Source organism: Anopheles nili, chromosome 3 (assembly GCF_943737925.1).
Source record: "Anopheles nili chromosome 3, idAnoNiliSN_F5_01, whole genome shotgun sequence".
In the NCBI taxonomy this organism is placed as follows: Eukaryota; Metazoa; Arthropoda; class Insecta; order Diptera; family Culicidae; genus Anopheles; species Anopheles nili.
In genome coordinates, this window is record NC_071292.1 from 26,131,425 (window position 1) to 26,274,951 (window position 143,527).

A 143,527-nucleotide genomic window follows, 5' to 3' on the forward strand; every position below is an offset into this window, starting at 1 on the left:
GGAAGCGGAACCGTCCAAGTCCTTTGCGAATGCGCCCCACCACCCTCCTGCAGTTACGTTCTACCGCGGGGGGCACTAGTTCTCGTGCGTGATGGTCAAAAAGTAATCAACCGTGTGTGCGAGCGTGCATGTATGTGTGTGTGTGTGTTTGATGTGTGCGTACGTTTGTGTGCATAAGAGCGAGTGGAGAAAAAAAGGAAATGTATAGAAACAAAACCAGGAAATCAGGATCAGGACGATGTGTGTCGGATTCTCTTTTTTTTATTGTTGATACGAGATTGAGCTATGGATGCGAATTACGAATGATTGGTGCTGAACGGATGTAGTTATGTGCAGGTTTATTGATTGTGTGACACGCTGATCGAGCGAATGGATGGATTCCCCACTCTAGGGGAATGATCAGTGTGTGGTGGTAGTTGTGTCGATTTACAGTTAGCATAGTGAAAGGAAAAAAGGCAGAAGTTAGTTTAAAACGGTTGAAATTCGAGTATAGGGATAGAAAGCAAGCGTGCACCTCAGATGCGCGAGCTGTGTTAGCCACGGAAGCTCTTCACGAAATGTATAAAGTAAAGCAATTTAAATTCAATTCTACTATTTCCTATTCTCTCCTTGCCATACGATGATGAATCGTTAGAAACGTAGCACTGGCAAAAAAAAACCCGGCATGTTGCTCACAGTCTTACTTACTGAACTCAGCATGGAAATTTGATAACCACCACCCCCACCTGTTGTTTTATGGTGCGTATGGCATATCCGATCTAAGTAACCATTGGCTAAATTCTTTGCACAAGCCTGTCCTTCTGAGGATTCAAGTGCAGATCGTATTAAACCACGTGCTCAAACGTACTCACCATCTGTAAATGGCTTATTCCAGTTAATTGGATTTCTTATTGTTGGCGCCACATCATGCACAACAGCCTCTCTCTCTCTCGTTTGAACTTCGCGTGTACAGAGCGCAAATCATATTAATCACACACCACCCATTCTACACAAGAATTGGAAACATGAACGTCGTACACCTTCCCAACTCTTTATGATGCTCGAAAAAGGTGGGTGTGCAGATGCAAAACAGAAGTAAAATATGTCTTTCAAGAATCACGTGAAAGTAGTGTTGAAGTTGTTTGTATAAGGCCCGCCGATTTGATCGGAGGAGGGAAAACCACAGATACTCGTTGCTCACGGAAGAAAGTAAAACACGTAACATAACTGCCTCACGATTCCTTTCGATACCACCGTGTTTCGTCTTGATTTAACCGACTGCAATTTGATTTAAACCAGCGATGTCGTTTGGTTTCTCTGTTCGTGTTAGGCGTACTGGTTCTAGCTGGCATTGGCAGTAAGAACGTGCAACAAAACATTTGAATCATTTCGAAATTGATACACACAGCGCTAAAGCTGCATAAACAATACGGACACAGCTATGCTCTTCGATGGGATAGACACACATACACACCGATGGAGGAAGATACAAAATTGAAGTAATTGAAGCATAATATATATATAAAAAAAGGAAAACTTACCTCAAACCACTGAAACGCAGGAGGATTCTACCATAAATCTTATATACATATAAACGTAGCGATCAGAGTTAAAGGAAGCGAGCGGACGGGCGAAAAGAAGTATGATCACTTTACATTTCAGGAATAACGGAATACGTACGGTTTAGGTATTCTTATGCTTACTCAACTACAGGTCAGCCGACGGAGGTGTAACATCGCTTTCAAGTTGACGTGATGAAACTTTACTACAGTTAATGATCCGCAAATGTGTATTAGACACACCACGCGTATGGCAAAAACAGAGAATCAAAGTTGTGAAATTTGCAAATCAATTAATCGGTAAGACTCTCTCTCGGTTACGGAAGGGCGAAACTACATTGAGTTGTTGACTAAGTGTACGTAAAGCGCAGATCGAGCACACGCAGAGACAGATCGTACCAATTTCTTACGAATACAATACCAGAAACCCACAATTGGGAAAATAAACGCATAAGTAGATTGCACGAGATTCAAGCGGGAACGCAAAGGAAGGATATATATATTTAATATTTGTATATCGAACGGTAACAAATTAGGCAGAAGTGGAAAAACGAAATGGCAGGAAATGCAAAGCGCGAAAACATTTTAAGAAAATTCTGAACAGGCGTGGTAGAGTAGCGCGTTAGTAGAGAGATGTAAAACGAAAGCTCCATCGTATGGGGCTGTAATTGGGAGCTCCTCAACCAGATGCTGAGTGTTAGCCGAGGTTAACTTAGAGTAGCCGGATAAATGGTGTAAAAGTAAAGCAAGCTAGAAGTACAGTAAACAAATAAATCACAAAATTAACAATCGTCGATCGATTAAAAACAATGAAACCTCAATCCAATTGCGTGTGCGTGCACACCCCTCCACGAGCGAGTTCGCGAGCAGTGCTCTTGTACAATTTATCACCGAAAAAAAAGAAACAAGCAAAATAAAATATAACTTATATTAATAACAATAAATACAGTTGATAAAATGGAGATGAAAAATTACACAATGAGTTCTGGTTTTACTCGATTTAGCAGAATTTCCCTGCTTCATGATGACCGAATCTGTCCTCCTCTTGGCATTTATATCACATCCTACTTGGTATTTATATCACATTACGAAAGAAATTTAAGTTGTAAGTATATTAAGTTTTTTGGGGTATTATTTTCACTGATTTTTGGTCATTAATTTTGATATACAGAGATATTCGTGAGAATGTGCTTTCCCGGACTTAAAGAATCCTTTTTCATCGATTCCTGGACTTATAGAATCCTTAATTTAAAACCCGGAACTGCTTCCGTTGATCTTTTAATTGATTAATGATGTAATAGTGAAAACAATCCACAATTGATGAATAATATTCGTTTCCGACAAATTTTTTCGTTCCGTTTTTGAAAGATTTTGGAGGCGCCACGCGAAATCAAAACCAGCAAAAATTGTCGATATTTGTAATAGGGTCGCAGAACATGAGGAGGCTGACGTTACTAGTCACCAGAAGCACTGCGGTTGCACTAGTGATCTCACTCATACCTTTGGCCATTATTTTCTTCAAGCTTCAGTAAGGAGGAGGGGCAATTACGGGAAAAAAATGGGCGATCAGCTTATCTGTGCGATGGGAGATCGATGGGGGAGCAGGACAGATCTATCGTCGATTAGATCGAACGCATGCAGCCTCCTTTTTGCATGTTCTCCTGTTACTATCGTTGTCTGGCACGGTCTCAAAATCACCCCGATTGCGGTAGCGTTTTGGAAGAAATTTTAAGTAAGCGCGGGAACTGCCCGCGAAGATACCACGTGTATTTGCAACGTTGCCGTTAATTTGAATTTTGGATTTAAAATGCAGTGAAAAATGATTATTTTCAAAATGTCACGTGGCGGTTAGCACGTGGGTGCGAGAGATTGAGCGGTAGAACAACATTAGTATGACGCAGCGTCCTGATTGGTTTAATCATCGAACTGCTGCACTATGGGATAATGGATGCTGAACAACCATCGTTTTTATTCATCCCGCGAATTTTACTTGATTTAGTACCACAAATATAATCAATATTACAAGGAACATCAATTTATACTGCAGAAATACATTACAAACAACTTTCTACTTAGTTTTGTGTTCAAAATGTACCTTATATGTACAGCTTCATGATTTAAGTCCGATTATAATCCCACAATTTATGACCACCGCTGATCTGACAGTGCGCATAGAACAACAAGCGATCGACGGGGAAAGAGATAGAATGCGGATGAACACGTGCCAGAGAGAGCGACGATATGGAGTGATAACACTAGAGGGAGCTATTATCCAAATATTGCTGGTTCACTAAATGCGTGAGAGCGAGATCACTAATTGAGAAGGTGAGATTGATATTGCGCTACCTCCTTGGCTTATCGCCTGGTATTATTTGCTTGTGTGTGTTATCAACATTTAACGTCGATTTCCTCTCGTTATGTGCCGGTGCCATATGCTTTTTCTATTGTTGATTTGGTAAGAAAATATGGTTTCGCAAGTCGTGAATTAAAAACGAAAATAAGTAGGACATTTTCTGCGCACTCGTTTTCACGAGCCATTCTGCGCGGCACGGATAGGCTTTATTCGTTCGTATTTGCGAGTATGCTTTTCGCACCAACCAATTTCTTCTCGGTGACTGATCGGGGAAAAAAATGGTTCACTATCCTCTTGAAAAAAGCGAACGCAAACCCAAGAACGCGGTCGGTCGGAGGTTGAATGGTTGCAGCGAGAAGAGACCGCTCGCGTTCCGGCAGTACCGGAAGTGGATGCTTTCGATGTCGGTCGCGCTGAGCGTGCTGTTGCCGAAATCGTCTTCATCGTAGGATTTCTAGAAGGGGTTCAAAAGAAAGAAATAAGTCATCACGAAGGTATTTTTGTCTCGTAGTAATCGTGCAAATAAACGATGGCATATCCTTTCCAATATTCAAGGACATCAACCATCACCTACCAGGTTCACCAACACCGGATAACGACGATCTCTGGCGCCCGCATATCGCGTATAGTGCATTATGCTACCATAATTGTAGCCAATATTGTACGTTTCTACGTTCCGCTCGTACTTAGCGAAGTTGGTGTTATAAAAGGAGTCGGCTGGAATGTTCATAACGAAAGGATACCATTTAATTACGCATACCAGTGCCACCAGCAACAATTGGCTCACTTTGATACTGCGGCTCCAGCGCACTCCGATTAACGTAGATGTACTGATCACGATCGGGTCGGCTCACCTCATGCAAAAAGCCCAGAGTGTGCATCATCTCGTGGATGGGTGTACCTCCATGGAGACACCCGGGAGCCTGCAGGTTCATCACGTTCTGCTCGTTGTCGAGGTTGCGCCCTATCGAGGCGTAACAACCCGCTGGCCTGTTGGTGATGCGAACGAACTGAGGAGTTTGGGCCGTCCTCGGAACAAACCGAACGCACGTTTTCGCGTGGAAAACGTTCATCGCTCGCTCGATCATGTAGATTTGGTTCGATGCTAACGATCGGAAGGATAACGAATCGTTCAGTAGGTTTCACCAATTCGCCAATGGATTTGGATTGAATTTAGATGAGAATTTGTCTACTATACTACCAATGATCGCAGGACACTTGTATACCTACTGAAGGAATTAGGCACGATGTAGTACGGAACGATCGCGTTTGGCCAGATGGTGGAGGTGTACTCCTCACCCACAGACAGCCGTTCCTGATTCTGGGGCTTCGGTAGCATAATATCACCCTGATAGTAGTAACCAAAGCCAAGCTCGTGCGCTGGTTGCCGCTGATGTCGGCTGTCATAGTTTTCAACCCGTCGACCTGCCCAATTTGAAGCAAAACCAATTACACAACACTGCCAACACACTGAGAACCATCGCCGGTGGCATTTGTTTCGCGGAGTTTCGTTCGCCAATCTTAGACCATGAACTAGTGCATCCTTGGATTGAAAGCTCACTCCACGCACGTGCTCTACTTACCTACTTCAGAACTCTCCGATAAATGGAACTGCTGCCCTAAGCAATCTCGAACACCAGCAAGCATGCATAGCATGGCGAGCATCGCGGTTAGAATGACGATTGGAGATTCCCCGGAGGGCATTTTTGTTTTCGAGCTTAACTACACGAACCACTAACTGTCAAAACGCGCCAGTACGCGGTCAATCGAGTGCACTAAGGGCTTGTGGGTTTGTGATTGCACTGTCACAGCCTGTCTGGTTGCAGATTTTGTGCGACGGTTTATATTTATACGGACCCCGTGGTTGGTGGCGTTTATGTTGCGGGTCGATCGACGAACGGAAGCACCTGTGTGGGGATCGATCTCGTGCTTGTGGGCATAGATATGGAGAATCAATTCGACAGGGTGCATTAAAAGTAGTGAAAATAGGTGTTTGCTGATTGGAGAGAATATTTCTTATGAAATATAGCATGGAAAAGCTTTTTATAATTCCGTGTAGGTGATATTTTGTAGCCAAACTGTAACTTGTAAACTGATAAATAAGCCCGACGTTGATCGTATGAATAAATTTATTAAACCACATTGCACATTACGACACATATTCTACGCACCGCCACTCAAGCAATGAGCATGGCTTGCTATGTTGTTTTTCTCGCTAGACGAAGGAAATCAATCGAGCGGTAATTATGTTGCAATGGAAGTATGCTGCAGATGCAGAAAAAAAATCACGGAAATATTACCACTACAGCTTGGTTACTTTTTTTTGCCCATGAATTAACTGGCGAAGCGGAAAGAAATTGAAAAGCTAAACACCCAAAGGGCTACTGATGATGGGGACGTTTTTTTTTCTTAATTTTTATTGTCGGCAGTAACACATTGCTTAGGTGTCGAGAGTGGAGTGCGATAATTTCCCAGCCCTAACCATATCGATGAGCTTGTAGGGCAAGAAGCAGATAGTTTGTGTCTCGTAGACACCTCGCACTGATCGTTATCGATCTTTGTTAGTGCAATTATCTATCCATGAAATAAAAATGAATGATTGTATGTATATATTTGTAGCCATGGTTGATCGTCACTCTCATCCCACCAATTTAATATGTACAAAACTTGACACGAAAATTTGTAGCGTTCTCGGAATATGGGATTGCTAGTTTGAATATTTTCAGCCCTCTATAATAGAAAACCCGTTTAATTATACAGCGATACTATTGACTTAAAATTAAGTACAACATTTGATTTTGTTGAAATTTCTTGAACTTGTTCGCTCTCCGCAAGAAGAGTGTAGAAATTTAACGCCCTCGGGGGCATGTTAAAGGAGACTTTATACAACCTCACTTGCCGGATTATTGAGCACCTTGTTCTGATCAAAAAATTCGATTAGGTTAACATTTTACACATTAGATACTTCTTACAAATAGACAATGTTTGCTATACCAAAAGACCGTGAGAAAAAGAACTCAAATTATAATGTTTTCATCACAAACGCACGATTTGCAAATCGCCTGGCCTGGGACCACGTGGCATCGACACTGAACGAGAGGAATTCGACGTTCAATGTTGATAACACACACCAACAAATAATACCAGGCGTTGAACCAAGGAGGTAGCGCAATATCAGTCTCACCTTCTCAATTAGTGATCTCGCTCTCACGCATTTAGTGAACCTGCAAAATTTGGATCATAGCTCCCTCTAGTGTTATCATTCTATATCGTCGCTCTCTCTGGCACGTGTTCATCCGCATTCTATCTCTTTCCCCGTCGATCGCGTGTTGTTCTATGCGCATTGTCAGATCAGCGGTGGTCATAAATTGTGGGATTATAATCGGACTTAAATCATGAAGCTGCACATATAAGGTACATTTTGAACACAAAACTAAGAAGAAAGTTGTTTATAGTAGAATTCTATGGCACAAATTGATGTTCCCTGTAATAATGAGTATCTTTATGCTACGATACCAAAAGAAATATGCACAATGAATTAAAACGGTGGTTGTTTATTATGGATTTTCCCATAGTGCAGCAGTTCGATGTTTAGACCAATCAGAACTTTCATCCAGAACAATAGAAAGTAAATAATATTCATTCCCACGCCCACGACTTAGTAAATAGCTTCGCCGCGGATGATTTTTCTGTCTTTTAAGGAATATTCTGAAAAACGTTCCTATATGCGAGGGCGATCATGATTTGCATTCTTTAATAAATCATGTTTACATTGGTTCAAGTAAAAAATTAAAAACACCTCTCAAATAAAAGGGAAAGGAGGAGGATGAATTTACGAGGATGACTATTTAAAAATAAGATAAAATGGGTTAGGGTTTCTTTAAGGTAATGGGTTAGGTGCAGGATTTTCAAAAACTAAAGCCTAGGGCTGTGTCAAAGTAAAGGGGTTTACATGATGATGAGGAATAAGTGTTTGTAGTGGGTAGTAAGTTTTATATGACGATAGAGGGATCTAAGACCAAGTAGAAAGATATTAAAAAAAAACGGGCTCACTGAGCGACGTAAAACACATGCAGAGAAAGATTAGATTAGAAAAATAGATTTGTATTAGAAAAAGTGCTATATAAATATTGATAATAATCTAAGGAATGAGAGCTTGGACGGGATAAAATATAATTGTTGCAGTTTGAAATTGCAGAGACTGTGCAACAGATACTTTGAGGTTTTTAAAACAACAATTACACATTTACCAGAGTGCATATCAGCAAAAACAGAAAATAATTAACTGCTCAATTCACCTAGCATTCCAATGAAATCGGGTAAATCAGTTAGTTAGTATAATAGCAACAATTGTCACCAATCAGGACGTTATCTAACGCAGCGGCTGCAAGGGGTTGCAACTGGTTGCATTTACAATCGGGTAACAACGGAGGCAGCTGCACATTCATGACATACCTACAATGAGGCAACCAGCATTTAAAGAATTTAATTATAACTTTGATTGATTATGATACACTTGCAAAGAAGAAATGTATGTTACTTGTAGCATTCTGATAGCTACCAACGAGTTCGTTAAACATGTAGCCAAAGGGAGCTATAATGTCGTGCATGTTGATAACGTGGTAATGCACAAATGGGGTGCAAACATCTTTTTATACCTTTTAAGAGATACTGTAATTGAGCTTGTGAATTGTTATTGATCCATTCTTGTTACTGTTAAATATCTGGATACTGTTTTGTGGATACTATTAAATAACTGGCAGATATCACTGCCCAAAGGCATTCTAAGTCAAACAAATCCATTAAAAGTATTTATTCGACGTATCCACCCTTTGCGCGGGTTGCAACATTAATCATTTATAGTGCATTCTGCTTTTCACAAAAAACAAAAACCAACTTGACATGAGCGACGATTATTTCCGCAGCTTACCATGGCGGGTTTTGAACGCAATTGCATTATTATTGCATTTACTTGTTCCGTTTCTTTTCAGTGCCGTAAAAAAGTGAGTAAATAATGCAGGGGAAAAACAACGTGCTTAACACAAAAAATGTGTGTATCGTCGGTTTGAAGCCAAATAAAAAAGTGAGATAAGCGGTTGGAAACCCGAATTTGGTAGGATTTATGGTGAACCGTGATAGCCCTTAGCTTACTTTAGCCATGCTTGCACTATATAAGCCAAAGCTTGTTGAACAGTAGGCAACAGAACGCTTGTAGTAAAGGAACCTCAATATGGCACCTAAACCGAGGAACTATCTCATCAACGTTGCAGTGGCCATTTGTCTCGTGCAGTTGAGCGTTGGTATGGATTTGCTAAGCTACACTGTACCGAGCGAGGAAGTTGGTAAGTGCTGAAATCTCTTCATACATCGTTTAAGGTTGAATTACCTACAGGATCGGCCCATTGCAGGTAACCGTCTGATGTCGTACGATCCGAAAAATAGCATAGGTTTTCCACACGAGTACGGCTTTGGACACTACTACCAGGGAGATATCCTGCTCCGGATTCCCAAAAAGGGAAGGATTGCAATAGCCGACCCGTACGGTTTCGACAAATGGTACAAGGGCGTCGTGCCGTATGTCATCAAGGCGAGCTTTAGTGAGTGCTAATTGACTAAAACAAGGCACCAAGATGTACAATATTTTAGGGACTTCTAACCGTGTTCTTCTCACAGACAGCGCCGAGCGTCAGGTACTCCAGGCAGCTTTCACACAGTTCGCCACAAAGACGTGCGTCCGGTTTGTGCCACGTACAACTGAGCTGCATTACATCACGATCACGAATCGACCGGAGGGTTGCTACTCGTACGTAGGTCGCAGCCCTGATGTAACACAGAACATGCTCAATCTGCAGACCCCAGCGTGCATGACGAACGTCGGAACACCGGTGCATGAGTTGATGCACTCGCTGGGTTTTCTGCACGAGCAATCCCGGTTTGATCGCGATGATTACATTGAAGTCAAAACCACCAATCTGCGACCGGAATACCAAGGTAAGCTCTCAGAACAGGGTGAACGAATCATGCATTTTACCACGGATTGGTACGCTCGTCCGCAGATCCACAGTTTATTGAGACAAACTTCGGAAAGTACAATGAGTCCGATGAGTATACTTACGGAGCGCCGTACAACTACGCCAGTGTGATGCATTATTCGCGTTATGCCGGCGCAGCCTCACTGTCTCAGCCGGTGCTGTCGAACTTAAAACTCTTCGCTGGCGACTTTGGCAACGACAAAGGACTGTCGGCGATGGATGTGAAGCAAATAATGGCCAGATACTGCACGAAATAATTCAGTGATCGAAAAACGTGTGGTATACCGGAAACAATAGAGCAGTAATATCATCTGCAATCGATCGTATAACATCAGTTTTCACAACTAATACACATCATTGAGTGCACAAATATACCCTTATTTCGGAATGTTACGTGTTGGTGGTGTATGATTGTATTTATAATCATTCAAATGTTTCTAAAACGATCTAAATGAACAATTTCTAATGCAGTAACTTTTCCCCGAAACTAGCTTCAAGGCTACGCCGAGGCTCTGTTGATCTATCCACACTCAGATCATGCGTTTGTGCATTGATCTCGACCTTCACTTCTACTTCCAGGCCCTCTTGAGCATTCTTTGGCCTTTGAAATGTCCCACTCGTACCCTCGGCAGCATTTTCTGCATTGGACGAAGAATCCTTGCCCCGAAACTTGAAGAATTGGCCAACTTCACGCTCCAACACGGAGCTCAGACTGCGCCGGTGCTTAGACTTTTGACGAGCGACCTTACGTTGGGCTTCCTCATCCGACATTAGCTGTCCGTCCAGGAACACGATGGTCGAGTGACGACGATCAGGTCCGTTGTACAGATCTTGCATCGTCGGAGAGCTCACCTCCGAAAGACACTCGGACAGGCTTCGACGATGCAGCGATGATCCTTCGCTGCGATACTCATCCTGTTCAGCAGAGTCATCCCCATCGCCCTCATCCGTGAGACAAATGCGCCGACTTGTAGCCGCAGAGCCTTGTCCATTCTGGAATGCTAGCTGTTTATTGGGCGAATTTTCATTTTCTGACACGAGAGTATCTCCTGCAACCTGAGCAGTTTCGTTCGCTTCTGCGGCAGCTTCTTCTGCGGCAAGCTTCAAGCGTTCGGCTCGTTCCTTTAGGACCTCGCGGCACTTGTTGCTGCAACCTCCGACCCACTCGGAGATGAGCACTCCAAGAGCCACAACGTAACCGAACAGCATCAACAAGAACATACCCTCGGTGTCGGCAAGCGTTAGGCCACGTTCGTCTGGAGCAGCTGCTCGTAAGACATCTCCTACGGATGCCTCCCGGAAGCGTCCATCCTTCGTTTTAACGTTGTCCCACGTTACGTCCCGGTTGAGCTTTTTGATGAGACCGGCCTCCTGCATGTACAGGATCGCGTTGTTGATCGGTTCGCGATGTACGGAGTTGGGCGGAAACACCATCGAAACACCGTACAGCGTGAAGCACTCGTGGCTCACGTGAAGCCCGTACCGTTTGTTTGCAAACCTTACCGAGGAGAAATACAAAGAGTTGAGTTGAAAAAGCGTTCCATTTATAATGGCATCCTGTAGGAGCTTACTGATGTGACAGGTTGGACTTAATCAGGTACTCTAACTCGGCCTTGGAACCGATGAAAGCGTACGAAATAAGAAACGCTCCGGTCACGTTGCGGATGCCTTCATCAACGCTACTGACGAACCGCAAGTCCTTTAGCAGCTTGTTTGTTGCCTTGTGGCTCGAGTTGAGGAACCACCGTTCCCAACCACCTCGATCCAGCGTACCCACTCGGTAAAAGCCTCTGTTCAACTGATCCACACTGTCGACGCGTTCCGGTTCTACGGGAAGTGTGATGAAGGCAATAATCGAGCCAGTATAGCACGCGGTGATGATAATCGTAAACACCCAGTAGATGCCTAAGAAATGCAGTAGAAATAAAAAATGAAAACACCCCGATTCGTCACAAGATCTGTGCTAGCTTAACATACCGATCAGCATGCGAGTTGATGCTTTCTTCGTGTTGCTCCAAGAGTTTTCACCCTGAAAGGTGAGACTGTTGGTGAACGTACCGAACACGTACCAGAACATGTTCTCGATCTCGCTCCAGTTGCCGAGCAAATGGCGTAGGGTCATCTTGTCGGAGAACGCAAGCGGGAAAATTGCAAGCAGATAGATGAGAATAACCGCCAGCCATACTGGCCATTGGAACGGTCCCAAGATAGCGCGATATCTGGAAGTGGAAGGTGTTTCGTAGCTCCGGCTTACCAGCTTTGCAGTGACTTACCTGGGTAGGGCGCTGGACATGAGTGTCAGAAATGCGGCACAGTCGGTGGAGTGCGCGACGGACATTTCTGTGGCGAGGTTTCGCTCGATCGTCACGTAAATCCCGGCGAGACCCATATCCGCTTGTCGATGTTCAATCTCGTACACAGTTGCATCACCAGAGCTAGGAATAATGCGCAGAAGAAACCGAGCAGCCATCAATAAGTCTTTAATCCTTTTCGACAGTAATTTAGCTCGTATTTTGTGCCCCGAATGTTGTCTCTACTCACCCCATTTGTGGTCTGGAAGGTTCAACGATGTCAAAGGTAAAGTTAAGGTAGTGAGACATCGCGCGTAACAGCCTTATCTCGACTCCTTCCCAGCGAATGTTCAGATTACCCACGCCGTCCGTAGTCAGGCGTTTGATCACGTACGGTGGCTGATGAGATGCCATCACCGTGAACCGATGGCCAGAAAAACCCTTCTTCAGCTTCGGCGGGAACAGGTTGACGTTGTTGCGTGAGAATTTGTTACCGATCCAAGACGTAAGGACCTTCGGACGATTAGCACCAAGACCGTCGATGTACAGCTCGTGGGTGTACAGAACGTACGGTTGCTCGTTGTTGATGCGCTTGTCCACCGAGTACGACTCACCAATCACGAGCAGGTTGATGATGTCCCGGGACTGTTTTGCCGCCAAGAACTCTTGAAGCTTCCACTGACTCGAGCGAGGTATCAACACGACGTAGTTTGTTAGCTGAGGACCGATCACCTTGCGTGTCATCATGGCGTCCGCTAGGAAAATGATGTAGCTACGGCACTGCGCTCCGAACGGATCCAGAATTTCCGGGTTGTCCAGCGTGTAGTTGGGACCGATGCGTCCCGTGATATATGTCGTTGGAAACTTGCTGAACAGTGCCTCGAGGATATACGACTCGGTTTCCCCTACGTAGGTGTCATACAGCACGATCGGTATGCACCTGTACAGGTACTTTAGGATGATCTTGTTCAACAGTGTCACCAGCGAGAGTGTTTGGCTGTTGTCCATGATGACATGCGCGAAATTGCGCTCCCAAATTTGCTCCCGCGTCTTGGGATGACCGTAGAATGTCGGATCAACGCGGCGACGATCTCGAGCGAGTTGCTCAGTACAGTCCGACTGTGGAGCACAGCTTGCGGTGTAGTTTTCAAAGGATGCATCTTCGAATGCCCCCGTGTAATATCCCTCGCTTGCGAGCTCGAAAAACCCACTCGAAGCTTCGCGTCCTTTGTAGTTTATGAGCTGCTCGTTGAAACGTTCCGGATGTTGCACCAAGGAAATGCCCGTTACACCTGCGACCAAGCACAGTCCGACCACCGTCAGACTTGCTGGACGGATCATTCTGAGGCTTCCACGGCACGGCACGGTGAGTTATTCGATCCAGAGGAAGAACGAACTGAAAGTTGCACACACCTGGGTTAGTTCTTTTTATACTTCGTGTGGAGGGTGAAGAGCGCAGGTGTGACGATTGCATTTTGATATTTATGAAATCTAGTGCCCTTTTGACCGTAACCTTTCGATCCATGTTTCAAATGAAAAAAGGACGCTCAAAGATGGGGTTAGAAGTGTGCTTCTGATTCTGAGTAGGTTCTCTTCATGGTCGAACATTTATAATTGGAACAGTCAGAGCTACACATTGCAATAAATCAATGGCTGCTAACAAAACACGTGAAGGGTGTCATCATTTCAAGGTAAGATATGAAGAAAAAGTATCGTAACATATGTTGCATTTGTATTGATTAAAAAATTATTGTATTTTATTTGATTGTTCATACTCCGATACACTTACTAGTTTCGGTTTCGATTCTCGGACCATTCTCGTCACACGAATTCCTAACTGCTAACAGTAACACAAAACAGACAAAGTGGTTGAAAAAAAAATACATTTTCGGTAAAGACCTACATGAGGGCGCACCCACGGATGTGTTTCGCTTGCTGGTATAAAATATGAGAAATGTAGGGGGTAGCGTACAAAAACAAAACTAATAAGCCCGCTCCTTCGTCGCAGGCAGCGTCTTGGGAAGTTCACTAATCTATTCTACCGATTGCGGAAGCATGTATGGAGCATCGAATCGCCGCAAGTGCAAGGCAAGGTCAATCGACTATGCGATGCAAAAGCTTGCATAGAGAGAGAGAGAGAGAAAGATAGAGAGAAAGGGGACACGCAATAGACGAACTATGTACAGAAAAAAAATAGCATGCATTTGATTGCCGTAACGTCGTGTGTTTTCAGCCGAGGAGCATGAACCTGCGCATAAGTTACTGTCTATTTACTTATAAATATTGTCACTTCACCATGTTTTGCTCCGCGTCACGATTAGCACAATACTGTCTCTGATTGCTTTTTGAAGTGTGTTTTTCTAATACAAAAACTCATCAAATAAATGGATTTATCTATCTCGCCTAGCTTCCGGTTGTGCTGGTTGTAGTTTTGCAGTGAAAAAAAAAGAACATCGGTTCAACGTTTGTCTGCCTGTTAGAAAGGTATGCGTTCCATCGTCACAAGTTTGTTTCGCCATTACTTTAGATGTTTTAGAAATGTGGTAGAAATGAACGTGAAATAAGATAAACCACCAACCGAAAGTGTACCGTAACCGGAAGAATCCAAACATTCCCAATCGATGTGGAAAATTAAAAAAAAAAAAACAAAAATCATAATAATTTCCGACGATGGAACTGGACACCATTGTAACAGCCACACTCGTTGAACGGCTTGTTAAGTGGCTTATTGCGAATTGGTTTGACAAATTTTCTTAACAACTGTTTCAATAGGATTATGTTTCTTCTGTTTTATATTACTTATTTCTTGCTAACGGCCGCTTCATACGTCCCTGTTTGCTTTTCTTTTTTTGTCATTGTTGCTATGTTACGGTTTATTAACGTTTCTCACTTCATAGTTTGCTTGGATGCCTTTTCTACGCATCCTTTTCACGTCAACGTCACATTAAGGGTGCTCTCATATCCTTCTCATGTTTTTTTTGCTCTCGTTTTCATTTTCATTATGGCAGTGCACTTATCCAGTCACCTTAAGTGTTTTCGTTTTCATCACTCTCAAACCGTGAACTATCATCATAACTGAAGTGGAACTCTAGGGTATGCATAAACATTAGCTTTGAGTATGGGTGTGACGACTTAAAAAGAAGGAAAAAAAGTAAACAAAAATCAGTAAAACTCGTGAGGAAATGAAGAAAATGAATAACAGCTAAAATGTATCTCATGCAGTGAGCAAGGTGAGTATTGTTCGTTCGTTCTAACCTCACGGAAGACCAGCGCGGACAAGTGTGTTTGAAAAAATTTGGACGCCTTTTGCTCTCTCAATTTGACTTCTACTATCATTTCCTCTCAATTTCATCCATTTTTTATTGTTCTGGAATTCACACAACAACGAACGTATTCGTATTTACAACAACCAAAAAAGTTGCACCGAAAATTAATCACACTTGTCCGGGTATTGGGTCGTGACTTCGTGATTTGATTGTCTTCCCCAAAAGCGCTCTCGCTTCGTTCGTCGGTAGTTCTAATAATTTATAGCAGAATAAAATAGTATCATACACTAGAATTAGTATCTACGCCAGCTTAGGTTCGTGTCCGGTTGCCGCGGGGTTGACCTCGCATCAAGAAAGGACGAACCAGGACACGCACTACAATAGGTTGATGAATTTTTCCGTTCCATCGCTGCTACAGAGCCAGCAGCCGAAGGATCGCTGGAGCCGATTGCTCCTCGCTGTCGACGATAATGGCGATATGGTTTTGTGTTAGTTTATGGGGGAAGCACACAGCCGCACATCCTCCAGATGCTTCAGGGAACTTTCGGTGCCTTTCCGGTCGCGCCGGTGCCGTGGGCCAAGAATCCTTCAGAACAGACGTCCTCCAGATCCTCGAATCGAGAGTTGGTAGCTGGCTAAGGGGCGAGATGTGTCTTGCGGATCGATTAGTTGTCTTTTAACGTACGCGATTGGGGGGTTTGCAAAAGAAAAAAATCGTTTCCAGCAAGCATGTATGGGTCTAGCTTCCCTTGGCGAGCTTTTGCCAGCCCTTCAATCCCACGACACCGCTCCGCTGGTTGACTTAGTTGGTGTCGGCCACCTCGATGTCGTTGTCGATGCGTGACGAGCGGATTCCTGTCTTGCCGGTCCATGGGTAGATATCCGGGCAGGGCTGACACGTGCGCATGTACCGGACGCCAGATTTATGCCACAGGTTGCAAACCTTCGGGTTGTTGCAACGCTTCGGACGATCCTGAATGTCGCAGGAAGCAAGCATGAGAGATCACATCGATTATTACAAAGGAAAGGCTTCATAGGGGTTAGGACACTTACCGCATAGTTACACTGGAACGGCGTGAAGGAGTTGACACGAGAAAGTGGGGTCGGATCACGGACCCACTGTAGCGCCTGCCAGTTCGTGATGATGTACACGTCCTTCATCGAGTTGATCGCGTCCAGGAATTGTATGAATCCTTCCTTGTGGTGCGGCTGCGTGAACCAGGCGGCATGGTAGTACAGTCCGAACGGGGCACGGTTGGTCGTGTAGTGACGTTCGAAGTTCTTCATGATCATCTTGTACACACCCTCGGCTTCCGGCGGGTTCGAGCAGGCGTCACCCATCGAGCAGCGGCCACCGTTCAGATCCTGCCACATCACCATAGGAACTTCCCAAACACCTGCGGAAAACGAGTGCGTTAGTGAGCGCCCCACGAACTCCCGTAACGTTCGTCGTCCTTACCTGGATAGCTCTTGGTTGGACAGGGCGGAATCATACAATCGTGGAAGATCTTGTAATCGAGCGTGTACGGCCAGCTCGGTGGACGGTTCTCGTACACCGGCATCGAGGAGTCGTAGGTGAAGTTGAAATCGTGCAGCATCTTGAACATCTTGTTGCCACCGATCGAAAGGAAAGGTGCGCGCATACCACGCACATCCTCCAGCTTGACGCCACCGTACGCGGACAGAATCTCTCGCTGGCCAGCAACTTCTCGAGCCCACTTCTTCGGTGAGAACGACTCTCCGAAGCTGTGCCTGTGTTTCGGAAAGGACGAAAAACATGAGTATCTTCTTTGCACGTTCCCAAAGTCCCAAGTTCCCAACAACAGCACTTACGAAACGGTATGTGATGCCATCTCGTGTCCATCGGCGTACAGGTTCTGCACCTGGCTGTAGTCGGTCCATTCGTGGGACACATAGAATGTGGCCGTAATTGGGCATCCGTTGGGGTTGACACGTCCACGCTCGAACAGATCCTGATAGAGCTGTTTGTTCAGATCGTTCACAGAATCATCGAACGTCAGGAGGACGATCTGAGGCACCTGCTCCACGGGCAATTCTCCAGGGACGTCCTTGCCACCGCAGTAGCAATCCGGCAGCAGGCACACGTCCTTGCGGCACTTGGCAGCGGTCTTATCGGGGGTCGGCTGCGGGTATAGGGGTTCAGGGCGCGTCGGTGGATAGCGGTAGATATCAATGAACTCTTGCGCCTTCGAGACGATGTTCTGCGAAGGCTTCAGCGTTGGTCGCGCACGTCTACGGGAGAAAAAGAGTTACGATGAATCTAAGCATGGTTCTTCCTTATCTGAAGAATGGGCGAGAAAATATGAAGAAAAGCCACGTGAGTTCTTACGGTGGGTGCGTTCCTCGGTTGGCGGAAACGGTCGATTGCCCGTCGGTCGCGTAGTGCGATCCGCCACGGTTGCGGTTGCTGTTACTGTTGCTGTTGCTAACTCTACGAGGAGAGTCGACGAGTGACGTGTAGAAAATACAAGTACAAGAAGAGAAAAAGGGCATTAGTACACGAAACGACAACCATTTGGTCGGTGATTCGCTGCGTTTGGCTTATTTTATTATGGCATTGGAATTCGGCGACTAAATGCACGCGCTCTTGTTAGAAGCGCCTGTTAGAGAAGCTCATGTCACGCGATGAGTTTAGTGCAAACGGGTTTGCTGTTGTTTTAAACCGGAAACCGCCAAGTGCTAAGGAATGAGAGTGTCCTAGTGACCACCTGCTACACGGCGATGGTTAGAGAGAAGAAATAACCAACCAATCTACTTAGGAACGAAGAAGGGTAGCGATTTTCAGCAAGCGAAGGAATGATGCGATGAATGAGAAAATGATATGATCTCTAACTCCACACGTGGGCATCTCGATTGTCCTTGATCGTAGCGTCCGCGTGTGTGTGTGGAATGCCGACAACGTACAGGATGAACGCTAAAGAAAGGCATACCCCAAAAATCCCTTAGCAAACAGATAAATGAACAGTCTTCTGGTGAGGTGGTTAGAGGCTACTACACAGAACTACGGTGCAATGAACGAAAGGTAGAGTCAGGATTTATGGACAATTGAGAGAGATCGGGAGAGACGGGAGAGAGGATGAGAGAAAGGAACGGAGAATCGTTTGAGGAGGAGAAGAATACCAGTGATCTTGTAGCAAGTTGCTAGGATGATTTCAGGACATCAAAGAACAGGATCCTTTCATCGAGGATCACTGGAGGTTCGTTGGAATATCGTTGAGTATGTGAATAGGAGACAGTGTGTACTATGTGAGCAGGTGACGAAGCCCAATTGAACGATCGTGTGACAGCATCGCGCTTAGTTTGCCGCACAATGGCTTGCTGGTAAGGACATCAGGGATGGGCCAAGTATAAAGTGAAAGGTGAGGTGTGTAAGTGTGAAAAGTATAAAGGATCAAGCCGGTCGTTATCGGCTACCGATTACGAAACGACAGAGAAGATAGCGCAGCTTGAAGTAAAGAAAGCTTTCGGCAACAGTCGTTCGCTTCCGTACGATCTTGGCTACTACGCGTACGTGAAGATGTCCTGCCGGCTTCTAACCTCGATCGTGTACACCACCTACTTATGGTGTCAATTTTACAGTCTAATGACAATGTATGTATGTAAGTGTGTAGGATTTGTATTGATTCGCGGAATGGGGAGTATAATTGGCTGATTTTTTGTTGTTGTTTTATTTTGAGGTGCATTTCAAATAGCTACTCCTAGTTTGGTTAACATCCAACATGAGTGAGTCTCATCTCCAGCCTGCCTGCAGGTGTGGCAGATCTGGCGAGTCTCGGGACAGTGGTTCCCATAGCCTGTTTCCATAGATCATTAGCCTCGCTTTGGTTGATTCAGCGATGCACGTGCCTGCCAGGACGAGAAGCAACTCCGTTGCTCCGCATTTGCATCATTACTTTCGGAGTTCCATCTTTTCGAATATTCCAATTTTTCGTTGGTGATAAACTTGTGTGTAAAAGCTGTTAGTTAGCGGGCAGAGCCCAATCCCCAGTACGGCGATTACTTCGATGCGTTCCGATTCCAGATGTCGGTCATTGAATGTCCTGCACTTTCGCTATGCTCCAATACGATAAGCATTTTAAGCTCTCAAGCAGACGTCCCTCAAATGTCCCAAGTGGGGTTATGTTCACGAATGAATTAAGCATATGCACTAAATGTATAGCTAAATGTAGCTTGTCTCTTTTATGTGGTTCCTTGTTCCGGAACCGCTATTGCTCCTGTGGCTGTTTTGAGCTTGCGCCATATAAAATATAAAATGCTGAATAGCAGAACTCCTTGTAACCAATTTTGAAAGAAATCAAGAGCGAACCAATATTTCTATGGTTACCATTTTAACGCTGTTTTTATAGTTCATCCCTTTTGTGTCTGTTTTCATATCACATCCATCATTAGAAAGCTTCTACAATGTACGCTCTAGTCTAACACAATACCACTGCACGGGTGAGGAGTAGTCAACTAGTTTACGACCTACTACGATACGCTACAGCGCTAAATCCCTGTTATACACCAGTGTCACGTGAAGGTGATGAGCCCATCGACGGTGGACGCCGTGAGTCAGTAAACCAACCATTACTACTACACCCTGAACTGTTCTTCTACGATGCGTGCCTGCGCTCATTGACTCCGATCGCGCAGCTTGGGAACGCAGGGGAAGTATGGCAAAGCTGAAGGACCTTTGGCCGAAACGGGTCCGACGACGTTCTTAGTGCAAAGGCGTACGCGTAACAACATCCGCATATATGTGTATGAATTTATAACGGGTTTTTTTTTGTTAGCCACTACGAATGTGGATGTCAATGGAAGCAGTTACGTATTGGAATGTGGTTTCTAGCATTCTGCCAGAGTATAGAGATCGTTGAGAAAGAGAATGCGACAAGAGGCGAAAGTGGGAATTATTACAAATAAACAAAACGTCGGCGAAAAGCTACATTACAAAGAAATTAGACAGAAACTTGAAGCTGGTGCTTAACATGGTTAAAAACTCATACACTGTGAGTTCGATCGTTTGATAGGTGTGGAAATAGCTACTCGCTCAATTTTGCGAGTGTTCACGCTAAAGTGTTTGAAACGAAATTTATACAACAGTAAAAACCATTCGTGATTGCACTCTTTTTCTCTTCTTCGCAATGTCCATTTCATATCTCTTTTTCGATCCTCCGTGTGGCGTAGAACGTGTGAGGCAAACTACAATATTAACAAACCAGAGGAAGTACGTGAAGGTGTGGTGTACTAACACTAAGATAAGACAACATGTGATATGCAAATTCCATCCGCTGGCTAGCGTGAGTTTAGCGCGTTGGTACGATCCGAGCCCATAGTTGGTTCTAGTATGAAGTTTGCAGGCTGGGGTTTAACATTGCTTGCTGCATGTTTTAGACCGAATCAACGCGTGATAGATATTGCAGTGGTATTAACTAGTGACCTAGCGTGAAGTTTAACGGGTTGTTTTTTTGTTGTTGAGTGGTACAGAAAAAAAGGATCGCCTAGAATCGCGTGTTTGGTTTATGATTGTTTTTTTTGTTTGTTGTTGTTGTTGGATGTTTTTGGAATGTTTTTGTTTGTTGCTGGGCAGCAATCATAGTACCTCGATGGAATCTCGTTGCACTTGGCGAACAGTGAGTTTTCTGTACATTGTATGCTTTTTCCCGCTGCTGACGGTTTGCTATATCGGCGTGGCAGTTGTGCGGCTGCGATCGTGGTCTTTATGGCATTATTGACCCTGGAAGCGCGCGGTGGGAGCTTGTTCGCGGTATACGTCGTTGGCGGGCGGATTGTGGTTGTGGTGGTGGTGGTGGTGGTGGCAGTGGTGAAAGTGGTGGTGGTTGTGGTGGTTGTGGGGGCTTTGGGAGTGGTGGGAACGGTGGGGATGGTGGACAAGATGGAAGACAGTGGGAACGAGGAGCTAGTACTACTGTTCGAGTAGTAGCCCTTACTAACACCGTCACTGAACCGCAAACTGACAGCATCAGTGGACGATGGGAAGCTGGAAGAGGCAAGGATGGGCGACAGGGAACTACGTGCACTGTTGTGCGGGGTCTCCGAATGCAGTTCCGAATACGCAGCACCAGCCGGAAGGTTGCTCAGTCCATGCGTTGTTGTACTAGGGTAGAAGCGAGATGGCACCACCGCCGAACTGAAGCTGCGTTCGGTTGTGACCGCTCCAATGGCGGCGTAGTGTGGCGTCGTGTATCGTTTCGAGGCTCGTGCCATCGGCTTAAAGGTGCTCCGGAGAGTCGTTGTACTGGTGGTAACCGGCGGTGCCGGTGTCGTCGTCGTGGTAGTCGTCGTTGTAGTCTTCGTCGTCGTGGGAACAGTCGTACTAGTGGTCGATGTCGTGGAAGACGCAATACTTGACGTCTCCAGGTACGAATAGTCCGCCAGATCTTCGTCCACCGGCTCGGTGTCGTCTTCTTCGGTGCCATCTTCTTCGTCATCGTCCTCACGATCCTCGTCCGAGGAAGTGCCACTATCCTGGTGGTACGATAGCAACTCCTTCTCGGTAGGGATGTTCATTTCGGGCATCTCCACGGTTGCGCGGAACTTTTTCGTCGTCGACTCCGGCAGTCGACTGCTGTTGGTGACAGCAAAAGAACTCTCTTCAGTCGAGGTCGAATGGAAGCGCGTGTAGTACACCGGTTTGTCTGTGATCTGGACCACCTGGACACCTAGCTGTCCGCTAGTGGTGATCGTCGGTTGGTGTACTCGCACTTTCTGCTCGGTACGGTTGGAATCGGGCTGTTCGAAGCGATTCTTGAGGTGTGTTAATTTCGAAAGCTCGCGATCGATAGCATCGTACTTCGTACGATCGGTTGTCGGAATGCGGTTCAAGAGCGCCGAACTACTGCTCGAGGATAACGACCCAACGCCCAATGTGCGATCGTTGTACTCAGAGGAAACCGACAAAACGGTACTATCGAAATGTCCACCATAACCCTTGGTAGGAGCAAACGTGGAAGACGTAGAAGCGATCCTTTCAACTACTGCACCGTCATCGAGCGTGCTCGAGGTTAGCGTGTAGGGTTCAGCCGTAGGTCGCAATCTGGTGTAGGTTCTTCGAGGAGATCCACGGCCACGATTACGAAGGAAACGATATCGTGGTGTGGTGACCTCATCGTACGATTCCGAAGATCGCACAAAGCTGAATACAGGACGATACCGTCCACGATACACCTCCGTCGATCGAGGTAACGTTGCCGTCGTAGTTGTCACCTCTTCAGAGCTGCTAGAGTAAGAAGCTGTTGGAAGAGTGGTCGATCTACGTGTGGTGAGTTCTTCGGTCGTACTACTCAACGTGGTAGTTGGCGGAGCTACAGTCGTACTGGTGGTACTAGTCGTACTAGCCGTAGTTGTGCTAGGAGTAGCAGTTGTTTCGCGCAAAATGGCTGCCAGCTTTGGAACGGCTGTCAGCTGCAAGTAGCTCTTTAGCGTAGGACCTCCGACGGCCGGCACTTCAGGCGTCGTCGTGCGGTATAAATTCGAGATGACTCGCGAAGTCGAGGCAAACGGTTTGTCGGAGGATGTCGTCTGACGTTGAACCTCCAAACTTTTGTACGGCGAAACCACCAACCGCGTGGGGGTGTTGTTCGCCGGATCTAGCGTCTTATTGAGCGCTTCCTTAAAGATAAGGCCTCGCGATGTGAAGCTTTGTACTTTTTCTGCACCTTTTTTACCCTCTAAGCTACCAAATGGAGCGAGTGTAGTTCGAGGAGGGAACCTAGTAGGTGGAGCTGTGGAGGTGACGCCAACATCGAGCGCATCCTCGGTGTTTGATTGATCGTGCGTTTGAAGCAAGGGATCATCTGGTTCTCGCACGGGATCTTCCTGCTCGTACAGGGTGTTCGTTTTGGGACTTGACAGGATCTTCTCCTGTATTAGTGGAGCCCAGCCGCTCGAAGCAGTTGGTTCGGCGTTAGTCGGGCGAGCTACGAGTTTAGCCGCTGGTGCGTCACGGCTCTTATAAAGAGCATCATTTTCATCCCGACCCGTTAGATAGCGGGGCCGAGTGGTTGTGCTTAGGCTAGAGCTTAAAACAAAACGTATATTACTAAGGCCACCGGGTGCCACTGGTGTGGTCGTAACCGGGGCCGATGTTGTAGTGGAGGTTGTCGTAGGCACCTCGGGCAATGTGGTGGATGATACGGTGGATGCTACGATCGGTGTTGTCGTAACTGCATCCGACAGCAAAAATGTGGTATAGTTAGGGATCGGCTCTTGATTCCTTGGGATGTCAAGTCGTCCTCGGTGACCACCAAAGACCGAACCAAGCGTAAGCGCGTAGGTTCGATTGCTAGCAAACTTCTGCTCCTGCCGAATTTCGAATCTCGGCGCAGGAGTCGTGGTACTGATAGGCGTGAAAGAACGCTGATCATCGCGAGTCTGCGAAGCTAACGTCAACCGGACGGACTTGTTGGGGACAGTCTGTTCTGGACGGAAAGCTAGAGGCCCTATTGTGGATGTTCCTGGTGCGAAAGTCCGAACAACTGACGACGGTGGTTCTTGTGTTGTTGTTGGGATCGTAGACGATTGTGTTGCGGAAAGTGTTGTCGCGATCGCTTTCAGGAAGGTGTGCTGATTTCGCGATCGTACACTGCTCGGGATGGCCTCCTGGTACAAGTAGCTATCATAATCAGGTAGGGGTTGTGCCCGAGCAGTAGTACTAAACGGCGTCCGGAAGCTGGACGGCTGGATGTCAGATATAACAAACTTTTGCAGTTTTTTTCGTTGCTGCTCAAGGGTAGCTGGGGGCAGGACCCTTACCGTAGTGGTTGAGGGCGTGGTGGAAGTAGTAGTAGTGGTAGTTGTAGTGGTTGTGGTGGGTGTCGTGGTAGGGCGCCTGGTGGACGTGGTAGTAGTTGCCCTAGTGGTGGTTGTTGGAGGCAATGTGCTCGTCAAAGGGACGAACTGTTCAGCGGCACCGGAAGGATCAAAGTCCGGTCGGGTATCGTACGAAAAGGGAGAATCCTCGTGGCCATCGTCCTGCACTGCCGCATGGGCGTGAGCTGACGACGCGGATCGAGGATCGGACTGTGAGTACGAGTGCGAAAACACCGGCAGAAGCTTTTGCGTGATAAATTGCTTCTTCGACTGATCGTTCGTCGAGTCCGCCGTGACCTGGGACGGTGGCTCATAGTCGTACCTAGTTTTGGGTAACATCGAGTACTCGTCCTCTACCTGGTCGACACTGTCCGACTCGTGAGCGTCACTATCGTCGTCGTAGTAGTGATCGTCCGGGATTGGGTGGAACTTAACCCCGGAAGGAGCGTGGTGATCGTACTGAGCAGAAGGACGAAACCGTGGCAATTGCTCATCGGTAAAGGTGTACGTTGTCGTGGTTGTCCTACGCGGTATTGTGGTGGTTGTACGCGGTACTGTTGTGGTGGAGGTGGTGGTTGTGGTGGGCGGTGGTATGGTGGTTGATGATGGTTTAATGTATCGTGGAACCGAGCCAGTGCTACTGCGGTACCATGACTCATATGGGGATTGCGGAGACGGCGCAAAGGACACGAGGAAGGGAGAGGGGGGCTCAGGGGTCGATGAGGAACCCGCGCGTGCTGCGAGTGTTAATATGATTGATTTGGGTGTTGTTTTATTACTTTGATCGTCCAATTGTGATGATCTGTTGGGATAAATAGCATCGTACATTGACATTTTAGAAACGATTTGAATCAGAGAAAAAACAAAACGAGCGGAAAAAAAAATATGAGAGAGCAGTACAAATATGCGTACGTTATCGTTAAATATGGCCATGCTTGAGTTTACCCTTTGCGGTAGACCTCAAGATGAAACGGTTTTGAACGATGAAAATATATGTACAAGGCGGCTAAGCTTGGTTAGGTTTGAAAATTATAAAAAAACCTCGCATTTGGATTGATCAAACCGTTTAAACAATAAGCACTCTCAATGGAACCGATTAATGCCTTTCAGGTTCAGGAAACTTAGTGGTTAAATGATGGTTAACATTGTTCATTCGGTTAATGTTTGACGGGTTAACGAGATAAATAATTATATAGATTGAAACATTTCATGCTTCAGCCGCTAGAGAAAGCATTTGAAAAAAAAACTGGCACACGGTGCTGCCATATGATTTGATTATGTGAGTTAAGAACGCGTTTCTTCCTGGCGAAGAAGCAACAAACAAAAATTTACAATATGCAGTCTATCATTTCAAGGTGTTCGTATTACTTGCTTTAAGTAATTGTATTCCTCTTCTCCGAACACGCTAAGTCGGACTATGGAAGTAATGAATAATTATAAACTTGAGTGTTTAGAACATAGATCATGAGCAAGATGTATCGATGGTGGGACGGGAGACAGAAAAAAGTCTAGTTTACTTTGTTGGTTGATGATCGATGAGACATGCAAGAGAAATGGAATAAGCTTAAGCGGCATTTGAGAAAATATGGTTTTGAAAAAATAAAACGAAAAGTACGCTCGCATAGAAGAACAAGCAAGAAGTTCACTTGGAAGGCAAAACATAGAACGGAGAACGGTGAGGGTGAAACAGTTCGATCAGATCAGGTGAAAGACGAAAAAGATGTCTCAATGGTCTCGGATAGAAGAATCTACTGAATGCATCCTTAAGGATAGCAAACGATAATACCGACCCCACTACGACGACTACAGAACAAAATGAGTCTCTTGATCCTAGTGATCCTAGTTGTATGCGTGTGTTGATGTGCTTGTATGGTTTTTAATGTACTGCTCTGCGTGCTTTTGAGCACGAAAATGCGAAATATATACCGAAAGCGATGAGGTACTGGAGGAAAAAGTTATCCTCAACCTTTGCCACCTGTGCTACTATGGAGATGTCTATAAATTTTTGTTTTGTTGCTTCTGGGTTGTTGGTGTTGCTTAAATGAGTATAAATGGTTTGGGCCGCTGTCTAACCAGCTCCAGCATCCGGACGATGAGTGTTGTTTGGCTCAAAATGGATGGTTCTTACGAGAGTAGTAAGCGATAAGAAGGGCCACTGGGGTAGCACCTAATGAGGTTGTTTCTTTTTGCTCTACCTTGTAGTATAGTACTGTATTGGAGCTGGTGTTGTAGTGGTAGTAGTGGTGGTGGTGGTAGTGGTTCTGGCTGTAGTAGACGACGGCAGTGAGAAGGGTTCGGGCGTCGTAACGAAGGCCGTCTGATATTTGGGGCTGTTATAGGCACGGATCGTGGACGATACCAGTATCGGACGGTCCGAGATCGAGTTCAACTCGTTTCTATTGGGTTTCGTGTACGAATCAAGTATGGCGATCCGGGACACAAAGGCGTGCACAGGATCGGAACGATAGTGGAATCGGAAAGAGCAAGAGCAAGAAATATATATAAATATAGAAAGAGATTGGTATATAAAGATAAGACAGGGAGGTTAAAGATATCAGGATCTAGCAGGCCGAGATGTGATTCTGCTTGTCCGGGTCATGCCTTTGGGCAAGTCCCAAACCAACATTCATCAAGGAGGCGTTCTCTATTATAGGGGCGGGGATCTTATATCTTAATTGCTTGATCTTTCTCATAAAAGCGTCTAATTAGTGAAGTAAAATAGTAGTAACACGAATGCTAGCACTGGGTTGGCACTAGATCCATAAAAAATACCTTATTTGTGTATTGGTTTGCTTCTGATTGTAACGATCATCGTCAAGCTGCAAAAAGAGATAACGTTAGATCGTGGGGTTGACCTGCCGGTTGAACGCCGGCAACTATTTCTGTGAAAGATGTGCAACATGGCCCGAGGCATACCTGAGCCACTAGAGCATCGTCGTAGTCTGCCTGGTACGACGGTCTCTGATACGTTGTGCGTGGAGAAGTGACATAAGGATCGCGCTGAGAAGTAGGAGCGACAGTGGTGACCACTGTCGGACGGTACGTAGACGACACGACAGGTTTCTGGGGTTGTTGCGGTTGATATTCTGAGCGTGATTGAATAAGGATGATTAGTTTTTAAGTTCAGGAAGCACGCAGTACGATTGCCAGCTTGCTAGCTTCGTACTTACCGACATCTCGGTACAATTCGACGTCCTCATCGTAGACGGCGTAGTAAGAATCGTACGCAGATGGTTCGTAGTTGCTGGTGTTGTAGTAGTTTCTGTTGCTCTGCGTGAGCTGCGTTTTTTGCTGTTGCTCTGGCACGTACCGGCTCGAAGGCGCTGGTGACGAGGTTTCCACTCTGCAGGGGTACACCAAATGGGCGATTAGAGTACAGCAAAAATCTTTAACGCAACACACGTTTCAAACAGCACACCGCTTCGATTCGCTTATACACACGCGCGAAAGAATGCAAGAAATCAACTCATTCCATGTCCTTGTGTCATTGCGAATACACACACACTCCTAGTACAAGGTAAGCTGTCTTGTCGTAGTGTCCGGGAAGGATACGTAGCACAGTACAGTGTTATTTGGGGGAAGTAAAACTGCTGTTGGTTTTGTGGAAATTGTTGAGGTCTTCTTTTTTTTCTATTCTTGCGAATGTAATTTGTTTTAAGTGCTCATAAACGAGCTAGCACGTATTTACAAAGATTGCCACTCAGATACACACTTAGAATTTAAAAAGGAAAGTATAAGGTATGTACATGTTGTAAGCCACTTTCACCATCTGAAGTATAGACATAAGAATAGAGGGAATAGAAAAGCAACTTTGATGCAGAATATGTTGCCATATACATTTAAGCCTGAACAACTCAAGGAGACCCTTTTCCACCCAACAAACGAATATCCCAGCAGGCTAGTGGCTTTTGCTCACATGCAAAAAAAAACAGCCAAAATGGCGCAATATGAAAAACAATACCTGTTCGGTAGACGTTCATCCAGCTCCAACCGAGGTCGCGTTTTGGTCGGTCTAGTCGGGCTGGTCGGGCTGGCATGTCGACCGTTGGTCGTACTTGGTTCCGGGGTCTCGGTTGTCCGCCAACGCTGTTGGCCACGGTTCGGTCGGATCGTGTAGCGCTTGCGTGAGGTCGTCTGGGTCGTCAGAGGTTCTGGCGTGGTGGTAGAGGTAGTGATCACGTTCGTCGTGGCCGTAGCCGGTCTGCGGGTGAACGAAGTCCCCGTGGTCGGAGTCTTGGTCGAGATACGCGTACGCACCGTAGTTGGATAGTACCGCGTAGGAGTCGTTGTTGTCTGAGGTCGCACTGTACTGGTGGTTGTCGTTAGACGACCCCGTTCGGTGGGTCCATTCTCGTCCAGATGGTTATGCTGCACGACTGTTGGACGGATTCGCTGCCGCACGGTGTATGGTCGGAGCGTGGACTTGTTGAGATATCGCGGTACGTCCCCGAGAGGTTTGATACCCTGGAAGACGTCCTCAGGGAACTTGATGATGGGTGGAATGTCCGAGGTTGAGCTGGCCGGTGAGTACGTCGTCACCGTCGCAGGACGCCAGGTGGTTGTGTCGTAGTTGTAGTACAGATTTCCTGACACGGATCCTGGTGGCTTTGGCGTGGTGAGATTGAGCAACGGTCTAGGAGCCATCGTTTCCGTCATCGGAGTGTACTTGGACTTGTTCACGGGATACCGATACTGGTACTCGTCGTCATCGTCCTCATCATCATCGTAGTACTCATCTTCGTCTTCTTCTTCATCCCCATACGGGGGTTTGCCGTACACTGGACGTCGGTTCACGTCCAACGTGTTCTTCACGTACTTCTGGCCGCGGAGATCGATGTTGTCGTCTTCTTGATAGTAGAATTCAGCGGACTCTTGTGGTTTCGCTGGAGCTACCGGGCTCAGTTGAGCAGACCCGATTGGACTGTAGAACACCTGCTGGCCACCTCCATATCCGTGTGATACCGGTTGCAGTTTGGTGTTGTTCGTGACCGGCCGGTACAAGACCTGCTGGCCATTTCCGATACGAATAGGAGCCGGCTGTGCCGGTTTCGAGTTGGACACCTGAGCGATGTGTGTGCTTTTGATCGCCTCGTAGAATTTGCTGTACTCGCTCGGACCCACCGTTTGGCTTTTCGAACCATGAGACTGGTAGTACTTCGGTGTGGTCGACACGATAATGGGTTGGAACCCGTTGGTCGACTTGGTAACGAATTGTGCTGAGCTAGGTTTTGGAGTCGAAGCTTCGTAAACGACACCTGAAGGTTTCACACTGTACCCACCGTACGACTGAGGTCGGGGCGCGTTCAGGTATACGTTGGGTTGATACAGCTCCAGTCCTGTTCCTTGGACGATCTTTGGAGTGGTCACGGCGAATCGAAGTCCGCTAGATTGGATTGTGTTTGAGATACCTTCATACACTGGTGCTGGAGTGCTAGGCCCTAAATGGACCACGGGTTTGGGTTTCGCGTGGTTCGGCTTTACAACGAAACTCTCCTTCAGCGGGTTCGACGTCGGTTGGTTGTTGAAGAACCCACCGACGGAGCTGAACGCAATGTACGGTGTTTTTTGCGTGGGTTGAGCGACGTTTGAGATCTGCACCCCGGAAGGTTTTGAATGCTTTACTGCCTTCGCGTTGTTATTGACCGATATCGGTGTGGAAGAGTAGGTGTTGCCGAAGTGGAAGAACGCAAAGTTGTCTGGTATCGTCTCTTCGTCCCCATCGAGTGGTGATGCTGGTGTCGTGTACTTCTTGTTGTTGTGGCTATTCACAAACGCAGCCGCTGTGAATTGTGATTGTCCGGAATAGCCCGAAAGGTGGGGTCGTTGCTGGTGTTGTTGCTGCTGCTGCTGTTGCTGGTTAGCAATCAGTAAAGGAATAATCGAATCCTGAGGCGTAATTTTGGCGATCGTCTTGTAACTCTGCAGCCCGGACGCTTTATGGGGTTGCACCTCGATTGGACGCACGTTGTACGTCGGTTGTTTGCTCTTGCTGTACGCCTCCAGATAATCGTTGTACGTTTGGGTTAGCTCTTTCTTGCTGTACGTCTGCGGCTGAAAGTAGCGGGCACCCGGTTTGAAGTATGTCGAAGCCGTCGGCAACACTGTATACCCAAACGGATCGAAACTACTCGGGGAGTAGCTGTTCTGGCGTGACAAAGACGTATCCAACGATCGGTACTGCCAGTTGGCCAGTGGGCGCAACTGGCGAGATGTTCGCTGAGTCTCACCACCGGCACCAGAGGGCGCCACACTGTCAGGCGAGTTTTCCGGTGCAAGTAGCCCCAGGACTGCGGTTTCGTCCAAGTTGTCTCGTTTTGCGAGCTGCTTCTGTGGCTCCGGACTTTCATTCGTGCCTTCTACCTGCGTCGACTGGGAGGACTTTGGCGTTTCGCTGTCTGAGGTCTGAGTTTGGGCATCGAGGTCACGCTTTTTGCGATCATGTCTCGTAGCGTCAGGGGAGCGTTTATCGTCTAGCGTTTGCAGTGACTCGTCATCGTCAAAACTGTGGTGTGGTTTGTGTATGTGCGTGCAAGAGAAAAGTGTCGTTGGAGTGCATGAACGAATAGACAGCACCAAATAGTGCCCACGTGTATTGTGCGTTTACAATCAACGGAAGTGTGTTTCGGAGGAAAGAGAAAATATAGACTTTAAAGCAAACGTCAAGTGATTGTTCACCGACGGTGAAGTTCGTCCATCGCTCGCGAGCGACAGTGCGAGGATCCCTGAGAGGAAGGATTCTAAGTTCCGCAGACAACGGAGACAACATGTGACATAGTGACCGGGGACACTTACCTGAACGGCTGAGGTTGAGCACTGTACGCAAAGGAACCTACTTTAGCCTGAGTCGGTATGGCGTTGACACTCGGTTGCTGCAGGATGCCGTCACGATCGCGCTGCACCTGTGACACCGTACTAGGCTGTCCACGGTACACCCGCTGTTGGCGGTCCGATTCTTCCTCCTCTACGGGTGGCAAAGTTTCGTGAGCCTCGGCGTAGAGCTATGTGGAGGAGAAGATTGGGAGAGATTAAAAACAAGCCTTATCGGGAGTCCCAAACTCGAACGTACCTTCGCAATGTCTTCCTGAGGTGAGTTTTTCGGTTGTCCACGAGTCGTTATCACGGGGTTTGGATTTGCAGGTGGTGGCGGTGGTGGTGGAAGGTTGTGGATCTGCTGGATGCGTGCTGGTGCCGATGGTTCTGCAGGTCCTGAAGGTCCCGATGGTCCTGATGGTCCAGAAGGTCCTGAAGGGCCCGAAGGAGCAGACGGAGCTGATGGTGCTGACGACGAGAAACGCACCCGACTGAGCACCTGAGGCACTCGTGGTGTCACTGTACGACCTGCCGAAGGTCCTGACGGTGCACTAAGAGCAGGAAGATCGCAGCCCACATTTCGCGGCCAGTCACAGGTCTGCAGCTCGTGGCTGTACATCAACCCACCGGTACAACTCTCCAAGAGCGCGCCTCCAAACACGCACACGTAGTACTGCGAGCAGTCATTTGGGTGCGGGTAGTAACCAAACTCTTCCGGACACTCGAAGTCCACACTGGACGAGGTCGACTGACGCGGATTGGAACCGAGCGCTCTGCCTTGGGCGGCACTCGTACGGAACGAGCGTTTTGTCTGTGCGAGTACATGTTCTGGGGATGAAAGATGAACAAAACAGACACGGGGTGTTTGTAAGTATCGGGAGGTTAATTTTTTTTTGTTACACAACTCCGCCAACAACGCGTCACTGTTGGGTGGCGTCGAAGGTCAAAGTTGGGGTGGTTTTTGTGCAAGCTAGCGGCAAGTGCGATATCCAGTAACAGCTGATCGGATCCTCGAACATGTCAGCCACCAGCCCTGCCTGGGCTCTGTAGGGCATGCGTGAATGGAAGCCAGTCGCTCGGAAAGCCACCCGGCCCGCCATCGTTTTTCCACCCGATTCGATGAATCTCGCAATGCATTTCATTCACTGACGTGCGTGCATCGATCCGATCTCGCCAAGATATCGAGATACCGAGCCAAGGTCTTCGAGGGCCGCGTGCACGTGGCTCCGCAGGGTGCAAATATGAATGGCAACCAGCCCGCGCACATCCATCCATCAGAGTGAAGCACGCCGAAGGCGTTGGTGGAATTTATTGCCAAATTTATGGAGGGTGGCTCGGGCCCAGGGGGGCCATCCCAACCGCCCATGGCATTGCATATTGACAGATTCAACGGTGCGAAGATTTGTGCGATGCGATAAAATGTTTATACCACCGACCGGTTGTGATCATTATCGATTTTTTTTTGCTTGATCGTTGGGGAAGTTGTGCACGCTCCGGCACGTCTATTGCCGGCCCGTAAGTGTGCGTTTCGCTCCAATGTTGGCGACGAGGCGTTGGAGAGTTGGGGCGTTTAGCTTTATGATACGATCGGCCGTTTGGGTGGATAAACAGATCTCAAATCGATTTTATTGCCAGTTTTATGGTCCATTCGGGCGGGGAAAATGAGACTCCGGTTCCGAAAAGAATCGGCTAGTCAATTATTGTCAAATTAGTAGAAACGTCACGCTGAATTAATGGACTATTTTTTGGGCAAGTTTCGTTTATGGGGCACAGGATGTTATAAATTTTGGGACATTCTGTGGGAATGCAAGAGTTTCTTTAGAAATGAATACGTGAAAAATTAACCGCGTGAGAAAGTAGAAATGAAATTTAATAACCATGCACTATAGCTGAAAAGCCATTATACAAAAGTTCATATACCATGTGCAGACTCATGCCAACATGTTTGCGGTTCTGAAGGACATCCTTTCATTTTTGGCTCATCGGTGGCAATGTGTAGTTGTGTTTTAAATCCTCCTCTTTGAAACTGCTGCGTAATCGATTCTTCCGGTGGCTTCTAAGGTCAAGAGGCATCCTTAAAATAGTCCCACCGCTTCAGGGTGCTCGTATGTGAATCACTAATTGCCATTCAATGTTTTCGCAAGTCGTCCTTGTGCTTGATAATAAGAAACAGCCTTCAAATTCATAATCGTTTGGGCTGCCTCTTTAAAATTTTTGACCTTTTCCGATAGCTTTTTGCAATTAAAACCCGTCCTTGGATTCTGTGTGAAGCTAAGGCTAAGTAAGATGATATTTGAGATAGGAGTTGGTTGGAAAAACGGGATTTTTAAAAACCATTACGACCACATGCATCTCCACAGACTCGCAAATGTAGACAAGATGCAAAGGCTGAATTAAAAGATCATTGAAGGTTTGTAGAACATAAACAGTACGGAAAATCTGGAGAACGATTTTGCAACACGTGTCGGAAATGTCACGAATACGAATTTCATGCTTTAATTCTCATTGCTCATCGAGCTGTCAGCATTTTTAAAGTACAACCGTTACTTGGCTTAGAAACCGACACCAGGAAGCTAACATCTGCAACATCCCACCCGGTAAACTAGCAGCATCCATTTTATGTGTCCATTTGCAATTTAATCGCAAAGAAAACCCTCTCGATTCTTTCCCTAGGGCTCGCATTGCCATAGAACAAACATTGAAGGGTAAATAAATTCCACCCGCCCAGGGCTCGCGCTTCCTTTTACTCGCTTCCAACAGAATGCAGTAGAACCCGGCCCTGCACCGACACGATCACTCCTCCATTGAACCGACTCCCACCGTCGGTTGTCCATTAGCGTTGAGTGTTGTGTCATTTGAATGGACCCACGGAATGGACCCTGGGCCAAAGCGGACGGATGGATAGAATTTATTTTTCCCTACCCACGGCATCAACCGTTCAACGCGAACAATCATCCGGTGGCATTGATCCATGGGAGCCACGAGTGTCGGGTGAAGACTTACAACTTAATTGAAATCATTAATCCATCCGAAGGGGCCAGCCGGTCGTGTGGTTTGTTTTTAACGACCGAAAGAAGCGCACTGTAACTTACACGAACTGACCCCACCCGGGATTCGATTGGTTGGGAAAAGCTTTACAAAAACCCACAACTCGACCGGTCGTTGCCATCCGATCCCGAGCTCATCCCGTCCTGTTGCGCATGGTTCAAGTTCAAAGACACCGTTTGCAGAACGGGTGGGCAGAGAAGCCACCACGGATCCGTGACATTCAATAACTTGGCGAAGCGCGGGATAAATCTTTCACCCCATCCCGAGGCGGCGCTCTCTTCGACATTCCCAGCGCCCACGTACGGTGCGGACGTTCCGTGTATCCGGGAATAAAGGGATCCTCGGCTTCCCGAAAGAGAGAAAGATGAAGCAGAGGGCGTTTTCACGCGCCATGACCGTGAAAGCGAGGCGTTACCACGACCAAAGGTTCGGAAGGTGCGCGTTGGTGTACAAATAAATTTGTCCCTCGGGCAGGGCGACACGACACACGGCAATTGCGATAAGCCCCGGGGATGGTGTCGATTGTAATGCCATACCAACCGACAGGAAAAACATGACCCTCCGATGTAAGGGAGGCACGTTCTACGACGTGCCACCTTCCCTGAGAGTTATTGCCGTGCGAAAGAATAACGGACTCCCCCTCGGGCGGGTCAATGGCTCATTGATCCCGCGATCTCTGGCCTTTTTCCTTCAGGCCATCAAACTCCCATTTTCGGTGTCTCGCCGGACCGGTGAATGGCAAATTATCTACGATCGAGCGATCGGTTGTCCCGACTCCCGGGAGTGACAGGACAATCCACCGACGGCAGCAGAACGCTTCTTGACCGTTCTACGTGAAACCCCTGCCGGGAGCACCCAGTGAAAGGTGGGCCGACTTCCTGGATCGATGACTCAACCGATCGATTTTTATGGTGCCCGGGATCAGAGTGTCCCGTTTAATCGCTCGACCACTTACAGACCGACCAAGCCGGTCGATCTGACAAACGGTCGCCTGTCACAGCACGTATCAAGATCGAACCGGGTGGGTGGTGGGATCGTTCGATGCCAATGACCTTGGTTGGTTGGCAAAAAAGGGGCTCGTGTGGGTGTGGTTTGATGCTACCGAAATGTCCACTTTAGGTCCGTCCGGTTGTGCGAACTTTGCGCCAAGAGTGTCCCACGCACGGGACCATTTTGCGCGTAATGGTCAGTTTTGATGGGGCGCCGTTGTTGAGCCACGCGTTGGGTGACTTTTCGCGGTAATTGCTGGTGGGTTTATTGGGTTGGGTTGGTTGATTGAGTTCCGATTTGGAATACGGGATGGTTGAGCGACCTCTTTCGTGGGACGAGATGTTGGGCGGAAGTTTGCGCAAACGATGTAAATGAACCGTTTATTGCAAGCGATCTGAGCTGCAAGCGTGTGGATGGTGGTGAGAGAAAAAAAAAACCAACCAACATGGCGTCGGGTTTCGGATGTCTTTCATTGCCACACTGAAGAAGAAACCCTTGCAAGCCTTTTGGTGCCAGAGCAGGGTTCGGTTTACGTTATGGTTTGTTGGCGTCTTTAGGGATCCGACTCGGCAATGGCACGCGGACGGATTCAGTGCAATGAGCCGGCTGATTGCGGTCCTCCGGCAACATTCCGGCCAGCTTAGATCGGATCAGTGGTGCTGATCCGGTTGCTAAACAAGGGCAATCGCCGGTGGCTTGGTACATCATTTCGGCACATCATAAATCTAGCGAAGGTGATTAGAAGGGAACCGGTGTGATCGCATTACACCGCGAGACTCGAGACCCGATTGCGATCTGTTGTAATGATGTCTTTATGCGCGCTAGGTGATGGATCTGCAACTAATGGTGTGCCATTGGGGAGGGCGTTGACGCGTTTTATACGCACCGAGAACAAGTGATTCGTAATCGTTGTAGGTGTATATTTTCTTCTTTAGTTCAATAAACTACCCACCAGTTTTGTGATGATCTTTTGTTGAAAGCCTCGATGCTTTTATGTTTATTTAATAGTGCTCTTTTTTCTATTCACCAGCATCGCCCGCCCGCGAAAGAATTCCCAACGATCACCGACACAATGGTCTATCAAATGGTCCACATTAATCTGGTGACGTTCTTGCGCACGTAGCCTTCGAAGCGCGAAGCTTAAGCCCGCCGGATTAGAGTTATGACTGCCGGTGGTGGCTTGTGCCACTCCGTACGCCCGAAAACGGTGTGCCCAATCAATCGGCCTGCCGCCACTCACTTTTGACATTTCCCATTTAACGCCAACTCACCCGGGCGAGAGTTTCTTTTCCAATCCACCGGCAAGAAACGATCGTCCGGGCTAATTGTTTGCCTCGAGAACGAACCGATGGGTGGCCGGAGAGGGTGGAAGGCCACGGGACGGTGACTCACGGAGGTGTAAGTCCGTCTAGTTTCATCGCCAGCGGTGGCAAGACATTACCGTGTTTGCGCTGATCCGCTTAGAGCCGTGCTGTAATCCGGTCAACCGGAATCAATCCGCGCTGTCGGCGGTTCTGTGTTCAGCATTTGCAGCATTTGCGGTGGCTAATGGCAGTTTGGCATGGCATCTACCGGACACCGGCTCACAACTGGCACTAGTGCGCGTTACATCGCGGGAACGCGCTTTGGGGCTCAATTAAATCGAGCTTATTGCAGCGGAGGTTCGTCGCTTGGGGCAAGTCTTTCGTTTTTCAAACGGGTTGCTTAGAACTCTTGCCACCAGGGGGCGCTCTAACGTCAATTTTCAGTCACAGTCGAGTGCAGAGGCAATCGAGTACGGGAGAAATACAGTTGGTTTCGGAATATCGGCAAAACTCCGCCACGAACGTGGGCATACGGGAGATCCATAGGGGTTTGTAAGTCGAAACCTGGGCACAGAACATGAGCATGGGCGTTGGAGATCATGTCGTCTGGAGCACGCCGTAGGTACGCGTTTCGTTCGTGTTGCTTGCTCGAGCGTAATTTGCAGTTCCTTCAGGCGGAATTGTATCGCGTACCGACGGGTTTACGATTTTTACTGCCGAACATAAACCACATCCGGCGGTGACAGAGCGACTGCGCGACCAGAGCGCCTCCGAAAAAAAAACCCTGCGGGATGCTGCGTCTGCTCGTTCTCGTTATTTTGCTTACGCGGGTGAAGCAGCGCGCTTGATCATTGATTTATTGGCAGTTTGGGCTGTTGGGTCGTAGACTTTGTTTCGTCTCATTTACGCAATACGAATACCGGCCGGAGACAGCGCGACAATGCGATGCCAGCGAGTGTAAGGGGCTGGGCGAACCCTTCGGCTATCAGGTGAAGGGACGCTTTGCGAACCCAATCGCCAAGCCCTTCGCAATGGTAGCGTGAGAAAACGAAGCGAAAACGAAACGCATGGCGGGAGTTTTCCAGCGATTGCGTCAGCGTCCACACGGATGGAGAGGTACGTGCCGACTTGCGTTTAATTGCTCAGCGGACGCGCAGGCAGCACAAAACTATGACACTAATTCCCTCGTTCACTCCAATTCTGTCACACCCGGCGTGCGGCACACTGGGGTTTGGAATTTACCGGGGCGAAAAATGAGATTAATAAATGCATTTAGCGGCTTCGCGTTGGGGCGAGAAAGTTGATCTGGAAGGCGATTCCTGTTCTCGGACAGCTCGGGCGTCCAAAGTGTGATGTGGCTGTGGTTCGTCGAAAAATCACACGCACTGTTCGAAGGATTAGTTACGAGTTGAGTTGTCTAGGCTAGTCTGAGCTATGAGTAGCGAGCACGACGCGGATTGAAAAGGGTACGATTCATGTTTCCAACGGCATTGATTGGGATTGCCTGCACGTCGAAGCAATTAGTCTGCTGGAAGTAGTACATGGGTGCTTGTTGAAGAATGTAAGAAATATTCTTTCTTAATTAGTTCACTTTTAATGAGCCTTCAACAGTTTTGTTCAAGCCATGATGTATGATAACTGTTTAGAGCATCCTGTTTTGGTTTGATATACATTTTGAAAACCTACTACCTTGTCTTAATGGAAGCATGTTGTATGAATATGCTAATATGATACTTCAATGTTTTTCTGGATACTATTTATGAAACTTGTAACATAATTCGATCCAGTAGGGGATGAAAATCTTTTGCTTGAATTATACAACAAAAACCCATTAGAATTATACAAATAAATTCAAAAGCCCTGCTAAGAATACACCCATTGCACACACGGCGCTGCGAAATTAAGTGATTCGTGTTTATGCAGTCATTTTTTCGGAACGGCTTCCGTGAGCATCCGGAATTGAAAAATATTTATGATAATACTTAAAAGCAAATCTATGTCATCAACTTATGAAATCCCAGCGGATGAGAATTTATGATTAAGTAGCTGCTATTTAGCACACATTAGGCGATACCGCAATAAATGTCCGGTCGACTTCCTTGAGGATACATTTTTGCGCCCATCATTCAAGCTCGTTTCACCGCCGGCCGTATCAGTGCATAAAAAAACGCTCACTTCCTGTGTGTGTGTATGTGTTTTTTTTCCTCATGGATTATTAGCCAAACGACCGTCACGGACGCTGCTCCCCAAACGGTAGACAAACGCTGGACCACTGGACTGCCCTTCCCTAAAACAAATGGTTTGCTCGATTTTATCGACCCAATCAAAATTCAATTTTCCCGCCCCACGTATCAATTGCAAAACACAAACAAACCATAACGAAATGAGCCTTCCCACCTGGTTTGGACGGTGGTTTTCCCGTCCCCTGGACCAGCTGTTTCGGGTGATTTTCGTTTCACGGGCGATTTAGTTTTCGATTGTTGCGCGGGCTCGAGTGGTTGCGATTTGCATTTCCCATCTGGCGGTTTGCCATTGTATGCGGGGAAGCTTTTTAGCAGCTGCACTTCCTTGCCGATTTAATAAATGGCTTGCCACCAGCCTCGTTCCGAACGGAAGTGCTTCATGCTCTGCTTTGGCGAGTCGAGCTGTGGTCATTGTGCTTCTGCCAGTGAATAAACACTCCCACGCGGTGGTATTGTTGTGTGGGCGAAACCTTTTGGTCGACCGCTTGAAGGCCGAATCCAAGGTTTATCCTTGCAGATGGGTGAAGGCAGATCGCGCGCTTCGTTTGCAAGACGAAAAGAGTTTCGAGGGCTTGGTTTTCCGCGCGTTACGCAATATCACCATCCAAATGGTTTCGCTCATGGCTGGCCTAATTACAGTCGCACCGTGCAATCTGCATATTCGGTGGGACAAGGAACCATGTTGCACTCGAGCCAAAAGTAGTCTGGCACACCCTTGCGGGGGCTTAATTTCAGTACCGAACCACAATTCCCACCACACGGAATCGTGCCGGACTCGTAAAGGACCAAAGCCACCAGGCTCGTGGCTTGCGTTCTTCACTCGAGGGCTCATTCTTGCGATCTCAACCAAAAACCGTTCGATCTTTCGGACGTTCGAAGCGTGATCGGCCGTGCACCACCGAATGCACCACCGAATGCAGTTGCAATTGTGCATTTTGTGCAGATTGCGAAACGTGGTGGTTTTGGGGTTGAACAATTTTCTGGGTGGGGTCCGTTTTGTGGTCCGCGATCGGTGGATGTTTGAGGTAATAGGGCGAAAATTGGAACTGAACTTTGGAACGAGTAGACCAAAAATCAACCCCATTCTCGAACCAACCGGCTGGTTGGAAATGGAGCAATGACCTCCCCCCAGACAACGGACATGAAATGTAATCGACCCAGCCAGATGGCGGCAGCAAGCGACACGAAGGGACGCGTGCGCGTGTCGGTAACGAATCCGTAATGCGGCGCGCAACATAAAGCGGTACCGCCCGAAGGTGAATGTTTATGATTGCATTGTTCGCGGGGACGAGACTATGTTGCGCGCGTGTACAATGCGGCCGCGTTTGTAGCCAATGTTTCCTTGGGTGTTTGTTAAAGCCTTCCTTGCGCTGGTGGCCGTAGCGAATGACACATGGTTGAGCTCTACGTCCGGTTGTGGGTCCCAAGGAAGCTGTTCTGCATGGGCGCTGGTGGAATTGGCCGTCATGTGCCGGGACAAGGCGACGCAGTATGAAGTTATCTCATCGACCTGTGACGGCTTGGGCGGCGGCTCGTCGGCGAAACCAGCCGAAGAATCGCGTAGGAAGTGTTTTATGGTCTGTGATTGCGGATTTGAGATACGACCGGCACAAGGTTGATTTGCTTGTTTGATTTGTTTAATGTTCGAAATAACGAATCGAGCGTGTTTATGGTGCGGTAGAACTTCTACCGGTGGTGAATCAGAAAGCATGTCTCGAAAGGTTGTGAATACTGCGTGGAACTGATGATTTAAATCAATCAGAGTGGGAAATATTTAAATCTGTACATAATTTATACCTTTTAATCAAAAACCTATAAGCTCTAAGAAATTGAGAAGTACACACATGGTAGCTTTCCATTTGTTACTCTATTTTTTCGTTCTTCTGATTTTCTTAAGACCCAGCAATTTATTCAATTTCATGGAATAGTAGAATGTTGATTTATTGATTGCACATTAATGAATAGAAGATAAAGTATTAAGAAATTACAACCAATAGGTCAGTAAATGATTGCTGTCGTATACTAAATTCTCGAGAATCCAGATTTAAACTACAGATCAAGCAAAATTGTGTATGTGTTAAATATTTTGCTGTATTTTCAACGTAATTTCTTTTTTTCACATATCTGCTCTCTTTTGTACACATTTCTGCACGCAATTTATTTACTACCTGTTTATTAATGTCAACATAATCGACTCACGTGTGTATCATTTTCAACGCTCATGATATTTTACAACAAAACCAGCCACGCTGCTCAATATCCGGTGTGTAATATAAATCAAGGGCTGTTTATCACCTTTTCCATTTTAAATGTTAACATCTCAATCAAGGTTCTCGCGCACCCGTTAATGGCAATTTCCACGATAACCTTTCGCATGTTTTTAATTTAATTTCATGTCCATTGCCCAAAGTGGTGCGGGAGAAGCAAAACAAAAAAAAAGCCACACGGCTTGAACTGAAAACCAATTCAAACTTCCTGACGCCTTCTGGCGGTGGTAACGGCTGCTCGATCGGGGCTGGTGGAACGGCAACAAAAGTAAGCTGTCTTAAAGGCCTCCAAGTTTACCAGCTTCATGCATCTAGACCAGAACCATGTCGACCCTGAGCACACGAAGGCAACATTGTGGATAAATAAAGCAAAGTGCAGCAGATCGAACTCCTCTCGCTTTACCCAGCCACCCAGGGTCCAGCGACGCCAGGCGACAGTAGTTTACTTTATCGGGTTTGAATTAAATGCTGTTCCCGAGCACTGTTCCCACCGAAACGGCTTTATCCCGGCCATCGGATCAAAACCGGACCATCGAATCCGCCCCGCACGACGTGTGTTGAAACAAACAGTACTTTCCGTTTGCTAAAATGTCTCAACCCCCCCCCACTGGTGCACTGGCGGTAGAACGTTGGGTGGGTAGAAGGGTGAAAAAAAAAACTACATTCCCTCGCTCGATCGCTGTTGCCAACTTCGCCTTCCTCGCGGGTCTCTTGCAGTGACTGGAGCTCTCGGTCACTAGCTGGCCGCTATCTCAAGGCTGACCAGTCTCTTTGGTGGGTCGTGTTGGGCGACCCAACGCGGGTGGGGCTGAGTTTTTCCGTTTCCAAGCTGGTCCACACGGTGATACAATTATCGCTCCACTTATAAGGACCGTTGCGACTGGCCGCCCTTCCAACCGGCCCGACCTGGCCACCGGTTGGTGAAATATTATTCCGAACCGCGGGCGACTTTGTCTGCGGGCGTGCGATCGTGCTAGGGGAGGCGGGTAAATGGCGGTATCATGCGCCAGCGACAAGGACCTTCGGTGCTGGAAACCGTGCGGGAAGGACTCGGGCGTGACTCATATGTCATTGGTGGGCGCGGAACGCGGTCGATATCGAAAATGAGGTTACGCAAGCCTCGATGAGGCGCCGTAAGGAAAACGCTCCACTTAAGCGAGCGCTTGTCCCCGTTTTGTGGTTTTGTTTTTGCGGATCGATTGATACGGATTTGAATTGTGGTTGATCGTTTGCGGAAGAGATAAGCGTTTAGCGTTGGCTGATAGGCTGAGACTAGAATGTGCACCGGTTCTGGTGGAACTTGTTTTGTGCCACGGGCGATCATGTGATAGCTTGAGGCTGGTAATTACCATTCTTGAAAAGTAATTTACTTACTGGCATTACTTCTTTTATATGATCGAAAAAAACGGAGTGATTAAACGCCATTTCAAACCATTTAAAAACAGGAAGAATAAAATTCCACATTCTTTTTAATTTATTAAAAGCCGTTTTCATCGACGAAAACACAAAAGACAAAGTGTTATTTGCTAGAATGGAAATATTGACCAACCATTTCGGGTGATCTTTTCGAATCGCAAATTATATTAGATCAATATTTCAAGTGTCATTTCCTAAATAAAAAAACAGATACTTGCTTCCAAAACAAATGAAATATTTTAATGATAAAAAAACATCTAAAGGATCGAAATTATCATCACGCCATTAAAAACTCAACACCCTCAGCTCGATGTCTAACACCATGTGTGACATTTACATCAACAATAACTCAACCAGGGGGTGGATAAAGCGGCTCATACATACCAACCAAAACCACCACCGTGCCACACTATCGCCCTCAACACGTTCGATTTCATTGGACCGATTTCGTACATGATGCACATTATCATGCGCCCGCGGGGCCGCCAGTGACCCAGTTCCAAACATCGGTTGATTCTGAAGTCGTGCGCCTAATGCTCGACTAATGCTGGCCGCCGCCAGGCCAGCGTCACGAACCGCCGTTGGAGCATAATGCGACCGTGCGCGTGTTTGTTTCTGTTTGTTTATTCGTACCGCTCGGCAAACAACACAAACGCTCTCTCGGTTCTGTTTGACGCTTTTTTTTTCCTTCTTTCGTTGTTTGCTTTTCTATGCTCCTCTTTTTTATGAGCACCACCGAGAGCCGCGGAAGGGGTGGCGAAAACATGCGCCTAGTGTACCGGAGCGCGGTTGGAAAAAGTGAGGCGAAGCGAAGACAAGAAAAAAAACACACCAACTGCAACTGCAAGTACGAGAAAAGACAAGCAATCTGTAAAGGTCTCAGCCGCGTCCCGCTTACAATGGGCTCTTTGTTGTGCGGTCCGGCAGTGAACTGTTTATTTCGATGTGCCTTTTTTTTTTCTCCCTGCATTTTCCATGCCTTGCGTAGGCAGCGAAACTTGCCTATTTGCCACCACCCCCCCTTAGAGCAACCACATAAGGTGCGCGCAAGGAGCTGGTGCAGCAAAAACAATGCACCGAACTGCAGTTAGCGCTTCGGCCGGCGGGTGGGTGGAATTCATAAATGAAGAAATGCACTCCCATCTGGGGGTGGGGTTTGGGAGGGAAAAACTGCTGTTCGGTTTTCGGTTTACAAAACCGAACCCAGAACCGGAGACGGGCGACGGGCGAGTCGCATCAATCCGCGCCCGTCCGTTCGCGTTTCTAATATGAGTTGCTCAAGCACACGACACAAAACGTGGCCGATTTCGCATTGTAGGTGTGTGTGTGTGTGTTGCGCGGTGTTTTCGGTTGAGTTTGTTTTGATTGATTAAAATAGATAGCGCGCTAGCAATGAGGCAAAGGATTGGCATCTGCATCGCGCCGAACGGGCGAGGGAAATGTCTGCAAGTGAGGAAAAACGCCATTACGCAACGCGCCGGCACCAGGCCAGATTGGGTGTGGGAAATCGGGAATTGAATCGCGGCATCCCGCTGCGAAAGGATCGACGGATGGTGAGATGATCTTTCCGAAAAAAATGAGGTCCCAAGGATGGGCCGTGCCGTGTCGTGTGCTTGATGGGGTGAGGCGCGTTTTTGTATTATCTCTTGAGAGATTTTTCCACTCCTTCCGCGGTTGCATCATGGAACCGTCGCTGGAATGCAACGCTTTTTGTTGGCAGCATTTGGAGGAGCCTAACGTGGGCTGCATTGGGAGACTTATCCGCACAAGGCGTACCGTGACTGAGTTAACGGTGTCCAGTAATTGCTTAATTAGTCAAACAAGGCTCCTGGTAATGACGGCCATCCATCCTTGGATCGTCTTTTAAATCGGCTCAACGAAGGAAAATAAATCGCACAGAAGCCGACTAAATGAGAAGCGGATTTTTGCGTGTTGCGTCCTGAGGTCTCTCTAGAGAATTGTCTCCGTTAGACCCCCGGATTGAGATCGCTCGAGATGCCGATGCGTTGCGACTGAAATCCCAATCACGTCTTGACGCGGAAATGGCCAGCTTAATCGCGCCCTCTTCGAAATAGAGCGATTGGCGCACGATCGTGCTGTGCGGAGATCGCGTGTGATGAAGGAGTTTTTGCTAACGCGTGAGAATGGCATTAGCTGTGGAGCGTTTTTTCTTGCTTTATGCGTGCTTCAATAAATCGATACACTCGTCACAAATGGCTTAATCTCGTTCTGGAGTTGTGAGGAGAGGATGATCTGTTTATTATTTATTGATTTTTTTGAAAGATAATTTCCCATGGGAAAAATCTTCTCAAAAAGAAGAACAGCATTTGGTATTTAAAAATCGATTCTGCAGCTACTACATAGGATAGAACGTCTATTTGAAAAAGATGATACATATCCCGGAAGCAAAAGTTATTGTAAAGAATTTTTAAAATAATGAGTATTTCTTTTAAAACTTTTAGTATTGATAATAACTTTGAGCAGGTTTTGCAGTATTTTCTATGGAAATGAATGGGACAAGTTCACGTTGGATCCAAATGAGGAAGATAGAGAAAAATGCTCGTCTTATTAGCGGCAGTAATCAATGGCCATATCGGGATTTTCTCGCTTCTGGTTGCCCATAAATCCAAATGGGTTTGCCTTTCTCGTCCCATCAGCCCATCAATTACCGACCACCAACCGTTTGCTTTCCTTCGAAGCTAGAAAACTTTAACCATGTCGTCCGCTGGACGCCTGCTGAGTCGTTACTTTGTAGCAGGTGAATCTCCTGTTCTTGGCCAATAACGACTTTTGGCTCGACACACGGCATACCGAAGCCATTAGATAGCCACCGCTGGACGATTGGTGGCTTCGGTGTTAATTATAGAAACATGGTACGTGCGGCACTGTGGTTCGTTCGTTATTAACGATCCGAAGAAAAATTGTCCCGATGCGATCGATACCCCAGTCTATCAGCTGGAAAAGCCTCCCGCGTTTCGTTCTGGTGGTAATTAAAAATTACTCCTCTAGCAACCCCACCGTAAGGGTGGTAAACGTTTTCCGATTGCGTTCTCGGCCAGCACCGTTTGAGATTGGAGCGCTTTATTAAAACATAACACGCGAGACATGATTTTGCGATTTGCTTGGAAAGCTTCACGATTGGCCCTGGAACCTTGGTGGTGAGCCACGGCTAATTTATGTGCCGGCTTCTGCGCGGAATGCGTGGAATGGAGCGATTGAGCTTGACACGAATTTACCGGTGACCAAAGAGCGGTTTACCCGTAACCTAAACTAAGATCGGTGTTATGCATGTCGAAAGATTGTCGCACTCGAACGTGACATGACTTAATCAAATGGCTGGGAAGTTGGGAAGTTGGAGCCGAAGGTATCATTTGATCGAATGCCACGAAGTAAAACCAACATTTCTAGACCAAATCGTGGGTCCACTTATAATATTCACGTATAATGTCTCCGTAATAAGATATTATCGGTTCAGTGTGAGTTTTGGTATTTTTCAGTATAATTGAATTATTTGCACATGTTGTAAAATATTGTTTGTACGAAATGAATGGAATTGCGGAAAGGAAATTCACTGTCAGGAAACTGTTTTATGATAAATCTTGATCACAATCATATGCAGTTTAATAATTCGATTCAATAGTCAATTTAAAGGTTGCGATCAAATTCCACACATTCCAGTGTCATCTACCAGCTCTTTGTAGATTACCACATACGAGCTCTCCGACTAGTTATCGAGCCGTCGAGATCGACTCATGAAACAGTTGTAATGAAAAAAAAAAACAGAAGGAAACGCTCCCAACATTGAAACCACAGCCACAGTACCGAACCCAGCGTCTCCATTGAACGCCAATTCAATCCGTAACAGTTCATGAATTGTTTCAACATTTAGCGCGCCACCGAGGTGAAATCATCCAGGCCGACACTGTCACTGTCGCCTCCATTTGAATATAGGCAAGCGATGGCGTGCAATTGCGCAATTTTGTCACTCGCTACCTTCAATCCCATGCAGCAGGTATCCGATTGATCTGATGCCGGAGCTGGTGCGAAAGAAGGAGACCGAGCTCGTTGAATGGAAATCCGAAACTACATGACCCCGGCTTCAATGGAACTCCACTCGGTGGGTTTTCGAGGAAGCAAGCTGTGTGGCGCATTAAATATTCCAATCCACAATGCCGCAATGCCTTCCCGACCCATTGCCTTTAGCTGAGCTATGTAATGGCTTACCAAAATTTGCATAACTTCCTCAACGCCCGCAACAAGGACGAATGGCAACTTCCGAATGGTTGCAACACATTTCGCTTTCTGATCGGTCGATTCGATGAGTGATGCATTTTGGTGGTGCATTCGAAAATGCAGTTTCGTGAGGTGCTCATTGAGTTTTAAATTCAATAGAGGTAGCAGCAGCTTCGATGAACGTCGGCGATAGTGGAAAGAAAGTGCGGCTTTCATTGGCACCCACGTAAACTTGTGTAATGAAAGTTTTTCCTGTTGCTGTTTGTGGTGGCTACCTCATTGATAAAGCTTTTCGTTTACGTGAGTACCATAGTAAAAGCAGATCGAAACATGCACGTCACTTCGTTCATTCGAATATGAGAAGTTTTGAAGGAAAAAAGTTATAATTTGAACATTATTATTTATATATCGGTGATAAATTCGATAAGGTTGCGCTTTACTTGGTCCAAAGCACACTGCCACTCTTGCACCGTGTCGGAATAATTCATCTTAACTTGCCTTTTTATCTGACAACTTCCATGACAATGATATTCGTTGAATGATTGTTCCAATCGCGTGCGATGGCATATCTTGGGTCGATTATGTGACTGCATCAAAGTTTCCGGGGACGCGGCAAAAGCGGCTCAAAAAGTAATCCGATTTGAATTTATTTTTTCATAAAGCTCTCGCTTCTCAAACAAGAGGGAATTAAGGTTGTGGATTATTTCGCTCACTTCGCGGTCTAAATATGCCTTTAATTGGAGCGGCAACCGAATGACGTCTGCTCGACATGCCGTTTAATTTAAAAATACAAACATGTCCCAACGCGCGCTATCAACGCGCGAACATCGGTGAAGCTAACAAACCCAAACCAAACTGATGCTGAAATAAAAACCAACCATCTTTTATCTTGATAAGAGTTAATGTACCTTCACGCATTGTAAATGATGGTGGGTTTGTTTGCGGTCTCTTTACGAAAGGGCTTTCCCCACGCTGGAAGGGTCACCGTGGCTGATTGCCGTCGCTCGCCTTGGGGCGGGTTAAGATCGGTGCTACTTACACGCGTAATTAATGTCCCTTTGCCAGCGGCTGATGGGTTTAGCCCTTGCCAGTTTTCCCATCTGGGCCCCTGGGCAACGAGGAAGATGGTTTGACAGCGAACCGCACGGCAAAATTAATGGCCAGTTTGGCCCCAAAATTGGCCCCACTTTGCGCATGCGGGCCAGTGTTTTTGGCCTTCATATTTTTATTCTCTCTCTCTCAGTGCGATGGTCAACCCCTGTTCGCTTTTCCAGCGGCTTCCCATTGCAGTGATGTATTCATTCTTGTGCTCTTTTGCATATTAAATGGGCGGTGGGCAACTGGGATGCGCTCGCATCGTGATGATTCGTGTGAACTTCGACCGAAAGAGACCGAAAGATGGTAAACAAAATCACGGTATTAAACCGGCACTCTAGCCTACGGACAACCACCTGGAGGATCCCGCTTTTTGGCACGTGTTGCGATTAATGGTGATCATCAGCGATCGTAAATTAAGGCCACGTTAAAAAAGGCTCGCGGAAGGGCCAACGAGGGTCAAGGGAGAGTCAATTTTATGCATGGCGGTGTTGTTTGTTTTTGCTTTTCAGTTTCTCGCCACGACGTGATGGCGTGTTTTACATCTGGTGTGAACATCTTGGCGCTCTGTTGTCAGACGGCCGTCTTCCGAGGAAGTCATTAGTGTCGTCTTTTTAATAGCGGGATAAAACATTTCTGCACACCGACAACGTACCTGTAACGAAAGCGGAAGACAAGAGTTTGTTAGAGAAATGGAGAATGAGGAAATATGTCGTCAAGGGGTTTTTGTTTATAGCCCCTCACGTAACGATAATTCTTAACAACACGATGTTGTCATGCGAACTAGTTTGTGCTCCTCAATTTAATTACGTTTGTCAACATTTAAACAGCTACTGGCTTAAGCGGAGGTCATGAACGAAGCCGATTAATCTAGCGCGGTTGCGGTACATTTGGTTGGAATCATGATCATATCAATCGATCTCATAATTACATGTTTAGACGGCATAGCGCATGTCTCAAGCTTTCAAATTGCCTGATGTGTTTGACAAGAGCTGTTGGGTGGAGGTCGACCTGCGACCTACTCGTTAGGGCGTGATAGGAACAAGTTATCAAGAAAATTTTAATTATGCCACCGGTGTAAAGGTGATCTAGTGCATAAATCAGTTTGTTAAGAATGACAGCAGTCACATGTTTACCGCAATTGATAACATTGAACGCAGATACTCGTCAAATGGGTTTATAACTAAAAATTTTCAAAAGACTACAACGAGGGTATAGACAACGAACCTTGTGCTATGGCGGACAAAATAAAATTAAGCTTATCTATGTTTTGTTTGACTGGGTTTCATCTTAAGCACATTTTAATACATGTAAGCCAGATTTGATGGTTGTTTATACCTCAATACTTTGTGTTAAGTCTATAGCATCGGTATGTATCAGTAACATGAAGTTTCATCACTGCAATGAAAAATGTACGTCAACTTAGTTTTTTAGTAAGATTTTTACTTGGGATTGCTGTATTTGGCTACTCAAGCTTGTTTTTATCGCATAAGTCTTTTCTACCTGCTCTTTAGTTGGCTCGAGGTAACCGCAAGCATGCCTAGTCAAACTAAGTCTAGACTCACAAAACAACAACGGCAACAACAATCACTCTTTTGAATGACGAATTGCGAAATATACATTTCGTTCGTTCGTATGAGTGGCAGCAACTGGGATGGTGCAAAAGCTGTACACAAGAAACGGGTAAAACGCTTCTTGCTCGCAGCAAAAGCGCCAACCTGCCTGGAGCGAAACTATGTCACCGTGTACTAAATATGCAAATTAGCACAAAACACCTATGCTGCGCTGCAGAGCCACACCGCGTCAAAGGCCGGGGGCGGTTTTTCACCGAGGCTCCATGCTAGTGCGGTTTGAGCGGCACACTAATCTTGTAAACATGTCACATGTCACGTGGACGACCTTCGGGTGGGTCGTTCCCAGCGAAGGTGCACCGAATCGACGCTACTCTCACCGGAGCGCCTAGTGTTGGCGAATTGGGTTGAAAATAGAAAAAGTAAATATTGCAACTAAGACTAGGTTTGCTCGTTGGCCGGTGTTGAATGTGCCACCAAAGCCGTTTGGCGTGGTTGTAAGACGGCAAAAGACGCTTCAATGTTCACATATATTTCACTTTTCTTTTGTCACTTTCATTCCGATTCTGGCAATGATCCATTGCGACCGTGCACATGCACACCACCTTTGCTTACTTTAACGAGGCGGTCAACGAAATAAACGGTTAAAAAAGATTCGTTCCAGTCATCGATATGACGAAAGCTAATAATTTATAAAATCACTTTTACCTCATCGAATATTCATGACCATAGCGCAGACACCACGGTCTCGGGCGCAACGCGATCGTCACTTTTTTACCGTTTTTGTGATCGAAAGTTAGTGCCGTTGGGCTTTCGGAATCATGAGGGCTGGCACGAGTACCATGAGGGCGTTAGTTGCGTTAGTAATCATATACTGCTTTTTTCCGCAAATGGTCTGAATGGTTCGTAAATTTCTAATGCTCTGACAATGATAAAGTTTACAAAATGATGTTTCTCTTAATTTTGTTAGCTTAGCCACTAGTATACATAGTAATTCAACTGTTTTTAAAATCCCTTTTCTATTCGTCTCTCGTCTGTGTAACACATTGCTGCTAGCCGTACATACACACGAGCGCACGTGGTTGGAAATAAATTATCAACGAAGCACAGTCGAGAGGCATGAATGACATGCGCACACTTGCAGCTGCACTTGCGCGGGGACATATTTTATGCATCTCGGCATGCGCGTATGCCAGGCGCGCACTAGTGGCGTCTCGACCAGGTTAGTCTGGTTCGTTCGTAAGGTGCCAGCGGATGTGTGATTTTCATGCCATGCGGCCAAGAAAAGTGGTGTTACATCGAGCTGGTGGTGTTTGGCACTGTCGCTTTTCACACATGTCTCGTTTTCGGGAGAGATTTATTGCGCACCACTGGAATATTATACCACCAGTGACCTGCATGTCGTTTCCGTGTGAGGAAATATTTTTAGGTGGTTTTATATTTCTCACATTTTTTGTAGAAAGAACATAAGCTTGGTGCGATTAATCGAGCAATTAACGAAATAATTAAGTACGCTGGTGCAACATAAAGTACCCATCTCCATGCTGCCACCTCAAATATCGTGTAATGATTCAAGGCGCCATGGCGTAATGCTTGTTCGCGAACAACTCCGCCATCCTGGCGCCAGCCGCGAATAAACCAGCCCTCGGAATGCTCTTGATATTGACACCTTGCACACGAGGCAGCTCGCGCAGGATAAAGCGGCTCCCGCAGAACCGGTATGCCGAAACCGATCCGCTGGTGGAATTGTTTCGAAATTAGCATACAATGTCGCTTTGGTTGGCATCGCTGCGGTACCTCCGTCGAGAAAAAGTCAGGCCTGGCCTGTTGCGGTGGCTCGACTGTGGCTCAGCCGAATGCTCTGGCGCTGGTTTGGCGTCGGTAACCTTGACAGCAATTGTCGTGCGCCAGGGAGGAAATAATAAGAACAAAAACGAACAACTCGCGCGTGGCAAGAGCGGAAACGAAATGGCATCAAGACGGAAAACCAGCCGAAGCGAAGCTTATCGAGGTGGGCGAAGCAAACGTGTTTGCTTTGCATTCGGTTTGGGGTAATTAATTTGCATTATGCAGGCAAATCGGTTGCGCTCTATTTGTGGCTCAAAATTTGCGCGCACACCCACCCGGCTTGCCTTTCGCGAGTGCACTCGTTTGCGTAACGTTTCGGGCGCAATTAGTGCGTGCAAGTAAAATCGGGGTGCGCATTTTTGCAAGGCCCTCGCATGCGAAGGTCGTGTCGACACCTGGTGCAGGTGAGGTGTGCTTATTAAATGCGAAAATTTACAACTTTTATATGCAGCTCCATCCATTCGGTGGTGGCAACAACAAAAAATATGAGAAGCTGTGAAGCAACAGTTGCTCATTTTATCACAACCTGGCCACGCCGATAAGGTCCGGTCAAGCAAACACGTGCTCAATGGGCAGGCAAAAGGCCACGCCGCAACATCAGTTAACATAGCTGAACGCCTGCGACGCGGTACCACCGGCAATCGGTAATTGGTTCTTTATCGTGCTTGCGGACGGAAAAGGGCTGGAAAAGCGCCTCATGTTAGGCTGTCGAAAGGGAACTAGCGAACCGGCAGTGCCACACGGCTGTCCCCGCACATGTCGTTCGATCGACACCGATTACATCCACCGATTGGAAAACCCGCGCGATCGATCGATGTGGCTGGTTCGCCGGCAGCATTCCGAAAACCAGAATGACAGCCATTTACGCTTTGCGAGCCCCGCGCGGTGCGCTGATCCGCTCGATGCTTGATAAGGGTCCGCCTTATGCGGTGCGGGAAAAAAAATGGCCAGTGAAGGCTCGTTTGTTCGGCGGGATTCGACCGTGTCGCAAATCGATCGCGCCCTCTCGCACGGGCCTTCGTTGGCGGGTCGGTTTAATTTGTTTATCTCTAATTAGCGGCCGTTTGTTTCATTGCCCGTGGGGCCACGCAGGTTAGGTGGCACGTGGAGGGACGGTTTGTAGCATTTGTGGTATTTAAGGAAAATGAAAGTTGTCCACGCTGTACACGCTGAAGGTTTTCCCGGACGCGCTCGGACGTTTGAAGCGCTGGTCGTGCGTTTGCGGGGTCGGTGAAAATTTACTGTCCCGCGGTGTCCCAAGGGTTGCCAAATGGCGCTTCAGCACTTCAGCCACGCTTTGGATTGAATGAAATGTGGCTGTGGTCGTTGGTTTTAAATGAAGCAGCATAGCTTCCTACTCGCCTCAATGCTTTAATTGATTGCAACACGCTCGCCGCCGCAATTCGGTGGGTTATTTGTGCTTCATTTCTCTCAGCCCAAGCGGAGCGGACGCTGCAATAAAATTCACATTTAAATGCGGCGCACAAATGTTGACCAACGCTTTTTATGATGCCTACAAATATCGTAGATCGTGCCAAATTGTACCGGGTCTCATTGCATGTTTCGCGGTAGCTATTTTCTGCGTGATTCTAGACCCGGTTCGCCCGACAACGATACCGGTTTCGATTGCCTTCGTTGCTGTCATTTTCTTCCACCACCAGCCGGTGGCTTGCGTATAATTCATCTCATTTTATTCCACCTCGCCGCAACCATTTTTCAACGTACGGAATAGATGCCCGGGACCTCGAGCCAAGAGGTACGGGTCCGGTTTTCTGATCCGGTGGTACCTTCGAAACGTCGTACAAGTCATAAATCGCACCACAATGCAGTGCACCAGCCTGGTTTAGCCCTAATTTGTCCACGCATTAATTGCGCTGTGGCAGCAAGCGCCGGGGAACGTTTGATTGCCGGTTTCGTGAGTAGTCGGTGTTGAGCGCACGTCCATCCAGGATAAAATGTGCTTTATTGAGCTGGTTTCAAACTCCTAGCAAGTGTGTTTAATTTATTGAATTCACGCTGATAAGATAAGTCTAAATCATGAGGGTCCTTCCGTGAGCACCAAATCGCAAGCTGCGGGCATCGTAATGGAGTCGTTGAATCCATAATAACAGTAATTACAGGAAAAAAAACACATTCGCCTCGCAGGTGATCGATAATTTTTAATCACACCGAGGCGCCGGTTGCATTCGTCGGTGCAGCAACTCAACGCCCCGGCCACAAATGCAGGCGCGACCGATCACTTCCCCCTTTGGATGGTGGGGTTGGAAAAATCACGAAATGAGCTTGCGCTCGCGAAACCGCTGACCGCAGGAAATGGCAATAATCGATCAAATAAAATAAATATAGCATATATCCATCCATTATTTGTGAGAGACCGGTGATGTAATTGGAAAAATGAGAAAGCAGAAAATGTAATTAACGGGCTATATCGTGTGATTTTGTATGATTCGAGGATTTTTTTTGCAACTTGATGAATGAAGAACAATTTGAAAATCTAAGAAAACGATACATGATGCATTTTTGTTAAATTTATATTTAAGGGTTTCGGATATAGCAAGCGTTTTGACTTTATCCTTTTTATATTTTTACATCGTTTTATTCGTGCCTCAATTTTGGCACTAATTGCTTTGAGACTGAATACCTTTTAGCTAAACTTATTGCCCTCTCAAAATCCTTTCACTACGCTTGCAAACAAATGGCACAATTCTCACCTCGTTGATCGAAGATTGATGGCTCTTTAATTGTTCAACTACAGCCTCGCCGCAAACGAACAACATCCATGCCAAAAATGCCATGTCTGCGTGGCAAGCCAATGGCAGCACTCGCGGGCACCGACGCTAATTATAATTTTCGTTCGAATCTTTCGCTCAAAAAAAAACAAACAAAACGCCAAACCGGCCCCAAAAAGGGTGAAAAATATCGTGATATAGCATTTCATACGAATGCGCGTTCGAACCATTTCATTTCGAGCTCGGATCTGCTCCCATTCGCCAGTTATTCCCTTTTTCGAGCTGATATTTATTCACCATGAAAGTTTCTTATTTTTTGTTGTTGTTGCGCCCCATCCATTTCTATGCAGGCGGCATAAGCCTTGATTCGCTTATTAACACCAACCTCAAATCACGACCTCACGCGGCCCGCGACGTGATGGAATTTCTGTACCGGCTCTAACCGGGGCCCTTATTTGACTGGAAACAGCCCGGACACCATTTGGGTTGGATAATTTTCGCTAAACAAATTCCCGTTTCGGCGTTCGGAGCACTTGCGCGGTGAAAAGGCGGCACGATGCAGCCTCCATTGGGCTGCGGGAAAACTTTACGCAAAGGATGCGTCACTATTGGCTTTAAATTCGCCCGTAAATAGCCAGCGAGGGACTCAATCAATTAGAGCCTGGGATGGGAAAGGACCCACCAGCGCCTGGAGGCTGTGCGTAATCGATTTACGCAATCCCTTTGGGGGTCCCGGGCGGCCAGTGTGTCGGTGGTAATGAGTCACGAACGAAATCTTATTACGACCAAAAATTCCAACGGGAACGGATCGGTTGCAGGAACGAACAAGAGTGAAATGTCGATCGGGTCGGGTATCGGTGGCTAAATCGAGATGAATGGGGCGGCTTCGTGCTGCAGGAATCTGCTCGCAGGTTGCTTTTGTACGTTGAATTTGGAAGGAAAACGCTCTGCTTCCCAATGCACCGTGGAAAATCTACTCGTTGGTGGCAGTTTAGGATATTCAATGAATTAATTGACTATTTGAGGTAGTGCAAGATTCAATCGTTTTCTCACGGTTATTCAGACAGCTGTATTCGCTTGTCATAAGTGAATATTATTTTTCTCAAATTTATCTTTTTGAATGGTGCCTTACAGCTCTTATGAAAAGTTTGAATATGTATACAAAATCAAACGTAAGGTGAAATTGTTATCAAGTGCGCTGATATGGTTTCTAGCAAGTCTAATATTATATTAACTAGTTAAGTAAAGCTTAATAGTATGCAAAAGTTTTCCACGTCGGTTTTCGATTGTATCTCCATTTTGCCTCCTTTCAAGGATGGAGAAAGCAACGTTTTGGCACTATTTATATTGATCGATTAGGCGTATGTTTTCGGAAGCAGCTGTCGAAACCCATCAAGTTCTGTCTCACTACTGGAAAGACAACGATTTCATTCTGTGGCTCGCAGCATGTTCCACCGTTTTCAGCAAACACCCCACGTGCCTTTGACGGATTTTTTCGTGCTTGACTATCCGAAGCTTCTGGTTCAGCCATATTCGATTTTAATTAGTTAATTAACTTTTTACATAACTGTGCGATGTCGGGTGTGATCCAATATGGGTGGAGTGTCGTACTGGGTCTGTTTCCTAAAGGCATTCACTGGTTGCTTAGCTCAAGTAAGAAGTGACAAATGGAAAATGTAATAAACCGGACAACCATTTGTAGGTTTGCACCAAAGTTGGATCGTCGTGGCAAATAAATCGCTAGGAGATAGAAAAGCTAACGGATTGAACCTGTGTTTATCAGTATGGTTATAACAAATCTTGTTGTTATATTTTTCATTTACAGAATCAATTTAATTAAAGTGCTTAACATTACTGCTCAATACAATTGCATATTTTTATTACTATTTTTATTGAATGATAGTTATTCTTATCTAATTACAATCTCAGCTACTTGAAGAGTTTCAAGACATTTTTAAAGAATCAATATTTGCGTCCTTGCATTAAGTGTAAGATAATTTGAATACTGTTTTCTTCATACGGAACGCATTTTTTGTGATTTTTTTTCAAATTATATTTATTTATCAGACGCTGTGATGCGGAAACGCAAAACTGTCCATTCGAGTTACGATGACCTCGAGGTTACATCGACATGCTCACATTCCAGGAAAACTCGCTTGCAGCTTGTCATTTTCAGCGAAAGGAATCGCCAGCTTTCGAATCACCTCCAATCGATCGCAGCTTAGTCGCGAAGCGAGCAATACTTGGGGCAAAATATGTTGTAACCATAACCCGAGGAAAAACGAAATATGTTCTCCGATCTTGATTCTTGATTTCTGCCCTCGCGTGTTCGAACGGGAGTGCTCGGGCTTAAGCCAACTCGCTGGCCTTTCCTCGTCGAGGCCTTTCCGAGGCCAAATGGGCGGCAATAAATATTAATTTTCGATTGAACTTATCAAAATCGCGCGCAAAGGCTCCATTCCGTTGGGTAGCAGCGTGGCTCGAGCAAGAGCAAGGTGACATTTTACGATCGCCGTTGGGGCGCGTTCGAGATGCGAGCAATTTGATGCTGTATTCCTGTATTTTGCGCAGTGAAATCTCACCCCAAGCAACGTACAGTGGGGCGTCTCCCGGGTGGGTTATTATCGCTAATGAGCAACGTGAACGCAGCCCTCCGGTGGGACAAATTACCCTCCATTTGCGATTGAGGTGCGTGTGAGATGCGACCGCAACCCGAGCCCGGACTGATGAGCCGATGACTCTTGAACCCGGAGCGCTAGCTGACAATGCATACCGAGTGCGATCGTCGGCTTTCTTGCACCTGATGCACCGAAGTGCATCCCCAGGGGAGGTGGATAATTATGCGCCGCTTTGTTGGGTAATTATGTGATGAGATTATGCCGCCACGCTGCTGAAGGGAAGGTGTTTTTTTTTGCGCACAAATTACCCCTATATAGGGGTGGGATCGCATGCTGCGATCGATATCGATGGGAGGAAACGGTAATGATGCGCGTGAGTTTCTGTTTGCTAATTAAATGGCCTCAGAACGAACGCACCGCCGCAAGATGTAAGTGGCATTTTAGTCATGCAATCGATCGGGGGAAAATTGCGTGAAATTTGCTTACATTCGTGTATATTAAGAGTGCACACATGCAGAATAATACTTATTTGTGCTTTGTTTAAAAATTTATTTTGTGAGAAATCGTGTGTGTTGGAGATGAACGATGATGATGTCTATTGTTTATTTATGTTATATTAATATCCAAAAACATTAGCCTTGAAAAAAAAAACTAGTCATTCCATATGCATGCTACCGACAATATGCATATGATATGAAGCCCAAGAAAGTAAATACAATGTGCTCATTTGTATCTTCTATTGCTCTCCTGAAGCTGCAACGATATTCGCGATTTATCAGTCTATTAGCCGCAGGATTGGTCTTTAATGATGGTGCTTAGCCTGGACTGGGACGGTCGATCAAATACACATTCGATGATCGAGTAGCCCTTCACGATCTGTTGGATTATCACCGCAGGACAGCGACGACGAGGAAAACTCGCGCGAATAGACTTCCGCATAACTCCCCACAACATAAAAAAACCATCGGCTACATGCTACACACGTTGGTCATCTAATTTTCCGCCACACACGAAACGGTCTTTCTTCGCAAGCCACACGAGTCGCTGCAATTCGCATTCGGTGCGCGTACGATATGATTAATGTACGATCGCGCGTAAGGCGGCGCGAGATTCGAAGGCAACCAACCGCGACGCAGCGGGAAAAGGATGCACTGGTCGTTTCGTGGGGCATAAAATATGCATTTCACCGGGAGGCTATTATTTCTCCCCGCGTGCAAATGCTGCAGGTGAGCGTAATTAGTTTAGCAGAGCAAATGGGACGGCCATAAATCAAACCTATTTACAGGTTACATTTTACTAGCTAGGTAGCATGGCACGCTTGCCATTCCATTTCAATTTGGCAAATATTTTTCACCCATAAATTGATTGCCATAGGGTATGTTGGAGACAAAATGTGATGGTACATAGCTTCTATGTGCTTAAATATATCTTATACATATGTTTTTATTTTATGCATTGAAATCCATCTCCATCTAGCCCTTTGTTTTCATGCAACAGTCATGCTCTAGAAAGCGCTTTTCCGATACATTTTCGCGACGCAGGTGTACCATTTTTTTCTGCCCATAGCTCCATTGCCTCATGCAATTGAATGCAAATTCGCAGAATCACTTGGGTAATGATTAACGGCCGACTGGAGCCGGGACCCTCTATCAGCCAGTCATGTTTCGGAAGGTGTAACGCTTGACAGTCGATTAGAGGAACCGGGCAATGGAGGGCTCCCACTTTTTGTACGTAACGTTGCAATTTCCCCCTATTGCAAAACAATCCCATCCATCGGTGGTGTTTTTTTTTTATACTTATAATTTTCTACACCATGAAATGATTCACGGTGCTGTGCGAACACATTTAAACCCACCAGCCTGCCGATCGATGAGGAAATTTAATAGTTCTTTACGATGGCAGCACGCAAATGCCGATCCGAGCAGCGGTTTTAATTGTCCGCTCGGATGCTGCCAATAGACTGTTCTGAGCAGAGAAACGCGCGTAACAGTTACGTTACCGAGGAAGGAATTTAATGCTACCTTCCTACGGAGGGGCATAATACTGCCGGAGTGATTGTAAATCTGGGGAAGCGTTAAATAAAAACAAAAACTGCCGTTTGGCTATATTTTACCCCAACGCTTCGCTCGCGAGATGCTTATCCCAAGCCTCGGTGCAATGCTTGCACAACAATTCCTCGTGATGTGCCGTGGCGGGTGCGTTTAATCGAATCATAATCTATGTTATGCATCTGTTGCACACCTGCATCCGCGCTAAGCTGATCCTTCTCATCGGCTCGCTAGCGTCACAGCTTGCGCGTAGCTCGCGTAAAGAAACAGTTTTTCCCTACGCCATGCGCAATTTTCTTTACGATCCCATAAATACCACCCCACCGGAGCGTGGTTATCGTTCGTCCCGATCGAGGTGGCCGCTTAATAAGGGGCTCGCGTAGAGAGTTCGCGTTCCCGCGTGGGACAGTTTCGATCGCGTGACTATCGATAAAGAGCATCGCAGTATCGCAAAAAGGGATGCGCCATTTTCGATTTCAAGATGCACCCCCCCCCATTTGCCTGTCTTCTTTGTTTTCGTTTTTTATTACGCCCTAGCAGATAATTCATTATCCTTGCGCGATGATGATGGTTTTTGACGTCAACCGGACGGTGCGGAGCGTGATTGATGATAAGTTTTATAAACGGCACTCATTACGATAAACCGCTTACCGGCTGGTGGAAGGTGTGTGTTTTTTTATATTCGAATGAAATAACAGGTTATTCACACTTTACCGTGGAATTATGGTGCGGTGGTAACATGAATCTTCAAACACGTCCAAGCACGCACCCGGTGATAATCGGAAAAAGGTTTAAAGTTAATTTGACGCAAAAACCGAAAAATAAAAACCTAGACCACCCCGTTACGGCGTGTAATTTCAACCACTTTGCAGCCGTGTTCGAACCACTGGGTGGTATAAAAATGTACTGGCCACTTCTTGGGTGCTTTCCTGAGACTGTCAGCACGGGTAGTCCATCAGTTTAACAGTGCGTTCACCAAACGGGTGGCAAAACAAAGTAGCAGCGGATGTGCGTTTCGCTCGATCCGGAGCTTGTGAGCTGGCCCTTTGCTGTATCCCTTCACGAAACCTTCGCTCATTCGCGGGTGCGATAGAGTCTTTCACTTCGCTGATGAGTCTCACTTGCACGCCAGGACCACCCGTCGCGGTCACGAGTAGAAGGCTCCTTTACACTCTCGGGTCAACATACATTTTCGTTTAGGAAAAGATTAATAGCACCACTAATCCGCTGTCATTTCCGCACCGCGGCCGATGCATCGGTGCAGTTTTGTGCTGCATCATTGTGGTATGTGTGGTGAATGTTGCCACCGGACTCGCTGGCTGGGAGGGCAGTGGATATAGAGCGGGAAAAACAGAAGGGTTTTGTGCGGGGTAATGCAAACACGTGCCGAGAACAATGGCCTCGGTGATTGACCTTTCTCGCCGGGCAGGGTGTCGATGGTAATAGTCTATCATAAGATCGACGAAGGAATGCACATTACGTGACGGAAAGGGCTCACGTGCGTGAAAGGCGCGCGACCGGAGAAACCCTTAGCTTAGGAAGTTAGCTGCGTTTTGTTCTGCGACTCCGGATGGGAGAGGACATGAGCAAATTGACACGAATCTAGGTGTCGTAAATTTTAACTACTTGTGCTTCGACGCCTCGAGGCGGCTAGGGAGTTGTTCAAGGATTCGTTTCATGGGAATGCATATTTTCCACAAAACACAAAAGCTACATTACATTTAATGTCTTCGGTTGTAGGGCCGTTTATTAGTTTCTTTCTTACAGGTGAAAGGAAGTCATTACGTTCCGTACCGTTCCGTCCTTCCATATGGTTACATCAATCACCTTCGGGCAATGGCACTTTACTTTCCATCCTTCCCAGGCTTTAGTTTTAGTTTTTTTTAGTTTAGTTTTTCCTATTTTTACACGCCCAAATGGCGGTTCAATCACTCACAATTATCATGCCCATCGGTAAATGGGCTTCCTTTGTGACGAGATACCATTTTCGAGCTCCCGGTGCACAAATCGAGCAGAAGCATTGTTCTTTTTGCCAAATTATCGGGCGATTTCTTTTCGTGGGAATCCTCGTTCCCGTGTGCAGGAAATTGTCGATCGCTTCTTCCTTGACTGTCTTCAAGGACTTTCGGAGGCGCTTCTTAACAGAGCAGCAGTGCAAAAAAGTGAAAGGATCGAAATCAGCGAAACCGCAAGTGCAGCCGCGGGGGCACGCCCGCGATGTCAATTTGGACCAGCCCAAAATGGGGTGGGTTTTCGCGTCGGTTTGTGTTTTGCACCCTTGTAATTGAAGCGAACCCTTTCGCTCTGAAATTAAGGAAAAAAGAAAATACAAAATCTGCTGGCGAGTGTTTTCCAGAGTGCGCGCGCGCGCTCGAAGGGACTTTTGTTCAATGTCCAGTTACGCGACAACGCGCAGGCGCGGCTTTGGAGTTGTTATTTTCGGACACCAGCAACACTGAAGGGTTGTCGTGCGCCTGGACTCTCGTGCAGTCAGAAATGTTGCTAAACACCTTTCACCCGGGTGGCCGCGTGCGAGGATGTCGGGATCGATTTACGTGCAGTTTTACACACATTTACCCGCGGCTCGATGCGGGCCCTTATGGGCTGTGGTAGGATAAAATATAGAAAAAAAAAATCCCAAAATCGGGCCAACATGTTAAACATACCGTTTTGTTTTGAACTGACCCGCTTGGTCTTGGTGGATAATATATCTCTGCCGGTCGGGAGAGAATGTTACGACATGAGCGTGTTCCTGCTGATTGGCCTGACTGATGTCCAGACGTTGCAGGCTTCGAATTAAGAGGAAAATATATCCCACTTTTGCGTGCTTCGCTTGGGCACCGGTGCGGTTGATGAGGTATAATTTATTACCAAGGAGACCTTGCGCCTCGAAGGTCTAACTCAAGCCACTGTGATGAAGGTAATGCACCTTCCGTCCTCTCGAAAGGATCATTTATTTATCAGCTATTTTGTTGCTCTACTTACGAGTATTTATGGACCGGTATGGTCTACAGCTTTTCATATCTTGTAGCAATGGTTAAAATGTACTGCAATGTGACGAATAGTGTAATTTGCAAATATTTCAGAAGCCAGAATTTTAGTAGATAAACAAAAGAAAAATGTAAATCTACTTTATACAGCTCATCAATAGGGAAATAATAAGCATCAAGCTTAATTAACCTATAACTCACATAAACATGAGTTGTTACATCCTACTCGCATGTCAATTAAATTGACCTATAATTCTTAGATAAATTTTATCTAAATCTACCGACATTTCCTTGATAAACGCAAAATGACGCTAACGCCGTTTAAAGCTGCAAATTTTCATGTCCATAGTAAAAAAGCCTATAAACTTCCCGAGCGCAGGACATTTGCACAAACGCTTAGCACAAAGCACCTGCCTTCAAGCCTCGACCTGATCCCTTGGGTGCGATATCGATCGGCCCACTCGACAAGCACCAAGTGGCTCGTTTGTGCAGAAAAGACATAAATCGATTAAATGCACCGATCAGTTCGCACCGTTTCATCCCCGGTGGTTAGGCTCAAGAGAGGCTTTCAGTTGGAGGGGTTTTACCAACCCACCGTAAGATACCGATCGGATACGTGGCCACCGGAGTGTCCAGGTTGGCAAACACCGCGCAACCTCCATCGATGGGGCCACAATTTCCGAGACAAAAAGGGCTAGTTTCCGACAGGAAAGTGAAGGCGACTCGGTGTTTTTCTTTCGGCCTTTCACGATCTCCAGCGCAAACTAATGCAGCCCACGCCGTCATCATTGACCATCATCATCATCATCGACGTCGCCGTCACCGTGGAGTGGTTGGGGAGATGCAATATTGCATTGTAATTGCAACAACTCTGTTACAGTTTCAGGCATCCTAAGCGCAGGCGGAAGGACTACGCTTCAAACGAGCGTTTTTGTGTGTCTTTCTTTCTTCCGAACCGCTGCCAGCCGTCCGTCGAGCGATCGTTTAAATTCATTACCATAATCGAAACGTACGGCTCACGCGAATGTCAAGATCTGGCGCCTCGTGGCCACTTGGGGGATGGTATTTTTTTTGTTTAGCGTTGTTTTCCTTGCACCCCGATCAAGCTCGCGCGCATAATGCGAACCGATCTGGCCGCTCGTGCCGCATTCAAATCGACGCCCGCCCTTATTGCCTTTCGCGTGCGCAAAAGTTCCGCATTGTGGCCAATTTTGCACCGATCGGACGTGCGGACTCGCGGTCGTCTGCGCCTCGACGCGGTTGGCCATGCGTTCGGTGGCGATCGCTGCGCATAAACCATCCCCACGGCCCACGGTCGGCTAATAGTCGCCTTCCGTTCGGCCTCCTATACCTCTCTGGGGTTTGGGTGGTTGCGCATGCAAAAGGTTGAAAGTGTTAGAGCGCATTCCCGGAGCATAAGTGACTTATTGTTTCAGCTCGGCCGTAGCCTTGCGCGTGGGGGTGGTGGTTCGCCAATTTGCGCAAAGCCTACTATTGACTTTGACACTTCCGCTTTCGGTTGGAAAGCGGCTTTGTGCGGTTGGATGGAACTGACCGTGCTGCAGCTGGCTTGAGCCACGGTTGGGCTATAAATTGGAAAAGCGGTAGCGTTTAATGGTAGACTGCTGCGCAAATTGTTATCCTTGTGCAAGTGAGGAAAAGTTCACTAGTAATAAAAACGGAAACTATGCGTGCTGAATGTAAGGGCGGTTCATTTGCGTACTTTTGAAGGATATGCGTGGGCTTTGTGTGAGCTAATCTGGTATTTAAAGCTAAGTGGCGGTACATTAGAAGCGTATCGGTTGACTGAAGCATCCAATATGACTGGAAAACCATTGGCAATGATAATGTATAAGATATGATTTAAATAGCGTTCGTTTTTTCCACCTTAGGCTATAATTTTGCATGCAACTTATCGTAAATTACCTTATGGTAGATTCGTAAGTGAATTGAAGTAGAATATTATGATATATTTTTACTAGTGCTGCTTCAATCAACTACACTTTATTTCCTCTTCATTCAAGTTTTCCATTTTCTCGAGAAGCTGTACATTGACTGATGAGTCTAGTTATGTTTCGATTTGATCGTTTCGATCCATCTCGACCCGCATTACAGAAAGAATCGAAAGTACAACCACCCCAAGCATGAGATCACGATTATCGCATCAATTAACTTTCATTGAGGTTGAGACCAGGCACTCGTTTCAAGCGATTTTTTTTCCCTCGTTCAATTTTTCGAATCGTTCACTTTTTTTTTGCTCATTTTGAAGGACATTCCGTTCATCTCTTATTAAGCCAAATCACCATCATCCCCTCAACGGTGGTCAACTTACGATAGGTGCCGCGCGAGAGCGCTGAGAAGCTGGCTCGATGACTTAATTAAGCCGACAGCTGTACGGTACTTATCGGAATCGATGGCAAGATTTATTATATCACTGTTCGGTCGTGTTGTTTTTTTTTTAATTACCTGCAAGTAAACAGAAGAAAAAAAAAAGAGTAAATATCTGAGACAACGGCAAATTAGCATAATGTGCTCATAATTTCGTTCCAGTGCAAGCTTATCGTGCCATGTCGCATTTTCGGACAAAAGAAAACAGTCGGAGTAATGTCTTTAAATTTGAGCCAATTAATGATCACGGCCACGCTCGGGAATATGCTGGCGGGTTGATAAATGTCGGACTAAATATCACTCAGCGGCTTCGTGTCACTGGTTCGATGTTCGTTAAGCGTCTGGAAAATGTAGTCCAGAAATATGTCCAAAATATTTCGTCACCAGTGGACAAGACTCTATGATTGGATCATGCATAGGTGGATGCTGAAGTAGCATTGATGATTTTTCCCTCAACTCTTGCTAATGAACTCGACAAGCTAACCGGAAGTATGATTTGTGCTGATTTACTTTCTCCTCGTTAATCACTTTGCCGCTTGAAATCTACCGGCATCATGCTTTGATATTTCACTGGTTGAGGTGTTCAGACTTCCCTCGATCAATTCCACTATCTGTTTTTCACCCTCAAAGCCACTAGTTAGCTGAGGTTAATAATCGATAACGCACCGCTGCGAGGTGTGTTTTTACTTCTTTTCCCGTATGTCTTGTCTCGCATGATTGATGACCGCCGCTCACATAGGTGGTGTTGTTCGCCGCAAACGAGTGAAGCTCAGTTTCTTGCCGCTTTGACCAAACGACCTCTTGAACCGGGATGATACGGATGGTAGCCAACCCAGAGGACGGTTTAGCTTGCGGGCCATTTTTCATACCCTCCAACGCCAACAATAGACCAAAACTGTCGACATTTTCGACAGCAAAGTATCCAAACACAAATCCATCACGGGAACCGTGCTTCATGTCAGGAAGCTGGACGAGCCAATCTGAAGCTGGGTGAATTGAATTTTGAGATACTGGGCAGGTGAAAAGCTCCCAGACTTACGACGGGCTCGTGTTTGTGAATTCAATCCATTGTTGCCCTTGTGGGAGCGAGTGCACAACGATTGGGAGCAACATGCTAACATGTGTTTCGTGTGACTGAACTGATTTTGTAAAGAATTATGCTTTTAAAATATTAGTATACTAAACTTTGTTTATACTATGCTTTAAAACTTTATTGTTGTACTGTTTATTTTGTTTATGTGTTAAAATTATTTATGTTCTTGAAATTGTTTCACATTAATTAAATTACCTTTCCTTGTATTTGGATTTTAGAGAATCAGAAACAGTTGTCTTATAGAAAAAGAAGCGAAAAAGAGATACACAACGTTTAACCTACGCCGTTTTACTCAATTACGAAACCTCCCTTGCGCTCTGCGTGGGTAGAAAGAGTTCAATGCGTCACTAGGCGAGAAACGCGCGATCCCTTGCCCGTACCGATCAATCACAGCCCGTTCCCGGCTGTTTGATTTAAAATCGTAAGCAAACGCTTCGTCCAGTGCGGGCCCACTGACTTAGTGATCCCGAATGCGACGCACGATTATTCCCGTGCCACGGCAAAACCAACGCTGTCAGCTGTCCACCGGCTTAGCTCATGTGCTGGTTCGCGTTCCGGCTGACGTTAATTAAATATTCCCTCCCGTAAAAGCTCGCACGGCCCCAGCCATGCTCTCCCGAGAAGGTTTGGTGGTGTTACGAGGCGAAGAAAGTGTCACCGATCAGGGATCTGGTGCAACTTTTTCCCTCGATGATCTCGCAGCGCGATCAAGGTGCCCCCGGTTACGATCATCGGCCTCGCACCGGCTGAATCTGGATTGAGATCACATCCAGCCTAGCCCGGCCTCGATTGCTGGCTCGAGGATCTCCCATCGGAGCTACCGTCAATGTTCGCAGCTCCAATGCTCCAGTTTGTGAGTGCGTTTTCGTCCCGGTTTGTGTACACTTGAATTTCATTGATACTTGCACAGCTGGTTCGAGGCCCTCTTTCTCGACCAGCCCGTCCTTAAATTCGATCCACACGTTCGAAGCGGGATTATGCAATCGCGCCGGTGCACCGACAGAAACCGAACGTACCAGGGAGGAGATAAATTATGAACGGAAAGCGGGTGACATGCCCACACTCTCGTTGTACGCGACCCCGGGTCCTGCCGCTCGAACGAAGTTGGCCAGTAGGTAAGTGTGCTGGAGGCCAACGGCGTACTTGGACCCGAAAAAAAAAGAGCCAACGAACAGGAGAGAAGAAAAAATAGAGCTATCCTAACCAGCCTGGGGTGCTGGCGAGAAACCAGTCGCTGGCTGACGGTGACTACTGCCGTGCTCTAGCCCGATCGATGCTGGAACAGGTCTTTAGATAAAAAGAAACATCGTACACAAACCCACACGGTGGAGCAAACACACCAGCCGATGCCGAGATTGCCAGGAGACACACCGAGAGCAGGAGTCGCGTCGTAGTGAATAAAATGGCCATGTTTCTTTCTCCCGGGGCAAATCGTGCCTTGGTCGGGGGTTCGATTTGATGGCGTCGACGTTTCGTTACGTTCGCGCTAGGGCTCGGAAGCTGGCCCTACGGTGAAACGGGGAAGAAAATCGGCTGTGGCAACGGTTGTCATTTGGCACCCGTCCGTTTCGAACGAGCATGGGGCTTGGGTGGTGACGAAAAATTGCGATAAATTGCCAAGGGTTCAAGACCCTGGGTTTGCGAATAAAGATGCCAACTGGAGAGGGCGAATGACGTCCGAGAATGACCCATATATTGGTTCGGGAACAATGAGCAGCGATAAAAATGAGTATAAGCCTTTATTAAACGGCAAATACTGTAAATTATTCAACTTCGTACACGGCAGTGATTTGTGTATGAGATGATTAAGCTTAGCAATGAGTAAGATTAAAGTTTTCAACGTCTATCTTATGTTAAGGATCTATCCAAAAGCTCTTCAAATACCTCACACCAGCTATAGTAAAAAAAGACTGTTGTTCAATAGGTATATTTATTTTTTATTTTAATTAACTTATTTCAATACATTCCTTCCCGTCGAATAATGCTTAAGATTATATCAAAAAGATCTCCATAAACAAAGGATCTCTAGCTAGTTCGTGGCGTAATCTACCACAAACGAAAAAGAACCATTATTCAAATGACCGAGCTTAATCGCACCTGGTCAAAAGATACACCACGAAACGTCTTAATCGATCTCGGGGTGCGCACGAGATGATCAAAACCTTTAAATTATCATCCAATCCCACCAGCATCCTCCCGCGCACAGGCCGTATGTAAATTAGGCTAACGCCCCATTCATCTGTTCGTTGGTGCGGCGGCTTAAAAGAGAGAAAGAACTGAGGGAAAAGACTGATTTCCTCCCCACCCAAACAGGTGACGATGGGCGCAGAGCCATGCGCGCTATTAAAAAGCGCCATCATCTTGCGGCACGAGTTTCGAGCCCATCTCCTCGCCTGATCGCTTTCGAACCAACGACCGGTGTTGGGCGCTTTTTTTTATATATTATTTTATTTGTGTACATATTTGGCTCGTTCGTGGCACCGCGAGAAGAAGCCGAAACCCGAGAGCTTGCCCCACCTCACGACGGGTGTTTTTATAGGAGGCGTTTGCGCATGTTAACAGCGGCGCTTTTAACTTTTTTTATTTTTTTTTTGAAAGACGCGCCAGCAGGGCACGCGATCGCGCCTTTTATCGCGCCGCTAAAGATGTCCCCTCGTGTGAATCTTTTCGGTTTGCTTCTTCTTGTACCATTTTACCAGCTTTCCGCGATGAAGAAGCCACCATTCGGGGTTGAGCAGTTTGTTTTCGGTTGTCGGTACGTCGACCCGTTGACAATCGCCTTTCCCGGGGAGCTTTATTTACTTTACGCTCATCCTCTGTGCGTGTGTGTGTGTGTGTTTGTTGACGCTGGGTGGTGCAGGGTGACTCTCTCTCCGGCTCTTCGCGCTACGTTTGTTTTCCTGTTCGATGATCGGATTATGTTAAATAATTTATCCTCTTTCCGTCTTCGCACCATTTGTGACGCGATTAGGTGGAAATGGATACTCGCGGTTAATGTGGCGCTTGGCAGCCGGACGGTGAAAGGCTTATGATTTATGATTCGTTGGGGGGATCGTTGTTAATGACAAATTTAAATCAAGAGAAATGAGAGCAATTTGGCACGTTGGCAGCGCGTGTTACATTTCTTTGAGTTCTACCACTCGTTTGAAGAATATGTCATAATCATTTTCCCATATATTTCGATTGATTGGTTTCAAATTTAAAATCCTTTATGGCAATTTGAAGCCTTATTGTCTAGTGTTGTAAAAAAGACTTTTTAATTGAATGAAAAGTTCTATGTAATGAACAATTACTTGAAAAAGTACATTCATCCAAATAATCGATTAAAACTAGCTAATAGGTAAACGTTTATATGAACTTTTGAACTTTTAACGATCACGTCTTACTTCACACGATCGCTGTGGCCAAATAAATCAAAGCTACACCAAAATGCATACATCCAGTCTATCATGCTGCCGTGCCACTTTTAACAAAATCGTTAGATCGCTCACTTGCCCTGCACTTAGTGTCGCGAGCGCCCGCAGGACGTTCGAGATGTCTTACGATCTCGTCGACAAATTGCACCGGGATTGGCCAGTCTGCCCCGGGAGCCCTTTGACAAACGGCCACATTAGCGCCATCATAAAAAGCACGTGTATCTCTTTTCTCCCCTCCCCCCCATCGTCTCTGCCAATCTCCCCACGGACCGAGATAATATATGCACAGGAGGGCACCATTTCTTGGCCGAGGTCCCCAAGCGCTCACGATCGCGCTGGCAAACATTACAACAACATCGAAAAAAGCGGACCACGCGGAGCGAGACAAAAAAAAATGGAGAAAATTAAGCCGAAATAAAGATACTAATAATATTACCGCCCGGCCGAGTGGCCACTCGGCGCCCCCACAGTGACGGGGAGAAAAGCGAAAAATAATGCCACAGAAAGGAAGAGCCCCATGGCGTACGGTTTTCGTCCCCAAACGATACCTGCTTCGAAGGGTGCGCTTATGAAAGGGGTCGCTTTGTGCGCGGCGTGCAGAAAGAAATATGAACACCGCCGGTGGTAATTTCTTTTCTCCCATTACATAACTCCCACACGGGAGGTACAAAAAAAGTCGTTCAATTTCGCGACCAACAGCGGTGACCGTCACGGCTTACGGTGGAGATTGCGCGCGGGCCGCCGTGAGATAGATATGTGTATTTATTTTTCGCAAAACCGTGAACCGCCGTGTTCCCGGTAACCAAATGACCGCCCGCAACGATTTTCGTTCCATGCGCCTGGGGCCGGCCTAGTTTTGGGGTTGCACGGTTCAGGTCCCCAAAGCAGGCGGGCCCTTTTTCTGTGGCCTCGCTGTGGTGCGCTGAAACAATGGCATTCTTTGAAAAAGTGAGTTAATTTCTTCGAGATCAGTTTGCTTGGTTGCTTGTTCGCGGGTTTGCGGAGTTCTCTCTGTTTTTTTTTGGTTTCGCGCGTGTCTGCGACCTCGGAGACCTGGTTGGCCTCGTGCATGCGGTAACTACGTCGACTTCGTGCAGGAGACCCATGCACAGTGACGCTGGACGTTGGCGTCCTTTTACGACGGGCTTGGAGATAGACGAATGATATGAAGGTTCGTTTGAATGCGCTGCTGGTGCTTTCGGGGAACACGGATGACGTCCAGCTGAGATTTTCTGTAAGACCTAGCGGGGTGCCCAGAGTGCTCGGCTTCCGGAATTTGTGAAATATTTTACAGTTTCTTTCACTCTGTATATGTGTTGAATTGTATAACATCAATCCTGTCAAAATCATCAAAGTTTCATATTCTCAATTATGCCAAGCAAACGGAGCCAATGAATGGTTGGTTAAATACTTAAAAGAAGTATTAAAGTTTTAAAGTTTTAAAGAAGTTTTAAATTGTTTGCTTGAGAAAAGAGCACAAATTCCAATAGTTATTCCCAAAATCCAAACAACACAAATCTCCCCAAAACATTGCTTGAATATTGGACAAAAACTATCGAAACAAAACGCTCCAGCGCTCCAGAAGTGAACGCGCCAACTGGCCCGTTTTTTTCCCACCACCACCACGCACGACTACGGGGAAAAGAAAGTGAAAGCCATAAACCAACGGCCCGAGCGGTTGTTCCCTTTCAATTCACTCGCTTTTCCTCCGTACGATCCCGCGCTCGATTCTAGCGCACAGAACACTTTCCTTCTCACCGGCCGGTGGAAAAGCGTCGGAACGCAAGCAAAGGACCGCGACCACGCGAGCCGGGCAATTTATTGTTATGCAAATCGAACGCGAGCGCATTCGCACCATCCCGGCTGCACTTTGCTGCTTCGACAACCCAACACTAAAGGGCTAGTGTGTGTGTGTGTGTGTGAGAGAGAGAGAAGGCCCTTTGCGTTCGATCGCCATCGATATGCAAGCCGTCTCGAGTCGCTCGCGGTCGTGGATCGGCGACCGTGTCATAAAGCATCACACATGCCCATAAATATGGTCCCGCGCCGGGGCCATCGCTGCTGCAAGGAAAAACGCGAGCAAAATGCCGGACGGGACCCGGACCGCGCACGACATCAAATTAATCAGATCGTTTATTACGTAATGCGCGCTGGTGGGGCCGCGAAAGCAGGCTGAAATTACGGGATGCATTAGGGAAGCTAACTGGTTTCCTTCGGGGCAAGTGCATTTTTACGTGGCCGCCCGGACCCAAATAGATGCCCGCGTTGCACCGGGGGTGAGAAAAATCGCGTTGAAACAAGGCGGCCTTCTCTCTCTCTCTCTTTCTCTTGAGGTGGCCAAATTGAGCTTGCGATGCAGGCGTTACAAATATGGCGCTGGGAATAAATCTCGGCTGGAGCTGACGTGGTTTGAGCTGCTGAACCTTTGCGGTTAGAGCTCGGGCGTAGATCGAATGGGAAATGAGGCCCTAAAGCCGTGGACAATAGGACGCACGTTCGCGTGGCGAAGAAACGCGAACGCAAATGGTTGGGCTAGATCATAGGGCGAATGGGTTTTGGAATGCAAAACACCAGCAATTGAACTTTACCCACATGGCAGGCGGAATTAAATTAACGCGAGTGTCTCTTGCCACGTCTGACCGTAAACGAATGGCTCATAAATACATGAAACCGATCGCTCGTTGATGTGACGTTTGGTGTTATGGTGTCACTTTCAACCACCTGAATGGGGAGCAATCCATTTCAAGGGTCAACTCTGTGATCAATTTTGACGACATGCTGTTCAGATCAACGGTTAGTCATCAGGTGATAAAAACCCAACATAAAGACGTCTATTTTGCGCCTGTACCTTTGGAAGTGACCTGTGCTTCCGGTCTGGTGGGGTTGCAACACCATATCAGAGATCCTTCCGTTATCGTTGGCGCCACAAGATTTTAGCCTCCCTTGTCAAGCGAGCGAACGAGCCGCACATTCACCGGCTTATCTTATAAAGTGTTCATTTATTTGGCTACAATTTCAGCGTGATTATGAGATGCTCCGTTTGGGGAACTTTCTGGGTACTGACGACTGTCACCATGTCAGCCTTGGTTGGAGCTGATTGATTAGGGCTCCGGTTGCGTGACACCCGGGAGCTGATGAGAGCAGAAGCATGCGCTAGAGATAGCGAGACGTAACGATGGGGGTCCCTATCGGTTGCACAGCTGCCAGGAGCAGAGTGAACACTGTTCGTACGTCTGACCACCAGCGAGCTGGGTACAGGTGTCGGTAACAGATTGTTGGCGTTTCGTGCAACCGCGACTGATCACTCGACGGTTGCTCACTGTAGGGAGAGAAAAAAAACGGTGGAATATCCACGTCTCGTTAATCAACGGCTTCCCAATAATAATCGTAACACCAACGAAAGGGCGTTGTGCCTCTCACCGTAGCGCTCTGTCGTGTAGCAGACGTACACCGGTAGCGGTAGCTGACGTGGTGAACGTATGTCCTCTTCAAACTCATCCATAAGGGCGGATTTTGCTGCGTGTGCAGCCATAGCAAAGATGGACGTTGCACGCGCTCCGGAACAGGGACAACATCCGGCTGGACAGGATGGAGTGACCGTGGTCGGTGGGAACGTCGGTGTGGAGGTCGTCAGTTGCGGAGTTGTCGGAAGTGTCGGTGGTGGCAAGGTCGAGGACGTTGTCGTTGAGCTAGGGAACGGTGTAGAAGTGGGCAGAGTTGGTGCACACGTGGGACAGGTCGTCTCGGGAGTAGCAGTCGTTGGCATCGGTGTTGTGGGAAGGGTTGGTGCACAGGTTGGACACGTGGTATCTGGTGTGGAAGTTGTTGGCATGGGTGTGGTGGGTAGAGTAGGCGCACAAGTAGGGCAGGTTGTATCTGGAGTTGAAGTCGTCGGCATAGGAGTAGTTGGCAGAGTCGGTGCACAGGTAGGGCATGTGGTATCTGGAGTGGAAGTTGTTGGCATGGGAGTAGTCGGAAGAGTTGGTGCACAGGTTGGACAGGTAGTGTCCGGAGTAGAAGTCGTCCATTCCGGAGTTGTCGGAAGAGTAGGCTCTGGAGCACAGGTGGGACATGTTGGATCCGTTGGATACGGTGTGGTGTAGTCAATATCTCCACAGACTACCGGTATTTCTTGCTGAAATTCGCAATCATCGCACTGGTAGCAAACCAACTGAGGGTACACTAAAACAGCAAACAACAGCTTCTTCAATCACGTGACTATGAGCTATCAAATCAAGTCCAGAATTACCTGTCCCCACGAACAAGGCACAGAACACGCCGAAAATCACTAGCTTTGTCATGTTTGAATCCTATTGCATGCACAAGAACGTTTACTTTGAACCGGACACTACAAACTGATGTTGAGTTCCTGAACCGCTCCTAGGTATATAACAATGTCTCATCTTATCTCGCGAACAGATACCTGACCCATCATCAGTGGCCGATTTCTTCATCGTATGTAAATTACCGATAAGCGTAACGTATCCGTTTATTTTCGTGCTCTTCTCCTTCAGTTCGGTGATGCCCCAGTTCATTGAATTGTCCACTATCAATTAGCGGCCAAATGATCTCTCGCCATGTGACAATGAACGTGCGGGGGTTTTGGGCGTAATTTGGGTGGCATTTATTGTGCGTTATCAACAGAAACAGATAATAGGTGTCTTCTGCGGTATGAGTCAGCGTTTGACATTCGCTTCCCAGAAACGCCAGCATCTCATAAGCAGGTATTTCCACAGGTATTGGCATTACGGACTTCTGAATGTCGGAACTAAAACTCGCTCACTTTCACCCGTTTCCCGAGCGCAAGAGATCGCTTATAAAATAGCCCTCTCTTTCAGCTGTCAGACCAAGGCGGAATCCTTTCCAAAGAGCGATCACTTGTCTGTCACCCGCCGGTCTCTCGGTACTGCTGCCCTGGAAGGCTCAGATCAGCTCACCCGGTGGTGGAAAATTCAATTACCGTTCATTTCCAAAGTACCACGTGATAAATTACCGTTCGCCGTTCCCGCCTTTGTCGGGGTGGGCTTTTCGCGATCGCCATCGCCCCCTATTTTCCTCGACGCGCTCGAACACACCGATGACAACTGATTACAATTGCTGAAAACCCATTACCCGCGCGTCGGTGTGAGGAGACAGTTCGCACCCCTTGGTTCGGGTCCTCTCGCTCCTTTCGAAGGCAATCATAATGTTCCGGACGGAGTCGGGCAGCAGCGTCAGGAAGTTGGTGCACTGTACACCGCTACCGAGAGATTCGATCCGCTTATTTTTATTCCCTCACCTCAACAGCGGAAGTACTGATGTCGGATAAACGTCCTCTGGTTTCTGTGCCCACGATGCCACAACCGGGCTGGCACAGAACGCGCATCGGTGGGTGGCGATCTTCGAGCGATCCGAAACAAAAGGGAAAGTACCCTCGCTTACATCGCCAACTCGCGGAAGCAAATTGGCCGCCCTCCATCGCCCGACCAGCGAGTCGATTTGTTTCTTCGCGTGAAGATGAACCGATAGACCGAAAAAGAAAGCGCCCAGCAACGCGAGAGCCATTTTATGAGGCGTTTAGCAAACCGTTGCGGATGAGCCCAGCGAACGCATGACGAGGGTCTGGTTCAAGGGGGCTGAGTTGGGGCTGAGAGGTAAAGGGGGCACGGCAGAAACTGGAGCTATTTAGCGTGAAGAATCCGCAACACACCGAGCGCCGAAGCTAACGAGGCTGGGCGTTCGATGAGCGCGTTTTCGGCCTTCTCGCTTTCGACACTTTCCATTAGCTTTTCCTTCGGTTCGATTTTCCACCGGAATGCGCCCGGCGTCCAACGCTGCAGCAAGAACGGAACAACAAGTTGGTGGGAGAGAATAGATGGATGGTGGAGGTGGCAAACAAACTCCTTCGCTTGTGTGCGAAGAAGGCGGCATTCCACGATCGTCAGCGAAGATCGAGGGCGCCTGAACGTGACCTTCCATCGGTCACGGTGGAACGGCGCTCCAAGTGCCAAAACGAATTACCAAATTGAAGTGGAAATCGATTATTCGCCGAGGCTCTCTCGGGTGGAGATTACCGCACGCTAATGGTTCGCGATCGATTGCGTATTGGACGCGCGTGGTTTGGATTGACGGGGCGCCATTTTGTCACCGCGACGCGCCATCGTCTGGGGTATTTGGGTGCTCTGTCTTTGAACCGCTACGCCGGGGTTACGGTTACGGGCATTGTTCTGTGATGCGATGGGTTCACTTCCGCTACACGGATCTCGAGGGGTGTTTTTTTTTTCTTTCGTTCATTTCCTGTGGCGCAACCAGCGTCGAGCAAGGATCGAGCGATCACGTGGTGGTAGGCCGGATGGAAAGCGTGTGCGGTGACAATGGTGCACGAGATCGATTGTTTTCACTTTCATCTTAGATAATGCGAGACGACAACGATCTTGTTTGCTGGATGGAGGGAAAACGAATTCCACGCCAAACCCATCTTTGCACGTAGAATGTGTATGGGAAGATTTTTGTTTCCCTTTACTTGTTCAGTTACTATCTGTTTAGTTTAATCTGTCCCCTGAACATTTTTATGTATTTCTTGCTCCGTAAATATTTGTTGCATACCTCGTGGGAGATCTCAAATTTGAAATTTTAATTGATTTGTACTTTTTTTTCAAGCTGTACAACTTGCCTTTTACGTTTTCCGTCATCATCGATCAAACTTATCCTTTTATGGCGGCACAAACCAGAAGAACGTCCACTTGTGGCTGATTCGTTACCATTCAAGCAGGTGCCAATATTCAATCATTTCTTTGCCTTTTCGTGCGCACACGTGCTCGTTCGCGTATGCTCGTGATTTGCTGTGATCAAACGGTACGATCGTACGCTGGTACGAGCGTTGAGAGAAAATTCCACTTTCTTTCGCGCGGTCGAAGATTAATCCGCATTAAATTTTCATCGCTTAGCTCGCGTTTTGACAGCTCGCGTGTGTACGCCGATCAATTTTCCATTAAACCCCCCGACGATATCGTTTGCCACCGGTGCAGCCGTTTGATGTGGTGAAGTGTGCTGATTCGTACGCTTTTCGATCATCCAGTGGAGTTGCGCAATGATTTGTGCACTTGTTCGACTTTTCTTACAATTTTCCTGTTTTGATTTCAAACTATTCCGTTTTTTTTTCACTGAAGCCCTTTCGATGGAAACTTTCTCATGTCACGACAAACGGCGGTTAAGAGTAATTCCAGTGTTTTGATCCACGCGCACGAGCTCGTTTCCGGGAAAGCACTCGATCGACAAATGGGGGATAAAAAAAAGTCCCAAATGTGGGCCTGATCATGTTTAACAAGCGTGTGATTTGAGTGACTAGCTTCATCAGCTGTTTTGTGGGTAATCGATTTGTAAAGAGCCAATGTCTGAATTAGCCACATGTGCCCTCGAAGGAATGGGTCACATGATGATGATTTGTTAGATCGTACCATAACTAGAGAGCATAAGCCTATGCACAACATCCGGAGGGACAATTTGGTCATTGGACAATGGGAACAAACCCCCTGAACGAGTTTCTAGACTGAAGAGCAAAGGGTCTATGCACGAGTACTGTCTGATTCGCGCCAGCAGCAACGGAACGAGTGAGCTTAATTTAATTACTGTTGCAAAACCGAAGGTGACGGTGGCAGACAAATATGACGGCTGTATGTGGTGCAATTTCCGGTGTTCGACAGTCAAGCTTGCTGCTAGCCAAGGCCATGGACGAGTGGGATTAACGTGCCGCCTGTCTGTCACTTTCGCGCGGTGGCCCAAGACGAATGTGAGCCGTTTGATCCGAATGCAAACCTCACTGTAGGCTGTTCAGAGGAGCGCTGGAAACTGGTGGTTGAAATTAACAAAAATTTTAAACCAATTAATTGGCTTAAAAGCGATGCTCGGCAATGATCACCATCGTGTTTTCTCGCGAGCTTATGCAAGGGGATTAGAATCGCAACATAATTGGCACCTTGAACGGACTGATCCAATCGCGAGTTGATCAACGGATCAGGATCAATCCAGCCTTTATGTCTTCAGGCGCGATCACAACGCGCTGGGAATTTTAGTGCGAATAAATCAACGCATACATTGTGTTTATGCGTAATACCGGTGGCAAAATCACATTAGCTTCGGTGTGTAGCTTCGTGTTACCTTCTGCAAGGGAAGATGCTCGGTTTCAAGACGTTAAAGTAAAAAAAAAATCATGATATCATCAAAGCATCTTTTTTTCGCCAACATGCTGCTTTAATGGGTACATCAAATCGGTTTTATTATGTGCCACCTCCAGCCAGGCTAGTGTTGGGGTCATCTCGGAAGTTTTATGACCAGAGATGTTTGCAGGAGATTCTTTTTTTGCCATTTTTATTATTCCATCGCATTTAAGTTGTTGATTTTGTTGTTGTGTGAGTATTCTAATACGCCCAACTAATTCTTTTAAAAGCATGTATTTAAGGTTGTTAAGTTAAATAAAAATTGACGGTTTTTTTGACAATATTTTAAAGATTTCTATACTCGAGTAGAAGAAAAAATTGAAGTATCCCAATAATAGTGATTAAGTTGCAAATACAACGTCAAATCTACATACGCCTTTAATTTGTCGTCAAAAAAAACCATAAAATTTTTATTTTATTATATCATTCAAAGTAGCAATTTCCTCACCTTTGTACCAACGTTAACGTAAAAATTTATACAGCTTTTTGAGGAGGTAATAAAAAATAATATGCTCCACATAAAACTGGTAATACCTGCCTCGCAAGGCCACCTTTGCTTGATAGACACGTTGCGGCTACGGTAACAAACACCTACGAGCTCTCGAGTGCTTTCACATTCCACATGCGCCCGAAGAGAATGGATTGCTGCCGCGACCTGGCGGGCCGTTGTCCGAGTTAATATTTCTGCTCCTATTTAGTTTTTGCCGCAATCCACCGACATTCCCGTCAGTTCTGGCCCGGGCATGGACCGCACCTTCGCCGGGCATTAAGCCACGATGATCGAGCGCAAACGTCGATCCCACCCGCAAAACGGGTAGCTCGCAAACGGTAAAGTATGCCGCCACCCAACCCTATCATCAGCCACCGAAGAGGCTTCAGCAAAGGACCGGCAAGTGTCACCGGCATGTTCTTGTGAAACGCCGACCAGTGCGGCCCTTCCAAGCGGCTGCAGCCAGTCGCTAATGCACTCGACCTGGGGCCACATTATGACTCATTAGCGGCACGTAGCGGTAGCTGAAAATGAAGGAAAATGAAGGCTCCCTCCCACGATGGTCCGGTCGGGTGGGATTTATGTTGCCGCCCTGAAATCTATGCTCATTGCAGTTGCCGTCGTTGGGGCGATCGAGGCGACATGTACGAGATGTTTCCAGGCACACCACACCCGGCGTGTGGCCTCAAACTCACATTTCCCAGGGCGCGAAGGAGGTCACTCGAAGCCAAACGGTCCCAGCGACGCCTCGGTCCGTTTAATCGATGGTGAGGTATTATTGGGAGGGATTTTTTTTGTTGTGTTACTTGCTGCTCGAGGTCGGCTCATTGCGACAACTTCAAACGAAGAGGGGGACATTTTTAAACTTGATTTTGACGGCTGCCGTTTGTGAAAGTGGGCGGTAAATTTTCGGTCAGCCGATATGTTTCGCGTTTATGTAACGGGGCAAAGACAAACAACACGCGTGCTGTTGATGTGAATGGATCGGCTCTTTGCCGTCATGATTTTGCGCAGGTAGATAATGTCGTTTAATTTGCAAAAAAGGATAACGGTATTCTGGATGATTTTTCACCATAATAATTGATCAAATGGCTCGAAACGAAAGTTATGGATATATCAACAACTAGCTAATAGTTTCGATCCAAGGTTGAGAGTTTTCATTCATGCTAGCCGAACGGTAACGAGCCCTGGCCATTGACCCATTTAGTTTCACCCGTTTGCTATTAATTAAAATTGGGTTAAACGATCGTAACGGTGAAACGCTAGGGCTGGTGGAAAGCCCGCGCCTTATTTCCCAAACGTGCCATTTTGTGTTGGCCTAAAGGGCCAAGCGCGTACCGAATGGAAGCCATGGCTAGGGCTCGCGGCAAACTGACCGCTCGCACACAGTGACATTGGTGAGGCGTTTAAAACAATCTGCCGATCTTTCGGGTGCAGGTGATTCGGGGCAAAATTCGAGCAAGGTCGAAGTCGTTAGGCGTTTTCCCCTTGGTGTGGTTCGTAATTGCGCACCAACGGGAATCGCTTTTGTAGCTTTAGGAGCTCTTGAGCTTAGTATGGACTGTAAGATGGACACGGGATTGAAACTTGGTAATTATGATTTAATTTGAAAACTTTGAAATTTTGATAATGATTAGTGTTATCGTTTCGCTTTATATTTTTAATATGTAAGAGATCATTTTTGAATAGAACAAATTGGTCGATTTAAATTACTATGAATGAATGCTGCAACAGAAACAGCGAAAGTACAATTTGGTTTCATTCCCAGTACACTGTTAACAAAAAGCCTCTGATAATATATTCACAGCTATTACGCGAAACATTACGAAACCGAGCCTAAAACCGACAAGCCGTAAAATTTTAAATTGACGGATCTATTACACATGGTACTCGTGTGCACGATTCTTCCCTGTGTAGTTGGAAAGCATTCCGTTAACGGTCGAATCCGGATAATGACGATGAAAATTAAAAGCTCTCACCATTGGATAAACCCACGCGCCATGGCGCGTTTGCATTCCACGCGACAAGTCTAATCCATCCCACGATCCACCGGAAAACGTGTGATGCGGGTTGTTTGAGAAGCATGCCGGCACCCTGCAACCGAGTGTCAAGGGGCTGATTTTTCTGCCGGCGTCGACTTCAAAAAGAGAATTCCTGGAAAATGGGCTGCGAAAATCGTTGGCAGCTGATTTGAAACGTGGACGAAGAATGGATTCCTTCGTGGCTGCACAGCTTTTCTTCATTTCCATTTCTTTCTCTTTATTCCTTTCCCTTTTTTCCCGCCGGAATGAAATTTTTAGCCAAAGTGCTCCCTTGCTACCGTTCGCTTCTCCAGCACCATCCGTCGCATTCCTAGAGTCTATTCATTCATCTACCCGTTTCGTGGCCGAGTTTTGCACGGAGGGAAATTGTGTTCACGCTTTTTGAATGAACTCGCCAATCTCGCCGTCTCGCCGGTCTGGCGGGAGTTTTCCATTTGCATTTCCCACTTTTTTGCGCGATCGTTTGCACCACCGTATCTTATCGGCGGTGGGAACCAGCGTGCTTTTTTTTTTGCGTGGACTTGATTTATTTTTATTTGATCGGCACTCAAGCGGCAGTCTGGCCAACAAAGCCTCAATGTACGGTACGGTAGCGTGAAAATGCGGCGTGAAAATCACCCCACCATCTCAGCACCCACTACAGACGATAAAATTCACCTGTTCGGTGGGAAAATGCGGAAAATATGTCTTCATAACCATATTCACCTACGTGCTTGCCACGAGACGTGTTATTCAACAGGGAACAACATAATTAGGTAAATCGTCTCAGGCGGTGTCAGACGATCGATGCGTGCCAATTATGTATGAAATTATACTCTCTTGGTTCTTAGGAATACATGCATAGTAAAATTCCATCAACCTTATAGATTATGCACACCAAATGCTTTGTGAACAATTTTGAAGGGTTTTTGGTTTCTGAAGAGAAGAATAATTCCCACCAGTTGTGATTTTTTCTTTTCGTGACCCACATTTAACACCTTCACCAGAGGGCTCGCACCGATCGCCAAAGGGTGATCAATGTCTCCGTACGATCGGGATTACATCACGCTCTGTCGCAGGTTTTCGCGGGGCTTCCAACGCTCGCGATACCTGCGTAACGAGAGCGCAAACATAAACGGCTCGATGGCAAACAATTTCTCGCCCGGCGTGCAACATGCGCACTTCGCCCGATAAATATTCGGTTAATAACAACCCGGTTTAAATTAATTGAACCCATGCGCCGTTGGTGCCTTTCTCCTGCAGCCAGCGCCACCTAGCGAGCTCCCCACTACCAGAAGATCGGGTCAAGTGACTGGCTAAGCGTTTGGGAGAAGCAATAAAAAAAAACCAGTGACCACCTGTGCAGCCGGAGCTCGTTCGACCATTCGACTTGCAGATGGAAGGGGCTGGTCAACGGCATGGACCACCACCCTTCCGAATCGGCACCACGGTTAGCCCAGCGGTGTTTGCTGAATCAAGTCCAATTAAAGCGCGTTCATGTGGTCATTAAATAATGCTGCGCGCGTTTGTGGTCGCGAACGTGCCTTCCGAAAACGGGCGTTTGGGCGTTTGGCACGTGTGCGGGTGCACTTGCGCGTATGCATTTGCGTACCCTCCCAACGCGTGCTGGCAGAGATCGAACTTCCTTTCCGAGGCACCCTTCGACGAAGGGCAGGCTTTATTAGACGTGAGTTATCCGAAAAAGAGGCAAACGCGAGGAGCGACAAAAAAACACCACTCCGTCTAGCGCCGATTCGTGACTTGCGTGACTTGCGCCACACGAAGGCCGTTCGATGGAAATAGTAATAAAGTAAATAAGTCCATGCGTGGAAGGAAATTAATGCAACTCTTGGCGAGTCTTTTTCCTACCGGACCAGAGGATGGTGTCGGTGCAAATGCGTGATCGATAACAGCACGACCCAACCCGTCTGGGTTGGATGGAAATAATTCAATCACTGCACCGTCGCGAACACGCGGCTGATCGATCGAATATCGTGCTGCGCGTTTCGGCGAGTGCGTGAGTGGCTTAATGAACCTGGTGCCGTTCGTCGTGCGTAGCCGGGGAGAAAAGGATGTCTCAATAAGGACGGGGAGCGTTAGGGAAAAACAAACGTGTACGGTAATTATTCACACTTCACCCGCGCCTGCTGGGCGCTTTTCCTTTCAATGACAGACGGGAAAGAATGATACAATTATGCACTTTGCATTTTTATTGCACAAATCAGCTGGATGTCAAGCGGTGATAATGCGATGCCAATTACGCTAAGCTGCGTTTGGAATTAGATGGACGAATAGCGGATAAATTGACGCATTGATGTATGGTTTAGTTACAATGATCGTTTTTTCCCTATTTCATGCATGGGTTGCGTAACCCGTTGTTCGGACAATGATTATGTAATGGTCACTTTTTTGATCACTTTCATTTTGTTACTCACAGCAAATTTTGATCTTGACCTCGTTGACAGTGGGTGACTATTCGCTTTTTTGCAATGTTTTAGATTTACCTGCGAAAAGACAAAGAAACGAGACGAAAAATAATGATTATTGCAAACAATCTCATAAGACGGGATAAAAAGTAACCAAACATCCCCAGCCATGTTGAGCTTCTTAATTATTTTCTTGCATCGAGCAGCGAAAAAGTCGGTCTCCGTTTCTGTTTGTTTTTGCTCCATAAGCCGCCCGGTGCTGCATTCCGCCGGAGGCCACCGTGAGGACGATGCACCGTAACATGATTTACACCTTCACGACATGCAAAAACAACGCACGACCACCGCCGTGGCATCATTTCGCATTTTGCATATGTTTTTTGATTATTTTTTCTCTCCCGCTTTTTCACCCCAGCAGCTCGTCATCGCCGATCATAAATTATTCGCACACCGGTGGCGCGCGATTCACCATTGCACGACACGAACATGCCGCTTGGTGAGTGCCACCGTCGCAGCAGCACCAGCAGCATTTATTGCGCTCGCAAAACGACATGAATCCGCTATGCGTTCCGGCAAATTAAAAAAAAAATACATGACCCTCCCCAAAAACCGCCGGGAGCAGATGGTGCACCGATGGGGGGTCACCTAACGGAAATTACCACCAAGCGGGGGATTTATTTTAGTACCTACTTTTTTTTAAAGCAACCTTCAGCTTTCGACAACCGCTCCCGAGCTGTTGCATGCGGCACCACCATGAGGCGTTTCGTCAATGGTTTAGCGCGGGTTTTTGGTTCGCCAAAAAAATTTGCCCAACCCAGCTGGCAATCCCGTTCACCGAAACTATGGCCGGGTGGGTGGAGCGTTTTCACCTAACGACAAACTCCACCGAGGCGCCACCTTCACGGCGCATTAAACAAATCGCACGCATCCGTTGCCTGGTGGGTTTTGCGTGTAAATCGTTATAATTTGCGCAAATCGGCGGAAAATCTAAACTCACCATCACCAGCTCCAATCGGTGTGGCCTTTCCCTTTTTGTGGCATGGCATGGTGATGAAAGCATGTTTCTTTTGCATTCTGCTCCCTTGTTAGGTTAGAGACCAATCGAAAAAAGTAGGGACTTCTAATCGATGGGAGGGTGAAAATGTTGTAAATAATTTCTTGCCATAGGGTATAATTTTTTGCAACGATGCCACCCCTAATGCAATCGTGCTTTGCGCACCCCGGGTCGGTATTGGGTTGGAAAATGCACCACCTCCCGTTGGTGTAAAATGTCATCCATTGGGTAAAACCCCCGATATAGACTGTTTTTGTTCAAAAGAACGCCCTTCGCATGTTCTCTTCGCCTTTTGCGCGCGTGCGTGAACACAACCCCCTAACGCAACGGTGGTTTCGGGCGCGGTCGAGCGTTCGTCGCTTGCCTCACTGTTGATGTCACTTGTTGTACAGACCGCGTCGCCTCGGGACGATTATGAAACGGCAAAAATGCGTTCCCAACTGCAGCGGAACACGCTGAAAATCGATATTTACTGCCGGTTGGTTTCGAAGGTCTGTCTCCATCACGCCTTCCCCAAAATCCTCCCTCTCTTTCTCGCTGAGTCTCTCTTTCTCCCACCACACGGGAGTGAAGCTAGTTTTGTTTTCCTTTCCTAATGCGATAATTACAAGGTTTTCGATTGTCGACACAGCCCGTCGGCCGCGAACCGTTTCGAACCGTTGACAAACGAGGCTGTCTCGCAACTCACCGCTCGCCGGTCTGCTGGTTGCCACTTTCGCTCGGTTTGTGAGATTTTTCCCAACCAAACGGTGGAGACCTTTGCCAAAGGTACGTCTTGCCACCAGGTTTGTGTCGCGGAAATGCGCGTCGACATTCTCCCGGGACCGTTTTCGGGAAACGCGCGTGCAAATTGCGTGCCCATTTCCAGGGGGGGTGACTTATTTAAAAATTTGCAAGCTTCCTTCCCACTCGCTCACCGGTCACGGACGCGTCCCCGTCGTGCGGCAGAGGTTGAGTATGGGCCAGAGAGCAGGGGTTTGTTTTCTGTTTTTCCTAATTATAACTTCCAACAGCCGCTCACATCCGTTCGCGCGGTGGAAGCGAACTCGGTTGGTGACCGTCAAGTGAACGGTTCCGTTTTGGCGTCGAAGCGACATAAATTGGTGAGACAAATTGGCAAGTGTTGCTGTATGTGTGGCTGGTTTTGCGCTTCGCGTTGCTCGAGGCTAGTTAGCGCTATTCTAATGTCGCGACAATATGACATTTTTTGTGCTGCGAGTTCGGTTTGTTTGCAAAAGCCGCTGGCCTTAAAATTTACGGCTAGCGTCCCAGACTGGTCGTTCCGATTTGGTGGTGATCAAGCGGATCCATGTGGGCTTATCTATAGAATCACAACCATAAATTGTGCGTTAAATCGTGCTGTGAGCCGAACACAGTCGATGGAGCGATGCCTGAACCGTGGATGTTATGTTTGCGGTTTAAAATTTCCGTTTCAAATAATGTTAAAATCGATGGGTTTGGGCATCATAAATTGTGCCAAATTACACGTTCTATTATTGCTTTGATTTCGTAAAATTTATGTCACGCAGAAACACAGACGCGCATGATCGAGTAACAGAATCGGAAACGGAAACGGACCTACGGGGGACTGTAATTTTATTACAGTTGCCTGTATTGCGTTCGCAAAATGGACCACCCCGTACGGGAAGGAAACTGCAGTCAACTTTTCCAATCAACCCCGTTCGATCGGTCATCAAAATCGGTCCATCCGTGCACGTGCGCGGTACAATGACGCATTGCCAATTGGTACCGTTTAGGAACGCCATTTTTGGGCATTTCAGCCCAAAATCACTTGAGTCTTTCGCTGTTCGCCGACACCACGGGTCGGTGAATCTTGAAAGAAATCGCGACCATGATCGTCGTTCCCTTTCAACTTGGTGAAGGTGGACAAAGGTTTTAGCCAACGTACGATTGGCCAACGGTGGACCACGGTGACGGTCGGCGCTGAGGCAACTGTTTGGATTAATCAGATTGCATTTCACGGTAATAAGCCCGATTATGCTCGGCCCGATGTTTATTTCACTCGCTTTGCTCAATTCTATGCGATTCTTTTTTTTTCCTGGCCGAGGTGAATTGATTGCTTTAAAAGAGCAATCGAGGGCGTTTGGTGATCGTAAGCGAGATCGCCCCCACCAGAAGTGATAAAATTAATCATGCTCATTTCAGTGTTCCCCTCTGAATGCGCCGGAGTCGGGAAAGCTGTCAGGGCAGATTGGGACAATTGAATGCGAGATATAATCGAACATAAAGTGATATATTTCACGAATCTTTCAATTTTTGCAATCCAGTAACGCACAAAAGGTAACCCTGGACGTAACGCGCTCTGTAAGTCTTCTGATCAGCGTTGGTCTAGTTTCGATGCCGTTGCCGTTTTGCAAATGGCGTGCATTTATCGTCCTTGGGCGAAACACCAACCACCAGCGGAAAGGATCGTATGATTCAACTCCACGCCTCGTGCGGAGCTGTATGAGATCGTTAAACTTGATTCGAACACCTTCTCCCAGGGAAACGTACAAGATTTTACGCAGCTGCTGATCGTAACAAAAGCCATCAAACGTCTCAAGAGATATACAGAGCCTTGCATGGCGGGCGGCATAGTGGACTATTAAAATAAAACTATCTGCACGAGCCAGGCGCGCCGTGAAAAGTGGCGTGCGTTTCGATGAATGGCCTTAATTAGGTAACAAATCAGACCTTTGCACGCCCTCCCAAGTGTCGCCAGCTTCCGAGCCGCGCGCAATCCCCACCGAGATATCATCGGCATGAAAGCGAGTGGCCACTTCCAATGGAAACTGTTACGATTTGTTTGCCCAACGGTAGCCGATCCAAGGATAAGGAGGGATGAAAAATATCATCACACACCCCGGGACACTAGACCGGGACCGGCTTGGTCCCGGTAGTAAACGGTTCCAGTTGCTTGGAATGCTCACGATCGGCCCGGGGCGACCGGTAGCCTTTATGATCGACCGTTTGGTACGTAAATAGTGCCGCAGGCGAATCATTTTTCCTGCCTCAGTTCGCCTAAACTGCTCCAGTTCTGGTTGAATAGAACCACTCTGCAATCTATACCGGAGCAATCGCACGTGTCTTACGATCGTTTGAAAGTACTCATTACTAGCTTAAAGGGATATCGCCTCAACACGGCCTTCTCGTTATATCACCAATCGTTGACAAGAGTTAATTAAATATTCACCGCTAGCCGCATTCTCTCGGGCCGTTAACATGCCGTTCGTTAATACCCTCCGTCGGAGGTGATAAAGATGGATAGGGCATTGACGTTCGGCAGGACGCCATATATCAGAGCTGGTTCGTTTTTTTTTGTAGTTAATCGCTCAGCGTTAGCGTGGTATGCCATAAAAAGTCGTTTACGATTTCCCAGGGCTGCTATGTTTTTAGGAGCATATTTTAGTGCCTCGATGTGGTTGCTCGTGTGGAAACATTTATCAAAGCAGAGCGAGCTGTATGCTACGATAGGATGCGAAGTAACGGTTAACGAATAGTATTTAGTTTTAGTTTGAGGAAAATATAATTTAATAAACTCCTACGCTTCTTTACTCTTTTTGATTGTATTACAATGCAATCTAAATTAATAATATTTCAAAAATCAATATAAAGAATATTGAGTGCTGATAGATTAGAATTGCTCTAGGTTTAATAATTGTTTTTTTTTTTAGTATCAGTAGGAATGCAATTTCCGTATCCTCAGGTTCATTTCGGGTCGGTTTCATTGTAAAATTTTCATCGCTGCAGCTCTCGATTTTAATTAAACCGCTAACAACCATCCTACTGACAAATCATGTTGCGTAACACTTTCTACTTCGATTAACTGCTCGTGCAAAGCAACGACACGCTTACAATATCTCTCCATCTTCTCTCACTCCCGTTCCATCGGCGATAGCCAGCCCGCGTTAAAGCAAACCACAGCGCTAATCCCGCGAAACACGAGCCACTTCAACGGGTCCTGGGTCCACGGCTCATTCATCGTCGCCCAATCCCACCCGGTAATAGAGATCTCATTTGTCCGGTTCGGGCTTCGGGTCGAAATAAATCCTCCCTTCCGGTATTGTGCACCCGGAGCTCCACCGGACGCCACGCTTGAGCGACTGCACAGGCTACACAGGCCCACAAACGATCACATTTCTCCTGTCACCCCGGCGGGTCGGTTTATTATGATATTTGAAAATTAATCTCCGCACGATCGTACGGGCAGCAGCAGCCAACCGGAGGACTGGCATACCAGGTTTGAAAGGGGCTTCCTGGCCAAATGCCGATCGGTAGATCACGCCCTGCAAACTCTGAAGGTCTTTGGCACCCGGAATCATCGCCACTCTGGCAAGAGGAGATGAACGCAGGTTCGAGAGGATGGAAAGTGCCAAGGTTGCGACCAGCGGCCCCCTGTGCACGATTGATTGAGTTACGTCACGTGCTGGTCGGCGTGGGGGGTGAGAGTAGGAAAAGCAAAAGTGAATCATTTTCGCCCCAATCAACAATTAATCATTGGCCAATAAAACACGCGCGATTGGGATCGTGCAAGGGTGCTGGGGTAATAAAATAAATGAACTTCTAAGGTAGAGCTGAGCGTGAACCATGCATCTTGGTTGCATCGGGGTTTGGATCACGGACAGGGTTTAAGAGAGTGGAAGGAAAAACATCAACAAAGGATCAAGTAGCGGCACTTATATCTTGAGCCACGAGGAAACACTACGGGCAAATAATCCACGGGCTTCTTTTTAAAACAAATGCGCTTCGGAAGATGGAAAGCGCCCAATCTTGTAGGAGCAGTTCGTTGTTATTTTTTGCAATTATTTATTTACTTTCATCGCTCAGCTCCCGGAACATGACAGGTGTCTGATCTGGCAGGTCTTGAAAAGGAAAGTGCGAACATGAAGCGTATCGCTTGAAGGACCGAATCGGATCGAGCGAATGGAAGCCTCGTTGTGCTGTTTATTCAACACTCATGTTCCGCCCTTGGTTTCTGTGTTTGGGGAACTTAAACACGGTAAAACACTCACTCTATTAAATTCAAAAAAGGATAATCGTAAACGTGTGTGATAGGGGATTTGAGATATTCTGTTATTGCAATATGTACAATATCGGTACGCTTAATTATCGTTGGTGAAGGTTTTAAAACCTCAAAAAAACCATAAAAACAAAATGATGGCTTTCCCACATTTGTTGGCTTCTCAAACACCAAATGATCAATCAAACCTTACCCCGAGGATGTCCTCAAGCGCACGCTCAACTAGTAATGTGTTAATGAACCCGATAATTCCGCACTTCACCGTGTACGTAGCTTCACGAGCTCGTTGCTCCGTGCGAAAGCGCGTCGTACGCATCTCTAACAGCATCCGCGTGCAGCTCAGTGGCAGTAGCAGAAAAGTTCAAGTTTACGATCCTCAACCCCACCCAGCACGACCCAAGGGGGTTCCAAACGACGGACCGGTGTTTGCCGACGGCTCATCCGGGGCCACTATCATTAGCATGCTTAAAAGCAGGTTCCAGCCCGCTTATTACGTGCAAGCGACCACAAACGGGCCGTGGCGTCGGGAAAAAGCATCCCTTTCGCATCAACCCCACAGTGGGGGAGCTCGGTAAGGCCATGATCCGGCAGCGACAACCAACCCGGTGGCCGAAACAATCGCAACCACTCCGTGCACGAAGAAAGTACCAATTAGCACCCGGTTGCGGTGCGTTTTCCGATTGAAGAAGGAAAACGCAGCACGCCGGTGGCGGATGATAGCTTAATTTTTCGAGCTCACCACTTCCCGACCCGATGGCTCGTTGAAGCTGGTTGAGATCGTAATGGGCCCACCGTGAGAGTGAGAGTCGTGCCTGGTGCAAGTGCAGCGGGATTGTGGGAATACGGTTTCGCCTTCGGGGCGATGCTGATGACGGTTGTTTGCCTAAGGTGCACCAGGGATGGGATGAACTCCCTTCTGGTTGAAGCCAGGCAAACAATGGCTCCCAGTGCGTAAGGAAAGGAAAGTTTAATTGAATATTTTTGGAGCGACACTGGCGCGAAAAGTGACGCTGTGGAATTTAGCACCACTCGGGAACGATCGTCGGTGCGATCGACAGCCCAATTTGCATGTCAAAGGCAAATGTTCGAACGGTTGTTTTCTTTTGTTGTGGGATTTTCTGATGCTTAAAAGTCAAGTGTGTCCTCAAACCGGCTCAACGATCTTTCTATTATTGGATCACACTTCGAATCGAGCTGTACATGGCTATCGAATGGTGTCGAATGGTTACTGTCGTGCTTAAGCGGTTTAGCATGTGCTGAGTGGCGGTTTCGAGAGCTACAAAGAGGGAGTTAGGGTTAAAAGTTAAAAGTAAAGTACGTTTCAACAAGCTCATTTCTATGGCTATCAGTAGCTTTAGGTCTAACAGCTGCATCTTTGCAATTGCAAAATATAATAAATCATAGTCCGAGAAACAGCTAGACAAAGAATGAAATGAAAACAGACCTGCTGAACCAATACAATGTATCTGTAATGAATGCAACTGTATTTATGCTGCAAGTTTTGCAGTGCTTTTGGTTACTTAATAATGTCCTTAGATTAATATAAATAAGGTTGCATATTTTCTAAATGAGCTGTAATTTATGTGCTGTACATATCACAACGAGAGTGTTTATGTCTAATCAGGTAGAAGAAGGCTGTTTAGGAGGTTATGTTTTATATATTTATTTCATGTTAAGTCATTAGTAAAACACTTAATATTTTATTTCCAAACCATGCAGCCATTTTCTAAACCCTATCTAGAACACACTCCATTGATGTTGGGGCCTAATTAGTGCGGCTAATATTTTACTGTTCCCTTGTCCTCGCTCGATGGAACTCGTGGGTTGGGTCATGTGCAGTACTGTATAAAAGCGGAGTGGTCGCCTCAGAGCTAACTCTAATAAAGCGATCACTGATTGAGCGAGGGAATAAGCCATAGAACCAGTAGTGTATCATAGTTGCCGAGCCCACGACATTCCTGAGCTCGAGCGTCGTGCGTCCTTTAGCATACCCGATAGGGAGCAGTCTCTCCACAATGAGGCTGAACGTTGTTAGACTTCACGTGCCTCGGTAAAGCACTCAGTTTTGTAGCGATTGAATTGGTCGCTGAGGAATAGCACCATAGCGCACACTAAACCGAGATTCGCTCCGGACTGAGGTCGGTTGGGATTTGAATAGTTGCATATCGAATCAGATCATTTAAATGTTTCTTAGTCCCTCGAGCATGGTGAAGATTGTCTCTGGTGGTGTTTACCGTGCGTGCAGAACTGCCCAACGGGTAGCCCTTTTTGGTGCCCTCAAATGGTCAGAACTAATCGCAACGACTGACTCACGTTCCACTTGTCCAGAAGTGGCAAGAACGCGAACAAATTCCGTTGGAGTTCGAATTGCGAGGTGGAATTCCAACAGCCAAACCCTTTTTTCGGGGGTTCTCTCAAGTGCGAGTGGATCGTGTCTAGGTTGGGTGTGGAGATGGTGCAAAGCCTCCGTCCCTCGAACGGTGGTGAAGGGATTTCCCAAATCAGCGTTTGTAGCTCGTGGTCTGAGACTTCAAGGCCCCTTCGCCGAGGGAATCTAACCGCTGGGGGAGTGTACGTACGGGACCGATCGACATTAATTGAATCTCCAAAGTGTGTACTGGACGGCGGTGTAAAAGCCTTGCCATCGACGTCGGGAAATGTGAGCTTTTTTCTTCTTTTTCAAGCCAAGCAAAGGCAACCGAGTTATGCAAGCGTTCCTGGCAGGTTTTGGCGATGACGACACCAAGCAATGAGCTGCTCTGCATACATTTTTGACGGACGCTATGTTCGATTTCTGGGCTAAAGGGAGCATCGCGAGCGTTCTCGTTTCACTTGCCTGACAAATGCACGAAACGTGACGAATTATGTAACGGTGGGAATCGCGGTTTAAGGCCTAAATTTGATCAGTAAAAATGGGGAAATGGGCTACGATCATCTATGGAACAACGATCGACCACCAGCGACGGTCTGACGAAGTGTTTGCTAAAGCAAGAGAATGCTTTCCATACCTTCTGTTCAACTGAAGGGCATTATTATTTTCTTCACAATTGATGGAAGAAATAAAATACTTACTTATTACTGCACTTGCAAGAATAATTTTATCACATGTCTCACAGTTTCAAGGTGCTAGTAGTAAATTCTAAAAAAATTACACAACCAAACCAGAATGTGTGAGGATTGGGAAAAAATGGCTCACCATTTTTCGAACCAAAAAGGGTAAGCGTATTTACAAAACCTACTGAATTAGCGGTCGGTTGTTAAATTTACAACCGATAATTTTCGATTAGCTAATCATCCAAACAGCGCACCGATGGCAATAGCTCAAAACAAGCTTGCAAACACGCTTGTACGAGCGCTGGGCAATAGCCAGGGGAGTTCCTCGGTATTTACAACCAATCCAATCAATGGTTGTTCGATAGCACGTTACACGATGCATTTGCAATTGCTGTCCGTGGTTAGACAAGACAACGGCCCAGCAAAAAAAACACGGAAAACGGTCCTATACTGGCTCACATGTGGGGCAAAAGAATGGTCCACGGGTCTACATGCATCGACGACCGTATGCACCTGACCACGGTTTCGGACTTCGTTCCCAAGAATCGACGCCGGTTGCCGCAATCGCCATGATTATAGAGAGCAAATGCACGCGCATCGTTTAATAAATCAAACCCTCGGCCAATGGGAGAGACCACCCTCGCCGTTCATCAATTTTCCTCCCACCACGTGAGAATCCCTCGTCGAAGGGACGCAATCGGAGCACGCAAGCGGGCAGGAATTGATTGAGATCACTCGATCGATCAAGCGTCTCTAGCGCGATCGGAATGGGTTTCCTTCCCGCACGTGTGGTAGGGCATATGGAGCGAGCCGAGGTTTGAATAGGTCCGCAATGGCAATTACAGCTTCATAAATTTGTATTAATGCTTTCACGCTTCCGTGTTCCGTTGCTTTCGCAAGGACTCCAAATCGGGAACAACATGGATTGCATCGGTTCGGAGAAAAACACAAGAGAGTAGTTCAGGGGAATTGAATCGGATCTGTGGAGTCTATTAATGTCACTTAATCGTCGGTACCAATCCAGGGCCGCGGAATATCATGATTATAGATCACGGTAATCTTGTCCATACCTGGAAGGAAAAGAAGAGGAAAAACACATGAGTATTATGATACATATTGTGGCGAAATAATAGCGAAACTTTAATTACTTCTGGTGCATACTTTTGTGGGCATAAAAAGAGAATAAAATCGTACACATATTCGAAGAAACGCTTCCTCAGACACCTATAGAACGATCGTCAGCTCATCTCGCTACAGTTGCATTAAAGTTATGTTATTGCTGCTTTTCACACGCTTTCATTCCGGTTGCATCACCCACCAATAACGCGCAGTGAAATTTGGAATAGAAAATCCGAATCACTTTCGCTCTCAAACCGAGGGAAGCCCATTTTACAGCACCGTTTGGGTTGCTCTTCGTTGGCGGGTTTGCGCTCGACGCGTCGACGTAAGCCGTAAAAACATTTGTGGATGCGTTGCGTAGGAATCGGTACTCGAAAATAAATAAAATCGCTCGCTCGAAGGGAACCGCGGGAGGAAAAGCTAAGCCCCAAACCGCCCCGTGTTTGTGATGGCACGACGCGATACCCGGCGAGCGGATCCGTAAAAGGCTAATCGTAAAAATGGCATCAAACCACGGTTGGATGAGGGGAAAAAAAACCAACATACAGCAGGAAAATCACGCTACACCCCGTGGGCTGATCTCGCTGATTTTGGCTCAACGAAAAGCTCACGCATGCGTTACCAATCGCGGATGGGCGGAAGTGGGCATGTTCCGTGCATGGGAAATTGACAGAAACAATGCGAGGAAAAAAGGAAAATCAAAAGAAAAAAAAACAAGCAGACCGATTCATCAGCCACGCCGGTATTGCACGGCGACTGGAGATAAATTAACATTTTTGCTAATGATTTTTTTCTCTCTCTCTTCCGTTCGAATGGCCGGGCCAGGGGGCAAACGTAAGTTGCAATATTCAATTGGGTGGCAAAAAGAAAATCAGCAAAGCAGGAAGGCAAAAAATAATTGATATAAATTTCATAATTAAAATTACACGGTCGGTGCAAAATAAATCTTGTGCAATCGCGCACATTAGGTATTCAGTGAACAGGGAACGATGCGCGACGAAATGGCGAATGAATAAATGCAAAAACTGTAACCATGTGAAGGGAAGGCTTAGGAAAAAGATGGATGATGTCACGATAGTGGTTGCAACAAAAAATGGTGTGAAATAATCATGAGATAAGAAAACAGCAGTAATTGCTCTTCTAGATGTGTATACTTCATTTTGAATCATGTTTAAGGTGGCCGGGTTCACGTCCAACGCTGACTCTAAGCTACTTTTCTGCGATCTCGACGATGCTTTGGTTCCTTAGCGAACCAACTACCGTCCGGTACAGCCGATGAGCGCCAATATCGAACAAAAAGTCGATGTGATTCCACCGACGCACGTTGATCCTGTGCGAGTGAACTACATTCGGTAGTCGATCGGTCAACTCCTGCACGTCTTGTGCCGCCACGAAGATATCACCCTCACTGTAGTACAAAATGATCGGTGCAGTGACGGCTTGCAGTGGATACTCCGGTGGAATTTTTGTGCCATACCGCTTCACATTGTCGGTCGGACCATAATCGAACATCTGAAACGCCTTTGCGCGATAGTTCTGACCGAAATGAAGTAGTTGGTGCACCGAGCAGCCTGCTGGCGTGTTGGCTAGGATTTCACTCACCACCGACCGGTTGATGGAGTCGTGCGTCCCTACGAAATACCACACGTTCATCAGTACGAGATCAGTTGGGACGAGCCCTGTCTTGTGGCCGGTGTACAGAAGATCCATCGTTGAGCCAGGTCCACGACCTCCAAGCTCGTAGGTACGCGTCAGCTTGACGAACATCTCCAGCTCGTCAAGACGAGCTGCAAACTCCACCAACGGAGAAGTCGCATGGTGGACGTACGCCGCCGGAGCCATTAGATGGACACTCGCGAACCTAGCGTTGTACTCTGGACGCAAACTCGCCATGACTAGGAACGCAGCGCCCCCCTGCGAGTGTCCCACGAAGTGAATGGCGTCCGTAGAGGTGTTGCCTCGGATGTGGTCCACCATAGCCGGCACGTCGTATAGGCCAATCTCGTGAAAACTAAAGTTCCAGAACTCACGATCACGGCTGTTAAGCGATTCGTGTTCCTTCGAGAAGGTGTTGCCTCGCACATTTCCCAGCCATACATCATAACCTTCGTCGGCGGCGATGAAGGCGAGTGATCGGTCCGGTCCCTGTACGGTCCAATCGATGGAAGAACAGAGCAGTCCATGGAGCAAGAGAACGGGCGCTTTTTCCGGGTGATCGGAGTTCGGAATGCGAACTAGCGTGAGAATGTACCCATCCTGAGTGGTCACCCTGTGCAGCTCTACCGGGTAGCCATGCTTGGTGATCGATTGTCGCTAGAATTACGAGAAAGGCGCAAAACGTTCCAAACACACTGTACGATCAATGGGTCCGTGGGTTTTTACCAGTGTTGCATCCGTTTTTCTCGCGCTTGCAGGCACACTGTTTGCGAGCAGAGTCAGCAATGTGACGAGAGCGAACGCTACGCTTCCCATCATGGCTAGACGTTAACTGGTCGAGATGGAAAACTATGATCCAGGTGTTGCGTGTAGATGACCACCATCGCGATTGTAATTAGCTGTCACGATGGTTTAATAACCAGCTCATGGAAAGTTGACAGTGCACGCGTTTTCGTGCAATTATTTGTCATAAAATATGCCGGAATTTTTGGAGCGTTTAGATCGGAATTGGATACCATTTAATCGGCCGATGAAGTCGTACAGATGGGCTACTTCTTGTCACACTCAATATATGTTTGCAAATAATGCACTCATAAATTGTTTTATTTCTTTCATATGATTAATACTGCAAAAAATGAAAGCTGCAATTTCTCAATGCTAAAAGATGTAAATAAATAAACCTCCCATAATGAAGCTCGAAAAATATGCTAAACAGTTATGGTGAAATTTAAGCAACAGCTCATTTTTAATATTTTGCAATTGTCTGCACGCATTTCGCCTCGTTGACGTTAATAATGGAAATCCGGTCGGAAATGCGGCTCTTATCGGCGTTGCGGTTGGAAAACGTTGCATCATTCACATGAGCCGGCTGTTTTCATTAGCTCGACGATCAACGATCTCGATCGGTGACGATCTTGTCACGCAGCACGCACGCTACGTCCGGTTCCGGTTGGTAAGGGAAAAAGTACGCAGTGTCACACGGAAAAATGACAAGCCTTTCCAACACTTGTACCTTGTGCCCATCCACAACCAAACCATTACAGGCGGTTTCGTACTTTCTTTCGCTATCTCATCATTTGACTGGAAGATTCGTCTTGAGTGGGTTGAAACGTAAAAAAATATAGCCAGAAACCGATCAGTCAGCCGTAACTGAAGGTACAATAGAGAAAAGTGCCCTGTGCTAACCAAAAACTGGAACTAATGCGTTCGTCACAGCCACTCTTCGGTGGAAGATGGCGCAACCCTCCCTAAAGGCGCCCAGTTGGTGGGAGCAGCGAAAGTTGCCCACTTGAGAGCACCCGAGCACGGGCGAAATCTGATGCAAAAGATGCCAATCGTTCGCTGTTGTACAAGGTGAGGGCTATGATGCTGATGATGAAAGCAAGAAGCACTCGCGGATGGCATCTTAAGAGCACTTCCGTTTCCGTGGAAAATTCTCTAGCGTGACGCTTTTCGTCATAAGGCAACTCATCGTTGTCACTTCGCTGGAGGAAACATATTTTTATCATCCATCTTCCAAACGAACAGTCATGGGATAGCAATGGTTGGGAAATGCTCAGTTGTGCTCTGTGGCTCGTGTACTAAATGGGTGGAGTTTTTCCATATTTCACAACGTGAAATGAAAAAAAAAACGCCCAAACGGATGACTCGAATTAGGAGGGAAATTAGATAGGGGAAGGCAATGATGACGATGACGCCGATGTTTGCTGATGATGGTGAAAATCGGAGCCACACAGCTCGTGCTGGAAAACGGCATCCTCACACCAGATGCCCCCACAGAGGAGAAAATCTATGTGAGTATGTTAGTAGAAATCTGCCGCCAACACCGACTCGGTTGGTTTTATAAGGCGAAACCGCGCAAACGGCATTTATGGTTACGGTGGGTTTTCTCTGGAGCATAACCACACAGCCACGAGCTCGTGCTCTCTCTCTCTCTCTCTCTCTCTCTCTCTCTCTCTCCTTCACCGTCGGTTTGCGGACGGTGAGTCCAATTTTCTCGCCCCCTTGCACTGAAGCAGGGAGAGTTCAACAAACTTTTTTCGCGAAGATGCATCTCTAGCCGGGAAGCAGAGAGTGGGCTGGGGCATGGGCAGGAACCGTCACTTATCGCTAATGATGATCGTAAATGTTTACAGCCCCCTGTGCGGTGGGACCTCCCGCTCGAAACACCCTCCCACTCAGTGCATTGGAGTGTGAATTAACGATCGGGCTAATTTTAGCGATTTTATCATAACGCTACTTTTATTTTGCTTTTCATATTTTTTTTTGTGTGTGTTCGTGAACTTTGCCCCATTTCCGGGCGAGGCGGGTTGCCATGTGGTGAGAGCGTTAGGAGAAGCGAGGACATGCCCAATTTGGGATAAATCATGGCTAAATATCTAGCACCATCGATGTGGGGGCAAAAAAAAAAACGCTCAGCTGCAATTATATTCGCTACGCACGCCCCCTGTGAAAAACGGTTTGTGCAACTGGGAAATCGTTTGATCGATTAAACTGAAAGTTTTTATGTTACCCTGCGTTTAAAACGAAGCTTCCAGCCACATTTATACAAGGGGTTGGAAAGAAACAAAACATAATATTTCGCCATTTTTAACGTCCGCCCGCAATCGCAAAACCGCTCAACCACAACCCGAGCTAACGATGGCGATCGATAATTTATTCAATCTTCGGTTCACGCATTAATCGAAGCAAAATATGTATAAAGGAAGTCTGCCCGCCATCGTCGCCAGCTCGATCGCCCAAGGTCGACGCCTACCGTCACGCTCGAGTTGAATTACATTTTTGTGTGACGCGCTCGATGGCTCTCGATGTGGCAAATAAACCAAAAAAAAAAATTGCCCCAGCTAATTGCCGTTTCGAGCCTTTCCAACCCGCGATCGCGCATGTTTATCCCGCCCCCTGAGAGTGGGACGGTTTCGTAACGTTGTAAAAGGTTCTCCCCCGGTGCGGGACGCGAATAGAACATGTCTTTTTTTTTGCTGCGATCCTCGAAATCCGAACCCGCACCTTAAAGTAGGCAGGCTCGCTGGCCAACCTCAACCTCCACATATTTACACAAAAGCACCGGTGATCGTGCAAAACGGCTCACGCAGCTCACCTGGCTGCACGAAAATCGAACAATGAAAACAATCGCGCTAGGTGGGAAAAAAAAACAACGCAGACTGAGGTTGAGCAAAACGGCCGGTGACATCGCGAGGTGCAGGAACCTTGCGCACTTATGCTGCATGCCGTGGTTCGGAAGGAAATGTCAAGGATGTGGAGGGTCTCCCCATATCGAGTCGTACACGGCGACGAAACAGTGGGCTACTGTCGAAGCGATGTATTGCCTCCTCGAAATGGCGCTTAACGCGGCCTGCTGCTGCCGGGGTAATTCCCTGAGAACGACCCCTTTACAGCAGAGAACAGCGATTGTTGAGATTCAAATTAGTGCACTAACAATCGGTGAGCTTGCTAACAACGCCATCGTGGTTTGGGTTGAAGATGGCGTCGATGGCACACACAAGATGGCGGTCTATGTCAGGGGCTTTCCGCCCGTGAAAATGGCTCGCCCTTGTGCCTCCCTGTTGGGACCCAAAAGGTGTGGTTATTGTGTAACGATATTGATTGATTGGGTTGACCTTTCGTGTGCCACCGCGGGCCGGATGGGACCTTGCCCACGAAATGTGTAAAAAAAAAAAAAAAACAACGGTCGACCGCAAAACGCGATCGTTGAGTTTGACACTCGGAAGGGTCACGTGGTGGCGCGAGTGCGCCGTGTAACTGAACCAATCGTTTAGATGGTCGGCATAATGGTGTTCTGGGGAGGTCGAGACGACGCACTTCAAGATCTGCACGGCGATACGGAACGGGCCCCAAAGCCAAGTGGTTGAACATCGCTGAAACAAACGACCCCCAGAATCCTGCGAGCTAATTATGGAGCTTGGTGTGGTGCTGAAGCGCGTTGAAGCAAGTTTCAAGAGCAAACCATTGTTTCAAGCCGGACCCACCAGCACGGGAGGATGTGCTCGATATTCGTGCTGGTGCAGGTGATAATTGCAGGGTACAGGCCACCGGAGCACTTAGCTTTGAAGGCTTCGTGTGTAAGGAACGAGGCGAGGCTGCTGCCGGTGGCGTCCAAATATTCAAAACGCTCGATGAATGAGCAATAGAAGTAGTGGAAAAAAAGAGCAACATAATAGTCCGATGTTCAACATTGCTGTAGCGTCGAGATTCCGCGAAGGGGTGTGATTGATGACGGTACGAATTCGAGGGAATCGGATGAGGATATAATAGGGCTTCGACGCCTTTCCGTGCCGGTTAAAGGTTAAACGGAAGAGATTTATTAGTCCGGCACCTAATAAAAGCATAATACGACGGTAATGAAGCGTGCAAGCGTCGTTTGGGGGTTTGAGGCAGTGTTTGGATAATGTTATTGCTCATCGAAAAGCGAAAAAAAAGGTCCTCCACAGATCCGATCCCTTTATGTGAACCTAAATTTTGTTGCTTTCATACGCGACCACACGTTAGAGAGGCGTAAAGGATGAAGCCCTCAGGGGTTCTGGTTGGGGTTTAATTATCCCAACCCAGCAACAACGCGACAGCGCCGATGAAAAGAACGACAACACGATCGGAATTCCAACCCCCGGATCATAAATAATTCCTCTTTGTGATCCCGGGACATAATAAGTCAATCCGACACCTAGCCAAGCGTCCACTTGGGGTGCAACCAGGGAAGTGTTCGATCGATTAATCTTGCTCACCTCGCACCAGATCTCGATAGGCAGCTTGTTTGAGTGATCGACGGGAAGAAGCAAGCATCAGGAATCGTAGATCAGGAAGTAGCGTTTTCGGAGCGGCTATCTTGGGCTGGGTACTGAAAAACGATCCCAACCGTGCAGACTCCATGTTTTGCGGTTGTCGCTTCTGTGGCGCAGTGGCATCGACGGTCGTTCCCATGTACCAGATGTACGATAAATCGAGGGTCGGCATCAATCAATCGCTCCCGATCACAAAAGGCCAACGCGCCCTGGGAGCCGAGCCGCGCGAGTGCACGGCCCCGTACACTTGTTATTTATTGATGGTTGGCAAAGGTTGTTATTAACACTGTATCGGAACAAACTTGAAGGTCACCGTAATGGCGCGGAATCACCTTTTTGTGGGCGCTTTCGACGGAAATTTGCGCCGCATACATCCTTCCCGCGATGTCCTAGATATGCCACATGAAAGGGGTTCCGTAGCGGAACCGCGTAGCTTTTGGCCCACTTAAGCCTTCCAAACCGGCCCACGGTCATTCACGGTGTTCGGGAGCTCTCGAGCAGCTCTTCCCAATCGTACCGCACATTTTATAGGTCAAACGTATCGAACGAAATTCGCAAAAGCAAATAACGCTGGAAGTGGATCTGCTAGCCACCGTGTACAAACTCGAGGTAGGTCATTCTGAACCCGATTTTGGTGAGCTTGAATGTCGCGAAACGATACCCGCATAGGGAATTAATCGGGCATTCACGCTACTAAAGTCCAAGGCTCTCAAAGTCCGATTATGGAGCGATTTTTGAAGTCCACAGCGACGTTCCCCAAGGAATACGATTGCACGAACCGCTCAAAGTGACAGTCCGGTCAGATCGGTCCGGTCGTACAGTGATCGGATGGAAGAAGAAAAAAATCGTTTTCCCAACACAGGGTGGTGCTGCGCCTGACAGGCGAAGAACGGTGGAAGAATTCAGGAAGTAAAAGTAGCTCCTGCCGCCGGCTCGATCGCGCGTGATCGTGGCCGGTTTAGTTTCATTCGCTTTAATTTACATGATTCCATTTTTTTTCGCTATGTGTGCGCACGGTTGTCTCTGTATAGCAACAGAGCCTCCCCGTCACCGATCGGCCCGAAGGTCGCCCGGCTTCGAGAGGAAACTCCCGACCAGATTGTGATCCCATTTTCAATGCACCAGCTCGATCGAAAGGGACTGGACAAGACCGAGTGCTTGGGCTAGAACCGGTAGGTCCGGTGGTTGCGACTGGATTTTTTTTTCTTCCATCCACCACAACGGCCAGCTTTCTGCGTTTGCCTCACCAGGGTGACATACTAATGACAGTGTGTCGACTAGAGCATGTGCGTGTGAGCATTTACTGCAACCTGCCTTAAGCTGGCTTCAAGTTTCTTGAACCCTCGTCGGATAAATTCTAACCATCTCCAAGCGCACGCAAGCGCACGCGGAAATTAAGACATCGCTCGCATCACAAATTGTAGGTTCGATAAAATGGCGGCGTTTATCTTGCCACCGGTCGCGATTAAGCTGCTGTCCGTGCAAACGATAGAGCATAATTCATGTTTTAATTCGGCGCTTATTACTATAATTTCCGCGTGCTGCCACCGCGCGGTTCGCTTGGTCGGGAAGGATGCAATCGTTCTAATCAGAGATAACCCAGCCATTTTCTAACCACCACTTTCGTGGCTTCGAAAGCTGACCTTCACGGTGAAGCGTGTCGTTTTCTGTGCCTTTCGACGACAACACGCCCACTCGAGCTGTGGTAGCTCGAGCTCGATTGGCACTACCTCTAATGGATCTGTGCCCGGCAGGGGGTTGCCCAATGGGGCCTTATTTTAATGGTTGATTATCGCCCAAGAGAGAAGCTCGGTACCGCAACCCGGCGCTACTAAATTAGCCTCCGAAACGATCGCACAACCAGCAGCGTTGGGGGTGAAGTTTTGACCCCATTAGGGGAGGAAGTCAACTGCCGGAGGTCGAACCAATTCCGACTTTGGTTAAGCTGATTGGCTCGCGCAACGGGATTTTAAATGGTAAAACAAAGCAATGCAAAAGAAAAATCAATCAGTTGAAGTCTGTCGGGAGCGCGATGTAGCGAAGCGTGCCCCAGGACGACCTGTCAACGTAACGCAGTAATGAACGCTCGGTGACATCCGCTTGCTAACTACCTCCGTTTGATGCTGCTGTTCGTCGCCCCCACAGAGGGCTGAAGCTAAGGGTTCTGAAAAGCCATTCAGCTCGAAACCGTCCACGCGATGAAGTAATGGCGCACCTTCTCTCACTCTCTCTCTCTCGACAACGGCCACCAACATCGATGACATCACGCCATCGGTCGTCTGGCAGGGGGTTTAAATTAGATAATCCGGCCAGGGTGAAAGAAAGGAAAAGAAAAGCCCCCGAATAGGAGCTAACCTGTAGAACTCCACCGAGGCTGCACCATTAATGCTCGCGTTCGTACGACAAAAGAGGGCAAAAGGGAAAAATTGCGGTAATTGTGCATGCGCGCACACCACCGCGACTCGCGGACTTTCGATTTCGTTCGATGCACTCACGTGAATAGAGCGAAGTAACGAGACGTAGGTACCAACGGCAACAACAAAAAATGGCAGGAAATTGGCTGACTTTGGCACTTTGGCTCTTTGTGCGGCATTCGGTATGGAACGCACGCACGAGTGATGGAAGCGCTGGGTGGTGACATCATGTCTGGAGAAACGGTTACGAGTGAGGTTTTTGGTGCTTGGGCACTTTCCTTAACCCGGGAGCTTTCCATCAGGGGATGTTGCTAATGAATGTGGCTCATAAAATCGATACGCACGCGAAAGAAAGTGAAGATGCGCGTAAACGTGTGGCTTATGCAATTTTGGGTCGTTTCTGCATTTGCGCTTCGAACGCGTTCTTCCGAGTGGATCGAACGAGTACGATATTAATGAAGAATGGCTCTTCTGAGATGACTAACAGTTGAGAAAATAGTGATCACCGTGAATACAGAGATGTCGTGGATTAAAAGAAATTTATTGTTCAAATGGAAATCATCTCATCAGCTTCTGGGAATACGCTGGGAAGGTAAAAGCAATTTGCAAGCTTTCTGTGATTTAAATTTCTATTTTTATAGATGCCTCAGTAGCTTTTTGCAATGTATACTCTTTGGGCTAATTATAAATTGCACAATGGATTCAATTATCACATAGCAAGTCGGCTTCAACTGTCGAGTAAAGCAGTCTAAGTCAATTAGTTCAGAAGAATGATTGCGTCCTTTCACTCTCTCACTCACTGTCTCTCTCTCTCGCTACCATCGCTCTCAACCGTGCGCTCTAAATCAACGCGCAATAAAATAAAGCAAATTGCAAATTGTTTTAAATTGAGACCTCAAATTAAGCTAAACGCTGTCCGAACTGAATACACAATCTTAGCCCAACGGTTCACCAGCGGCCAAATTTACTCGTTTATTTGCCCTCTCTTCATTTCCCTCGGTAGGCCGGTAGGGAAAACCTCGCTTCGCGAAAAGTTGCAAACTTTCCACCATCGCCGCTAGCCACACCGAACAAACGAATCCACGGGGGGATGGCAATTATCGCGCGCTAGTGGCTCACTTCCGCCGTGTTCCGTTTTACGAGGCTTCCGCTGGCGCCATAACGGCGGTTTGGGGCTCCTAATTGAAACCTAATGGCGAGCGGAGTGACGACTCTGATGTGGCCTCCAGTGCGATCGTGTCCACGATGGCACGTCGTAAAACTAGCGCTGGCCTAGGGTTTGCGAATTTCCCGACTTTGACCAGCTGTTTCTTAACAATTGAGATGTGAGATCACTGTGACGCCTCTCCATCCAACGATGCTTTCTCACAGCCTTGCGAACTGTCTCGGGTGTGCTTACCGTGGCCTTGTGCGCGTTTGTCTAGGTCGGAAGGAAACCAAACTGGTCGCACAAAACAAACAAAACGAAACACCCGAGCCCACGAAAAGAACCCACCAGAACGGTGCAATTAGGCGCAATTAGCAAGTGACGCCTGGGCAGCTGCGATGGGGATTCAATTGCGCTGGTAACGGCCTCGGACTGATAAACTGCGATCTTGACTCGTCTCGCGAAACCTTCAGGTTCATTAGACGATCTTCAATCGGCACCAGCACCGAATGCCAAGCGCAAATTGCAAACCAAGCCGTGGGCGATCTTGACCGATCCATTCCAAATGGATGGAACATCGGACACGTTCTCACCAGGGCTCATTAGGCACGTGCTATCGACCTGCTCCGAACGCCCATCGTTCATGCCAACCGATCGATCTTCAGCAGTTAGGCTCTCGTCTGGGCAAGCGATATTGATCGATTGCGGTTACCGTTACCGAGCAGCTTCAAGACGAGGCCACACATCGAGCTTCAACCATCAATCGTCAAGCAACGTGTGCATCGTTCGGCCAGTGGCAATTAACACCCCTACGAGGACTTCACCTGGTCGACTGACCATTGAGTGGAGCATCACTCGACATTCTTATTGACCACCGGCAATGTTGAGTGACGGACAATGACGCGTGTTGGGTGCGGTCTACGTTACCACCCTCTGGCAATGACATTGAACCACGCTACCGAACTGTACGCCACACTTAGCTCCAAATGTGGAGTACGTTGGTCGGTGGATGAGATGAAATAAAAACCCCAAAAACGTTCGAGCTCGAACAAGGGTGGAGTGATGTTTTTGCTCTATTTTTTTTTCAAGAGGCCTGTTATCCTGACGTTGCCTATATAAGGGTGGCTGCTTGACGTGGCGTAAAGTGTATCACCGAATAAAAGCAAGAATATATTACTTTCGCGTTCCACCTTCAGTGTAGCTTTGGTGAACCTTCCAAGGTTCAACGAAACACACACACACGCCCCAATTTCGGGGTGGTTCGCATTCCATCACTCCGTGACCTCAGCGGTCTCCTCCTAGTGGTGCGCCATATTTGACAGGATAATTGGCGCTGCCCTCCTAAGCAGCCCTAATCCGGCCGCATGCTGTCATGCTGCCTTCGAGTGCATGCTGCCACCTCGGGCAAGCGCTTGAAATTGATGAAAAAATAAAGCCTGAACAGTGAGCCGAGGTGTGATATTGTGTGTTTCCCTAAAAGCGCACGCCCGAGAGTTTCGCTTGATGGCGCACGATGGCGCGATCCGCGAGTTGGTGGTGGGGTTTTACGTCGGTGGGTTTTTGATGAGGATTAATGCCGGATATTGGGGCCTGCTGATTAGCAAAAGTGTGCCAGCCGGGTGAGATCGAGTGCTCGAAAGCCCACCTGGAGATTGGGCGCTTTTCGCTAGCCGCTGACCTAGACCTGATTATGAGGGCATATTTTTTTTTTCTTTTCGTTGTTCAACGGAACGTGATGCCCTGCCGTGATGCTATTGAGGAAGCTATAAAACGCTTTCGGATAAACCTATTTATAATGCTCTCGTGTGGAAGCCTTTTCGCGAGTGATGGAGGCGCACGGCCGACCCATTAGCGCACCGATCGGGATCGAAATCGCCCATCTGCGGTACATTAATAAAAATAAAACACAACAACTATCTCCGATCGGTCACCGTGATGCGCGATCGGTAGCTAAGTAGATTCCAACCACGAATCTCCTGTGAACGATCTGTTTGGTCCCCGGGCGAAAGCCTGTGGAATTCGCGATCGCGAGCCATTTTAATCGCAAGCCCTTCTCGCGAAATGTGACGTCAAGTATGGGTGAGGGTAGCCTCTTAAATTAACCTGTCATTCGGTCCATAGCGTTCCACCACCAGCTTGTGTGTTTGTGTTTGTGTGTGACGTACGCCGATCGGCAGCTCCGATTCGTCACACCGTTTCGGCGACGTCCTGGCGCATATCCCAAGTGCTGGTCTCGACTGAAGCTGTTCAACCGTCATTCCCGCCTCGTGGGGCTATGTCGCGTTCGCGATGGCAATTAAATTAATTGCCTCGCTGTACCGCGTAACCAAGGGGACCAAACTGGTTCGCGCGAGCGAAGTGTTTGACGAGCATTTGGCACAAAAACCGGTGAGGCACCACCATTTTCACACCAGCTGGGGGCTGACGGTGTGGTGTTTCGCTGAAGAGAGGCGAAGAAGAAAAAAAAAGCACACACCTAGCACCCTCCCAAATGCAGCATGGGCCGCATGATCGATGGCAGTAGGTTCATTAGTGGAAGTTTGTTTTCGCGTCCCTTAAAGCATGCCCGCGGGCCACTGAACGTGTGGCATCGCGGTGGAAAGCGTAGCCGAGCAGCTGCTGATAGATTTCTTCATTTAGTCTTGCAGGTCATCATGGGCTAGAAGTCTAGACGGCGTGTAGTAGCTTATTTTTTGCTGATTAAGTCACCAAAGAGTCAGCAAAGGACGACTGAAAGCGGTTAGGGGATGATTCAAAACTTCCTTGAGTGACCGTAGAGTACAGCAGTATTCCACGATGACACACCCTTTGAAGGTCGATGTCTACCACCTGTTGGGATAGCCCCATTCGTTATGATCCCACGTAATTAAGGAACCAACCGCTTAAGGAATCGAACGCTTAGTCTTAATTGCTTCGATGCCCCATTCGTGAAGCATCTTAGGGCACCACGCGGAAGGGATTTCACCTCGAGTGTCAGCTGGCTCAATCAACGATCAGCTGATCGTACAATGGTACGCCAGCTTCTTCACTTGCATTTGCATGCCCGAACACGCACGATGAGGATCGCAAGCGTACTTGATCTACCGTTCGTCATCGTCACCGTCGGCGAGAGATGACGATCGCTGCGACGATCTCGCAAAACATGCGTGTTTCTTCATGTGCCGTTTGTCCTATCGGCATGTGAAAATCAGCAGCTACCAGCATCAACGTCGACTACAATGCTGACCTTATTCCACCGCTGCTGGTCGCAGCATACGGCCCGATGTGATCATTAACTTCGTGTGACCACGGTTGGGTGCGATTTTCGGTTGTGTTGTTTCGTGGGGCACCCTTTTGTATGTGTGTTGTTGTCCCAGACCCTTTTCGTGAGGGGATGATAAATAGCCAAACGCTCAAACAGCGGCAGCAGTGTGTTATCGTTGATTGCTCGAGCGGCTGGTAATTTTCGCGACTTTTCGAGTGTGATTTGCAAATTTGTTTACACTACTCACCCTTCGTGTTTTCTGGTGGCTGATTTGCAGTCACCCTTTACCTGTACACAAAGCACGTGGACACGCGCGAAGGCCACCTGCACGCCGATAGAGCTTTTACGCAATTCACGCAGAACGAACGGGGAATGCAAATCCTTCCCGTGCTGCGCATCACGCGGAGTCGTGGCGCATTTGTGCCGCTCAAGATCACGATAATGTTTTCGTGTCCTTGAATTAGAATTCGCTCATCGTGCGCGAACCCCCTCGGTGTGCCGGTGTTGCTGACTAACGAGCTGGAAAGCCGACAGTTTGGACACGGAGGACTCATCATGCGTGCACTCCATTAGCAGTGGTTCGTCTTCACGTGAGAAGGTACCAAAATGCCAACGATACGCACGGTACTTACTGGCACTTTTGGCCACTCTTTGGCAATGCTTGAGACGGTCTTTAAATGTCATTTCTACTAAACGGAATGCCGCACGGCATAGACCACCCCCTGGCTAGGTGGCTCGCCTTAATCTACGAGAATGATAAACCATTTATGAAAATTCTTGTCACACCTCGTATTTTTTTTTCGCTCTCTCACAGAACCGTTCTCACGGACCACACCTCGAGATGCAGCTTCACCAGCTAGAACATGATGAAGCACTTTTCCGTTCGCTGATCGTTCGGCTGAGGAAAATTTCCACCGAAGCACTCAATCCATCATTCCACAGGTGGTTCGAAGTTTCGCGGCAAATAAGAACCTTAGGATAGGTTTCCTATTTGACATCCATCGCCACAAATCGTCGATTGAGGATGATCATTAATTACCGTGCGCACTCCTTCGGTGTTGAGGTATGCCAATTAACAAATCGCTTCCTTCGACATCTTGCTGATCCCTTTTTTTATTTAACTCGTCGGCACAAACTGCTGCCAACCGTGCCCCGAACGATTCGATCGATTGGAGTGGCCCAGCGAGTCATATGTCCCGTAGCTGTTCGACAAGTGGATCTGTTGAGTGGCTCGGTAGCTCATCGCTTGCACATGCTGCAGCTGAGCCTGACGTGTGTGCAATGCATCTTTGCACATTCGTTTCAGCACGATCGCGAGCTGTAAATATCTGATGTCGTCCTTCACGACGGTAACCGCGGGCAATCGATTCGTTTTGGTGGCTCCCGCCTTGGGGCCGACATCGATGACATTTTAATCGCCACCGAAGGCCACAAGGGTGGAATGCAAAATATGGTCGAACACAATCAAAGTACGTTTCATGTGCTCTTTGAACCGCGGGAGGGACGATCGGACGTTCAGGTGGTGATGATGGCTTAATCAACTATGGACGATTACTTGATTTTAAACGCCACCATATGGGCATGTTGTTCGCTTCATTCGCTTACACGCACCGTACATTCACGGCCGACATGAAAGATATGACACGTGCATTGTCACCCCTTGCAAAGGGGTGAAAAAATGATCCCAAGAGTGACGTGAACTTGTGTAAGGAATGCTTTTTTACAACTTGACCTTCACGCCACCAATCGGCCGGGAATCGAGAGGGATTTACCGGGCGAATAAGTTTCGTAGGCTTTGAGTTCTCTTTATTCCCCGTTGCGCAAAATATGGCGCGACGGCTACAAGCCCGATTTTGTTGGTGCTATAATTTATAACCCCACGTCAAACCGCCCCAAAACAAAAGCCATAATAATGTGCCATACTCGATTCGGCCTTTGCGCCCTGTCCGGGACAATATTAATTCCACCACGAAATAAGCCATTTACGATTATCTCCAGCACGCAGGCACAGGGTGGTCCAGTTGGGTACAGTGCCGCTCGGGACTCGCACTTACCAGTCAATATCCGGTGCCGACTATCGAAAATGCCGTTCTCCGGTGCCTCTTAAGGCGCACAAATCTTAAGGTCGTTGTACGCCGCCGTTTGGGTGTGCAATATGCGAAATTGGTCGATCGATCCTCGGCTTTTAAAGGCACGAAAAAACCTCAGAAACCTCGCAGAGCTTCGAACACACAAGGCGATGACAATAAAACAAACGCCCACCGTTCGAGAACCGTCTCGGCACGGCCAGAAGCACCTTCGGTGAACGGCGACGCCATTTCCTTCCACGTTCTGAGGTGACCGATGGTAAGATTAAAGATTAAATACACCCGTACTTGGCGCAACGGCACAGGGTGGGCAATCCAGAACAAATGAGCGACTAAATCATGCCTCCTTCGCCCGCGGGCAATAGCTATCAAAATGTCAAAACTGTTAAAAGCCCGTCGAGCGCCCGTAATGGACTACCGCGCGAGCTGAAGGAACGCCACAGCAAGGTTGAACCTGCTGCCAGACGGGTGGTGAAAACGGTAACAACCACGCCAAGACACGGCACAGAACCGCTTAGCGGAGTTGAAGCCCAAGTCTCTTGCTGCCCTCAAGCCTCTCCCAGATCGCAGGCGACTTCGAACCAAACACAAAGAACCCTGGGGTGTGTCACTTGCTCGCTCACTTGCAACTCCACCTCGGAACAACTCCAAGTATGCTCGAGGTAACCTTTAGAGGGTGCCTACAACCGACCCGACTTCTCGAGCACGACTCACACGTCACGTCCCGTGAGGAAACCCTCAGGTCAGGGTATCACCACGCTGTGGCCCGTTCCACCTTCGAAAGTAATCATGCGCACATTGGGGAGAAGAAAGAAAAAAAGCAAACCTTCGAACCAACGCCAGGGCCGGGCCGGTTGTGCGAGCATTCTAATTCGTTCGCGATCGCACGGATTCGTGGCACATGCGCGTGAAACTCATTAATCTAGTGCACGGGGCCCAACGTGGAGGGCTTGCGAAAAAGTTGAAGCACAGAAAACCCGCCCAAAACCCACCCCAAAATAGGGTGGTGGTTGTCGGGTGGTTTAAAGCGCACCTGGTGGCGGCACGCCGTACTAACCAAACACTCGGCGAGGCGTGTTGGCGTAACTAGTCGATGCTAATACGCGTGCTACAAGTGAGTGAGCAAGCGAGAGACTACATTGCGTGGTCCACAGGGTGTTGGACAGCCTCCATCAACTTCCAGCCAGGGTGAAATAAAACCAGGCTTTAACTACGGCCCACTAGCAGCGCTGTGTGTTGGTGTTTAGCGACCAATTTGCTTGCGCCAACATCCGTATTCTTGGTTACGGATCCGCGCCCAATCGATTCGTTCTCGGCAATCGGTACCAGGATGTGGAGTTGTTTAGCTAACCTCGTCTTATTGCTTGTCTCTCCTTCATTCGCGACACTCGTGCCTGCAACTGGACGGCGATTTGTCACTGTCACTTGACCTCCGGCGAGTTGGCAGAAAGGCAACCAATTCACGTTCGTTGTGGAGAATTTGAAATATTTCTTCGACACTAGGCTTCAGTGGAGCATGTTTCCTGAACCAAACGGAAGGTGTCCGTCGATGGTAATAAATATGCCGCACGGACAGTTTTTAGGTGCACTGAAACTGCGTCCACTTACTCGCTATCCCTTCGCCATGGGGGTCGCAAGGGTGGTTCTAAAGCGACAGGATCTAATGAAATGGTAAGGTCACGGAAGCAGATAAATGTGGGAACGATTGGATTTGTCCAAGGACGCCGGACGTTTGGTTTTGCTGCCACACCACACCGGCAGTGACAGCGTTATCTAAATCACTACAAGATTTCACCAAACCAAGTGTATTTTTGAAATGTTAATTAAGCCCGATCGGACCCGGTAATGGAACACAGCCTAGAATGCAGCCTTTAAATGCGCGAGAACGCTGGAGGCGTTTTGCAAACGATTCCTCATCGTGACGGATCACTAAACGGTGTTCGTTGTGAGGAAAAACGAGGTTCCGCTGCATCCAACGACGCCAACTCCAATCCATCTAGATGATCTATAATGTCTCTGTTTTGGGTTCATTACTTACGAGGCTCATCGCGAGCTAGAACCTCGATCTCGATCGCCTACACGACACACGGGCACGGTTCGCCTACGACGGGTACCAACGATGTCACCATCGGTGTAATCCCCTTCTAATGGTTAAACCAATAAATAAATCATGCAATCATAAACGGGCCGACGCGCGCTGCTCCCACCTGCTGGCAGGCCTATGGCTGGCAGGTGGATTCTGCTGCCTTCTACCAGTCTGCCGCCATGTCTCGAGAGGCACTCCCAAGCGAGCGGAACGGACCTGTAGCTTGACATTTTGTCTCCGACTCGGAACACTCGGTAACCAGAGATCGGATGTCTCAGTGCCCGCAGGAGAAGGAAACCTAGCTCCGGTTTCGAGCTCCAACCGTGCCTGGTCACTGAACTGTTTCGGTTACCACATTGTCACGATCTCGTCGCGATCGCCATGGTTCACCTTTGATTTCTGTCTGGTGATACACCATTGCCTTAGAGGGTTTTGCTACTCCAGCTCGCGACGACCTCGTGATCGAGATTCGGTACCTCTCTTTTATTTTCAGACCGACTGAAGGGAACGGTGCAACGGTGCGCTTGCTGCAACCTTGTTAGAGTTGCTTCTGTGCGCAGGTGTTGCCGACGGTTGCAGGGTTGCTTAGGTGTCTAACTCCAATGCCGCAACCGCAACTGGAGCGTCTTCTCGAGCGCGTGACGCCTGGGAAAAGGCGATGCTAATCGTTCGCGATTACCCTTTGGCCGTTGGCATAGTTCACCCCTGTTCGTCCCGTGAGGGTGCCATCTGTTGCGAGGGGGTTCGTTTGCAACACACCCGCAACCCGTGCTTCAGTTTACTTCTGCTCGCCAAGCATCTGCGCACCTGCGAAACCGCGATCACCGCAAGGTTGCGAGGCTTGGCTTTGGGTTTTTTCCTTCTCCATCCGTACACCTCACACCGATCGCACCATGGCGTGAAGCGTGGCGTGAGAGTCGTGTGAAAATCCTCCCCAACCACCCGCGCTTTGGTGGGCTTCTTGTTTTACTTCTTCTTTGCGGCGCTGAAGAAGTTAGAAAAGCTCCCGCACTCTGCTCTCCATAAATAAAAACGGGCTAATCCGAAAAGTGGCCAAAATCGTGACGAAGCATCACTCACGAGCTGGGGACAGTGGGGTGGCGGTGGTAGTGTTGGTGGGGGAGGGAGTCGTACACAGGGCGATTCATATTTTGGAACACCCTGTCTCCTCCTGGCACCTGGCATTCCGAGCCACCAGGTGAAGCTTACATAAAAGTGCAGGCATTCATTCGACGCGCCGAAAACAATGGCGGCTGAGATCGGTGCTGTTTGGGGGCTTTTTTTTTTGTTGTTGCTTCGTCGTTGTTGGTTTTCGTTTGCCACCGCCCGCCGTACGCGTGTGTTTGTCCCTTTTCTCTGCCGGTTAATGCATTCATTTTTGAACACATTAAACTGTCGCCCGCGGATCATGCAAAGCCCTCGGGAGCTTCGCGTTTTTTACCTCCTTTTTTTTCTCGGCAAGTTGCGTCAATGTCGCGCCTGAGCATTTGGCTAAATGTTGTCGTGTGTTTTTTTTTGGTTTCGTTTGGTTTGGTTTTGGAAAGTAGAAAAAAATGTGATGGCTCAGCGATTTTCGAACATTGGAGCTTAGCCGTTCGTCAAGTGGGGCTGGTTGATCTAGTTTAGTCGACGTGCATGAGAGCGGTTTTTGCTGGGAACGAAGCGGAAGATTTCGCTGATAATGAACAGCCGCACTAAATGAGACAATTTTGACGAATCGGAATGAAATGCCCAATGAGAGTGATTCAATCTTTCAAGTTTTTAGCTGTTTCTTTGCACTCGAAAGGTGCAATATATTGTGGTAGAAAAATGTGATCGTTTGAAAGGAAACACTTCACCGACAATTGGAAAGTCAAATAATTTGATTTATGTACACGAGTTTCAACGTGTGTTTTTTTTTTGTTGCTGAGAGTATGTCAAATCCATCTAACGGTACCAACGTTTGTGTACTCCAGCTACGAAACGTTTTACTTGCTTCAAATTATTCCTCAATTACCACCGAGTACGCTGTTTCATCATTGCGCTGCATCTTTCGCGCTTGAAATGAAATTAAAAACCTGCCCCAAATGTAGCCCACCCCCGCACGGAAAATCGACCCCCACCACAGTTTTACCCCGTTTTCACGTGCCATGGTGCGAGTACGGCGGGCATTTTACCGCGCATTGTCAAGTAGCTTTTAGCTTTCCACCTTCGACGGTGCGTCTAATGGTGCCGCTCAGCTATTCCCAACCACCAACGGCACGCCCGATCCGGCCAGCAAATGCAATTAGCTCGACGTCTGGCATTAACCTCCAAAAGTGGCAAAATTTGTGTCTCGATCCTTTCTGCCGTGAAACGGACTGACTGGTGGCATGTTTCACACCAACCGGCACGTCGATAGCCCACCGAACCGGCCGAACCGGCTCGAATGGACAAACAATTATCAGCGTAATTTTTTGATTTAGATCTCACCACCGTGCGTAGATTCTGGGGTGCTGTTTTTCAGGCTGCGAGGACCTTCGGTACGCGTGTCAATCGCACATAAAAACCGACCCAAGCGAGTCGCCTGCGGCCCAGCCCGATTGGCAGAAGGCATCCGAAGGTCAGCGTGACGGAGGACGACGTCGGTTAAACTTTTCACACTCAAAAAACTCCCCGGAACAACGTCCGCTGATATTGGCCCGCGATCAACCACTTTTCAGTCCTGGGAACGAACGGTCGTTGGGCGGTAAAAAGTTGATAATTACTGCGTGCCGCCGGCCAGGTTCTCTCTGCGAACGGCCAAGCTTGAAAATAAAATCCACGCAGCCAGCGGCGATCTAAATGGCCGGCGGATTGATGGCTGGCTCGATGGATGGTCGGCGGTCGCATGAATGGATATATTTATTTTTATGCGGTCACAATGTTGTTTCATAACTTTTCAATCACCACCGCGAACGGACCGGGCCGCGTTGGCGGTGGTTGGAAAATGGCCGGTTGCGGGTCGGTGTTTTATGTTGCTGCTGTTGCTGTTGCTGTTGCTGGCCCTCGGTGGCTGTCGCTGTCAACATAAACGGTAGGAAATCGGTCGACTGCTCACCGCGAGTTTGCAAACCCTTTTCGGTCGCAACAATGCATCGCTTCCTCACCGGCCGTGGCGAAACTTTCGATTTCGTTGCTCCAGTTTCTGGGCCGCGAGAGGGTTTTTGTTTCGTTTTGCTGCCCCTGCGACTCTCGTCGTGGTACAGTTGTTTTATAGTTATTGCCCGCGATCACGACACTTTAGACCGGGAGCGGGTTCATATTTTAGCCTTGAGCAATTGGTGGCGGTTTCGGTTGACGGTTTTGTCCAATCAAACGATACATCAGTCGACAATTCAGGTGTCCTTGCGATATTTCACGTGTTCCGTGTTTTTTTTGCTTTGTTGCTCACGCAGCTTTATCATTTATCGATCTGTTTATAGTAGGGGGTCGATAAAATGGCCTCTTAAAGCATACTAAAAGGTGACCGGGGGGGGGGGGCGAAATTTTACTTTTCAAAAGCTCGATTCCACCTGTCTTGGAATGCACTCCATATTCATCGGTTAGGAGATTGATTTTTTTAACTACTCCCCATGAGTGCACGTTTTTATCGCAAGCTATTTTCATGCCCATTGCATAACATTCAATATCCAACATTATCGCATATGCACCGGAGGCCCACCCGCCAACCTGTGCGGTCATTCATTCGCGGCCCGTTTTGTCTTTCACTCGCCTCCGAAACCGACAAAACCACCGACCGCTCCAATTATCGATATTGTTTCCTTATGAAATATTTCACCATCGATGGAAAGCACCATTCCATCACATCGACATCATGCGCGGGCAGCCCGAAATATGCGCGTGTATTTGCTCGAATACAAGCTACGAATTTTTCCACTCGATCGCGAGCATCGCATGAGAAAATGGCCCAGCTTTGTGGTTTATTGTGTGGCTTTAAGGGGTTGTGGATGTTTTTTTTCGCCACTCTATCTCCCTTCCACAATAAACTTTTTCATTTCCGGGCTTTTTAATTGCCTACGAGACGCCCCTAGCAAGGCATTTTCGAAGCGCGTTGCTTCGCTGGCTCGAATTTTGCATGCGGAGGAAACAAATGGAGTCAGAAAACGTTCGAATATGTTGAACAAAGTAGGTACTACGTTACGATTTTGAGAGATTTTTAATATAGCTACATGTCAGTGAGATTTGTCCTCCAGCGTCCCAGAGCGTTGTGTAATCTTACCAACCTGAAACGAAAAACAGAAGAAAAAATTGGTGTTAATAATATTACATTACTGCTCGCCCGCTCTCAAGCTCCACCGGCCGTTACAACCGTGACAGCCGTTTTAATTTTTCAATAGGATTTAATCCAGCACAGCCAAAGCTGAGCAGGAGCCCAAGCAGCCTTGCAAGGCCTTCGCACCGGTAACGGTAGGAAGCCACGCAAATTGCTCCCCCCAAGCCCAGCGATTAAGCCAATAATTCCGTTACCGGCTCACCTACCGACGCCCACCACGATGGAAAGGGCTCGATCGCACACTCATCATCGCTCATTCACCCAAAAGGGCGCTCAGCAGCCACGTCGAAAGTGAAACTGAAGCCGACCGTTTTACCGCTCCGTTCCCATCCAATTGAAATTAATGACCGACGCGGGCCGATGAGCGATCGTCAACGCCTCACGGTGGAGGTTCACATTCTGGGGGTTGCTCGACGCAAAAGCACCCTCAATCCAATCTCGGCAGCAGATTAGCTCGAATCGATTGGAGGGCATCGAACGAACTCGGAACCCTCCGGTGCAAAGGGGCAACGGCCGGGCAAAATGTCGTCACTCTAGAGGGGAGAAGGGACTGTCGGGGGGAAACTCCCATCGGCAGGAGGGGGAGTTGCCCTTTCTCGCACGTCTCCCGCGATCGGGTGCGCATCCGGTGCGGGAAAATTGCATTTCGCATCAGACAGGTGCGTTTATGCAACCGTTATGCGGTCGGCGCCCTACTCGATCGGGGTGGGTTGGCATGATTTTCCAGTTTTCGCCGGCAATAATGGTGCGTTCGTGATAAGAAATTACGCAGCACGAATATTACAAAGCAGCATTATGAAATTGCACCTTGCAGATCCTGGAAATATTATGCGCGAAGTGTTTTCAGCGTTCTTTTTTGTATGGCGCCTCACGGATTGGAAAAGATCCGTTACTATGATCGGTTCGCGCTTTTGGGGGTAATCTTCTTAAATGAGTTTCATTAAAGCAGCTTTTAAAATATCATCATACTTTTCGTCTCAACAATCCTTCAAAATTATGCTTAAACAAAATAATTGCAATCAAAAAATGCTTTTTATTTGTTTCACTGGTTTAGTATAGACCTCCTAAGGGGTTTTAATTTTTCATAGTCCAAAGCAAGGTTATTGGCTTTATGGTGTAAAACATGTTATACTATCAATTTGATCCCCAATATAATGATTCGTGTAGCTTTAATCGTACATTTTATAGCACCCGCTGATGTTCACAACCGAGTATTATTAAAACAAAAAAACCGCAGCCTGCCAACAACTCATCATTCAACAATTAGATACGCACGATCAACGATCGCCCTTCACGATTGCGATGGTGCGCTTTTTGATAATTTAATTTGCTACCACTTTTCCACCACCGGCTGGGGTTTCGCTTCGGTTTTATTAATATCCGTCGCTTCGCTGCGCAGCTTCCCGCGTCGACGACGCGGGCGATCGGAGCTGGTAGTCGTCATGAAATCATCAGCAAAAAAGCAACCCCATTCCCGCTAGGCTGCTGGTTGGGGCACAAATTAATCATAATCATGCACACCAATGGAGGGAAGGATGAAAAAGCGAACGCTACCGCTACCACGTGCCATACCGAGAAGGCAAAAAGAAATTCAGCAGCGATTTCGTGCGCCCATTTTCAAGCGCCCTTTAGACGGATGCTACCCAGTGCAGGTTTGCTGCTAACGGTCACGCATCAACGGATGTGGTCGTCGAATAAGGGCTCTGATGGATCGCGGAATCACTCGATACCAGCAAGGGTGAGTCATCTGCTTTCGTTGCCACCCGATGCAATCGATCCGGCCGATGCGTTTGGATGGTTTGATATGTTTCGCTGATGTATTATTAATATTAACATCAACTGAGGCTCCTGGTGGATTACGAAACTGCCGGGATTGAAGCTGCAACAGAGACCGCGGCCTGTTGCAGCCAGTGCGTTAGGGCGGCTTTCGCTTAAAATTACCTCGGCGCAGGTTTCGCTGGCCTGGAACGAAACCGTTCCGCCGCCAAGGCACATACAAGCGGCGCGAGCTTTTGGTACGCCTTTTCTAACGACCAAACCGATGGAACGAGAAAGAGAGAGTGAGAGAGCGAGAGAAAGGAAGGGGTGGAAAATCTGTAACAAGTTTAACTTTTATTACGAACGAGCAATTAAATCGGCAATAAAGTGTAATCAAAATCGGTGTAAGCACGATAACCGGAGGCTGTCGTCAATCGAAAATAACACGCGTTGCGTCGTTGACTCTGCCGTAATATTCGCCACGCTTCTAAGGCGTGCGGGGTGCGTTTTGTTCCAAAACGGAATTCGATTTACATTAAACCACATTTTCGGACGATGTTGCGCCGCGAATGTTGAGCTACTTTTCACGAGCATTTTACGGTACATTAAATTGCGCCAAACGCCGAAAAGCGAACGTTATTTTCGTATTTTCTGGGGCACCCCAACCGCTTATGGGTGGATGTGGAAAAAAAACCCCTTACATTGGTTTTGGGGAAAGGGAAAAACAATAACACCGTTCTCGTTCGCAACGCCCGTAACCTATAACCCCGCCGGAGACAATATCATTATCGGTTTCTGCCCACCGTTTGACCCGGCACGGCGAACTGCTGTGATTTGGAAACCGTCGGTCTAACATCACCAGCGATCGCTTTCGGTTGTTTGCAGGGGCTTGCAGCCATTTCGTCAGCTATAGTCTCTCTTCGGAGGTTACCAGGGCAACCGCTGCCGTTCTGAGTGAGACTCTAGACCTCTGGCACCTTTTGCTTGCAAAACTCGCTGAAGCAACCCGTGGCAATCGATGCAGTTTCTTGGTGAGTTCTACATCGAATTGCACTCCACCGTTGAAGAGGAACAGCATAATTACAAATTTAAACTACCACGCCATATGGTGCCATCAGATCTAGCAGCCATACTACTGAGGCACAGTAGGCTCTGAGCTGGTAGGAGGTTACTGAAGTACAGCAATGGACACTCATTTTAATGGAAGTTGCTACCAAAAGAAGATGCCTACTAGGATGAGCTTACGCTGGACTTAAACTTCCCCCTGGAAAACTCGTTGGTTTTTCACTGCGAGAAAGCGTCCATTCCTCACGCTGTCTCCGCTTGATGGATCTCCTGCATCACCCCACACGCGAAGAAGATTTATTTCGGACAGCAGCGGAATCGGGACGTTAAGTGCCGGATCGTGTAGGTACGAACGAGCCACAGATCTACGCTCAACGATAGCATTGAACCCAGCGTGGGACAGATGCACCCGCAAACCGGCAGTTCAGCTCGGGACCGGCAACATTTGCATAGTAAAGCCGAGGAATGCACTTCGCACCGGTGTGTGAGGTGCCAACTTTTCCCAGAATTCACCTTCTCGCGGTGCGGTTGTGGCGAAAAACCGCCACATAAATCTCGAGCCCTGGTGCACGCGTCGTCGTGGCATAACATTCGTACGGTTTCATTTCGGAGACCCCAACCGTCTGTTGACGTCGAAGGAGGGTTCCTTATTTTTCAACATCGGCTATTAAGTTCACCGCTCGCGTCTGCCCGCTGGACCTCGCTTGCTGTTGGCATGTGGAATGTACGCCAGGGCGCAGGGAAGCGCAATTAGGAAAATAGGTTAGAAATTGCAACGCCAAGCGTTCGAGCCGTGGCAGAGCGCCATTCGTGCACCTCGAGTAGAAGGGAGCGAACGCCGAAAGATTCACTTTCAGTCGGCCGCAGGAGACGGCGCCCAGCTGGCCGGGGTGTCTGGTCGTCCAGCCCGCCCTGTTGCCCTCGATTTCGCTGGTAAGGAAATCGAAAATGGAATTTCCTCACCAACCACCACGCTACCGTGACGATCGCGTGCTGGGTCGCGTGAGGAGATCTCTCGTGTGGGATTTCTGGATCACTGCAGGAGTTGAAGTCTCGTACAGCGAGCGGTTCCTTCAGGATATTGGGGATGTCTCGGGATTATTGTGATCATGTCGAGGATCAAAGACCAATTCACAGAAAAGAGCTCGATCATTTCGCTTTCCCACACACAAACCCATCCGCTAGATCGAACAATTCGTCCATCCGTCCATCATACCAGGACCACTGTTCCGGTCCGATGCACAATTAATCTCACGCTCGTTGTTCCGATGCTGCACCGTGAAGCTTCATCCCACTCTCACCATGCTCGCACTCGCGTTCGTAACACACGCCGTATGTTATGCTTCAATCAGGACAGGTTTCGAACCTGTCATCGCGAGCCCGAACCATCGATGGAAAGCAAACCGTCCGTTCTCCTCACTCTCGAGCGGCTGGGGAAGCTGTCTTCCGTGAAACCCGATTCAATTTCTAATTTCTTGCTCATCGGTGGGTGAGTGAGTATGTGAGCATGTTCGCTCGATTAGCCGTGGATGCTGCGCGGAAAACCACACACGTACACGTGATGGGCTAACGGACACGGCGTCGAAATTGCACACCTGACGTAGCGTGCCCTTCTCGAGGGAGCGACTAACGCGACAAATATGCAAATGGTACATGTGCAGGCAGTATTTGTTCGACAAAGTGGTTGCAAACGGACTGTTGTTTTGTTGCGCCCTTTCGAGTTGTCGACATGCAAAAGGGTTTGCCGCTGCACCCAGATTGTTGAATCTTTCTATTGTGCATAATGGTTGGCGAGAGGATGCCGTTCTTTTAGGAATTTGCTTGTTTATTGTATTAGATATATGAAAAATTAAAGATTAAAAACATTCAGTGCCATTACAATAAGTTTCGCATAATCTATTAGGAATTGCAGCATCCACCGCTCACTGTTAACCAAAGCCTTCATGGCCAAATGTACTGGCAGCTCTGTTTTCACGATTCCTTCATTTCCTTGCGCGATTTTCTACCTTCATGTTTCATCACGTCGTGTCCACTTTCCTCGCTTCTTATACTCGTCTTCCCTCGCAATCGGTTGATCAGCCGATCATCGCCAAACGCCAATCACCGAATGGACGCTTGTTTTGAGCGTTTGATGAAGATATTGTTGGAGTAGACCGGATTTTTTGGGAAAGTTTAATCGAAGATCTCACCCTTGCGGTGGTGATCGAACGGAAGCGTCGAAAATTGGCACATGATCAGCACATTTAGCAAGCACCGTCATCGTCATCGTTTAACGGTGCTGAGAAACGTTTATGCTACAGCTCGATGTAATGGCAATTTTCTTACCCAACACGAGAAAAGCGATTGGCCATTAGACGCACTGACATAGTTGATTTTTTTTTGTTTTTTATTTCTGCTTGGTTACAATAAACAAATACGAATGGTGGGACCAACTAAAAGAGACCACTTCCGTTAATAACTGCCACAATCATTGGCTCAGTGTGTTTGGACAAAATAAACCCTGGGAAAAGGTGGCTCCATGGGGGTTTGAGTTTTTACCTTAATTTAGCAGAACTCCGTTGCGGGCGAAAGTACACTCAATTACCTATCGGAATCTCAACTGGCCAGGACTCTTCGGATCGTTCGCTAAATCTGTACCGGTTCCTGATCCCATCGCACAATTTAACGATGCAACCGAAACTTTCCTGTCGACGGAAATAAAATAAACGCATACGGAACCGGGTGTACACCCGGAACAAGCGAGCCACGGTCATGTGTGAAAGTTTGTTTTGTTTTTCCGCTCGCTCGCTGTATGCTTCGGTTTACATCTTCTTCTTCGGTGCTTATGCTGCATTGCCCGCTCGGTGGTGTTATTATTTAATGCTCCGCTTTGCGAACCAGTCTTCTCAACGATCCCCAATTGGACGCGCTCGTTCGTAACGGTTTAACAACAATAAAACGAGGAACGCCTGTGTGTGTGCGTGTTTTTTTTTTGTATTTATTCAAAACGTCCCCAACGTCGGTCCCATCGAGGCTCGATTAGCTGAGACGAGTTGGGGTTTTTGCTTTTCTCGGCCCTCACGTTCATTGTTCGTATAATTGAACTTGATTTTCAGGTTCACTTTCGATTTCGAAGTTCGCCGATCCGTGCTTCGTTCGCCCGGTTTGGGGGCGAAGGAGTCGCATCCGTTTGTTTGTCCTCGCCGGGATCCGCAACCGGTTCGAAAAGGTGGTTTGTGGCAGTTTTTCATTTGCCAACCTGCTCTACAGCAACAAAAGTTGAATTTGCGAGCAAAGATGGAGAGGAAAATCCGCTCGACGTACCATCCGGGCGATTGGCGGATTAGGAGCTATTTGGCGATACCAATAAAAAATATACCTTACGCTTTCTAACGAATGATGAACCATAAAACTCATGTTTTAACGCTAATTTCGCCATCTGGTTTGATAGTTTTGCTGGTCGGTTTATTTTGGGAAAATTATTGAAATTCTTGTTTTGAATGTTCTGCTTTCCTCTTCCATTTCTTTTGTGTTGTTTTATTATTCTGTTTAAGGTAGTTTTATTTAATTTTAATTTGGTATTTCAACACTTACTTATAAGTGCGTCTTTGTGGGATCAATTGGGCACCATCAAATCGCTTCATCAACAATTAAACGAAACGAGCCATATTTTAATAAGCTTGTGTGCAATTATGATGCTCATCGGCCGTTTCGAAACAACGTTCCGGTAAGGATATCTCTCAAGCGAGCATAAAAAAATCCTCCTAGCTCACCCATATGTTGCGAAGAAACGGCTCGTGAGCGCTTAATAAAGATAGCATCGTGTTAATTGTCCGACAGCTCGAAATTGAAACAATTTCATTCCTTCTCCGGCCCGGCACACGTGGCCGGGTGGGTTGGCTCAGTTTTTCCTTTCGACTTTTCTCTTCCACACACATGCGCCGATCAAGTTTGTATTCATTAGTTTAAATAGTTTCACATTGTTCTGTCGAAGCAGCGCGCAACGGACGTCATAAAAAAGTGGTGTTCAACATTTCCGTACACTATTTCGCGCCTCCTCTTTGCGTGTGCCGTCTGGCCGCGGTTGGTCTAGCCGTGCGATCGCACGCGAACGCATTACGATCGCCCAAATGCAGGAAAGCGCCGGGTATAAAAATGCAGGTTAAACATTTCCTTGCGCTCGTTTCCACGCCACCGTTCGTAGCCATCCCCTTGGAAGTGGGGAGCTTTTTTTTACGAGGAAACAGGGTGGCTTGCACTTTTTTTTTGATTTTCGATTTAAATTACCCAAATAAGCGCAATGGAAAGTGGGTGCCTCGACTGGTCGGCGTAACTCGGGTGTGCAGCAGGTGGCTCTTATTTTTATTTCCAATTTTATTTTCCATTTCCGCCGGTCCTTTTTGACTTCTTCTGGCTTCCGGATTGTGTTCGTATTGAAGAAGCAAACTTCTGTGCTTTATGCGTCTGATTTTGTGACCAAATATTGCAAAACAGAAGGCTCTTTATACAAAATGTATACCTTAGGAAACATATTGATTACTTTATTGATATTAAACTATTGAACAGATCGACCATCATACAGTTATCTGATACATCGCCGTTTTGCTCATTATCGCAAAGAAATCGTGCAAACCTAGTACCGTCGGAAGTTGCACAACAGCCAAGAAAGCGCACGTCTCGAGAGTGGAATGTATTGACGAATACAAAACAGAACCGTCGGATTTTCCACCACTTCTTCGAGTGGGAGGTGGCATCATATGGCAGGAAAACTAAACAACCTAATCATTGCCAGTTAGGACGGGCGGTCTCGAGCCGAACAAGCCGCTTGTGTGGTGCCAGACTTGAGCGCCAGTTTCTCCGAACGGGCATTGTGGATTTCATTTTTTCTTGCTTCACTCTGCCCTCTCATTAGCGATGCACGAATTTCTCCAAGCCAGTTGGGCTGCTCGAGGGCTCTCCACACATGCATCGCTGCGAAACGAACGGAGCGGCATCGTGGGCTCGGTGAAGAAGAATACAATTATTTCGTTATGTTGAAAAACATTTCTCTTGCGCTTCTGGGTGAGGGCGTCGTGGAAAAAGGGCGGAATCGCTAGTTAATCGGATTTTCTCGCTTTCCTCGAAGTGTGGGGAAAACTTTTGCAACAGACAGTGGAGCATCCGTAGCATTAGAGATTTTGGAACCATCTCATAAATGAATGTTGATTATTTTAATTTTAAAGTATTTGTCAAAACTCTGTGTTTGTTTTAGGCTTTGCTGAAGTAATAAATTAATGCCATTTTGCAGCGACCTAGGATAAAAAAATATTATAATCGAGAAAGCTATAGTAAAGCTTATTTCCATACATAATCTCCATAAATCACACAACCACCTGCAAATATTTCCACCTTTTACACCCATGAATACGTTTACGACTTTTACTTTCTCACAGCTTTGGCACAACGGTTTTGCAGAAAAACTGTCGCAAACACTGCACGAAACTTCAACGTCCTTGAGCCGTTTCCTGTCGCTTTCTTTTCGGGTCAAGCGCATTCGTGTTCCGTCTACGGGAGCGTCTCGGGAGATGGCCCTCAATTTTCTCCATCGCTGTACCATCACGATCCTCACGACATTGACCTTGCTCTGCGCTGTTTTGGCATACCAAGGAATCGGCAAACGAGAAGTACCACCTGGGCCAACGAAATGCTGCTGCACCAGGGCTTGGCGAGTGAAAATGGTACACACCCTTGATGCCCTCACCAACTGGGAAGCCGAGAAGAAAATAGTTGAAACGCAAACCGGTTACTAGCACTGGTTCCCGATCATTATCTCTCGTGCGCGCGCGCGCGTGCTCACGGGAGATGGCCGAAGATGACGCCGCGAAACATCGTCCCATCCAACGGATCGTTGCACCTCACACGACTAAAGAGGTAAGAAGGCGTTTTAGTGTAAACGGGGGTAAAAAACAAACGGTACTCCACGATTCCTGAAAGCCCTCGAGAAAACAGCCACGATCGTGACGGTGATGGTTGATCGCGCGAGAGAAAGGGAAAATATTTTACTGATCGTGATTGAAAATACAAACCTGATTTCGAGGGGTGTTGCAGTTGGTAGTTAAGGAGGAGAGAGATGGAAAAACCTTCGCGAGCTTCTGCCACTGTTAAGCGGATCGATCGTTTGATCGACTCAAACGACGAACCCCCTTGTGTGATACGGCATCGTAAACGATCGATCGATCGCTCATCGATGGAGAAAACGCAACAGCATAAAATATGCTAATGCACACGAGCATCCCACCGAAGCGACAAGGGTAACGGTAGTTTAACAGGCAGTTAGGGATGCCAAATTTATGGCACCCCCAAACGCTCGATCATAATAATCACGGTGAAGATTTCCTAGTTCCGCTTCCTTCCGGAGGGAGCGCTTTTTTGTTATTGTGAGCACGTGCGGGATGCTCTCACTCCGTCCGGAAAAGGTTGACTAGTAATTTTCCACCATTCATTGAGCTACACAGGATAGCGAAAACGGGTAGCATCAATTCGGGCTAATCAAGCAAAGAGTGCCACGAAATCATTTCTCACTTCCCGCGTGGGGCTTTCAAAACCCCGGAATGGAAAGTGTCCCGCAAACACGACGCTTGCCCATTTATCTGCAAGATGATTTTTCAATCAAACCCGATTCTCCCTGTTTGCACGATCCCGTGGCAAATTGAGAGGAAATTTACACTTTCCCAAATTTAAAGCAAGCTCACCCGACGGCCAGCCGGCGATCCCGCTGCCACTAGGCAGATAAATTATGGCCCAATTGATCCCAATTACGGCGCCATTGGCGGCGGCCCAGCGCGGCTCGATGAGAAAAATCAACCCACACCACCACCACCACTGGCGCGTTTTTCGTTGTCTCGCCGTGTGCCGGGAAATTGTGTGAACGAAAACATTTCCCAATTCACTAAATAATTACCACCTATAATGACAACAAGCGTTCACAACGCGCGCGGTCTCGCACGCTCGCAAGACGCCCGGGCACGCTATGGAGCAATTCGGTGCTGGTTTTTAAACCGCTTGCGCTTCGGCTGTTCGGTTTCCAGCGCCCTGAAGATGGTGAAAAATTTTCCCAATCCCCGCTCTGTGTGCCGTATCGTTTTCATTATTTATTTTTCCTAGCCTCCGTGCCCCGGGCTGGCCACCGGGTTCCGCCGAGACGGTGCCTGAGAGCTGAATTGAAAGAGAAACCCGCGAAATTCTCAGCCGCCGTTGGATGGGCTGATGGATACGAGTCTGGGTGGCGTGAGGCCGATGGTTGGCTCGATCGACATCTCTTGCGGGAAGATCTGTTAACGAGGCTGCCCGATTCTGGAGCATGATAGAGAGTGTGATTTAATGACGCCCGCGTTGATCGTGTTGGAGCCGAAAAAAAAGGTGTACCGTTTGCTGGTTTTTCTGGCACTGAGGTTTGTACATGCATTTTGAAATCTCTTGTCGGCATGCAGATTTTTGGGAATTGAGCAGTAAAATTTCCCTCCAACCTGTCCAGTGAAAGCACGTGCCGTTGGCGAACATTTACTTCCATTGTTGAATGAACATCAAACGCACATAAGATCCGACAAAGAAAACAATCACTTCTGTGCCTCGTAAAACATTCCTCGCCGTGTTTGGTTGACCTCTGCTGGACAAGTCTTCCGAATGAGCAGCGTGGACGTCGCCATGTCGTAAAATTGTGTCCGTTTTACACCACCATAGCCATGTTAGCGATGTGTAGCACTTTACGATGTGAGTCAGCCTGGTTCGGCAGTGGCAGTGAGCCATGGAATTCGCTGCTGCACGAGAGATCGCTCCATTCGATCGCTTGGAGCATGGACACACTCACAGAGGCGCGCAAAATAATCCCAAAAAACCGATCCGATATCAAAAAATGACAGCTGAAAAATTTGATCCGCCCAAGTATCCTTGGCACGGACGCGGAGATCTTTCTGTAGTGGTGACCCTCACAAAAAAATCCCCGCGAGGATTTATAAAGTGTTGGCTGAGGGTTATATGTGTGTGTTTTTTTTCTGGCACATCGTTTGCTTTTTCTGATTACCTTCTCCGATTTTCTAATGAGCGGCAGCCCATTAGGCGAGGTGTACAAATTAAGTGGAGTTAAATTGATGTTCCCGTCCGTTTGACACCCGGTGCGCCCGACTCTAAAGGGCTCCCAATGGCTGATCGAAACTCATATTGGGGTGTGTAAAAGAGTTTTTTTTTTTGGTTACCGTCTGCCAATATTCGGGTCCGCCAAAGCATCGAAAATCCCGCCACCCTCGGGCGAATTTTGACCAAATCTTCCGGTCCTGATCATCGGAGAGCGAGGATTTCACTTGCGGTTTTTTTTGTTTCTATCACTCCAAAACCAAAACCCGTGTGGCTTTCGGTTGTCTGGCCGGCTCAGCAGTTGATAAGCTTGTAAGGTCGGCCCCGAAACTGGAGCTCACCTTCGCGGCTGAGGCAGTTCCGTTCGCCTGAGGGGGCTTTTACATCCCTCAGGCGGGTCTGGGCTCGGGCTGGGCCTCTCCTGTAGCCCCGTACATGGCAGTTTCAACTTTCATTTTTCTGCCCCTACCGGTTGAGGTTGGTCGCTTGTTTTTTTTTTTTTTGCTTTTTTTCTTCCATCGCATGCGCTGGTTTCGTTTGTTTGCTGCGAGCGATCCTTCGCTGCGGTGATGTGAACAGCAGGCGACATACGGGTGGATTTGGCCAAGGTCAGCCACGAAACCACCCGTGTCTGGCTTACTGGGCGGGTTAAGAGGGCTTTTGGTGGTGTAAGGTATGTGCGAGGATGGGAAAGGCACTGAGAGCAAAACGAGAGCGGTAGCTCCTGCGGTCTTTTTTTCGAAAGGAGTCGCCGAACCATGGGAGCATATTTAATGAAGCCGCCGAAAGGGAAGTGATTTGACATGGGCATGGTTCGATAGCGCGCTGGTGATTGTGACCGGTGTCGTGCAGTATAATCAGTAACAGAAATATGTTTATTGATTTTGAACTGCCTATTACGAGGGGATATATGTTTCCATACTACATAAATCTGAATGATAAATCATAAATAAACGATCAACAAAAGGGTGTTTTGTCAAATGTTAAGATAGAACAGAAGTTTCAACTGCAAAAGTTGTATAACGATAAGAAAATGTTAATTTTACCAAAGAATGCATGTTGAATGTTGAGTAAATTCAGCTTCATGTGTAACATCCTTTGTAGCATTAGACGACAAATAATGAAAATTAAGAAAGGATTAGTTAGTTATTATTATTTTAACACAATTAATGTTAGTTATGCTATGAATTAAGAAATGTAGCTTAAAAGTTAATCGAACAGAGAAGATTTTAAAATTACACAATTTACAATCGAACGCTATATACTGCTGCTTGTGCATAATTCAAAAATTTGCCATAAATCTGCCGCTTATTGCTGCAATCATCTCCTTGCTGATTACGATCATTACGAGCCCTCAGCGATTTTTAGTCTCTTGACTTGTCAACGGTGAAATAAAACCGAGAAAAAAAACCAATTACATCCCTCAAAAGCTACTTCATACTCGGCCGCGCTTGATAACAATGTTTTCTTCAAACATTTACTTTCGACCCGTCGCGGTTCGTTTTCTATTGTTCAATTGAGTACCTCCTCTTGCGAATGACTGATCTTTCGAAAATATCCGCTCCTGTGTTGGCATTGTTTAGCTCTTGCATTGTCTGCGTCGGCTTCGGTTAATTTTAGAGCGTCCCGAGAAAAAAAAAAGAAAAGCTGCCAAAATTCGCAAATTATTTATTTGCAAGCGCCCTCCCCTTTTGTGAAAAAACAAACTATAAATAGATATCGTATTATCTCGCCGTTCGGTGGTCGGCACACTTTCATGTCAACCATCCATTGCTCCCGCGGGCTGTTTAGAGGCTATATTTTTACTCAAAAATAGGGTGAAAGGCTGCTGGAAGAACAACAGACGAATTGGCTCTCCAAAACCTCTCGTCGAGCGGTTGCTAACGCTTCTGGACGGCGAGGAAAATTAATATCAATTTAAGACCCCTTCGAGCGCCCTGATCGCGCTGGAGACTCTTCAGTTTGATCAGGCGTAAGAGGAGCCTCATTTTTTGGAGCCATCGTTTCGGGGATACGCACAAAAGTGGCTGCTTGTTTTGCCTGTGGTACGTTATGAGATAATTATGGTACTTATACGCGAGGTTCGCGCGATGATTGTTTGTTAATTCGAAGCATCGACGATCGTTTTACTGCTGCGTTCGACACAGTGAGCTTCCTGACCTAGCGTTTCGTCTATCAACCACCTATCGACATTCCTCCTCTGCCATTTCGATTGCGTATGATTTCGTGAGTTGGAAAAAAAATTATTGGGGAAGTGGTGGATGCATGCTTATGTTTTTGTTTTGTTTCCACGTGTAAAACGACGAATGGGATATGCGCCAATCGATCGTTACGCTAATAGTGGGCGTGTGAGGTAACACACTGGCTCAACGTGTGCCGGAACTACGCCATAACTGAAGGAGCGATAGAGTTTTGTGAGTTTACCACGAATTCAGATGGATTGGTCTTGAAAATCTCATCTTATAGCAAACACACAACCACGTTCTAGCTTTGGTTGGCCTGCTTTTTCCATAAACATGACTGCATAAACCTCTAATCAAGCTAATTTTTGTGCCATACTTTAATAACCCTCTCCCTCGTAATGCTGCCATTATGCAACACAAGTTTCGTATCGACCCGTTGTGGAACAGCTAAAAACAAACGACACGGCACGGCACCACACCCCGTATGGTTCGCGGGGTGACAAAAAGGCAAAATCACTTCGCGGCCGCGTAAGGGTTCGCGAATCGAATAGGAAGCACGATCACGAACTGCCAGAGAAAGTGTTACGGGCTGCCGGGCGAGCTTCATGACGTGAAAATGCGACACCAGCTCGGCACGTGCCCTGGCATCGGCAGCGACATTGGTGTTCGGTACCGGAATTGTGACAGACATGCTTTTGATGAATTCCACGGCTGGCAGAGCGCCCAAATGTGGGGTCTGTTGGGTTTTGCGCACCTGAAAAGCGCGCGTGCAGATCACTAAGGGCTCTGCGGGCGTTGCTATATGGGGCTCGTTTTCGGGGAGGCGGTTTTACTTTTGCTAAGCGTGACGTAACAAACGACTACGGCAACCGCACGGTCCGGATATTTCGTGCCCATTGTCAGCGCCCAATGTTTCAATCGACCCAAATTTTATACCTAATTGATTGATCATTTCAAATCTCCAGTTCTTGCGAGCGTTTGGTAACGATCGTCATAAAACCAGCCGCCTAGCGTAAGTGTGTCAGTGGTTTTAGTTTCACATTTTGTTTAAATTTCACTACGAAGCTTAGCTTAACTAAAGCCGTGTGAGTTGCGTCGCAATTGATCACACCAGGTCGAGGGAGCTATGTTTAGAAAATTTACCCAAGAGTAAATGTTAAAGTATAAAAATACAAAATCAAATGATAGTTTTACCTATTCGGTTGTCAAATATTTATTTCAAATGTATTGTTCCTTTGGAAAAATTAAATGTTTTAAAAATCTAATTTATCGGAGTTGAAAAAAAAATGATCCAAATCCAAATAAAATCCATTAGCAACTTGCTTTATAAATTGCACACAATCTAATCCCACAATGGTTCGTTGTTCCGGTTTCCAGCCTTTGTGTGGCGGCAAATTCCATTCACTTAACGATCCCGCAAATCCCTATCAAGATTAAACCCAGTAGCACCGTGAATCAGCTTCACCAAAACCGTTGAGAAGAACACAGACAAAACCATAAAACATGCCGTTTATTCGCTTCAGGCGACTAATTCAGTAGCCAGCGGAGGTCCACTAACCGCATCATTAGAGCAGTACCTGCCGGCAGTGCCGAGAACAAATGGGCCCCACATCACCGGGTCGGGTTTCCTGGATGCATTTTCCAAAGCACTCGCCGCAAAAATACCCGAGAAAAAGGTTCACCTTCGGGGCGCGTTGGTCATTTTCATTTGTCAATTTAATTCAGCACCATAGAAAAGTCAGGAACAACGCGGTTCGGGTTTCACCTCGCTCGATACCATTCTTCTACTCCTGTTCGGCGTGTTTGTGGTTTTTCGATTAACTTTTTATGGCTTTTCCACTGTTTGTTTGTGCGCATTCTAGTCGAAAGTGGCAGCGGCCCTTTCGACGCAAAAAAGCATCGTGCACAATCAAGCCGTTTCTTTACATTCCGGCTCTTTGTTAGGCCTTCGAGAGGCTGTGGTGAGGAAAAACTCGATCGTAGTCCGTTTCCCTCGCGCACGATCGCACTCGTCGTACGGCGCGTGGATGCAGGTGCATATATGCACATTTCCATGCACCCGCCCTCGACAGGGGCTGTTGTTTCGTTTTCCTTTCCAGCCAGCTAAAGGCAGCAATGTAACCATAAGTACACCACCGTTTGGGAACCAACCGCCCGCGAAGTGGCGAGGTTTTGTTTTTTCCCCACCCGACAAGAAATGTTTATCTTACAGCCTCTGATGGAGGCCTGGCCGGGGGGAGGCAGAAGGATTATGGGGTAACCCCACACACACACACACACACGTCTCACATCTACATTGTCCTCAGCGGGTTGCCATGAGCGAGGGCCTATGGCGAAGTGAACAAAACGGGAGCCGCTGCAAACACAATCGATCACATGAGAAATGCACGGAAAAGCTCCATTCTCCACACAAAACCACCCACAAACCGCTGCGAGGAGGCAATGTTAGGGGTTGCAAAGGGCCACAGGGAAACAACGGCCACGAGCTCACACGTGCCACGATCGTCGAGCCCAATCGCGCCCCCCGGAAGTCTCAAGCCACAGGGGAAGTCTTTCAACTTTCGTTTTCTCTAACTCGAACTAGCGTGATCGATGGAGCAACGAGGATGGTGGCTCGCAGGCAAGAGGCATGTTTGTCGCGAGTGAACCACTTTTTGGTGTCACCCCCGCTCTTGGCGACATCGGCGATTGAGTCATGACATTAAATGTGGTCTAAATAAAATGGTGGAAGACGGAACGTGATGGAGGCCAGAAGGAAGTGACTCCATTTTGATGCTCCACCTACGCGAGTGGTTTACGCAAACGAATGTGGTACACGCAATACCGCATTCCTTTGATGCCGATGTGGCTTACAGAGTTCGCTGGGAGACACTAACGTGCAGCGAACTAGGTTTTGTTCCATAGAATCAACGAAATGTGTTGTGTGAGAGTTGGCAGAAATCACTGTTCAGGGGTTCACAGCCGTTTTGCAATTTTTTATTCGGCATTTTACCACGTTACGTAATACATTTGGTTCCAGATTAGCACTCGCTGTTATCAATTTGCGTCTCTCTCTCTCTCTTTTAAATGCCTCCTCTTTTAACACACGTACACTTGCGCTTTTTAACACCTCTCCAATCGTAAATTTCTACGCTGTGAATTAACATCCAAATTCCCTTCCAGAGACTGCTCCGGAATAGCGCCATGGGCTCGTGCAGGAGCATCGTCCCCGTGTCATGAGTTTGAGCAGAATATATGGCCACCAAGGTAACGGACTACATGCCTCATCGCGTGACAAAAGTGGCTGTGAAGGCTTCTGGAAAACGACGAATGCAGCCTGGTTCTACAGGCGTGCGCCAGCAATCCCGCTTCAAGGACGACTCTGCTCTCTCGCTCCGGTTGGCGAGCTCTAAAGTGACCAAATTCGGAAGCCAAACAGGCGTCCGAGCAACTGCAAGCGGTGCATTTTAATGCACTGTTGCAATGCAGACGGATTGCCCGCACGCGGAGTGACCGGAGATTTGCTCGGAATGCGACCGAAACCTCGGTTTGCTCGGTTTGCACCTTGGTAGTTGAGTGTGATGAAAAATGCAGTGTCTTACGCTCGTTCGCACTTGACCGCTGGTATTTAATAATAACCCTGGTGGTGCTTCGAACTCATGATAAATCGCTACATATGTTAGAAATGAAATTCAGGGGTGTCTCAAAAAAAGCGTACACAATAAGGATAATTAAAACATGCGTTTCCAACGACCTCCCAAGCAAACCAAAAAAAAACACTTCACAAGCTTCTCTTCTTATGCTAGCAAATGGAAAAAGTCCAATTAAGGTGCGCTATCATTGAAAAACGCTTTCTCAAGCACCGCCGTACCCGACATTCACGCGTGTTTTTTTCGATTTATTTATGGCCACACGCCGTCCTGCACTCCCGCATGGCTCCCCCGGGGGGATATCCTTCTCAAAGCGCGCACAAAGCAGCCATATTAATGCTATCGCTATCCACATCCTCAGTAGCTTGGCCTGTCAGCACTTGTCCGTCTGGCCTCGGGGATCGAATGTGGTAAATAATTGTCCCCAAATAGGCACCGTCAACAAGAGTGGCTCGAAGTTCAAGTTCGCTATCATTGTGAGCGCTGTCGGTTGGTGGCAGTGCGTCATGTCGACACGATACGAAAAAAAGAAGCTCCCGGTAGCGTCTGCCAAAAGTTGGTGAAAGGATGAGATGCTTCTTTTTTATTTGCTTCATTCAACCACGTCATTGATGCTGCGAACACGAGCAGGTTTGGCTGCCCGGAGAGGCTAGCATTAATTTCTGTGTAAAGAAACGGGTTTATTCGAGGCATGATGAGCCACCTTGAGTTACTTTTAACATTTTTCACGCTAATTTAATGCCATGATTTTTAGTACCGAATTCGATTAAGACGATAGCAGCGCTGAGGATTTTCTCTTTGATGTGATCATCATCCTTGAAATTTTTCATATTTTCAAATAATGCATTTTCTTTTCAGAAAACAGTTGCATACTTACAGTTGCCCTAAGAAAAATATCATTCTGGGAAGTGCTCTCATTATCGAGGATCCTTGACCTACCTTGACTAATCAGCAGCATAAAGCTGGCAATAAACAGCAATCCAAATTTGATATCCATCATGGAGCTATGTGTGTTTGTATGTTGGTTCGCGATACTGCCGTTGAAAAGGCCCACCAGTGAAAACGAAGGAAAATCAGTAGAAGGATGAAACAAAAGCTCTTCGACACTTCACTTGGCTCGTCTTTGCAGAGCCATATAGGAGGGTGACACTCCCGCGAACACTGTAGAGTAAATTTTCTTCTCCTGCCCAAACACACCAAGCTTCGTCTTCAATCGTTTGCCTGCGGAACGGGATTACCACAGTGTTTCATCGAACGTCGAGCACCGAGCGACGCTTTCTGTTCGATCACTTTCGAACGAAATCGAAATGCACACTTGCGGCTCGCCTCGCAACCAAACGGCAGCTGCAGGAAAAGCGGAGGGAAAATACGCCTCCAACGAGTATGAAATATTCGACACAATTTCTTGCTCCCTTTTTTGCTTCTCACTGCACACCGATCATTTGTCAGATCGCGCACACACTTTCGCACACACGCACGTAGACGCACACGCTCGCTCACTGACCCGAAAATGCTTGCATCAACCGGGAATGCCACCGGCGAGCGGGTTCCTTCTGCTTCCTGGCCGGAAAGGCTCGTGTTTTCACTTCGATTTTTCGTTGCTTCGACTCGCCCCCGTTAAGCTCTCGCAAGCCTACCCTTTGCTCGATGGATTGCTGCGATCGCGGCGACGACACTCGACCCAAACCACGCGGCACGCGCCCAGGGATTCGCGCTTGTTAAATCCCTTACGCCGACTTTTCCGGAGTTTTTCCCGGCGGTGCGGTTGTTGATCGCCTTTTCCTTATCGCGATCACGTGCTATCCGTCCGACCCGACGCGATCATGGGACAGTTTCTGCGAGCGAACCTCGATCAAACGCTGTCTCTCAACTAGCAGCACGGCTAGAGCTCGGCCTCCTTTTCGCGGACTATCGCTGCTGCTAAACGCTGCTGCTGTGGCACGACCGCGCACGCAAGGAACAAACGACCCCTTAAGACACGCCGCTCCTGTGTGCTTCTCTAGCGAGCACTTCTCTGCAACTTGCCGATCGATTCGGTCCGCAACGGTCGCTAGCCGTTGTAGCTAGCTGGGTTTGGTGGGTTTCTTTTCGCAACACTCGAGTGTTGCCCCTGCGAGTGAGTGGTTCCGAGCTCCGAAGCCCGAGCGCGATCGAAAGAGGGGGCGATCTCGGCCGGATCTCGCTTTGAGAAGCTCAGGCTCGATCGACGATCACTCCGAAAAGCTCGCGTGCTCTCCGAGCTAGGGTGGGGTTTGTTCACTCACGGATCCAGCTCCATTCGTCTTAGTAGACTCTGCACGCGTACGCACCTTGGCACTCGAGTGTCGTAGAGAAGGGGAGTCTGTTTGCGCTACCGAGTGGTGAATTTCCGTGGTCCATCGTTCATGAGGGTGATTCCCTCCCCTACAGCTGAAGGTCGCCGTGGTGAAAAAGAAAGCTACCTCCCCTACGAATGGGTCGTGGTGGGGCGACTCAAAAACTAGAGCTGGCTCTCGTTTTCGCTTTCAAAGCGAGTTCGGGCGAGCTTTTCCGCCCCACGGCCCACGCGTTACCTTGTAAAGGGAGATTGGGAAAAACGATCGCACCCGTCCTTGCTGAATTCCGGGCCCACTTGGGGAAGCCACTGGTCAGCGAAGGGAAAATTGGAACGGTCTGTTCGTGGACAGTCGAATTTGTGAGGGCCTGACGGTGGCCGAAATGCAAGAGAATTTGTCACTATGCGGCTTTGGTGGCCGCGAGATTTATGCAATGCTCGATGGATCATTTCGAATGTGCGCCGATTGAGCCGACGGTGGAGCGCTACTTTCATGCGCAAATAATTTGCCTGCGAATCACTTTTACCGCTTTGTGCGCTGGTCTGAGGGACAAGCGATCGAGATAGGTGGTAGGAAATGAAATGGTGGTGTGAATTTGTGCACTTTACGATATCCGCTGTGTGTATGCGACGTGCATCATGATTCCAAGACCTGCGAGGTCAACAATTGCATGGTGAATAAAATTTTATTAGTTAGCCCAGAGGTTTCAGGTTATTTAACAATTTTAATGTTTGTTTAATTAATTTCTATGACAGATTCTAGCTTTTCTGTACCTAGTTGGGTATACTGAAATTTATTCATTGGTTGGAAAAAAAACTAACTTTTTTTGTAGCATATTATAAATTCATTTGTTTTTATTTTTTTTAATATTTTTTCTGTTTTTTTTTTCATTTTATATATATATATATATTTGATATAAAATTGTTTTAGGCTGTCATTACAACAAAAAAATATTTACATAATATATTTTTAATAATAGCTTTTTTGAATTAATTGAATGTTTTGATTTACTTATCTCCTTGTAATTATTTTGCTTTTGTAGTTACATAGTTAGCGCATGTCTGCTTTCCTGTCATCAATCTATTAATGCATATTATCCATTCGGATATCCGTAATCCTTCACGTAAATGATTCCAATTTATTTCCACGCAGAACTCTTCTGGTATAGAAAATTATCTTTTTTTTACCATTGAAACAGTGAGGTGACATTAACGCACGAGTTCGATATCTCACATGAAAATAAATGTATAATCTACCGATAAGATTGTGCTTGGGCTCGCACGTTCGATTGTTTGGCTGCTCCATCGAGAGTTGTGTTTCTCCTTCCTGAGTACCATCGATTAAAACCCGCTCAGCAACACCCTAACAATGAACCACCATCCTGATTCCTTCTGCGGTATCATTAAGCAGGACAATAAATCCTTCAGCTCGGCTTCACTTGGCGCATAATTTCCGCTTATCAGCCGTCCTTTCCACAACCGTGCCATATATAATACTTGCCCCCGGGGGCCGTGTTTTATTTTTTATTCCCTACCATTCGTGTCACACTTCCGTCCGTCGGAACAAATCGACCACACCCCACTTCGGTTTCCCACTGCCAGGGACCAAACCCCGCGCCGGAATGCGGTACTTAATGTCAGACATTTATTGCCACTCTTCAGCCGCGTGACATGCGGGCCCGCCGGATCTTTCTCCTTTCGCGTGGAAGAGTCGGCGACATTGTGCCGTGCGTTTCACCGCACGAGAAGACACAAAAACGATGAAATCGACAACAACATTGACCTTAAACTTTGCGCCAGCCGGACACCGATGGCCGGCCAAACCGAGACGTGCTCTTTAACGCGGGCGGAACAGGCAAAAAAGTAGTACCATTCCTTGCGCGATCGAGCGGAGGATGGTATTTATTACATTTATTGTTTCAACTTGCGCGAGATGCCGTGCGTGCGTGTCCTTCGGCAACGGAAATTCGCTAGGCGGTTCAATCCTGCGCCCGCATCCCGATTACCACGCGCGGTTGAACTTTAGCTACCGCGTATGACTCGCGGTCCGGCTAAAAACCGGCTATTGCGACCCGGTGAAAATACACCGGGTGACCTTCCGGAGTCAAAACCGGAGCGCTTAACGAGACTTCTCGCGGGAGCAACCCAACTGGCGCACTCGCGCAGGTACGAACGCAAACCTTTATTTGGGAATGTCCACCGTGGGCAACCTTTTGTGTGTCGTTTTAAAATGGTTCAATGAAAGGGACCCGGTGGGGGCCGGTAATTGACGGTAATCGGTTGTAACATAAAAGCATAAAAAAAGACGACGACCGTTCTCTGGGCGATCCGACAATCGAGGCGATCGAGCCGAAGGACGAAACGCCCAACGCGATGCGTCCGGTTTCAAGGTGCGATTATTAGTAAGCGGTGGGTCGATAATTTCCCCGATACAGTTCCGCGCCCAAGGACGGGTGGTTTGGGCCGGGCGTTCGGGCAATTTGAGGCGCAATTGGACCATTGGAGAAAGGGATGAAGGAAGGAGACAGTGTGAGTGGTGGAATTTATCTAATTTGCGCTGTAATGGCTTTATTATTGGGCATAATTTTTGCTTCTTCAACTGCGAATCACTCATCGCATCTCACGATGGAAAGGTGCGAATAAAGCTTGAAGTGGTGTGGTGTTGGAGCCTAATTGGTTCTTCCTCTTTCTTTGGCGTGATTCTTCTCGATTGAAGCTCCGTTGGTGAAGCTAATCAGCTAATTATTTATTTCTTGTTTTTGACTTGATGCTTTATGAATCTTTTTAAGCTGATGAAGAGGTATCATTAAAGACCAACAAAATATGCTAGAAAAGCATTTTAAAAATGCGAAACAATAAGCATATAGTTGATTGAGCAACTCTTAAGCCCCAAACCATATGTTTCATTTCAACACATGTCAAAAGGACCAATCGTGAGATCGTTCACAAAAAAAAAAACCGGCTGCTTTTGCACCATCACTATTTGGTCCCCTTTTTTCGATACCAACGATTCCCGACCAAACGCCCTGCCCAGAACGCAGCGATCGGGCTGATAAATGATACTTCATAAATTCAATTACTCTACATTTCGAATCGTGATTTACTTTCCAAGTTCGATCGTTGCACCGGCGCTACAGAACGACAATAATTCAATCACCTCACCCCTTTTTACCAAAGCACGCCACCCCAAAGGGGTGATAAACACACCCTCTCGCAGCAACTACCCTCGGCACATTCTTGTACTCTCGATTCCCGCCCCGGCGTGGTCAAGGCTTGCGTTTTTTTTTTCACTCCTGCCCATTTGAACCACAGTTCTATTCGGTCTACCAGCGACAGTCGCATTGCCACGGCCTAATTTATCATTGCGCTCGAATGAATACAGTCGCCACATAGCCATTTCACGGACAAACCTGCACCGCGGCCGGCCCAAACGGATACGGGGCTTGATCGAGGACAGATCCGAAAATCGATCTCAGCGTTGCCCAAAGCGTTACGGGGATCGATGTGAGCCGAGAAATATGGTTTGACGCGGTAGACAAATTGGGCAATCATTCGTCTCGATGGTGGTGTGGCGCATTCTCGAGTGCCGCGTTGAAGGGTTGCTTTGCGAAGGGTGGCCCATATGGCACGCTACCGCTTTCTAGCCGTGATCGGTGAACGAACAAATTAAACCAGACCTTAATTTGATTTGATTTAATGGGCGAGTTTACTGCCGTTGGGGAAATTCCTCGGCTTAGCCCCTGAGCAGGTGATGAGATGTGGCCCAAGGGGTGTTGTATTAGACGGTGCGCCCAAATGTGTGGTAGCTTGCTGAGTGAGAATTGAAATGCGATTAATTAAATCTAGCTTGTTTCGGATACAGTTGAACGTGGTGCGTTATTGTGGAAGCTCTTTAATAGTAGAATGTTTCAGGATATAGCTAATTCCTTCTCCTTTCATGTTGCACACTACGTGAGAAACGAATTTAGTTGAAAAAATTATTTGCATGTCGTGTATTCATTTATTTGAAGGTCGTATACGAATATTTATCAAGAAGATGCCCTCAAGCGAACATTTCATCTATTTATTCTCAATCTGATAATGTATTTGTTTGCATCATCAAGTAATCTTTTCCTTAAACAGTTTTGAAAAATAAGCAAAGGTTTCAAGTTTCTTTACAATATTAGGTAACAAGTTAGTGAAATCCGTATCTCCCTTGAGTCAATCTACCATCAGTGATAACCTTAGTTAAGATGTATGAATCTGAATGTTAAACTCCATTGTACCATTGCCTTTTAACTAAACAAGCATCACTTGTAACTGTCAAGTAAGAATATCTGATACAAGTCTACATTCGCCAACCTTCAGCACAATGAAACGGTCGCATTTTTTGATATCTAAAATCAAACATGGTCTACCTCGTGGCACCGAATCTAACGCAACCAACCGGTGGCTTGGTTGAAAATTAAGATCGCGAATTTGATTACTGCTCTAAAAAAAAAAGAAATAAATGCGCCCTAACAACCACCAAAGCACCGTTTGATGAATTGAGACAAATGTTACCTAAAAAATTAGCGCAAAACCTAACCAAAACCACCGCGCTTGCGCACATAATCACCAACGTCCCCGCAGCCGAGGGTGAGAATTCGAGGCCGAGCACTGATTTTCCACGCCATCCGCATCCGAGGGCTTTGTTTCGGGGTTTTTGCCAAATTGATGGCCCGAAGAAAAATCACCTCCATTGCCGGTGGAGATCATAAATCGTGGACCACATCCACGTACCATCCCGAGCGCCAATCCCAAGCCCGGCAGGAAAAGCGACAAAGAGAAATCATTTTCCCTCGTCTGCCGGCGCGAACGGTGGATGGTGTTGATGGATTTGCTAATTTGTCTTTAATAAATACCACGATCCAAGCTTTACCGACCAGGGTTTGGGAAATGGAAAATGCGGGTGTTCCAACCCATCACGTAGAAGATTCGTCACCCGATGGGGGCTACAATTTTCCCATTTTCCCATTCGGTAGTTTTAAAGCATTCAGCAGCAGAAACGCACCCGTTCCAGCTACTCGGGTTAAATACCAACTAAAAAATAGACACCGATGGAAATGATCACCCAGCCGTTTCCCAATCACGGCTCATCATCACCGGTTCGTCTCGTTTCGCTTTATTTGGTCGGTCTCCCTCCCAAAGTGGGGAGATTAATTGAAAGCGCCCGAAATTCGAACGATCCGTATCATTCGGTTGTTTGCCTAAGCGCGCGCGCGCTCGAACTTCTAATGACTGCAATTTGCCAGACAAAGAGAAAGAGAGCGCAACAAGCGCAAAATCGCAAGCAGCCAACTACCGAAAAGCGACCGATCCGTTCCGTGGCCAAGCCCGCGCGAGCTGCGAAATGTCGGCGAGTTAGCAAATTGCGATCGCGATGCCAGCCGCGCTCGTGAAAAGTGATCTCCTTCTGTTCCGCTAATTGATGTCGGAATATTAATTAAAGCAGCCGACAGAGAGCGCAGAACTTTGCTGCTGAAAAGGTCACCCACAGGAAGCGGGATGACATTCGATTTTCCCAGTCAAACCCCTCGACGGGATATCGAACCTGTCGTTGTTCCCGGCAGGTGCACCAGCCCGGTGAGCTTATCCTGCAAAAGTTCCGCAAAGCGTAGCAGGAAACTTCAAACGCCAGCGAGGGGATGATTTATCTACCGCCTCAAACGTTCGACGCTCACAGTTGAGCAGTTGTCGCTAATTAAACGCGCTCCACATCGACGAGCGATCAGATTTACAGCTGCGCGCGGAAAAGGTCCCACCAAGTTGACGGTTTTATTTTAGGCTCTTGCGAGCCCGCACCAATATCCGGGCGATTGCTGGAAGATGGAAAACCGAGCGCACACGACATAAAACACCCCCACTTGGTGCTGGGCTTTTCGGGGAACGGAACCCCAGTGGGTGGTGAGCATGACAAAGGCGCTTAAATGTCAGCCCATGAGTCAAACCGTTCAGCCTCTCGGAGGGAGGGCTCGTGCTCCGGTTGACAGAGTCACCGACGCCAGCACGGGCGGTACAAGAATGTACACAAGAGCAATAAATAGTTCAGTCCCCGATTGCGCCCGACTCAAGGTTCTTGGCGTGGTTGCGCCTTTTGACCCACCAGATGCCGGTTTCGCGGGCGCGCACCAGGATGTGGCAGTTGATCGTTATTAAAGATCGTTTCCTGTTCCCGGGGAGGCACAAGCTCGCTGGTTTCGGGGGCAAGCTTTAGAGTGGGCTTTAAACCGTGCCGACCAAAAGCCTAAAGGTGTGGTCACACCTCGGCAGCGTTCGAAACACGGCTTAGTCGACCGGTGGCGGAACAAGCACTGGAATTAGCGATCGTATTTGAATTGGTAATCAGAGGTGAATTACGTTGATTTCTTTATCCACCGATCTGACCGCTATTCGTACTTCGGTTGCAGCTGTAACGATCAAACAACTTTCACTCTCGTGCGCTCGATCCATTAAGAACGCGACAGTGTTAATTATCTTTTAGTGGCGCTATGATTTATTTCTACATTTTGTTCTTATCGTAAGTTCACTACTGGTTTTTTTTTTCAGATGTTATCGAGCTATTGCTTCCTGAGTATCTGTTCGAAATTTGTCGGGAAATTCAAATCTCGGTAAAGTAATGGTTGAATTCATGATTTAACATTAATCCAAAAGAGGCGCTCTTAATCCAGAATTAAACAATTCGCTCTTTAAAAATGTATTACTCAAAATAAATGGACTATTCTCTCTTGAAATATATGTTTCATTAGTAATCACAACAATGAATTAAGAGGTAACAAATTTAATAAATGTTTACACTGTTGCAAGCATTCATCGACAATTCAAAATTCTAACCACTCTATGGTAACGTGATGTGGTAGCACACTAGCATGTTATTCTGAAATTTAAAAGGATGCTTCTGCTACTAGGTGCCAACTACTGAATTATGTGCTAATGAAATGACTTTAAATGTTTGCACTTTCAAACAGTGCCCAAGACGCCTTCCGAAAGCGGTAAAATTAATGTACGAACTAAAAAAAGATGTGTTCAAACAAAGCTCATATTTATGCATTGAGCGTTCCCAACAAAAAAAAGGCAACTCCAACAGCTCAATAAATTTTATTCAGCAACTTTTTGTAAATCCACTCGGTTTCTACTCGCTTCCGGAAACGCTTGTCCCCGAAACAACGCAACGCTGCATCTCGAACACCCCCGATCCAACAGCACGGCGCTAATGGATGCAATTAGTGAAGGTGATTTTGCGATGGGCGCAAGAGGGTGGCTATTTTTCAACAGCACCACCCTTCCGGCAGCGATGAATATTCATCTCGGTTTTTTTAGAACCCCTCTAACCATCGATGTGATGCTGCGCCAGTCAGAGAAGCCATTCTCCGATCGTTCTCGCGGCCCGAAACAATACTATCTCCCGAATGTCATCAATGTTTTACGATTGCTATCGCGTTGCGTATGATTTAAGAGCTCTTTATGGCGACTGGCAGCAGGGCAAGCCGAGAAGGGCCATCTTTTCGAGACGGGATCGACAAAACAACCGGATCTCAACGCGACCTTTGCTGTCGGCCACTTCCTCAAGACGTCGAACAGCTAGCTTAGTGCCTAATCCTTTCTAACGCTCCCGCAGGGGTCGTTCTATCGTACCTCCCCAGGGTTACGTTGCAATCAAAATACTAAATATTCATTACGAAAACATCTCTGCACGGAACGGAGGCACCCAACAAGAGGCACGCTGCAGGGCAAATCGCCCAAAAGGTGGGTCACTTTTTTGTCGCTAAGGTTAAGGTCGGCACTCTGCCATGGGCACACGAATTGGACAGGCGATTTGGCTTGGGCGCCCTTCGGTAAGCGGGAGGAGACAAATGAGCTCACCCGGTTTGAATGATCAGTCACTTAGTCGTTCAATCTGCTTGCGAGCTTTTTGCGGTCATTTACAACAATCGGGCACACGCGGGTCTCAGGGGGGCTTTAGGTGCGTGGTTCCGTTTTCCCTTTTTCAATCTCAAACGTCTTTCAACCCCTAATTGGACCCACGCCAATGTGAAGGAACGCATGTTTATGCTGGTGAAAAAATATAATCGAACGCGTCCTTCCACCCTCTACTAACAATGCCCGGTCACCATGATGGCCAAGGGAAACCGATTCGTCACACACGGGACGGGCTCATATGGGCGCTGGTTTTTTTTTCGCTTCTACCTGCGTTTAGTTTATTTAACTTACGCTCCCGTCGCGGATGGCATTTCCCGGCGCACGCTTGCCAAGGAAGCGATGGGGCGGTGCTAACAAGAAAATAATTTTACCATTTTGGCACGGTCTCAGCCACTAGCCCACCACCGTTGACCAAGGCCAGCTGGGCGATGGGAGAGAAAGAAAAACCAACGGCCTTTTGCAAGTCGCATGCCTCGAAATCGCCAGCGAAACAGCGATTTGCACCGGTTTCGACATCTTTTCGAGGCTCGTTTGTCAAATTTGCGTCGCATCAGTCATATGCGTCGCCTTGCCGGCGGATCTTCGGCCATTTGCGAGTGACAAATCTTTGGAAGGGCGTCACAATTTTTACTTACGTTTTAGAGTGGCGTCGCTGTGCTCGGATCGATTTCATTCCTGTGTACGAGCGCGGCAATTGGAAAACAACGCTGAAACAAAAAAAAACGAACACAACCATGAATCATTTTTGATACGCCCTCGGTCGTCTTCGGCAAGTGGCCGAAGGATATCGTTTGCATGTTTGCTGTGGATTAGTACTGATCGCAAAAACATTGATGGTTACAAATTGCGGAGGTAATGTGTTTTTTCCTTGCCTAAGTCCATCACTGTTTCGCGAATTTGAAGGTTGGTCACGATCTGTCAATGTTGTGGGTAAGGTTAATTTGGTTCGTAATGTATCGTGAACCATTCCATGTTGAATAAAACACACTCGTTTAGACAATGCCTTCCAATCCAAAACCCACAAAAACTTGGTTTGATCGTAAGTATTTTGCTCTTCATTTTTCGATTTTTCCTTTGATCAAATATAACAGTCTGATCAACACAAAATAGAATGTGTTTTTGCAGATATCGTTTAAATTATTAAAATAATATGATATGATAAATATGTAGCCTGTATAAATGTATTTTACCTAGCAATTCTAAAGCCAACGAGTTTATTTGTTGATAACGCCTAATTTGAATCAAAACGCATCAATTCTCATATTAACACTTTAATTTAACCGATATAACCCTCTGCAAATGCACGCTGTTATGTAAGATTGCACTTTTTCCTCTAAATTGCTTCTAAATTCCACTAGCTGCCCTCAGCCCACCTGAATTGGCCTATTACCGTCCGTTTATGTCATAGCACACGCTGGTTGGAGATAAATTTTCTCGCTCGAAAAGCGGGAAAGTCCGCAAAGACCCACTCTCTCCACCCCGAATTCAGTTGCTTCCCGCTAGCCCACTTTAAATATGCTTCCATTAGATACCTGCTGTTTCGCCGCATGCATCATTAGTCTAACATCGACATTTTAATCAATTTCAGTATCACCTCCCTGGTGTGCACAAGGCTGTGTGGCTCGTGTGCCTTGCCCAAACAGCCTGCGACCGTGCACGAGCTATTTCAAGCGGTACGTGATACGTGTAAGTCGCCAAGCCCTGGGCAGAAGCAGAAACCTCCCGCACCTTCTAATTGGAGCCGCATTGAAAAGCAACCTCACCCGCCTTACGCCCTGCTAGGATCTACACAAGGGTGGCGCAATGCTGGCGAAGAAAGAGCAGCAGAAAAAAGCAGCAGACATCAACGCAGAAACGAGCATGTCACGAAGCTAGAACAATTTTATTACCACCCCTTCTTACCGAACGATCGCCACAATCAATCTCAGGTTGGACTTTCAGATGGCTGACGCTGTACGAGTCCTGCGCGCCATTTTGCTGGCTCATGCAGCCATTCTTTCAGACGATTAGACGAAACCTACGCCCTTCGGGTCGGATTCTCACCGAGAGTGTGGTGTGTCTGCTTGAGTTTTTTTTTTTTTGCTTTTTCGCCCTAAACGCGATCCGTCGCCCTATCGATTGCATTCCCGCAGGGTGGACGTTTAAATAACAAGCACATTCGGGTGCCTTTCAATTGACGCCGACCGTCACCGCCAAAGGTGGGTTGTGGCTTAGGCGACGTGAAGCATAGAAAAACGCCCTCAAGACCAATGGGGCCCCCGTTTTTTTTTTTTTGCTCGTACCCTCGCGTATGCTCGCATGCCTCTTATGTTGGCACCGAACGCGCCACAATGCGAGCCGCGCCCAAGGAAGTTTGTTGCAAAAAACAGCGGTCGGGTCGAATCCCTTCGCAACCCAAACGCCGAGAGTACGTGGCCCGCAGCATGTGTATCGCTTCGCTTCTTAAAGGTCAGTCTAATTGAACGGATCACCGTCGTGGAGGAAGAACGGACCCGGTCACGACGCGATACGGAGGCCGTTTGTCGAACTACGCTACGTTTGACCAAATTT

General features: G+C 47.4%; 6 protein-coding genes across 6 annotated transcripts; 1 reads left to right on the top strand and 5 right to left on the bottom strand.

The window, feature by feature from the left end:
* Positions 1–4,177: 4,177 nt before the first annotated feature.
* Positions 4,178–5,595, bottom strand: LOC128723957 (hatching enzyme 1.2-like). Its single transcript, XM_053817721.1, has 5 exons — positions 5,475–5,595; positions 5,122–5,316; positions 4,679–4,996; positions 4,466–4,608; positions 4,178–4,345 (listed from the first exon to the last, which is right to left on the bottom strand). Exons 1-5 carry the CDS (start codon positions 5,593–5,595, stop codon positions 4,178–4,180), a joined length of 945 nt encoding a protein of 314 aa, XP_053673696.1.
* Positions 5,596–9,121: 3,526 nt separating this feature from the next.
* LOC128723958 (astacin-like) lies at positions 9,122–10,180 on the top strand. Its single transcript, XM_053817722.1, has 4 exons — positions 9,122–9,233; positions 9,300–9,488; positions 9,565–9,882; positions 9,948–10,180. The coding sequence occupies exons 1-4, from the start codon at positions 9,122–9,124 to the stop codon at positions 10,178–10,180; spliced, it is 852 nt and encodes a 283-aa protein (XP_053673697.1).
* A 205-nt stretch (positions 10,181–10,385) lies between these two features.
* On the bottom strand, positions 10,386–15,284 carry LOC128723959 (ionotropic receptor 21a). Its single transcript, XM_053817723.1, has 7 exons — positions 15,272–15,284; positions 15,181–15,226; positions 12,465–13,304; positions 12,197–12,358; positions 11,901–12,142; positions 11,495–11,828; positions 10,386–11,421 (listed from the first exon to the last, which is right to left on the bottom strand). The coding sequence occupies exons 1-7, from the start codon at positions 15,282–15,284 to the stop codon at positions 10,386–10,388; spliced, it is 2,673 nt and encodes an 890-aa protein (XP_053673698.1).
* A 998-nt stretch (positions 15,285–16,282) lies between these two features.
* On the bottom strand, positions 16,283–31,756 carry LOC128723960 (mucin-5AC). Its single transcript, XM_053817725.1, has 16 exons — positions 31,379–31,756; positions 31,111–31,310; positions 28,274–30,814; positions 27,483–27,655; positions 27,229–27,398; positions 27,085–27,131; positions 26,508–26,708; positions 24,256–25,114; positions 21,830–24,222; positions 21,557–21,745; positions 21,083–21,409; positions 17,831–17,932; positions 17,314–17,733; positions 16,940–17,232; positions 16,534–16,877; positions 16,283–16,453 (listed from the first exon to the last, which is right to left on the bottom strand). The coding sequence occupies exons 1-16, from the start codon at positions 31,739–31,741 to the stop codon at positions 16,283–16,285; spliced, it is 8,793 nt and encodes a 2,930-aa protein (XP_053673700.1). The 5' UTR covers positions 31,742–31,756.
* Positions 31,757–71,604: 39,848 nt separating this feature from the next.
* Positions 71,605–72,720, bottom strand: LOC128727004 (mucin-2-like). Its single transcript, XM_053820860.1, has 3 exons — positions 72,669–72,720; positions 71,840–72,601; positions 71,605–71,738 (listed from the first exon to the last, which is right to left on the bottom strand). Exons 1-3 carry the CDS (start codon positions 72,718–72,720, stop codon positions 71,605–71,607), a joined length of 948 nt encoding a protein of 315 aa, XP_053676835.1.
* A 16,201-nt stretch (positions 72,721–88,921) lies between these two features.
* Positions 88,922–94,273, bottom strand: LOC128723961 (lipase 3-like). The gene is made up of 3 exons (XM_053817726.1): positions 94,181–94,273; positions 93,034–94,111; positions 88,922–88,977 (listed from the first exon to the last, which is right to left on the bottom strand). Exons 1-3 carry the CDS (start codon positions 94,271–94,273, stop codon positions 88,922–88,924), a joined length of 1,227 nt encoding a protein of 408 aa, XP_053673701.1.
* Positions 94,274–143,527: the final 49,254 nt, after the last annotated feature.

Excerpts from the sequence above, each read along its gene's own strand:
- LOC128723957 (XM_053817721.1), bottom strand. The coding sequence starts at position 5,595 with ATGCCCTCCGGGGAATCTCCAATCGTCATTCTAACCGCGATGCTCGCC. Across the intron at positions 4,997-5,121 it reads CATCGTGCCTAATTCCTTCA|CATCGAACCAAATCTACATG; the intron begins GTAGGTATACAA and ends TCCGATCGTTAG. Across the intron at positions 4,609-4,678 it reads GCTGGAGCCGCAGTATCAAA|CCGACTCCTTTTATAACACC; the intron begins GTGAGCCAATTG and ends TGAACATTCCAG.
- LOC128723958 (XM_053817722.1), top strand. The coding sequence starts at position 9,122 with ATGGCACCTAAACCGAGGAACTATCTCATCAACGTTGCAGTGGCCATT. Across the intron at positions 9,234-9,299 it reads TGTACCGAGCGAGGAAGTTG|GTAACCGTCTGATGTCGTAC; the intron begins GTAAGTGCTGAA and ends GGCCCATTGCAG. Across the intron at positions 9,489-9,564 it reads TGTCATCAAGGCGAGCTTTA|ACAGCGCCGAGCGTCAGGTA; the intron begins GTGAGTGCTAAT and ends TTCTTCTCACAG.
- LOC128723959 (XM_053817723.1), bottom strand. Across the intron at positions 12,143-12,196 it reads ATGTCCAGCGCCCTACCCAG|ATATCGCGCTATCTTGGGAC; the intron begins GTAAGTCACTGC and ends TTCCACTTCCAG. Across the intron at positions 11,422-11,494 it reads AAGTCCAACCTGTCACATCA|GTTTGCAAACAAACGGTACG; the intron begins GTAAGCTCCTAC and ends CTCCTCGGTAAG.
- LOC128723960 (XM_053817725.1), bottom strand. The coding sequence starts at position 31,741 with ATGTACAGCCACGAGCTGCAGACCTGTGACTGGCCGCGAAATGTGGGC. Across the intron at positions 25,115-26,507 it reads ATACAGTACTATACTACAAG|ATCATCACAATTGGACGATC; the intron begins GTAGAGCAAAAA and ends TTATCCCAACAG. Across the intron at positions 21,410-21,556 it reads AACCTTCCGGCTGGTGCTGC|TAGTACTAGCTCCTCGTTCC; the intron begins GTATTCGGAACT and ends CTACTCGAACAG.
- LOC128727004 (XM_053820860.1), bottom strand. The coding sequence starts at position 72,720 with ATGACAAAGCTAGTGATTTTCGGCGTGTTCTGTGCCTTGTTCGTGGGG. Across the intron at positions 72,602-72,668 it reads TGCCTTGTTCGTGGGGACAG|TGTACCCTCAGTTGGTTTGC; the intron begins GTAATTCTGGAC and ends TTGCTGTTTTAG. Across the intron at positions 71,739-71,839 it reads CTACACGACAGAGCGCTACG|TGAGCAACCGTCGAGTGATC; the intron begins GTGAGAGGCACA and ends CTCTCCCTACAG.
- LOC128723961 (XM_053817726.1), bottom strand. The coding sequence starts at position 94,273 with ATGATGGGAAGCGTAGCGTTCGCTCTCGTCACATTGCTGACTCTGCTC. Across the intron at positions 94,112-94,180 it reads GAAAAACGGATGCAACACTG|CGACAATCGATCACCAAGCA; the intron begins GTAAAAACCCAC and ends TCGTAATTCTAG. Across the intron at positions 88,978-93,033 it reads TGGTTCGCTAAGGAACCAAA|CTACTGATAGCCATAGAAAT; the intron begins GCATCGTCGAGA and ends TTAGACCTAAAG.